At 41.4% G+C, this 115,586-nt stretch overlaps 8 protein-coding genes across 20 annotated transcripts in view; 2 read left to right on the forward strand and 6 right to left on the reverse strand.

The window, feature by feature from the left end:
- crybb1l2 (crystallin, beta B1, like 2) overlaps positions 1 to 1,280 on the reverse strand; it is a 2,730-nt gene extending 1,450 nt beyond the window's left edge. The window contains exons 1-3 of the mRNA XM_038712700.1: positions 1,191 to 1,280; positions 680 to 798; positions 1 to 33 (exon numbers count right to left, since the gene is read on the reverse strand). The exon at positions 1 to 33 is cut by the window's left edge and continues 100 nt beyond it. Of these exons, the coding sequence (XP_038568628.1) occupies positions 1 to 33; positions 680 to 798; positions 1,191 to 1,280 (242 nt within the window). The remainder of the gene's footprint in view (positions 34 to 679; positions 799 to 1,190) is intronic.
- A 4,815-nt stretch (positions 1,281 to 6,095) lies between these two features.
- On the forward strand, positions 6,096 to 10,208 carry LOC119899694 (beta-crystallin A1-like). Its single transcript, XM_038714352.1, has 6 exons — positions 6,096 to 6,183; positions 6,500 to 6,576; positions 6,676 to 6,794; positions 8,865 to 9,006; positions 9,265 to 9,407; positions 9,821 to 10,208. The coding sequence occupies exons 2-6, from the start codon at positions 6,502 to 6,504 to the stop codon at positions 9,966 to 9,968; spliced, it is 627 nt and encodes a 208-aa protein (XP_038570280.1). The 5' UTR covers positions 6,096 to 6,183; positions 6,500 to 6,501; the 3' UTR covers positions 9,969 to 10,208.
- A 3,406-nt stretch (positions 10,209 to 13,614) lies between these two features.
- Positions 13,615 to 24,517, reverse strand: unc93b1 (unc-93 homolog B1, TLR signaling regulator). The gene is made up of 13 exons (XM_038714353.1): positions 24,365 to 24,517; positions 22,720 to 22,836; positions 22,468 to 22,609; positions 22,152 to 22,305; positions 21,901 to 22,062; positions 19,851 to 19,980; positions 19,642 to 19,735; positions 18,412 to 18,536; positions 16,839 to 17,021; positions 16,368 to 16,641; positions 16,156 to 16,277; positions 15,928 to 16,050; positions 13,615 to 14,822 (listed from the first exon to the last, which is right to left on the reverse strand). Exons 1-13 carry the CDS (start codon positions 24,365 to 24,367, stop codon positions 14,568 to 14,570), a joined length of 1,884 nt encoding a protein of 627 aa, XP_038570281.1. The 5' UTR covers positions 24,368 to 24,517; the 3' UTR covers positions 13,615 to 14,567.
- Positions 24,518 to 24,672: 155 nt separating this feature from the next.
- Positions 24,673 to 28,555, reverse strand: timm10 (translocase of inner mitochondrial membrane 10 homolog (yeast)). Its single transcript, XM_038714354.1, has 2 exons — positions 28,343 to 28,555; positions 24,673 to 25,958 (listed from the first exon to the last, which is right to left on the reverse strand). The coding sequence occupies exons 1-2, from the start codon at positions 28,411 to 28,413 to the stop codon at positions 25,763 to 25,765; spliced, it is 267 nt and encodes an 88-aa protein (XP_038570282.1). The 5' UTR covers positions 28,414 to 28,555; the 3' UTR covers positions 24,673 to 25,762.
- A 120-nt stretch (positions 28,556 to 28,675) lies between these two features.
- On the reverse strand, positions 28,676 to 39,881 carry LOC119899698. 2 transcript variants are annotated; one of them, XR_005443892.1, is made up of 8 exons: positions 39,718 to 39,881; positions 38,816 to 38,931; positions 37,704 to 38,725; positions 37,117 to 37,215; positions 34,946 to 35,441; positions 30,944 to 32,773; positions 29,697 to 30,524; positions 29,444 to 29,577 (listed from the first exon to the last, which is right to left on the reverse strand). XR_005443892.1 is itself a non-coding variant. In XM_038714355.1 (7 exons), the coding sequence occupies exons 2-7, from the start codon at positions 38,916 to 38,918 to the stop codon at positions 29,213 to 29,215; spliced, it is 3,915 nt and encodes a 1,304-aa protein (XP_038570283.1). In that variant the 5' UTR covers positions 38,919 to 38,931; positions 39,718 to 39,881; the 3' UTR covers positions 28,676 to 29,212. The 2 variants fall into 2 exon arrangements, 1 of the variants encoding a protein (XP_038570283.1); XM_038714355.1 differs by lacking the exon at positions 29,697 to 30,524 and having other exon boundaries at positions 28,676 to 29,577.
- Positions 39,882 to 39,988: 107 nt separating this feature from the next.
- Positions 39,989 to 69,249, reverse strand: ctnnd1 (catenin (cadherin-associated protein), delta 1). 8 transcript variants are annotated; one of them, XM_038714358.1, is made up of 23 exons: positions 69,151 to 69,216; positions 62,905 to 63,052; positions 60,679 to 60,753; positions 60,052 to 60,177; positions 59,551 to 59,843; positions 59,337 to 59,427; positions 58,944 to 59,134; positions 58,469 to 58,724; positions 57,112 to 57,183; positions 56,126 to 56,276; positions 53,810 to 54,011; positions 50,451 to 50,568; positions 49,673 to 49,829; positions 48,274 to 48,291; positions 47,907 to 47,972; positions 47,525 to 47,652; positions 46,648 to 46,798; positions 44,831 to 45,026; positions 44,482 to 44,675; positions 43,569 to 43,619; positions 43,355 to 43,437; positions 42,496 to 42,588; positions 39,995 to 42,068 (listed from the first exon to the last, which is right to left on the reverse strand). In XM_038714358.1, exons 2-22 carry the CDS (start codon positions 63,043 to 63,045, stop codon positions 42,529 to 42,531), a joined length of 2,820 nt encoding a protein of 939 aa, XP_038570286.1. In that variant the 5' UTR covers positions 63,046 to 63,052; positions 69,151 to 69,216; the 3' UTR covers positions 39,995 to 42,068; positions 42,496 to 42,528. The 8 variants fall into 8 exon arrangements, with proteins under 8 accessions (XP_038570288.1, XP_038570286.1, XP_038570290.1 ...); XM_038714362.1 differs by lacking the exon at positions 62,905 to 63,052 and adding an exon at positions 68,907 to 69,030 and having other exon boundaries at positions 69,151 to 69,165; XM_038714356.1 differs by lacking the exon at positions 69,151 to 69,216 and adding an exon at positions 68,907 to 69,117.
- An 18,555-nt stretch (positions 69,250 to 87,804) lies between these two features.
- Positions 87,805 to 97,389, forward strand: slc43a3a (solute carrier family 43 member 3a). 2 transcript variants are annotated; one of them, XM_038714365.1, is made up of 13 exons: positions 87,805 to 88,106; positions 89,255 to 89,616; positions 89,893 to 90,022; positions 91,070 to 91,116; positions 92,259 to 92,335; positions 92,484 to 92,576; positions 92,877 to 93,016; positions 93,115 to 93,263; positions 94,384 to 94,527; positions 94,718 to 94,825; positions 94,912 to 95,098; positions 96,398 to 96,521; positions 96,690 to 97,389. In XM_038714365.1, exons 2-13 carry the CDS (start codon positions 89,439 to 89,441, stop codon positions 96,837 to 96,839), a joined length of 1,527 nt encoding a protein of 508 aa, XP_038570293.1. In that variant the 5' UTR covers positions 87,805 to 88,106; positions 89,255 to 89,438; the 3' UTR covers positions 96,840 to 97,389. The 2 variants fall into 2 exon arrangements, with proteins under 2 accessions (XP_038570293.1, XP_038570292.1); XM_038714364.1 differs by having other exon boundaries at positions 87,805 to 88,001.
- A 686-nt stretch (positions 97,390 to 98,075) lies between these two features.
- On the reverse strand, positions 98,076 to 110,453 carry LOC119899702. 4 transcript variants are annotated; one of them, XM_038714367.1, is made up of 9 exons: positions 110,147 to 110,453; positions 107,977 to 109,093; positions 107,790 to 107,890; positions 106,965 to 107,296; positions 106,734 to 106,798; positions 106,405 to 106,562; positions 105,700 to 106,215; positions 100,098 to 101,590; positions 98,076 to 99,762 (listed from the first exon to the last, which is right to left on the reverse strand). In XM_038714367.1, the coding sequence occupies exons 1-9, from the start codon at positions 110,385 to 110,387 to the stop codon at positions 99,091 to 99,093; spliced, it is 4,695 nt and encodes a 1,564-aa protein (XP_038570295.1). In that variant the 5' UTR covers positions 110,388 to 110,453; the 3' UTR covers positions 98,076 to 99,090. The 4 variants fall into 4 exon arrangements, with proteins under 4 accessions (XP_038570295.1, XP_038570294.1, XP_038570297.1 ...); XM_038714366.1 differs by having other exon boundaries at positions 98,076 to 99,768; positions 110,147 to 110,452; XM_038714369.1 differs by lacking the exon at positions 110,147 to 110,453 and having other exon boundaries at positions 98,076 to 99,768; positions 107,701 to 107,890; positions 107,977 to 107,993.
- Between the last annotated feature and the right edge of the window lie 5,133 nt (positions 110,454 to 115,586).

Below are 115,586 nucleotides of genomic sequence, written 5' to 3' on the forward strand. Positions count from 1 at the left end.
CCACAGAAGTTCATCTGCTCAAAGCCCACAAAGCTGAGGGGGAGAGGAAGGGGATGAGCTCTAAGAATGATGGCCAACTGTTGTAATGTCTTTTGAGATTGGCTTGGCTTGGGGTGCAGACTTAGAATTAACTTGACAGAAAGCCTGCGGTGTGGGATTTCAGGAGGCAGGGAGGATCTAATGAAAGACGCTACTGAGTTGCATGATGGGAATCATTTGACCATTTGTTTTTTAATGTCCTCTTGTGAGTCCCTCAGCTTTATATATAGAATATATAATAATATTTATTTATAATAATTTAAAAGGCTTAATGCTTTGAGGAATAATTTGTTGCTGTTATCCAGTCTTCTTTCTATTTGCAAGTTCTTGCTCATTCCTTACTTGTTATTTTATTTTTATTGATCCACTTTTTCCACTTCCACTCATTGCACTACTTTCCCTCCCAGTCATTACTGTTTGTTGCTTTGCTATGTTATTAGTTTGGGTATTGAAGTTCATTCTATTTCTGAACTCTCTACAAATCACTCAGGATAAAAATGCCTAAAATGCAAAATGTGAAATGTCACATAATGGTGAGGAACAACTGTGAAATTACCTCAGAGGAGTGTGGGTGCTGGGTACAGTATGTTTAGTTGCATATGTGGGTGGGTGTGTAGCTGTACATGCACAGGCTACTTACGGTCCACAGTCGACGCGCAGGGAGCGCACCCTGTCCATTCCCATGTCACACACATTCATACACTCGCCGTTGATCTCAATGCAGCGGCCCTGGAAGTTCTCCTGGTCATATACACACATCTACATAGTTGGGGTGAAGAGCGTAACAATGGGAGTGAGAAAGGTGTTTTCAAAGTCAAAGGCAACACCAAAGGACAGTCCAAATAGCAGAAAAATTGACAAAACAAGAAAGAGGCAGAGTAAAATGAAGTGTTATGGCAGCTTTCTCCACAGCGACTTAACACACAGGTGGTGTTTTTCTGTCAGTTAGTTGTCGTCCGCCCCCTCACTTAGATATAAGAACCAACAGGTTGTGATATTATACCTCAGCCCAGAAGGTAAACTGTTAGTGTGAGGCCAGCTGCTTCACAAGGTGTGAATAAGACTGTATGGTATCTTTGTAAATGTTTTATCATCTGTTAAAAATATAGAGTGCGCATTCCTGTGTGTGTGTGTGTGTGTGTGTACTTTACCTTGTAGGACATCATTCCCATCTCAGACATCTTGTTCTGAGCCGCCTTCCCATCAGTCTGGGAAGCAGACTTGGATTTCTCTCCAGACATGATGACTGAGAAGAGAAGTTGTTTTTTTGTCATGTCTTTTTACGTCTTAAAAGCCCGTGTTAACCCCACCTTACATGGAGAAACATTTTAACAACCTCCCCACAATATCTCAAAATAATATAACAGGTAAATTGGTATTATTCATTTAAAATCTGAGGAATGAAGGTGTTAAACTCAAATTTAAATGAATGTTAATGGAATAATAATAATTCACATAGCCACCAAATTGCACAATAGAAGTCCTCCATTCAGCAAAAAACAAAAAACCCTCTGCTACCTCCCTCTGCTACCTCCCCACCCCTACAGTCCCCTTTAAAGCTGAATTCAGTTCTAGCTCCACCACCCAAATTACCATCTTTCTGCTTTACACTGATATTCATAATATAAAACATCAAACTTTTTCCATCAACCAATCATCAAAATAAGAAACGGTAAGTCCTCTGTACAAAAGAAAAAGTGAAGGAAATGGAGAACTACATGTGCATATTATATGATAGTTACATATAAACAGATTTTTTTTAAATAAAATGTTCAGAAGCCTGGAACTTTTTCCCTTTTTGAGCCTGAAGTTAAAAATGGAGCAGTCATGCAATTTAAGTTATCTATTTGTGGAACATTTGATTTATATTTTAAGTTCCACTTGCCTGAATTTAACCATTACTTTTAGCTTAATATATACTCAGAATAAACTCTAATGTTTATTCTAAATATAAGAGACATAAACAGACCACAGCACATTTATTTGCAGCAATTGGATTTACGCAAAATAAATTCCCACTTCACCAGCAATGTTCAACTTTCATATCTTGAGTTCCAGCTACAATAGACTTTTCTCATTATTTGGTTTTACATCAGGTTATTCCTGCTGTCTTGTCTACCTCCCTCTTTTCTTTTCTTTTCTCATTCTGTAAGATGTTTGTCCACTGTCTTACCTGTGGCAGTGTGTGCGTAAAGGAGTAGACTCAGGGCTGAGACTGGTGGTCTGTGTGAGAGTGTGCCAGGCCCCTCGCCGCTTTTATATGCTGGCGCCCAGAGAGAGGGGATTATAGACACAGAAACAAACTCGCTGAGCTCACAGCCCCCACAGAATAGAAATACCCCCATCATCAAAGAGAGAGAGAGAGATGCAGAGAGAGAGGGACAGGGATCGTGGTGCAGACAGAGAGGCAGAGACATATAGGCTGAAAGAAGAGAAGAGTATGAGGGAGCAAATGTAAAAAAAAATGAAAATTAATTTAAATGAAAAAAAAAATAATCATGACATGAATCCATGAACTAAAAAGAGAGTGCAGTCCATATAAAGTGATACTTTACTATTTCTGCAGTGAGCTGTTACATACAAAGTCCTTTTTTAAGCCCTAACCCCAATAAAGCTTCATAATAATGATTGGCTGACCAGGTTCCCATTTAAGAGCCTGTCACAGAATTATTCGCTTGTATTCCCTTCAGTGCTGTAATCAGGAGGCGCTGGGACAAATAATAACAGCAAAAGCAATAAGCTGTGAGAAGCAATAACCTCTCTGTTCCACCTTTGGGCGAGCGAAGAGGTTCAGGAGTGTGCATGGACAGTAATCTGAATCTCTCTCCTCATCACAGCGGGAGAAAGTTATTAAATGAAACGGCCTCTTTTCTTGCGTGGGTGGATGAAATATTGTGGTGGGCGTCAGCTGCAAGAGGAAAGTCCATGAGAAGTCTAGTCCAAAGTGCACACAAGGGAACAAGCAAATTGATCAAGTGTAGCTCCAAACATGGCTGCACAGGCAAGGTCAGCGTCAGGGTTGTTGGACATGAGTGCTGCGGCGGTTGACCAGATGCGATCCTGAGGTGAAACTATTTATGTCTTGGATTCAGTGATCTGCATCATTAATCCTGCGATTTGAATTTCCTCAAACCCTCGCGTGTCAGCAAGAGGTCACAGGAGGACGGAGCGAAGGGGTGAATCATACACTTGCCTCTGAGTGACTGTAGGACGTCCTCAGTCACTGCTGAGAGTCACACGAATGGAGAAAAAACAGGGCAAGAGTCCGACTGCAAGGGGAAGTTGAGTGGGCACTCTGGGGCACATCTCTTCTTTAAGCATCCTTGTCTCCCTGTTCTCCGTCCTCTAGTCAAAACTTGAGGACAGAGTGAGGTCCTTCACTTTGGACTGGATTCAGTGACTGGATTCAGTCAAGGTCCACCATCCAAAAGGACATTCAAGCTGATAAAAGCTGAGCAGATGAAGAAAAAGGGAGTGAGGATATACAAGTGCATCCTTTGCGGAAGTCTTTCATCAGAATGTGCGACTTTTCTTCTTTCCTAAATCACATCACAGATTATAGAAGTTACAATACATACCGTCAACACAATATATGGATCCTTTTGTCAGATAATGATTTAATTTTCTGTAACCTTTATTTAGTTTCTTGAGTTACATGATTACTTTTTCTATAGAAATCGTGCCACAGTGGCAGCATTAAGTAGCGTACATTATAATGTTGTGGCCTAAGAACACACAGATGATATAAAACATTCACAAAGACAAAAGAATAGGCACTGAAAGACATGAAAGAAATCCGTGCATATTTAAAACAATTAAATTTCTTAAAACAGTGTCATGATTTAAGAATCTATAAGCAGCTAACGTCCTCTGACACTGGTCACACATGTATAAGATGTTATGAAGTCACATATGTAATATTTTCTATTCACCATATATGAAAGTAATAAACCTGGATCAGTTTATTTTGTTTTTATAATGTCTTTATAATACACAGTGTCTTTATAATACACAGTGTAGGACTATACATCTTCCACACTCACATCTGGCACAGCTGGAAACATGACAGGACCACAGCTTCATAATTTTATATTCTGGTCCTTCTGTTTTTTGTAGGTGTGGGTGAGTGTTTTTGGAAAGGTCAATCCAAGCTACAAAATATCAGGCACCTATATACAAGCAGACCATACAGGGCTAGCAGGAGTAATAAGAAACTGCAGCTGATTTGATGGGGAACCATGAAAGAGAGCCAACAAGAGTCAGTGGCGTTGTGCTGCTCAAGAAGCTCAGTGACATCACACTATTTGAGCAAAGCCAAGGTTGAGGAGTGACACAACAAATCATTACGCCTTTTTTAAGGTGACACTTGAAACTGAACAAAGATGATGACATGTTTTGACCCTTCGTGCATCTCATTCTTTCATCTCTCCCTGACGCAGAGTGGTTGTTTTAGAGCAGTGACTTTTGAAATTCTGCTATTTATTCTGTTATGGGGGTCCTGACTTTGGTGTACTTTGACGTGGCCACTACTTTTGTGTGTTTGTGCAGATCTGTGAGCGCGTCTGCCTGTGTGACTGGGAACATGTTAAGGGGAACTCCTCATGTGCTCTCTATGAAATGTCAAGGACCAAGGACCAGATGAGGTTAGGGGATGTTGCTGCAGCAACTGCGGCCCATTGTCCCGAGTGATGGCACAGGGGGTTTACATTAAAACAACAGCGCAAAAAGGTTTTGTGGATGTGACACAGATGCAGTCACAAAGTTTGTTCTTTTTTCAGTGTTTCTGTTTGTTTTCTTGCATTTTTGTACAAAAGAAATTCTGCTGAACCACTTTTATAGCTATTTTTTTCATTTTAGGAGAAGTATTACCATGTTGTTATAATTCATTCATATTCATCATCACCATTCATTTAATTCCTCTGTCCCAATTTCCTCGACTTTTAGAGGCCACCACTGAAACAGGCTCCCCGGATGGCTCTCCAAATCCTGCTCATTATTTGCCTATAGCCCCAGCCATTGTTGCCCTATACGATGGCACTGCTGACCTATACGAATAGACCAACAACAGGCCCACATTCCCCACCCTCACCTCTGTGCCTGCGCTGTATATGATCTGCTGAGTCGACAGGCCACATAGGGTTACAAAGAGAGAGAGAGAGACCGCGAGAGAGAGCTGTGGGGCAGGCTCGATGGCGCGCGCGCACAAGTCGGTTTTCACGCACAAACACGAGCACAGAGGGGCTCACGGGAGGTCACGCTCACCTGCGTCAAGTTGGTAACAGTCAGAGGAATAGAGGAACTCGTCTTCCCTCTGCCTTCAAAATAAGAGCCATATTAGTTGTGAAGTGAGCTTTGAAGTAGGGCTGAAAGTATTGATTATTTTCATTCTTGATCAACTGCAGGGCAATCCATCAACAAGAATACTTGGCTTCCATGCCCACCCAACTTTTGGCACATTTCACTGTATTAATAACAATCTGCCGATTATTTTCTCGATTATTTAGATAATTATTAGTTTAATCTATGAAATGAATTCCAAGCGACTCAGTTTATGATATTATAAATCAATAACAAGAAACATGCTGGAACCACAGGGTGTTTAATATTCTGCTTAAAAATTACTTAATTAATCGATTACCAAATTGATGCCGTTTCTGTTGTTGTCTAGCCTAATCAATTAGCCAAATTCATTAAGAAAAGCCTTGCAGCAGCATATATAATGAATAGTTTAACAATTATGAATTATGTAAAGGCCTGTGGTAAGATATGATGAAATTTTCAGTGTTATAATTTCAACATTAATAACATAGTAAAATTTAATAACTTAAAATCCTATTTATGGATTTATGATCCATTTTTCATTTCAAACGGTCATTACAACACACTGTGCAAGTGTTATGCTGTTCAAGAGAGCTTCATTTTGAAGACTCTAACCGGAAGTGTCAGGCTGTATTTGGGGGAGCTTCACACTTGACAAATTTGCCTCCTTCACATCATTAGCGTGGAGGGGCGCCACGCGCACACGCGCGAGCACGAGGTTCCCGCGTGGACGCCGGTATAAAACAGAAGCGCCAGGTTCAGACAAAAGTCTACGTAAAGAGGATTTGGTGTATGAGGAACGCAAAGAGAGCGGAGAGCATCCAGGTAAGCAGGAGCGGGAAAATGCAGAACTTTCCCACGAGATGGACTTATTACCGGGTCAAATGGATGTGTGGCTTCTTCTAACCCTGACCCTTTAGTATAGTGGCTGCATGATATGTTTAATGAGAAATTCTTTACTCATATGGAGTTAAATATTGTTACTTACAACAAATGTAAACAGGTTCAATTTAATTAATTAATATTTTTTGTTGTTGTTATCCAATAAATAAAAATATGCTAATACTCATAGGCTACATTTGTATGTTTAAACCGATCTGATCCATGTGCTTTGTTTTTCTTCTTTTCTATTCCAATTCAGAAATGAATAGAATCACTAAAACCCACATGACCTCACCCATGTACTTCCCTAGCATGGGCACAGCTCCTTTCTTTAAGGTGAATTAACACACACACACACACTCACACTCATAAACACAGATATATACACACACATACAGGCCCTCATGCCTTCCCCTTGTCTTCTCCTCTGTGCAGGTGACTGTGTTTGAGCAGGAGCATTTCCAGGGAAAGTGTATGGAGTTCACCTACGAATGCTGCAACATCTACGACTGCGGCCTGGACAACATCCGCTCCATCCGAGTGGAGAGTGGAGCGTGAGTCACACAGCCTGTACGCCTGCAAGTCTCTGTGGACAGCTGACTGACTCTGTGTGTGTGTGTGTGTGTGCGTGTGTGTGTGCGTGTGTTTATGTAAGTCTGTGTCTGCGAGCTGGAGGTAGAGAGATGATGATAGAGGAAGTAGTAGTAGTCCAGGCTCCCACTAAAGCTCGGCTGAGGTCACCCTGTAACTACGTGCAGGGTGCACCCAGCATGAGCAGCAGAGAGGAGGTCGTCTTCTTTTTGCCACAGCTTCCTTTTTTCAGATGACAAGTAATTTACACTGTTTTACTTTGTGGAGGAGATTCAAAGCTGGCATACGTGCCTCAGCAGTGGATCATTTAAAGCCACATGATATTTATCCCTATGATAAAAATGTGTGAAACTCTAACCTCTTCTCTGAACTATTTAGCTTGTTAAAAATATTGAATATTGAAAACTGTACCTAATATTATACTATATACTATCAGTACTGTTACTATCTATTTGTATGGTCAAGTTTTCACACTGGTAACTAAGTTCTAAGGACTTGTTGGACCAGTTTATAAAATATGATGCATATTATAGATTAAACTACCCAACAGTATATGAAGCAGATAAAAGTAGCGACACGTCGACCACCAATAAAATACATATCACTTACATATTTAAAAATTTACCAGGGACCGGGACAATGCACATTCATCAACGTTGTGGTTTTCACGTCACTGTAAATGCAGAAACACAGAAATGTATCATGTGAAATAAGTAAAGCTGTTCTGACATTTTGCAGGTTCTTCTGTGTTCATGTAAGACCCTGTCGGTCCCAGTAAGAACTGATTGACAAAATATGTTTTCAGGGCTTTTAACGTGATTTAAGGTGCAAAGAAATGCTTAAACTTCATGACACAGGAAGCAACAGTCTGTCACCAGTTGTCCAAATGCATATATGTCTCAAAACAAAGTATATGTGCAATATTTTCTTTTTTGTGTGCAAATATGATGGAGACAAGGCTAATGAAGTAGGTAGAAGGTTAGCAGTAGTTTTTTCTCACATACTACGCCTTTCCTTTTGTTCAGTGACTTGAAAATGCTCCAACAAAGTGCATGGCCAGAAGTAAGATTTGATCATTCTACAGATCCTCCTGTACTCGTGCCTACATTTAGTACAGAGCTATTGAAAATGTTTCACAGTCCTCACTAACTGACTTGGGGTAATGGTGGTGTGACTGGAAAGAGCCAGTGATTTAACAATTCATAGGAAATTCTGTTAAGAGTAATTTGCACTTTGAACTGGAAATCAAAACATTAAAAAAGTAGCTAAAAGTCATACCTAAGCTAAAAGTAACTGCAGTCAGTCACTACAACTAACAACAACAGTCATGTCTACCCAAAATTCCCTCCTTCAAGCTCTGAATCAGCCAAAAGCAGGCCCATCGCTGTTGGTGTCCAACGTCACAAAAGCTTCAGTGTATTGAAGCACGCATTAGGGCAATATAATAGGACATTTACCCTGGACAATGTTATGTTGAACCAATATCAGATATGCTGATTGGAATTCTACTTTACTACTATCAAATAAAAGCCTTAAATTAGTTGCAGAAGGTTACATTTTTACCTTCAATGAAGGTTATGCCACACTTAGAGGTGTTCTTCAGCTTTCTCATCAGACATTTCTAAAACCTCCTTTCTTAGTTGGAAAGAGTGCAGTCTTTTTCTGGCATTTATTCTACATTCTGAGTGTAAAGGGGGTGAGAACTGATGATCACTGAGAGCACAATGCTATTATTTGGAGACTAAAGAGGAAAATCCAACCAAACTCTTTTGTAGAAACTGAGTGGAAAGATGGCAAGCCACAAAGGTTACAAGGCTATGCTTATAACCAAAACTATGCCAAATGCACTCCACCTGCACCAAGTATTCACTCTTCTTCTCTGTGCTTGCTCTTGTTTGCCTTAATAGACCACTCGGCCCGTCTAATGTCTCCTGTCACCTGTCTGTTTTATGTTCAGACTGATTTCAAACAACACTGTTCACCATTTTTACTCCCCCATCTGATTATTTCACATTTTCCGCTCATGTGTCCAGTTGGGTTGGTTTCGAGCACCATGACTTCCAGGGCCAGCAGTTCATCCTGGAGAGGGGCGAGTACCCTAACTGGGAAGCCTACTGCGGCGCCCTGTCCTACCACATTGAGCGCTTCATGTCCTTTCGCCCCATCTACTGTGCTGTGAGTACCTGCAGAGGGGGGGGGGGGCTAAAATGAGAAGTGAGAGTGAAAGAGCAAGAAAGGGCAGATGGAAGTGAGAAGATAGTAAGTAACAGATGGAGGGAGTGATCAGCAGAGTAAGCCAGACAGCGAGTGAGTGAAGCAGCTCAAAAATAGAACTGAGACAACTCAGTGCCGAATGTCTTCACGCCCTGTACGTCTTTCTGACACATCTAACGCTCACTTTAACACCAACTCTCTCTCGCACCCCCTCCACAGTCTCACCAGAGCAGCCGTATGATGATCTTTGAGAGGGAGAACTTCATGGGCCGCTGCACCGAGCTGTGCGACGACTACCCATCCCTGCAGGCCATGGGCTGGTTCAGGCCTGAGGTGGGCTCCATGCACGTGCAGTGTGGAGCGTAAGTCGGCCCTTCATCTCAACGCGTTCTAGTTCAAGTTGAATGATAACTCTTTAGCATAAAAAAAAAAGGTTTTCAAGAGGGCTTTCACGAGAAAAAAACACAAGCATGAGAAAAACACATCAAACAACCAAAGAATTAAACAGGATAAAGTAAACTAAGAGACTTCCATAATGTAGTTATATCACCTGACTACTCTTAAGGTGGCTCTACTCAGTGTGTCTTTACTGATTTTCTATCTTTTTGGGCATGATCTGTTTTTTTAATTAACTCCCTTCTACCTCTAGATTTTCCTAAAACGCAGAATTCTTGCTTAAATGTCCCTCTTGAGCCCGAACCATCGGATTTCTGTATGTAAAGCGACTCGTAAAAACTGACTGAGTTTCCCTCCTCCTGCCTCTGTCTTTCTTCAGCTTTGTGTGCTATGAGTACCCGGGCTACAGAGGCCAGCAGTACATCATGGAGTGTGAAAGACACAGCGGAGACTACCAGCACTGGAAGAACTGGGGGTCCCACTGCCAGACTCCAAAGATCCAGTCCATCAGACGCATCAGGCACTGAGAAGGAACAGATCGGGACTAAATGGCTCAGGCTAACACCTGGGCGCTGTGCTTTAGGGGCCTGACTATGAGGCAAAAGCCTGAACTTTAGGTTTGGTTTAAGGCTTCATTTGTCAGGACCGCAACTACAACACAAACCATCAGTGACGTAGCAGCTACCTCTTTATCCCAGCTCATATTCTTATTTCTGTTAACTCATTTTTAGTTTTAAAATGAAATAAAGTTCAGATTGAGAACCTGAGAAGTCTCTCCTGTGAGTGTATAAAGTTATTGTGGGTTTTTATGGGCTAGAATTCTGCCGTAATAATATGCACTCCATCAGCACTTCATATGTGTGCAAATGTGCTGTGTGCAGAGTACATTAACTGCAGTACGAAAGTTCAATTTTGATGTACTGATGTCACAAACTTTTGAGTATTTCCTATCTGGTGAATCTTGACTCTTTTAGTTCAGGGCTCATGTTTATCAAGCATCTCAGAATCTCTGCAGAAAGTTAAACTAGCACAAGGATATAATGTTTTAAATGCAAAACACATAGACTAAAAAATTATGGCGCTTAATTACCCATTAGCATCATCTTAAGCACTTGTAATAACCTAATATATTTCAAGTGAATTCATCAGTAATTTAACACTTTAAAGTGATGGTTGTTACATAAATTGTATTTCTGATAGTTGAGTTCTTTTGTATCTTGAAAACAACTTTTACAACTTCATTAAAGTATTTACTCTTACATAAGTAAAATACATAAGCAGTTTATAATGTTGTATTCTACATAAATAAATGTGTGGGTACATAATTGTTCTCTGTCACAATAGCGGCAATGAAACATTTTAGTCTTGTTATTTTTTGCATTGGTCGTACTTTGACTTTTTTTTTTTAGTTGTCACTACTAGCTTTGATCTCACACCACCCACCAGTCAAGATAAACACGGTCACATACGGCAGCAGTGAACTTCCAACACAACCTTTAGTTAAATGTACAGGTTTAATCAAGAGAGACATACAAAGTGAATTCCTGTCTATACAGCAAAAAAAAAGAGTGGCAGACTAAGTCAGTAACATGACATTACATAAGTTATCAAGGATAAAGAAAATCAAGTAGCTTTGGCATCAGTTCATTTTTTTTTTTTAATCTAAGAGCTAAATATCAGCTAGCGAATGTGGATGTTATTGCTCCTCCCAAAACAGGTTTAAACAGAAATCCCTACTGTGTTTATCTATCTGTAGGTGAACTAACCCAACCCTAATGTATTATGAGTACAGGACCTACAAAATTAAATGAACTTTTGACCATCAATATGATAGCCTGACAGCTGGCAGTCCTGACTGTAAACTGTTCATTGCTTTACTCTTAATTCTGCCTGTATCAAACCAAATAGAAAAAAGCATGGTGAAGCCTGCTTACTTTGAAGTGAACAAGACACAACTCTACAAACTATAAATGGTCAGTAAAACAAACTGCATGCCAGGAAATGAAGTGACAGTAAGAATAACATATTGGTTTTGTATATAGTGATGGCAGCCCAAAAGTCCCTCCCATCATCAAAGAGGTCATATTATGCTTTTAGGCTTTTCCTCTCTCCTTTATATCTTTTTTTTGTGCATGTAATAGGTTTGCAAAGTGAAAAAGCTCAAAGTCCAGCCCAAAAGGAGTTCCCATCTCCCAGAGAAAACACTGCTCTGAAAACAGCTCGTTTGTAGTCCAGCCTTTTCTTCGCTTTATGACCACGTCACCAAAAACACACCTCATAATGCTTGCTCTTGGTGGGAACTGTTGGGCTTCTGTAAATAGCATCATAGAGTACGGTCTAGACCTGCTCTTTTATGAAAAGCGCTGTGAGATAACTGTTGTTGTGATTTGGCGCTATATAAATAAAACTGAATTGAATTGAACTGAATAATGCTTGCCTAGGGCTAGTCACCGGTGGAAAAACACTCTGAGCTGCAGCACAGTGACAGGACGTCCGCCTGCTACCTCTCCTCTCCCTTCCAAACATTAGCTACTCTCCAGGCAGTCAGTGGACATAAAGTTGTTACTGTGATGTAGAGACAGAGCTCGGTTAAAACTTTATGGATGAAAGATACATAATTTACAAATTAATAACTCCCCACTCTTAAACTCTCACTCCAGTCCATGTTGCTAAGCTGGTAAGGGGAAGCCGTGATTACCGGCTTTTCAGGACCCGCCCTTCTCTGCTTCTGATTGGCTAGTAGTCCTTACCTAGCAACTGGGCATGTGCAATTCTCAACAAAGATTTTATACAAGTAAGATGCCTCACTCTGTAGCTAAAACGAAGCGTTCGACACACAGGGTGAAAAGAGGAACTGCACAATGTGCAGTATGACAAAAAAAAAAAAAAATAGACAAAAATTGAAATTGTTTTTTGAAAATGAAACCATGTAGACCTGTTCTGGTATGGTATGATTAATAGGCCTGTTTCACTGCAAACATTTTGACCCATCATCCTATCAGCGATGCCTCTGGTCTATTCAAGTGTCCCAGTCAGCCATGACAGTAGGTATGCACATTATCAGGAAACTGAAGAAGCTAAATGGAATTCAGTCACCATTTATTTTACAGTCATGGCCAAAAATATGGGCACCCCTGCATAGCATATCTGTCACATAATGCACTACTTCTCCCAGAAAACTGTCGCAATTACAAATTCTTTGGTATTCTCGTGTTTATTTATTTTGTTTGCATTGGAACAACACAACAAAAAGAAAAAAAAGCCAAATCTGAGACATTCCACACAGAACTCCAAAAGTGGACTGGACAAAATTATTGGCACCCTCAACTTAATATTTGGAAGCACACCCTTTTGAACAAATAAATGAATGACCTGATTTTTTGTTTGTTGTACAAGGTCTTGTATAAATAGTTACTTCTGTTTTTTAACCATGCTAGCGGCATGACTCTTTGAACTGCAATGTCAGTCAGTCCACCACTTTAGTCCAGACTGAAATATCTCAACATGTATTCAACATGTATTTGATAGATTGCCATGACATTTTGTACAGACATTCACGGTCCCCAGGCTTTGAATCCTAATGACTTTGGTGATTCTCTGACTTTTCTTTTCCCACCAGGAGGTTGACATTTGTAGTTTTGAGCCTGAACAACTATGAGATGGATTGCAACTAAATTTGATTCAGACATTCATGTCCACCTCAGAATACATTTTAATAACTTTGATGATACCCAGACTTTATGGTGTCATCTTGCACCATTAGGTAAACATTTTAATTTGTCAATTACTTTGGTTAATGATATGATATGGAATACTGCAATTCCCATCAGCCTCAGAGGTACTTTCTGTTTAGAGCTATTTAGCATATGATATCATCATACCACACTAAACAAGATGGAGAACATTAACATCATACTTGCTCAACATCAGCATGTTAACATTGTTACTGTGAGCATGTTAGCATACTATCATTAGCATACTAATAATGAATTTGACAGGACAGTGGATAGGGTGATGAAATGAGGGAGAGATAGGGGCCAACACGCAGGGCCACAGGCTTGAGTCGAACCCGGGCCATAGCAGTAAGGACTCAGCATGGGGCACGTGCTCTACCAACTGAGCTCACTGCACGCCCTTAATCTCATGATTAATTCATTTCTTAATCTGGTTAGCTCTTGTATTGTAGATTACTTTATTTAAAACAATTGAGACACTCCACATATTAATTATTATATCCCCAAAGACACTGTTTACCAAAATATCACACCTTATGGGCATGACTTATGACTGGTACCTGTTGCAGAAGCAAAAATATACATTCATATTAATTTCCAAACTCTGCAAAAACTGTGTTTAACTCCTCCTAAGAGATACATCAGACAACAGACACGTGTCTGAGATTCTGACAATAGCTCGAGTTAGCTTGGTTTCTCTAAGAAATGTGCCCAAGTGAAGGGGTTGGAGTTAAACAAAGACAGAAGAACAAATATAGTTAATCTATGCTTAACTATAACTAGATAAACTATGCTTATCCTGTAAGCATAGTCATCCTGTAACTAAACTCTCTAAAAATGACTCCATCAACCCACACTTCACCATGAGGATGAAAATCGATCAGTCTATTCAGATAAGAACTCTTTTTAACATGAAACCTGTTTATATGTCACAGAATATGTTTTATACTTGATGAAGCACAAAAGCAAGTGAAATTGCTCTCTATAATTATCGACACATTTGGTAAATAGGAGCCACAAACTGTGCAGCAAAAGAAATTGTTGTTTTGTATTCAGTTGTAGTTGTGTATTATCCAGTGTGTCCTACCTTTAAAGATTGCCATATTGATTGTTAAACAGCAACATAGTATTTTCAGTTTCGGTACCATTTCTTCTGGATCACTGTTGTGATTTTGGTTAAACAGATTATTGAAGCTTTTTAATTAAAGCCGATTCCAAAATGCTTTTGTTTAGTGCAGAATGTAAGAATTACATCCAAGTATAAATACATGTAAAAACACCAGTGGAGTTATGAACACAACAGCATCTCTCTCTTCCTCTTCTGTATCTGTCATCTGTCCGCCATCTCCCCTTATTTCTACCCATTTTATCATTTTATCCTTTCTCTCATCCTCACTCATGCTCCTCCCTCTCTCCCTCCTTCACATGGGCGTCCTCCCGTCTGAGACGGTGACCCTCTGCTCCTCTCCTCCTGGCTCCGGGTGAGTCAGCTCCCTGGGCCTCTGCGTCTTGGCCTCCTTCCTCTCTCTCCTCTGCTCCCATCTCCTCCACCACATGCTCTTCGTCCTCCTTCTCCCCCTCGTCCTCACTTCTCTCAGAGTCTGATTCATCTGAGTTGTCCTCTTCCAGATAGCGGTAGCCTTTGACCTGCGGAAACAAATGATACGTGTGTGATATTGATGAATGAGGAAAGAAAGACGAAAGAAGTTGCTCTCCATTAGGTGACAAGGGACAGCCTTTGTGGAGCCCGACACCCACTGGAAACATGTTTGACTTCCTGCCAAGAATATGGACACAGCTCTCACTCCGGTTATATAAGGAATGGATGGCTCGTAGCAACGGGCCCCACAAGACTTCATGGGGGACAAGCTTGCAAGCCTGCATGGGCTAACTCTCATAACCCCTTCTAGTAATCCTGCAATGGTAAAGAGCTGGTCTACTGTTCCAAGACCAGGAGGGTATCTGAATTTCTCCTCCAGGGTCTGAGGTTTGACCCAGAGCCTTATTTCCAGCACACTGGCATAAGCCAGCCAGGGAGGATGAGCAGTGTGAAAAATGGAAAGTGAAATTACACCTACTCCTTTCATTGAAATATCCAGAATCTATGAATATGCAAATGCATTTTATTTTAAAAGTTGTCTCCTACTTCACTGAAAAGTCCATTCTCAGTGTATCAGCACTTCAAGTGTCCCCATCACACTCGTGTAAGTTTCATAATGGGCCATGACTGGCATGCAAATACTTTTCCCCCTCAGCATATAAATGTAAAAATCAGCCTTCTAGTGTCAAACACTGCGCACACAACTTTCTGCATGGTGAAGGGCAAACATCTAAATGATGTAACAATGATGTAAAGCAAAATGCATTTCTTGAGTGGAGAGGGGCTTCTTAAGATTTGATGGCATATCAGCTAAATACCCACACCAGAACACCAGTAAAGGTTATATAAAACACCCAGGATTTATACATCTAACAAAGAGGTAATTAAATGGGGCTGCCTGTTCATTCAAGCTGCTCGCTCGGTGTTGTTTTGGCTTCCTAATAGAAAATAGACAACAATGCTCATTTCTGAAAGTGCAATAATGCTGAAACAAATAAAACATAACGGCACATGTGCAGATTGATTCTGGTTGTTTCTTTCCATCACGTGGACAACAATATTTATAGATTTACTTCAATAGAAACAATATTCCTAGTTGCAATGTGTAAACTACACTAGAACAGATTCTTCTCGGGCTGTGTGATTGGTTACCTTGTGCCGTGGCCGAGGGATGCGAGGCAACCTGAAAGGCAATCTCACGGCCAGCCGACGCTCCATCACCCAATAACAGTAGCAGGCCAGCAATAAAGTGGCCAACAGGATGGAGAGTTTGGCCTGACGGAGAGGGACAAAAATGGGTGAAGAAAGGAAAAAGTAGGCGAATACAATGGTGAGTCTTTTCTTAGAGGTGCTATACTTCAGGCAGACACACACACATACCCTCATTGGCATGTTGGACCAGAGGTACACTATGAAGATGGCGATGGCCTGCCACCAGTGATAGATGGTGTAGACAAAGTCCAGACGTTCTTTATCCTCAGCGTACAGCATCCCGAGCAGAACTTACACACACAGAGAGAGAGGAGTTCAGGCTGACACACTCAGTTATTGTAAAGTACATACAAACACCTCGAAGTGCAGATGTTACTCACTGCTGACGCCAGTCTTGTTCAGGGCGGTGCCGAGTCCCCACAGTGCAGAGATCACCAACAGAGGGCCCAGATAATGGAGATTGTTAGCAGGTGGAGACCACGCCAGAAGAACCACCAGCAGCACCACATGCACAGCAGCGCCCCCCACCAAACACAGCCAGCGAGGGAAGCGTAAGAGGCAAAGGGAGAGGGAGGAAAAGACGGAGGCGGAGAGGCCATAGACGACTATAAGGAGCCACAGTTTGTCCAGGCCCACAACGCAGACGCCATAGGACTGTGGGGGGAGGAGAAGACAGAAAAAAAGTTATGTTTTCTATATTCCCTGTGCTTATTATTATAAAGTGCCTGCTCCTTTAGGTGTCCTGTTTTATTGTTTGGCATTTCAAACTACTCAAAAACAGCAACGAAATGAAGCAACGCAAAAAAAAACCCTAACTAATCTAGAGTTCAAGAAACATTCATTGACAGTACCAAGGAGAATCCGGTGACAGCAAACAGCACTTCAAATCCGCTGTAGATGAAGAAGGGGCAGAGCAGCCGCAGGCGGTAGTCTCTCAGGTGTTTGAAAGGTAGCTGGAAGATGTTTCCCCAGCCGATACTGCGGAGGTCGATTTCTTCTGTCGGGCGGTAGGCAGCACCACACAGCACCAGGAACTGTGTGTAGCAGCAAACAGCACTTAATTTATTGTGAATAATTTTTATATTATATTATATATAAGGCAGTTCTTTCCAGCCCAGGACAAAACCGACTGCAAACACAGCACTGAAAAAGATGGGAATTCTTGAAAGCCTTTGTATCCGTCCTAAATGACTGAGAGCAGTTTTAACAGCAACAATCGATTTCTCAAGCCAGCCTTCTAAAGTGCTTTCAATTGTACAAAGTTGTGATTCTGAGTTTGTTTTCTGTGTTTTTTCTACCACTGTGATAGACTGCCCAATGCATGCTGGGATAGGTTCAAGCCCAGGGCGTGAATGAATGGGAGGTAATTTTACACTGGAACTTGCTTTGTGGATAATATGACTCAACTCAATCATTACCAAAAGTCTAACAAAATTAAGAAAGTGTTTTACCCCGTTTAAAGCTGTTCTGATCAATATTTTTATATTAACAGTTGATCAGAACAGTTGAGGTTGAAATGACAAACCCACAAATAATTATCACCCAACTCTGCAGTTTCCCTCAGCTCTAGTGAGCCTTTCAGTGTCTTCTAGCTAAATATTTTGGTTTTACAGCCTGTAACTTCACTGCAGCAGGCAGCTGTTTTCAATGAAAAAGCTTGAAGCAGACAATTAAAGTTAGCAACTAGCTGTTTAACATAGTGGAGCATTTAGCAGCTGGCGAGTCAGATATTTCACTCAGGAGTATGTGGAGACCAAAACAGAGCTAAAAGAAGATTGAATATATTATTTAATATTTGTCAGTTGCTCATTTTGCTTTACTGCTAACCAGCCTTGTTTGTGGTAAATCCCCTGAGACGGATGTCTACTCTACAGAAATAAGAGATCAATTGTACATAACCTATATTATAATTAGTAATGTACAAAACATAACGGTAAAAAGCCTAATTGTACTGTATTTAGAAAGATCTAACAATACACCGTTTCTCCTTCCTAGCGTTAAACTGTTTCTTGTTTGTTCTTTACACTCTAAAATACTATATAATTTATACTTTTTCTATTTTGTTGTATAGCGATATATATATATTGTAAATGTATGAAGGGATTAACAAAGAGCAAATTACAGTTTTACTTTTTTCACATTGTATAATGTGTGTATACAATTTAATGTTCCTCTGCAACAAAATTTTTGATTTTGTTTGCTACAAAATTCTACTACATAGTAAATGAGGATTGCTACCTCGCTTTCATTTCCCATTTCTTTCCCAAGAAACTCTCACAGCAGAGTAGAGCAATTCAGAACAGACACAAGACAAGACAATCAGATTAATACTAAACAAACAACAATCAGCTCAAACACACTCAGGCTAATTATAGGGACTCAGAGGCGTGTGTGCGCTTGTGTGTCGGGGAGTTTCAGTCTTACGATGATCATGGAAAAGAAGGCGAAGCCCATGAGGACACTCTCCACCTGGATGAGCAGCATGGAGCGAGGCAGGCTGGTCAGCACGGTGGTGTTGAAGCCGGGGATCACTCCACTGATATTTGCTCCTGGCAGAGGAAGAGAAAGGTTCAGCCATTAGAAAGGAGAAACAACTAACAGGCTTCAGTCCCGTGTCTTTAACACATGAGACTGCATCTCTGCTTACAGATATAACACAAAGCATTAAAAGTGCCAACAAGTGGCTAAAATGTACGCTAGAAAAAGCTGAATGGATGACTAACAGAGCAGCAGTTTAGAAGAAAACTAGGATGTTTGTGTGATTGAACTTCTGCATTTTGAAGAGGTCATCATGTGGTGGTGCGAACCACTGGAAGACAATCAGCAATGTAAGGCAGTGATCATTGTTTTTAACAGATTGATTAAAGGACTAAAAGAAATTGCAAACTACAAAATATTTATGAAAATTATTTTTTTAAATACAAACAATCAAGCACTGAAAGCTTCATTTGATGATTTTCAGCCATTTGTGAGCAGCAGAACGAGACGAAAAAATAAACTGTTATATTATCACCTTCTGAAGTTGTTCAGGTGTTAGCAAACATTTTTTTCAGATATCCAGCAGACACAAAGCAAATTAAAGTTTGGAGTCATATCTCTCTCCACCTGATCAATGAAAGTTATAATATAATATAATATATATATCTGGCCCCTTATTATTTAGAAGATTATGTGACAGGAACCACATAAATAAACATAAATGTATGCTTGAAATGGGTTGCATTATAGATATAAAATACTGTGTACATAGTTGGAGGATGCATAAGTTACTTTAGCTGCTGAATGTTCCGCTATGTTCACCAGCTAGTCGCTAACTTTGTCTGTTTGCTTTTGGGGGTTTTATCAGAGCAATAGCTTCTGCTTGTCCCGAAAACAACACTGATATGTTTGTGTAAAATTCAGTGACTCAAAAGATGCTAAAAGACTCAATACAGCTAAGGAGAACCCCAAATTAGCTTTCTTGCGAAGACCTGTTGGTAAGAGGATTTTGTTAACTTTGAGCACAATGGACTGAGTCTTTATTTACATTTACATTCACTCATTTGGCAGACGCTTTTTCCAAAGCAACTTACAAGCATCATTGCCAGTATTGTTGGCTTGTGCTTTATGTCTGTAATCATTCATTAGTGGATGTGAAGTGGCATGTGTCTTTACCGCAGGAGTGCACATTGCAGAGAGTGTGGTTGTTGTCATGCAGGTAGCGGTTGAGGATGAAACGCATGGGGAACTCAGCAAAGACAAAACTCAGCTGATGAGGAAGAGAGAAAAGACAGGGACTCAGGTTCATTTGTTTCTGCAGCTGTACAAACTTCTTTTCCAATATTAAACACTGCACACGACGTGCACTGAATTAAAAGGCTCACATGGAATATGATGAAGAAGACTGACTGAAAGATGATGATGTAGCTGTGGCACGCCCCCTTAGGAAGCTTCTTCTGCTCCTGCACATTTTCGTCCTTGTAGTTGACGTACTCGTAGTACTGCTGCGCCATCCTGCATGCGTTTATGTGAGACGCAGCACAAACACACAAAACAGCAAATACATTCCTTAAAAAAAAATTACTTATTAAGTACAATTAGGTGTGTGTTAATTTCAGGCCTGTGTTAGCGTGTATGCGTTCACCTGTGCATTTACTATATCTCAACACAATCACATGACTGACCCCTGCCTCAGTGTATGAGCTGCTTATACTGACTCGGTTGGCCACAAAGCTCTCATGTCCTCCCTCAACTTCACGCCCTCGCCACTAAGTGTTGAAAAGTGCACAGCAGGAGTGTAAGGATTCCTAAATTTCATGGTTTCATTTGATTTAAAACGTGCCTTGCATTTCCATTTTATGAGACACTGGACAGAAAAATACAAACTTTGACCTGAGGGGTTTGTGTTTCTGAGCCGCGTGGTATCACAAAAAACAAACAAACAATGCTTTACAAAATAACAACCAAAAAAAGTGCTGACAAAAAAAGACAACCACAGCACTGCACAGTTCAACAGAATATCCACAAAGTGCCTGGCAAACTGTTCTTTGTGCCTCGCAACGATTCATACAATACGAGGTATTGTTACTGTTACACCTCTTTGTGAACAGACAGGGAAAGCAGATAATGGTGCTTTTCTGGAGTTTCGTCCTCACTGACTGACAGAGAAAGTTAGCACAAACTTTAAAACTAAAATCTCTTGTGTCTTGTGAATATTTAAAGGACTATACTCAAAGTATTTGCTATCCCACTTGCTGCTGTTCAAATTATATATACTGTATATATATCACTCTTGTACACAGTTCTGACTTGTAAAAGAGATCATGATCTCAGAGAGACTGCCTATTTAAATAAGGGATTAAATAAACAATTTGGTAAATCTGTGCCCCATCAGAGGAGGTTTGAACCGTACACAACAGGCTGCAGTATATCATTTATATTGGACAGTTTTTGGCATCCAAAAAAGTCTTTTGCAACCCATTTAAACATTTATCAACATTAGAGCCCAACCAATCTACCAACATGGCCAATATCAACTGATTTTAGCATATCGGGGATTATATATATCGTTATCGGCCCACAAGTAACAATAAACTGAAGTACAAGAAAGTAATTTAGAAAGAGTGTCACAATGCAAGGCTGAGCAGGAAAAAGCTCCCAAAAGCTCCTGAATTCCTTTGTCAACTTGTTTATGCTAAGTAAAATGAATAACTGTTTGATATCCACCATGACTTGACAAAGGCCGTGAGGAGGGTCCTGCTTTATCACCTGATATTGAGGCCCTGTGTTTAAGAGTGTGTGGGAGGACGAGGGGGTTAAATGGGGGCCCAGCAGTTAATCAGAAGTTAATTAAATTAACAGTAAAGTGTCTCACTCAGTACATACCTTAGACACAGAATCACAGTTTTGAAATGATAAAATTTAAGGGATCTTATCGAAAACGTTTGATTTTGTTGTGAGTCTATGTCAAAAACGAAATTCAGCCAACACACAGCTTTCAGATATTTCTACATCAAGCATTTCTCAACAATCCACTATTAGTTGTTCATGTGACCAAAAAGGCTTTTGGCTACTTTCATTGGTGATGTGGGGATAAAAGCACCTAAATGATATGTTTGGAGATAGTTATGTCATTGATTTTCTTTGACTTTTAAAGCTTTGATGGTTATAACAAATGGCCAATATTAATTGTTATGCTGGAATTTCAGGATAAAGGTGGTTATAAAGTTGTCATTAGGAATTGCATTATAGATGGTTAGGTGTAGTGTAAGGAGAGAAGTGAAGTGAAGTAGAGCGACGATCTGAGGCGACGTTTATCCAACGATAAACGCTCGTCTGCCTTCAGTGCGCTCCGTGTGCTGTGACGTAATGTTATAGTGAAGATTCAGCCTCTTACGAAACATCTTCGCCCACCCACCCTTCCATGTTTCTCACCTAGTGATATAATTTCCCAAGGAGGCCCAGAGTGGCACAATGGCAACGCCGATAGCTACAGCTGATGGAACCAAGGTGTAGTAACGCTCCCAGTAATTGGTTGAGACAAAGAGTGCGTAGATTCCCGAAGCTAGGAACATCATCCACTTTGTACCTAGAAACCTGCCAGAGAGATCAATATAGAATATATATAGGCAGAGGAAGGACATTCAGATATAAAGAAAGGTTTTGTCATTTGTTTGTGTGTCTACCTGATAAGAATAGGGGTGTACAGCAGGCCTATGATGGGCGTGACGTTGATGCCCATCAGCATCTTGTGGTCAATGTCCTCCAGGCCAAGATTGCTGTACTTCACCTCACGGTAGGTCATATCATAATGGAGGATTAGCTGCATCTGTAGTAGGCCTGTAGCACACACACACACACACACACACACACACACACACACACCATTTACACATTTACACACACAAAAAACAAATTTAAAAGAACACATCAGAGTCTCTGCAACTCTGCCTGTCTGTGTTTCTTTGTCCATTTCAGTATCTTTCCTCCAGTTACACTCACCCATGTACACACTGTACACAACCATGGCTCCAACACTGGCTGCAAGAACGTTCTTGATGACTCCCAGCCTCTTCCTCCTGTAGTACTTCCTCTCCTCCTCCTCCTCGTTGTACTCAGCCTGTGGGCCCAGAAACTCCTCCATCTGAGAAAAGGGGGGTAAAGTTATGTGGCGGCAAAAGTGGCGGAATTTCATCACACTCAGGAGAAGTGTGTTATCTTTCACAGGGACTGCACTTATGGCAGGAAGCTCACCTGGCCCTGCATGTTGTCTTCCTGCCCCACATCCAGCAGTTCGTTTCTGCCACCAATAGGAGGTGCTACCAGATGATTAGCATCCCTGACCAAGTCTTCCTCATCAGATGCCTCCATCTAGTGACCAAAAGGCGAAGTACAATGGATTAATAGAGGGTTCTCTGCACCAGCAATCATCAACATGTTTTTCTCTTTTACACTCTCTTCGACTCTTGAACTACTAACATGGATTAATATGTTGTTTCTAATGCTGCTTTTTAGACACCTACATGCATACATGATCCCCAAGGGCCACCCATGATCACCAACCTTCTAAATTTGTTTATTTTTAAAGAATAATTTATGTAACTGGTTCAGGGAATTAAGCTGAATGAACTTGATTTATTCAGGGAAATACAAAAAATAAAATAATACAAGAGTTTGCTGTTGCTATATCGTTAACCTGACATCATTTCTTTGTTTTTAATGAATTAAATGAAACCTGGCTCCTTTTTCATTATTTACGTTTATTTTTTGCTATCACCTCTGTCTTCTTCTGGTCTGTAATGCTATGTAATCTGTTTTATCATAAAGTAGTTGTAGTAGTATCTGTGTCCTCTATTAAAACATCTGCGTTTCTGGATTAAGGATAACATCACATTTAAAGTTAAAAGTCGATATTCTACTGTGGGTAAGGTATTAATGGCAAACATAAGAAAATGACTTATTGCAGACACTGAATGAGTGAATTAGGAACATGCAACAGCTGTGTGCTGCAGGGTTTGTTCATCTTAATGTTTCCCCCAACCCATTTCCTCAGCCGATGGCAAAACGCACCTCCACGGCACACCATCTCCATGATCTAACAGTTTATTCCTTTATTTATACTTTTCAAAAATATGAAATAACATAGAAATGAGCCTTAGTTAGAAAAAACTAATACCCTCCCCTGCCCTCTCCCCTCACTTCTGCAAAAATATAAATAAAACAATAGCCCCTCCCGATACCTTCAGTCCCTAATCTGGTCAAAAATGGAGTTGTATTATTTTTAGTAGCCTAAAGCTCTTAAATTTCTCCGCTAATTTGAACTATTTATATATCCATCTTGTATATTTATTTAGTGTACATCGATGTTCTGCTTGTTTCTCTCGACGACCATAACTTACATTGTTATAAAAGAGGATATGAACCTCCGCATGTTCACCGGAATATATGAGAAACAAATGCATATAGTTTCCTTATACCGTACGCCTCTTTACATGCAGGCTCTGACTCTAAAGGGTAAATATGAAGCTTGAATTAATAACCTGTTTTTCTCACTGAGGCATTCAAGATATTCTAGTAGTAGTCGCTTTCCATTTTGTGTGTTCCCTTTTTCCCCCAGATTGGCCTTTCAAAGTCCCTTCAACAGTCCGAGCAAATGCGAATTGCTCTTTTTGATATTACTTTATTCTGTCTTGAGTTGACTTCTGTAACATTAGCATTTATCTAAAATCGTATCTTGAAGGCTACTAGTTGAAGTAACGTCAGCCTGACATTTCTGGTTTGTCTAAAAAATATAAAATAAAAATACTCACACTAAGACACATTGTATGAGGTTTTACTTCAAACACAGCCAAGTTAACACCACTCCCTTCTTTTTACGGACACCTTGACAAGCACTTACCATGTCTCCTCGCGGCACCACACTGAAAGGTTTGTACACCTGAGAGGCAGAAGCACTCAAACCAGCTCTGTCCCGGTAGCAGTATTTGTCAGTAGAGCTTTTACTTCCCCTTTCTAAAGAACAAGACTCAGGTATAAATAAAAAAATGTTTCGCGAAGGAAACGAAAGTTGCTCGTCTTCACTTCCTCACTGTCTTAAAGGAACAAGCACATATTTCAGAAAGGCTGCCGGCTCTCTGCAGGCAGCGTGTGGGACAGACAATAAAAACTTTAATATCCGTATTTTACAGCACTCACGATGCTAAGATAAAAAGGATGGTATTGTTTTATTAGATTCATTTATAACAAAACAAACAAACAAAAAAACCACTGCGCAGCTTCTCCAATATGCAGGGCAAAAGCTGGGTCACTGACACAGTGGTTAGCACAGGGAAGGAAAAAAAAAAAAAGAAGAGAAGTGTTTCACAGTCAATTACATGGTCCATGGACATACAGCACAACACAGTCGACACAAGCATGACAAATGAGCAAAGTTCAGTCCATCTTTAAAGCACGTCCATGTAACCAGAATGGCGGCTGGAAGTCTGTCCCAGTTGGTGTTACAGATAAAGCAAACACAGGACAGGTCCAGAGCAGAGAAAGAGTAAACTATGCATAGTGTCTTGTATAATACTGCCACCCATAATTAAATCAGTGCATGCCCTGATCCAAGTATTTGATTTTCCTACAGAACTGACACTACTTTGTCTGCATAACAGACACTTTCTACCTGAATGAAGGAGGGGGGGAAAAATAATAAATAAAAAAACCAAAACATATCACCCGAGTTCAAAGGGCGATTTGAGAACAAAGACTAAATGCAAATCATCCGTAGTGTTTGTTTTGACCTGCCCCAAGTACCAGACAGTTGGTACCACGAAGCTTCAACAACATTTTTGAGCTTCTGCAGTAGAAGCAGCACCCTTCTTGCACTCCAAGCAGCTAAAAACAATCACAAAGTATGACTTACAAATAATATTACATCCCAGGCCTTTCTCCTTTCCAGTCAATTTTCAGGTGACTTCTTGTAGGCCAGGCCGAGATGAATGTAGAACTAATCCAACCCATCCAGAGAGGCTGGTGGACCACTGTGAGCTGTTGACATCCTCATGCTCCACCAAGTGCTCTGGTGATTCCTCCAGCCCCATTCTGTGTCTCGTCCTCTGACTGCAGCAGAGGTCGTAGTCCCAGTGGACGCTCAACAGCACTCATTTGACTCATTTTTTTCTATTTCCCCAACAAAACCCACCCACTCATTAAAACACAAGTTTCTCATCTTAGAGAAACCAGATATGCCAACCCAACCCCATAACCATGTATTCCCCAACAATGCTCCACTTCGCTCCCTCCATCAGCGTCTCTATCCGCTCCCCACAGCTGCCTTCCTCATCACCTCCTCGTCCTGGACGGAGAGCTCTGTCAACTTGCGTCCCAGCCTCTCGTGGAGGTCCAGGTATTTGGCCACGCAGCGGTCCAGGCACACCGACTCGCCCTTCGTCAGCTCGGCCTCCTTGTAATGTGGAGGCACACACTTCCTGTGACAGGCGTTGGTCATTCTGGGAAACAAGGCCAGGGGAGAGTCGGGTTTAAAAAATATATATATATAAAGATCAATATTATTCCATGTGCAAACATATTTACCGGGCTATTTCAGTACGGCCGAGGGCCTTAACACCAACACTCACATATAGTCACTTGGTAAACTGTACAGCGTCTTCTGCTGGAACCAATAAGAGTAGAGTGTAACTTTGCTTGACTGAGTAAATTAATTAAATCATTCAATCAAGCAAAAATATTAATCAAGAAATTATTTCATATGTTCTTGATTAAACGATTAATCGTTTGGTCAAAACAGGTTAATGCGCTGCTTTGAGCCCGGTATATCAGTGCCCCACTTGGGATTCAAGTCGCACTATGGGGCGTTTGTCTGATGTTAATTTACTTTATTTCATTTGTTTATTTGACAGGGACAATGCTCATGGATAAGAAGAAAAGCACCAGGAATAGTTTCCTATTATTAGAGCTACTGAGTTAAAAACAATGTGCTATTTGGCTTTGTCAATAGACCTTTTTCTCAGCAGACATAGCAGAAAAGGCACAAGTGTAATTATTAACAACAATGGCTCTGTTCTATTCAAGTGTAACTGGACCTTTTTATATACAGTCTATGAACTGGACAAGCTAAAAGACTAATATACACAATACTATTATTATAAAATCATTAGTTTGTCATGGCAAAATGTCCATAGTGAGAAAGGCCTATCAGCTCTGCAAAACAGGAACAAACCATACATGTAGGTAATTCAACTGATACATGTTCATTAGTTATAAGAGTACCCTCAATCAATACGATGTGTGATCAGCTATGATGACAATCAAAGCAAGCCTGAGCTAAAATGAGGAGAAAAAGGTTCAGCGTGAATCTACTACTTCATTAAGACACATGTAATGTGATTAACGGGATCACGCTGCTGATTTACAGAATATTTCAATAGGCCTCTTCATGCTTGTTTACTGACACATAACGCACTCATCTATCAATAACGTTATTTAACACCTGTGGGTTTCTTGCTTTTACAAGTCAAACTATCTGATGTGATAAAAGCCAGTACACATGACTTCACCACAAGTGAACCTATGTATAGTGCAGTGTACAACTGTCCACATTCTTCAATGGGAGTTCCCCTCAACTCACTTCTTAACTTGAAACTCAAGTTTTACCACATCAACCCTTCACCGTTACTCTCTCCACTGAGTACAAACCCTAAACCTAAATTCACTTTGCGGTTACTATACGTGATACATTTTCTAAAAAAAGGGCTCTCTTATTGTATGCTTGTCTGTTTCATTAGTTTTTCTATCTGCAATAATAGCTGAAATGAAACCGTATGTGAGCATCCAGCCATAAAACGCTGTTATTAGAAGACAATTTTGAACAGATTATTAATGTCTAACTTTCTGTGTGGGTTATGTTCCTCCTGCTGAAGAGTAATAGAAGAAAAAAAAAGATGCATTAACCTGTTACCTATATTTTAATATTCTCCATCTTCTCCTTTTGAAAAGTGGTTAAACCCAATGTTGTGTCCCTAATATCAATATAGATCAAAATAACTCACTTTGGACTTGGCTAAATTTAGATATGTAGTAAATCAAGAGAGTTTTAACATTTAATTCATTAACTAACTAATCAAAAATTAGGCTATAGACTGATCACAACTGAAGCCATAAAGACAATTTTCACTGTGCTTATGTAATGTTATTGAAAAGCCTACATTAAGATGTAGTTTAACTAAATCAGACCTATTTAGTGTTCATGTAATTTAATACGTTAAGAATTTACAAACACACTTAACGTGACTTGCAGACAACGCTGTTTGTTCATGGTGGTGGAGCTGCAAGGTTTAATCATAAAATCAACTATTTTGATAACAGATTAATCGGTTTGAGTATTTTTTTAATTTTTTTTTTTAGCTTCTTAAACGTGAATATTTTCCGGTTCCTTTACCCCTGCATGACATTAAAATGAATATGTTTGTGTTGTGGATTGTGTGAATCAAGACATTTGACGACGTGATATTGAGCTTTGGGAAACAATGACCCACATTTTATAGACCGAACATCTATTCGATAAATTAAGCTCCAATGCAAATGATGTTGCCTGAAGCCCTAAGTTGGTGCCTTGAACAGTAGACTGCAGCTTTATGTCCACCGCAGTCTGTCGGCGCGACTGAGCATCAATGAAATCCTGTCACATGGAGCGAAGTAATTTCAGGTAACAGATGTAGCTGAGGATAAAGGAGGGACACTATAGCTACGTCTTGACTAAGCGTAGCTAACCTTTCGATTACCCTTAGTCACCGCTTAATGAGACTAGTTCACGACTGACCGAAAGGTAGCATAAACTACAGACAGCTAGCTGGTTAGCTTGTCTTGGCTTTACCGGTTGTACATGTCAGCCATCATTTCCACCTCCAGCTCCGCGGCCAGCTGCTGCGCCTTCATGGGATCCATGTCTGCGTTTCACTGCTGCTCACACCCGGGTTTAACCACACACACACACACACACACACACGCCGTCCTGGTGATCCTCTCCAGCGGACAAGAAACTACCCGCTGCTTCTTCTTTAACCTTCAAGTCCTCGAGAAAACACGTGTGTAACGTTTCCGCCCGCACTTCCGCTGTCAATAAAGTTGGTTTAAAACAGGGTGTCCTTGTCTTTGCCTTTCTGTACGTTTCCACAGATGTTGTCAGGAAAAAAAATAACACTTGACGTGCACGAAATAATGTTTTTTTTTAATAAACAACAATTATGTAACTTTACATAAAACCCCCGCTTTACAAATACAAGCTTAAATGAAGTATTTTCTACAATGGTTCTTACAGAGAGACAACGCCACTCAAGTGCTTTTACCTAAATTAGTCTTCACAACTCAAATTTCACTGAAAATGAAAAGAATTAATCAAATTGACAAATATAAATGGTAATGTATACAGCGAGAACTATCCCCCTATTAGTTTCAATGCTTTAGCATGTGATTAAATGGAAATGAAACATTCATTTCAACCTTTTATATAGAACCAATTGAAGGTCAAAACTAGCACGCAGCCAATGATTCTTGCAAGGACAAAGCTTATAATCGCCCGACACAGACTGATGCTGAAAACATAGAAAAACCTGTTATACATAGCTTCACAGCAAAATGGACTTAATCTGGCATCTCTATGAACATACATAAAACCAGAACAGAGAGAAGATTAGTGCTGAACTAGTCACACAACATAGTAAAAACTATGCACATGTACAAAAGGTTACTCTGCTTCATCTCCAGTCACATCAATCTCGTGCACATCCTCCTCCTCTTCTTCCTCTGGAGTTACTTCCATGTTGTCCAGGCTAATCTCACACTTGCTGGACTGAGGCACTTTGTCTGGGGAGTAAAGGAGAACGTCCACCTCCACTTCTTCTTCTTCTTCTTGATCGCAACCTGTGCTCTTGCTGAACCCAACAGCGTCGTCTGACAGAGGGGGACCAGTTATTTCAGGAGTCTGGGGGTCCAAGTTGGGGTCTGAAGGCCTTTGGTCTTCTTGAGGGAGCTCGGTGTCACAACACAGCCGACTGCTATCGCCGGTGTATGTCACTGTATCCGACACTCCTGCATCACAGGCCTCTGGTGCTAAACAACAGAAGTAAGATGGTTTATCCAGAGCAACTGGGACATTGTTTTTCAGAGAGACACATTGATTCTGTGTTTTGAAAGGACATTTTGTAAAAAAAAAGAAAAAGGCAATTCACCTGAACTGTACTGGAGTGGCAGATATCTGAAAGCCTCAGCAAATAAACAAAAAGTGTATCAAGGCAATAGTAGAAAATAACAGTACATTTACTCAAGCACTGTTAAGTTCTGAGGTACTGTTAATTTACTATAAATTACTATTTTATGCTACTTTATACTTGTACACTACATTTCAGAAGGAAATATAGGACCACTAAATTTATTTGAGAACTGGAGTTACAAGTTACTTCTCAGATTAACATTGTATATAAAACATGTGGTAAGGTTTTAAAATCGGATGCAATGATTAAACCAGTGACTATCAGCCTTTTTGGCGTGTGACCCCTTACAACAAACCAGTGTGTGGTTCAGGCTGCTTGTCATGCTCCAGATGCCTATGAGACGTTAGCAGTTCCACCAAAGAGACAGTTCCCCTCTAAAGATCTGAATGTTTAATTTAAATGAATGTTTTTAGACCAAATGGTTAAACTTATTCAAAGTTTCACCAAAAAATCTTAAAAAGTACTTTTTCTAGCTAAACAGATATAGTATAAGGTGGTTAAAACTAGCTCCACCTCGAGCAGCAGCAACAGTAAAATGCTGCTTACACATCGGTGAATCAGTATCAAGAATCAATTCATGTAATAAATAAATATATCAGTCACAGGGGACACGTCACTGCAGAACCACTAAATTACTGTCGATAATACTTTTGTACCTGTACTTATGTTTGATTATGTACATGTTTTTTAGCAAACTAACTAACCTACCCAAGGAAGTAGTAGACCAGCAACTCCTTTGTACTATAAGGGAAAATTGCAGTTTTTAATCAATGGAGTCTGGTGGCTCTGACAAGAGGAAAAAGGACAAAAAGGATTTTATTCTTTGACAACATTGTGGAAGGGATCCCTACAGAGAAAATCCTTTTTTTTAGACACTTGCAATACCACTCTGAGCCTGTCAGTGGCCAAAACAAGCACTTTAGTGGACGTACTTTGAAAACGATCTTAAAACCAGCCCTTCATTATTCATAATAACAATTTAAGCCTCTTGGGAGTTATTGCTGTCTGTCAGTGCCCTTGATGTTACCACCAGATGGCGCCAAAGTAGACACTTTGCTAATTTTACACACACTGTAGTGGCTTAAAGAAAATGGGTTGGTTATTTTTCAGCCTAACCAATAAATCAAATGATAAAGATTCAGTGGCGCAATAGTTTTTATATTTCTGTTTTAGTCTTACTGTACACTACGGGAACGAACATTTACCTTCTTCAGGGTTCTTCAATGGATGGTCCCTGTCACCTGCTACCTTGGCCCCCTCTTCTCCCAACACATCAAAGGAAAACACCGGATGGTACTGACCACCACACAAACTGTTCTCCTTACTCGTAGAGCCGTTTGTGTCATCTCGCTGTGATTTGCCGTACTCAGCTGGTGATTTGGTGAAAATCTGATTGTGATTTTTGTCAACCGTCACATTAAATATGGCGTGAGACTCTTCAATCCCGTCCCTGTTCCGAGGCCGAGTAAGGTTTATTTCTGTCTCCTTAGTTAATTCCTCTAAATCTCTTGCAGTTTCTTCTGTTTCCTTGTCCTGGCTTTCTTTTGCCTTCCTTGTTTTTGAGTTCTGGCATTTGATAAGCTTCTGAAACTCCTTCAGTGTGACCAGCCGTGGCCGTTTGAGTTTCCTCTCTGCTGAGATTATCTCACCATTATTGTCTGCCTTGGCCTCGCAAGTGCTTTCAACAATTATGGTCTTCTGTGGAATGACCTCCACTTCACTTCTATTCCTCTTCCGTTTTCTAGACCTCCTCTTTGTTTTTTCAGCCTCCTCCTCTTTTAGCAAATTGTTGTCAATTTGCTGCTCACTTTCCACACTGTTGCTCATCTTTTCAATGATAGCAGGAGAGCTGTCTGAAGGGCTTTTTGCAAGCTGAATTTTCCGCGGCCTTCCACGCCTCCGCCTGCAGTGTGTGACCTCCTGCTTATACACAATCTCAGCTGTACAGACCATGGGCTTTAAAACTGAAGAACCTTGTGGGCCCGTGTTACTCGGTGTCCCTTGACTTTTTTTCAAAAAGCCTCTGGTCCTGATCCGAGGCTGGTCAGAACCGAGATCGCCAGGCCCTCTGGTCTTCCTTCTCCGACGTTCTCTGATGGTTTGCGGTTCACTGGGTTTCCCTACAAGTTTGCTTGGCATGGCTGAAGAACCAGTGGCCATTTCCCTTTCCTTGGCCAGCACATTGTTGCTCGACAAACTGACTGAACAAACGCTCAGGTTGATTTGACCATCACCGACCTTCATATCTTTGCATGCCGAAAGAGAACTGGCAGCATCTTGTGGACGACTTGTACATGTTCTCTTTTTCTTTTTAGGCGCTGCGGCACTACCATGTTCACATTTTGAACTTCCCTTCACCTTCCTGGAGTTAGGTTTCAGTTCTGCCACATTTTGATTACAAGCAGATATGGTTCTTCCCTCATCTGCCTGGGTATTTTGTGGGTTCAACTCCTGACATTTCTGACCTTGCTTCGACCAACAGCTGCAGTTTGTATCCTGTGGTACAGACGTATGTTTATTTTCTCTGTTAGTGATGGCACTGAGAGGAAATTGTAGTGATCCGGGGATTTCTGTGAGCCAAGGTCGCCCATGTAGAGATGGCTGGATTTTACTGTTATGGTTCACTGAGTTGCTGAGGACAGGCTGATGTTTGGCTGCTGAGGCTGATGGCTCTAATGGAGAGAGACATCGAGGAAGCCGCAGATCACCTATGCAAGGTAAAGAAAAAGAATGCGGGGACTGTTCCTCATTTCCATTCGTCAGGGGTAAAAACTCTAGGCTGTTCGGAGGGTCTTGTGAAGACAGTTCCTGGCATGCTGGGTAATATAGTTTCTGCCCACTGGAGTAGCAAGCTGCAGGTATGTCTGATCTTGTAGTGGGAGCCTCAGGGTATGGACAAGTTTGACTTTCAGACAGAGGCATGCCCAGGTGGCTCGTTCCATCTCTTTGCCCCATGGGGGGCACAGTTGTGTGATACTGCGGAGAGCGATGAGGCCGTAGAGAAGAAAGGCTTGAGCAGCTGGGCTGGTTCCGAGCTGTAAAACAACAATGACTGCCATCAGATCACCTTGACTTAACAAAGCAGAAGTGGTTGGTGGGGGTTTTGGATAGTGGAGGACTGACAAGAGGAGAGGTATCAGTGTGGGCATTTGGATTAGAACTGCTGGTGTGATAAAATGAGAAGTACTCATTGAGAGGAGGACTGAGAGGAATTACACAGAAAGAAGGTCTGGGTTCTTTGTTTGCTTTAGTAACTGCTGCTAGGGACGGGCGATGTCTACAATGTAACATCGGGATGAACGATGACAGGGGCAGGCCGGGGGGTAGCGGTCGTTTTGTGTGCAGGTGTTCACTAGGTAAAAAACGTGGTAGTCTATTAAATTACCTAGTCTATTAATTAGTTACAAGTCGCGGTGGTTATTTTACAAGCACAGGCCAGGTAAAGCAACAGTGAACAGAGTGCAGGTATCATTTAATTTATTTGAAAGGCTACATCATTAACGAGCCGATATGCAGCTCACCTGCTGCCGTGATAACAGAATATGGGTGGAAAAATACGGAAAAAAAGAGTTCTGCATATTTTACGCGACTTTATAAAATATACTGCTGATGGAGAAAGTGGAGCAGACGGGGGAATTGAGGCGGGGCAAGCCGGTGTGTTTGCAGTGAGAAACCAGAAGTGTAGGTGTGTGTGAGTGTGCAGGGCGGTATAATGTAAACAATTTAGATTAGAACTAGAAATTTTATTAAATTATTTGTTAAAGATTTATGGCCCTGCGATGGACTGGCGACCTGTCCAGGGTGTAACCCCACCTTTCGCCCGGTACGCAGGATAAGCGGTTGACGATGGATGGATGGGTAAAATATTTATTTTATCTGCACTGCTCAATACCATATATATAAAATTTAAACAATTACTTAATTGAGTAAGCATTTTTCAAGCACAAATACCAAATATTCCCTTCTTCAGCTTCTCAACTGTGACGATTTTGGCAAATTACCTTCTGTTTTTTTTGTAACATATAGCCAAATTATTAGAGGTGTGACGAGATGCGATATTGGGTTCACGAGAACGAGACGAGATTTTAACACTATTTTTAAGAAATCAATGCCGAATTATATGAAACTTTTGAGCATTAAACGCTTAATTTCCTACATTCTGGTGAACCTTTCTGCACCAATTTCTGCGTTTTCTGCATCAGTTTATGGCGGAAATTTTTACCTATGTAAAGGAAAATACATAATTCAGGCAGCAGTTGACAAGTCAAAATATAAAACTATAACAGATGATAATGCAGTAAGGGTTTAGGCATTCGGTATTGCTTTCTGATATGTTTTCTCCTGTAGATCAACTTTTTTATTTAATATCATTCCTGCTGAGTCAACACACATGCAGACTCTTTCATTTCATAATATTTTTTAAAAGTCTACCTGCCCTGTACTCTGCTGTGCATTAGGTTATGGCTCTGCCCTTCAGACCGTCTGACATTCAACAGAGGTGGAAACCAAGGGATTTCTGGGTAATTTTCCCCAGCACTTAGGCCACCAGTAGCTCTGGATTCACATTGCCAATCTAATTAATAAACTGTGCAGCTGCTATTTCACAACAGGCCTATCCTGAATTGAACGTCGGAGGTGGAAACCGAATCTAACAGACAACTCTTGTGATCAGGCAGAAATCTCACCACAAATCCACACGCACGTCAGCTTCAGCAACGTCGATGAAGTGCAGCTCACAGTCCCAAACAGAGCAAGGTTGCGCTTTTTTTTCTGTTTATAGATGTTTATATTGCAAAACTCGACTAGTTACGTTGCCATCGGGTCACAAACTGCCAGGAAATCAGTGCGAGAGGGGAGGTTCACTTGATTACTTTGACTTGTTTTTCACTGTGACAAAATAAGCAATGTCATGATATGGACTTAGCCATGTTTCAAAACGCTGCTTGAATATACACAAGACGACGACTGTTTTTTTTTATAGCCCCATCTAAACAACAGGATAAAACAGCACAGATAAAAGGACAATATAGACAAAGGATACAGCCGTAAAGAATATGAGATTAACTTGCATGATTCAACACCCACCACATATACAAAGTTATATTAGCTTGTAATCTGTCTAAACATGTGATCCTTTCAGTTATTCCAATTAACACATAAAAAATGGCTATACAAAGAATACTTATGAAACAAATGCATCTAGATACCTGTATCTGATAATGAGTGATGAATTTGTGTCCCAAAATCCTGGTAATACACACACCCTGCTGCACTGACGGCAGCATGCATCCGACTCTGCGCCCGGTAATTCTCCGCAACTGGGACCTGGCAAACAGTTGGTGCTCCGGCGTGGCTCGGCTGAAGGTGAGCAGATTTCTTGCAGTCCCGGTCCAAGTTTGGCAGGATGTTGAGGCCCATCATGATATCCTCCAACAGCTTCTCTATCTGCTCGTCAGACTCCTCTACAGGGGCTGGGGGCTGAGGGAGTGGGACTGACTCGAGGCCATCGTTTTGGTTTGGGGTGAAGCAGTCACTGGAGAGAGGCTGGGAGTCAGAGGTGGTGTTGGGGTGAGGGGCTGGTTCTGGGGAGCTGGTGGTAGCAGGTTGAAGAATCTGCTTATGAACTGGGCCTGGCTGGATGGAGGAAGGAGGCGGCTCACCATTTGTAAGGTCTGTCTGTGGCCTTTTGTGGTTGGAGCCATCCTTTAGAAAGATGATGATCACATATTAAATTAAACTTGATAAAAGATTCAACTCAACCTATTAAATAAACACAGACCTTCTGTATAAACATCTATCATTTTATTTATTAGATAATGTCAACTTTTCTAACAATTATCAGCATGGCTGTGGTGTTGCGGATCTCAGGTGCAGTCTGAGAGCAGCGGCTTTCCCTCAGAAATCAATCACCCCCTGACTTCGTTCAAACGGACGGGGGTGAGGCCAGAAAGTGTTTGCTTTCAGACAGAATTCACCAACACATGATGAAAGATACCTGCTGTGCATCAAGCCCCAGGCAGCAGCTCAGGCTGTCTGGGGCCACTGTTTACCTATCGTTTGCATCATGCTCTGCCTTTCACTTCTCCCAGAAGAAGCGCCTGAGCCTGAACAACACACTGAAACTTCAGTCTGTCCACCTGCACCTCTCTCCACAGCGATGCCTCCTCTTCTTCTGCCTACTCTACTCTTCCCAGAATGTGGATCAACTCCACCAGGGCTTCCTCAAAGTAATGTCCGGTAGTCCTGCATCACCGTGTGCGCTGCAGAATAAATTTGCCTCTGGCGTTGTTCTTTCTCTGAAAACTTTACTTCTGCAATCTCGTTCCTCAACACTTGTTATCTTGTTCAGCGAGCACTGCATGAAAAAGCGAAGCCAGCACTGAGACAATAAGAGATAACTAACAGTCCTTGATTACTAAGGAAGAGAAATACAGTACTGCTAATTGGTCCAGCTTTGTGGCTGTGTTTTGAGTTACATAGCTTAAGAAAACGTTGTTAATCTACCCCCTATACACACAATGCATTTATATGAGCTACAGTCCCTTTAAATAATAAGTGATGAAATGACAACATAATACCTCTGCACTGCCCTGCGTCACCAAGACAAATGATTGGGTATTTATTGCACTTGCAGATTAGTTAATACAGGGTTTCCAGAGCGCAACCATTTCGCAGGACAATTTTTGTCAGCCTCATCTCCATCTGTGTGTGTGTTTTCCCCAAAACTCACTTGTGGAAGAAGGTGAGAGCCAATCAAAAGCAGAGGAAGTGCGGCAGATTTATACTCCTGCAGTGACTCTGCGTCGATACCTATGGTGCCGGCAATGCACGTAACCTCGCGCTTATACTTGTGCGTCGATGTCTGTGTTGCTCTGTGGGATTTCTATGTTCCACTGTGTAGACTTCTAACGGTGAGCCGGCTAACTTCCAGTTTAGCCTTCTGCTAACTTGGGGGTAAAATAATAATTGTGCGGCTCTTCTAGACTTCAAATCAACCGGATGGATAAAATTCTGAAAGTCATTTTGAGTGGGCTGTGATGGTTAAGAAAAAGTATCCACAGTTTTAAAGCCACTTATTTGGCCACTCATGAAACACAGAGCATTTCCTACGTACTTGTAGGAAATGCAATGCAACCGAGCAGACCAATCACAGTTATGGCGTTTACCTGTTTACATTCATTTAACTATCAACATGTTTGGGAAATGACAAAAGGTTAGAATATACTGTTATGGCACTAAAGGTGCTGTGAAAAGTTTGGGTGCACCTAAATTTCATGGTGGTGCAATTTATGCATTTTCTCTACACATCAAAACATCCAATTAAATTCGAGCGAGCTGGACAAGATACAAGTGTGTCAACATAAATTCATCATCATACCTGCTTCCGCGAGGTAAGAACTGACAACGTCTCATCTGTGTCTTTCACGCTCACAACCTCCCACACTTCTCCTTTAGTCCTCCTCCTCCTCAGCTTCACCTACACGGACAGAAGCAAACACACACACAGAGGATAAAAACCTGTACAGTCTGAAGACATCATGAACATGTTGCAGCTGAGACGTGTGACAATTCTGTCGGGAAACTAAATCCTCACATTTTGACAAAGTGACAAAGCCATTTTTACAGTCGCAGCTGCACTGAAGAGGAAATAGAGACGTGACTCAAAATTTTAAGGACCAGCGGTTGAGTGATTGTGATACTAAAATTCTGCTTGACAGAAAACTAACATTATGACGTGTTCTATAGAAAAACTACACGTCACACGCCGGTTACACTGAATGAACTTCACAGAATGTTAAAGTGTAATTTTGCCATTTGGCCCGATAGTCTTTACTGTTCAGCACAAGGCGGTAGTACAATCCGTTGGTAATCAAACCCTAAATAGCTTCAGGGTTTAGGGACACACCCAACTATGAAACATTCCAGGTTATTTTCTGCATGAAAAAATGAACTACTATTTCTTACTTTGATAGAAATCTGTGTGGTCTCCATCATGTGCTGCATCTGTTTCATCTTAGCCAGGCTCTTCATCCCTATATTTGCATGCACGCGCCTTTTCTCTGTAGAGTTTCCTCTTTCCTCCTCTAGAACGTCATCTCTGCTGGCACGGCAGCTTGGCTGCTCTCTATTTTCTCTATAGTCAGCCGTTTTTGCATCCTCCAGCCCTGTCCCTTCCTCAGCCAACACCCGCACGTGGTTCCCAAACTCCAATGACTGCTGGTAGGTGCCGTCTTCCTGATGTGTCAGGGGGTCTAAGTCATCATTAACGGGAAGGGGGAAGGTCTTCCCGCTGCTGGACAAAGGTGAAGTTGAGCTGGGATTTGTTATACTGTCAGACGATCGGTCTAATGTTGACTCTCCATCGCTTGGTGCTCCACTGGGCATGCTGGGAATAGGTGGGAAAGAAGTGGAGCACAAATGTTTCTCGGGTGTGATATTTTGGGGTGGCAGTGAGATAAAACAATCCAAACTTTGAGCCACAGAGGACGCAGGCTCTGGGGTTGGAGGTTTAGTTTGGTCACAGTGAGTAAAGCCCACTGTCTTTTCACCTGCTTTAACAGTCTGTGTGCCTGTGGACACACACGTTCTCTTTTCAATCGGAGCATCTGTAGCTCTCCTTCCAGCCATCTCGGCCTGAACTTGCGCGTCCTGCATTTTCCTGCTTTCATTCCTCTCTCTGCTACTCCCAAAACATTTTATCTGGAGGTCTCGCTCCTTCATCCCCCCATCTTTCTGTCCCTCAAGAAGGTCTGTGATCCCAAAGTGGCGAGCTGCAGACAGCACGTCATTCTGCTCTACGCTTCCTTTTACCTCCAGCTCCCCAGAGTAAAGAAGACCGACGAGCTTCAGCAGGGTCTGGGCCTTCACAGCCTGGAGCTGGACGCGGCGCTTCTGGCCCGATGGTGGAGATGGAGAGGCTGACAGCTTCTGAGACAGGTAGGGACTGAGAGCCGCGAGGATGCAACTGTGGGTTGGGACTGAGATACCTGTACCAATATAAGAGAAAAATGTTGGTTAACCTCTTTTAACTTCAATTTCAAGTATGCTACACTACCATTTCATTTTACACAGCTCACCCTCAGTTTGCAGCAGGGTATCACAGAACTGGGCGCTGTTTTGTTGTTTCTGCAGCTCTCTAAGAAGCTGCACCTCATAACCTGGCCACCGGTACCTCTGCATGTCCGCACAGGCACTGGGAGCAGGGAAAACGGATCAAAGAATATGGTGACATTTATTATGAGACACACATACAAGTATACTATAGCTGATACCAGTAGTAGGCACACTTAAAACTGACCTTTTGTTTTTGTTTTTTTTTTAACTATTTGCTACTGATCATCTAATTTTAATGTTTAAATCATATTTTATTTGAAAATGCCTAGATGCTGGTATTTGACCTTACTGGAGTTTTTCAGTAACTTTTAAAACGCAAGACAAAAGAGCGTGTAGTGTGCTCACTCTGCACCATCAACATAAGCTAGCATTAACCTCGCGCAGCTTGGCTGGTGTCTCAGCCGTCACTGTGGACTCGGAGCAGCACGTGGAGGAGCACAACTGCGCTCGCGCAGCGTCAAGGTCGGTGAACTTCATGGTAAACTTTTGCTGGCGTTTTTTACTTTAGAGTAAAAATTCGTATTTTCCAGCTTCAATTTATTCAGCTTTCTGTGAAATATCTTCTTTTTGCGACAGGGTACAATTTCACTTGATATTTCTTCCATGACTTTAAGGGTCGAAGTTGCTAAACGCTAGCTAACGTTACACTAGCAGACAAATGACAAAAACAGTTAAGTAAAAATGCAATGTCTCATACGCAAACACTTTTTTAATAATGTTTAAAGCCCATTGAAGGTGTACTGAACGCCTCTTGGAGTTTAACGTTAGCGCTGATGAATGTCAGGTTAAGTCAATGTTGTTCATGTTAACATCAGCTAATCATACAGTGAAGCAAAGTTAGCGTTAGCTTGGAAATTACACTTACCAGTCTTTTTCAGTTGCATGAGCAGAGGTATTTTGGACAAATATCAAACAATGACTAGCGCTAAAGTCCAAAATTAGTCCCACTGTCACAGAATCATTAAACTTGTGAGTCGCAAACTGACAGCGACACCTGCTGGCGGCTCTGTGAAGCGACGAGGGGGGAAAACACTGCAATGACAAGGCTGATGGACCATCTACCTAATTCTCTTCACTGACTCACTGTAAAATACTGTCAGCAACAAGAGGCAAAAGAAAACAAAGGCTGTGAGAAATAATTCTTTTTTTTTTTATTAAAAACAGTATTGCTAGTTACATAAGTCATCCATAAATGAGAATGTGCAACTTTTAAGAGCCAAGGCAAAGAGATTAAGGTGTAGTCCAGAATCAGATTTTACCATTAGTGTTCCAGTATCTGAGGACAGCGATGGAGGATTTTGTTTAGCTAACTTGGTTTGCATTTAATCAAGACAAAGTGAATGTTTTAATTCAAAACATAAACTGATTGCATATGCGTTCACCCAGAGCACCCAAATACAATTAAACCCAAATCAATATAAAAAAAGAAATACATAAACCATTAAAATTAACAAATATTCTCTTATATAGTTTAAATGTGCTTTTCTCCACTTTATCTAATAGCAATTTCTGGTCTATGCCTCCAGAGATATTCTACCACAAACCCTTGCTCTCCTTTATTGGTCAGTCCTCTCTTGAAGGCAACTTGTTACTTTGAGAAAATGAGGCATCCTCTGTCAGTTTCAATTCGGTATGGAAAACAAAGGAAAGGTAAAAAAAAAAAAAAGAACAGAAACACATTATACCCCCTAGTGCTTCTTTTAATCATCCACTCAGTAAGTATCTACATCTCACTCGGCACTAATATGCATTCTTCTACAGAACAAGCGCTGTTTTAAAGAAATGCGGGCAAAACATACAATACTGTGTCTTCTCCCATGTACTGTTCTGTAGTGTTAAAGTCGGTAGGCTATGAAGCAGTACATTATACAGAACTCAAGAGTTTTATACCTTTTTATAAAAAAACCAATCCCAACAACAGGAATCAACTCTTACATACAAGTTCACATATTCAATTATCTTGCAGAATAGAAAACTGTTGAGTTCCATATACATTATCACCCAACTAGTAACATGCTGAAAAAAAAGACCTTGATTGGTTACCTATGTCACGTGGGACAAACTCATCAGACCTGTCCTGAATGAGAGAGGCACTCCAGTTAGCCCACACAGATGCTATTAGAGACGAGTCTTGTATGTACACATTCATAAGATTACAGACCTGCAGGTAAAAAGGAAATGCACCCACTGAATCTTCGAAGATCTCCCAAGGATTACAAAGTTACATTTAACAGAAACATGACTTTAGAAACAGGACAGATTACACTGTCTGTCAACGAGATGGAGAATAATTTGTCTGCTCCACTTCTGTCTGTGGGAACATCCACACTAGGACCTCCGCCCTTTTCTATCTATCTTCACAATCAGAAACAGAAAATGCATTTTCCCAATGGACTGTCAACGATACAAACTGCGCACAAAACAAAGATGACAGTTTTCAGTGTAGATGCTGTAAAGAGTCTGTGTGGGAGGGTCTTGCGTTCAGTACTGGCAGTAGCAGAATCATTTGGCACAGGTACAATACTGTGGTACAAAGCAAAGCAAGAAGAGGAACAAGCACGCAGAAGCTTTACACATCTGATTAGATCATTAAACTGGTTCTTAGTGGTAGGAAATTTTTTGTAGTAGTTAAATATAAGAGGAAAAAAATTAGACATTCCCTCTATTTTGTCAAAACATAGTGTAATAGCCATTTATGTAAAATTTATTTATGTAAAACGTCTCGTTCTGATCCCGACAGGTCTGATCTTTCTAATTAGCTTAATTAGTCGTAGCTCCGACCTCCAAGAAATAGAAAAGTTCTCAAATGAAGCCATAGTCTGCTTATAATCGAAGACAGAATTAGTGTTGTCCAGGCAAGTCGTAGTGTTTTGTGGAGATGTAGTGATGTGGCCACAGTATCTGATCGAGTGGTTAGCGTTTTGGAGTTCAGGGACTCGCAAAGCACAAAGTGGTCATAGTGTCTCGTCCGGTTTGTCCACAGGGAGCGTAGATCCCTGTCACTTGTTCCCCCATGTGGTTTCATTAGTTTGTCAGCTGCAATGGAGGAATGTAACAGAGAGAGGGAAAGAAGAGAAGCTGCAAAAGAGTGAAGGGGGACAGAAGTTAAAGATGGGCTTTAGTCCCATCGGTAGTGTAGTGGTCCCCCATTGTCAGTTCAGCAAGGGCAGTACGTGGGAGGAGGCTGTCGTCTTGTGATGCACACAATCAGTTTTTCTGCAAGACAAGAAGGGGCACAAGTGTAGGATGTGAACATGTGGAGCAGCTAATGCGAGGCGTTCATTCCTAGGCGGGAAGAATCGCACATTTAAAATTCATATTAACAGCAGAGGCTTTAAAAGAAAGGTACAAAATACATTACACAATAGTGGCTGCTGGCAACAGTCATCACACGTTAGACAAAATATTACACAAACTGTGCAGAGGGGGGAAAAAAAAATAAAATAAAAATCACATCTCAGAGAACAAGTCACTGACACTTTTCACCAGCAGGGGGAGCAAAAGAAAAAACATCCAAATACAGTACAATGGAAGCTCATTAACACTGGTCACTGTCAAACACACAAAGTCATCGTTCTTAATACACAACAAGATATTAGGCCATGCAGTGAGTTGAGAGGAGCAGCCGGTGGGACACACATACCATGCGCCGACATGCAGTGACAGTGGGTGTAGCCTAACCATCGTAAGAATCCATGAGAGGCAAAGAGGCCTGCCTCTCCCCATACATCCCTCCCTGAGAGCGAGAGAGAGAGCAAAGGAGACAGAGACAAGACACACAGCGTGGAGGGGGTAAATAAAGAAATAAGAGGGTTAAGTGTGAAAATCCAAAGAAGGATGAGGAGACACAAAATGTAAAGACAGGAGAAGGAAAAAGAAACAGTGTGAGAGAGAGAGAAGTGGAGAGAAATAAAAGTGTCAGATGATAAAAGAAGGGTTATTAAAAGGTTAGTTTAATGTTAGATCATGTTTCAGGGGGGGAAAAGGAACACCGGTGAGAAATCATGTGCAAGACACAGATCAACCACAGTGCTTTAACGTGACATGCATCGACATGCTGTCTGTGGGTGTGCGTGACAGCATGGCCGTTCACATGGTAACGTTTTTCGCAGGGAGTGAGGACATTGGTCTGTGTATCATCCTGAAATAGGGAAACATCAAAAAGGTGTGTGTGTGTTGCACATGATTAATCAGTTTTATTTCTCCAAGGAGTCTTATGTTTTTAGCTAGGCGGTGATGTGCAATCGATATCCAATCCAAAACACATTATTCAGCTTAGTGACAGCACAGATAACATCTTGAGACTGCTCTGGTGTTTTAAAAACACTCTTATCATCTTGTCTGTACATTTTAGAAATGTCCGGTTATAAGCTCTTGAAGTTATATGGAGGTGAGTAAAGATTTGTATAAAGTATGTAAGGTTTTTTTTTTTAATGACTCTCAGTAAGATGCAGTCATGCAGGGTTAATGCTGTGGTGTGTGTGTGGGGGGCCAGTCTTTACCTGTACGGCATCTTTGTCAGCAGGTTCGAGCGTGTTATCCAGAGTGTTCCTTCTTGCTCTCTGGTCCAGTGTGGAGTAAGCATCTGTAAAGGGGAAAACGTATGTTAAACCAGAGGGGTGTGTGTGTTTGTAATCTTACAAATCTCACAATAAAAAAACTGCTCATTCATTAGTTTCATCTGTGTGTGGTTTTTTTTGCTGTTGTCACACTTGCCTGGTCCCAAGTCATTCATTGGAATCATTTCCCGGTCCCCTTTGCCGCCCCCTGTGTATTAAAGACACAAAAACAGTGAGCATCGATGTGTATTGTGAAATGTTTTTGATCCCACAGCAGCAGTGTCAACAGACCATTTCCTGCCAAAGACAGAATAGTGTGTAGGTGTGTGAGTGTTTTGCAAAGAGTTAAGACATGAGCCAGCTAGTATTTGCAAATATTTAGTTTGCGTTACTTTGGTGTGTAATTGGTGGGGTTTGGAAATTTTCTAGTCAGTGCCAAGGAGCTTAAGAGATTTTTTTATTTTTTTATATATATATTAAAAAAGAATATTTTACACAACTGGGTGATTGAAAACCCTTTAATGTCCCACTGTGGTAAACTCTTAAACGTCTCGCACACCAAGCAGGTTGAGACAAACATACGAGAATGAAATGTTACTACTATTTACATTTTCTGCAAACAGCTTATTGTCATTATATGAACTACTTGAAACACTGCCACTGTGGGGCTTTAGTGAAATACAAACATTTAGAATTGGATCTGTACGCAAAGTAAAATGATAAGCCAGACAAAGATGAATTTGTACTGGAATTCAAGAAACCATGCATTTAAAAATTTGAATTTTATAGATCTGACCCCCTAACAGCTTTTAGCGGTAGTTTGTGTGCTGCATTACACAACACACAAGCCATGTGTAATTTGGTGTTTTCTCCAGTTAAACATCATGACAGTTTTGGTCCACATCAACAAAATAATATACTAACTTTGCTAATAATGCTTCTGTACAAACAATATTTTAGCTGGACAAAATATGAACAGACAGGAGACATAGAAGACTTGCTTTAAACCCAGATATTTGGCTTTGTAGCAGTACACTTTACATGCATGTGTTTCCCTTTTCCTTCCTGACCTCTGTCTATGAGAGGCAGAGTGCTGTCCTCATATCCTCCGTTGGCCCTGGTGGTGTTGCTGGGAGGGTTTAGGTTGACCATGAAGTCGGACTTCTTCCAGCCGTCCTTCTCTAAAGTGCGCCGCAGCTCCTTGCACCCCCACATTGTCTGCAGCACCAGGCCGGCCCCACGCACCTCCCGGTCAGAGCGATTCCTGGTGATCCCGGTGGACAGGAGAGGCAGACGGAGGGAATTAAAAATAACTTATAAAGGGACGCATAATGAAGGCAAGTCATTTAAAAATGCAGTTCAAACAGGCTATAAACCTGCAGACATGGACAGAACATGATCTCAAATTTCAAACCTTACCCGTCCTTGTTAATGAGCACCAGTCTCTCGACCCCCTGTGAGGCCCTGAGGGTCTTGGCTGCTTCCAGGCTGGAGCCCAGCACCTCCTGGAGCGTGCTCAATACAGACACCACCGTCTCTTCAGAAAGTGCTCGCACCGGTTGACTCTGACCGCCGCCAGGCAGGTTGGCCACCAGGTGAGGCACTGCATGTTTACCTGATAACACACAAGCACAAGAAAGCACACTTAAATACTGACACTATCTGTGGCGGTTTGGGGGGTCGGGGGGCACAGACCTCGGACCCCACTATGGCCTCACACACAGATCAAAGTCAGCCAGCTGATCAGCGGACATTACCAACCAGCCCTCCTCTCTACCAGCAGCAGAGGGAGGACGAGAGGAGGGACTGAGTTGTTCATTCTTTCTAAACTTCACTCAGTATGTTGATGTCAGGAATATGATTCATTTTACTGACATGTTAGATTTGTTTCCAGCGAGATATTAGTGACTCTGCTGTTGTAAATCCTGTTGCTGCTCTAGAAACATTTAGTTAATAAATGTTACTTTTTTTTTAAAGTAATAGCCTATAATCAATTATTTAGTAATAAATAGGACTGACAGATGATAAAGAAATGAACCGGCCCATCTCTGTGTCCTGGTTTTAAAATCCGGCCCAACTGAATTTGTAATTGAATAGCCCTGGTCTACAGTAATCATAGTAATATATCTATAGGGGACAGCGTTTACAGTCAGCCTTTCTTTATTTTATCCATTTTATTTTATTTTACTTATTTTATATTTCTTAAACGGGTATTTTAGTCTTTTCTATGTTTTCTTGCTTTTATCTTGTATTGTTTTTGTATTATTGTTTTTTTGGGTATTATTGTCTTTACACTTGTTAAAGCACTTTGTAACTTGTTTTTGAAAAGTGCTCTACAAATAAAGATTATCATCATCATCATCATAATCATCTTCCTTGCGACGAAATGTACATTAAACTGAATGCAGCATTGTACACAATATTTTGTCCTTGTAATCCATGTTTCCATTGCATGGATAGCCTTTGGATATTGCTGGAAATTGTTCTCCTGTCCCCCTCCTTGAAGAGTAAATTATTATAACAATTTAATAATGCATTGCAATAAAACAGAACTTTTCATACACAAAAAGCTATAACAGTAGCCTACTGGTCCTACCAGGACACGCAGTCTGCCAAAATATGTTTTCCACTTGATAATCCGCAGATGACGGCCTACCATCAAGTATTTTGTTTTGTGTATACTTCACATCATGACTGATAACAGGGATGAATATGGTGGTGTTTCTTGTTTCCTAGCAAAAGTTATAGTGGGATACAAAATACAAACTGGGACCCAGAGTATGTCTCGTACACTAGAGCTTAAACTGTTCATTAAACCCTACAAAGAAGTGTTGCATCAAAGAATGCACTGTCTCTCGAGCTAAAGTTAACAGCAATGTTTTTTTTTTTGTATAATGTAATTTAATAAAACTATAACTAAGTTACTGAAAATATCCCGTTATTGAAACAAACTGTGAGTTACTGGAACATACTAAAACAATACGTTCTATACTAAACAAGACATTTTGAAAGCTTGAACATTACCTTTGTCTCTCTCGTCCCGGACTGAATGTGCCCCTCTGACAAAACAACTGGCCCCAGCCCGGCCCCTTCAATAAAATTGGTCTAGAACCACCACTGGACACTATCCTCTTGTACAATTAATCCTTCTGGTGCAACACAGGTACAAAACTGTATTTTTAGATATTGTTGCACAGGATGACTAGCTCCATCACACAGAGCGCTTTAAGTCTCACCTAGAAGATCTCTGTTGCGAGCGTCGATGGCTAGGTTGCGGAGGGCTCCAGACATGGCGCGGACCACGCGGTCGTTGCCGTGGGCCAGCAGCTCCGTTATCATGGGTAGACCCTTCTCGAGGCGCAGCAAGGCACGGATGTATCGCCCATACTAAACAGATACACATTTGTTATTCATTAAATCAGGGACTGATTTAACAGCCCAATTCAACTTGACAATATACGCTAAAAAGGTGTCCCCCTTTCATGTTTTATAAGTTTCCTCATTATGGGTAGAAACAAACCTTTCCAATGTCATTTTCAAGTAGTTTCCCTTTGCTAGAGGAATCAATTATTTGTATTATCTGAATCTACTCAAATATATCCATAAAAAAAAGGGGAACAATGCACCAATTTTGGTTAAATTTGCATGAAGACAGCCAGACAATACATTTACAGCATTTTGTTGTAGTATATCATGTGCAGAGAAGCATACATTTTAATACTTTATTCATTATAGGTAAGTATGGTATTAAGCATCTTTCCCATGGATACTTACTGAACAGGCGCGCCAACTAGTATCAAACTCCCATTTTCCCTGATTATTCCATTCACTAATCTTATGGCAGCAACAGTCTAAACCTCTTAGCCACAGTGTTTTAGAAAGTGTAATTCAAGACTGGACATGCCTCCTTTAACAATAACGCAACAGTCATTTTCAGGACACGGTTAAAGTAGTGGTACGTAATCCAAGAATGCACTGGAAAGGGTACATTCCCAAAACTGCTGAAATCTTACAGCATGCAGGACCAAACAGCTCGAAAGAGCTGTGTGTAGGTATATGTTCCCGTAACTAGCTATAAAATGGAATAGGACAATGATGAAGAGCGGTCCTTACAGTCCAGCGTCCGGCACACAGGTTCTGAACAGCTCCGGCTGAGGCTTCCAGCACGGTGGGGTTCTTGGACTCCTTTAGCAGAGAATTGTAGATACGGACCACCTCCGGCTGGAACAGCAGCTCATAGCCTACAGGAACAAAGCAGAAAGAGGGGAAGAGGGCAGAAGCACGAGGGGAAGTATGGAGAAGCAAGAAAGAGTAGCAGGAATGATAGATGGGTAATGTGCAGACAAGGTAGGAAAGAGCGACAAAAAGGAGGTTGTAGAGAAGACGGGTTGAGAAGGGCAGATATAAAGTTTATGAACAAATGCACTTGTTTTAATCAGCTTTTCTTTTACTGTATGATGCATGCAGTGAAAGTGTCAACTGAGCCTGTAGTTACCTTTAGCAGGTGTGGTCCTCTTTGGAATGTCTATTGTGTCTGCAGCTCCATCATCATCTTTCCTACCTGGAAGAAAACATCAACGTCACAGCCTTAAAAAGATGCTGACCCTACATATGATTTAGAGTATTAGTTCTACTGTTAGTCCATTTGTTCTCGTTTGGTTAGACGTGCTATGACAAAAAACTGATATGCATCTTGGGTATATCACTACTCTTTCACATTGAGAACAAGGCGTGCATGTTAGTACTAAGACACACATACTGACCCATTAGCTCTGCTACTCTATTATTAATACTACGACCACAACATCAGCAGCAGCAGGCAGCTGAAGCAAAGTGCCGTCATACAGTGGTAAAGAGCTTACCTTTGGAAAACCACTCATCTGTAGGCCAGCTCGAAAAGGGGAGATGAGAGAAAGAAGGGTGACAGAACAGGAGCAAGAGAGAGCATTTACAGTAAGTAGGAGGAAAGCAGCCATAACTGAGCCACCCAGTTAACACCTGCTTACATCCCAACAGCACGGCTGCCACCACACAGAAATCAGCAATGTGACATGCCAGGTATGAAGGGCAAATAAAGCACAGCAGCTCATGTACCCATTTAAAACTGCTCTGTACAGCATCCGTATGAGAATGTGTTGCGTTAATATATTTCTGTGCAACACACCAGACAATTATAAATACACAGAAAAGCATTTAGCCAACCAATCCGCTGATACCCACTGTGTGATATCAAGCAAACAGACGTTTCCCCCCCACCCCGATCATGATATCACACCTCTGTCTTGCACAGCTGCTACCTTGATACAGTAGTTGTAAAATCTTGTCTGTTATATCTCATGTAACATTCTCATTATAGCAAACCTGAGCACTTGTTCTGTACAGATTGCTGATCAAAGAACTACAAAAATTTCAGCAGAAATCACTCAGTGGTTATTCAATAATAATATATATATTTCTTGAATTACTTTAGAGCTGAAATTATTTATCCAGTAGTCAGTCATTGAGTTTTGTCCCCTCTGCCGTTACAGCATTAAACACACTGTGTCGCTGATTATGTTGTGTGCTGGGATACATGAATGTATTTATAGGGACTCTGTATAATTGCTGTGTTTGTATCTGTGTTTTGATGTTGGACTGGCTGTGAAAACAAATTTGCTGTTTTATATCACTGTCCAGTGAATCTCTTTGGGTTTTGGTCTGTTGGTCGGACACAAACAAGACAATTATGTAAAAATCTTCATTATTCATTCATCTTATTCAAATCCGTGTATATAGTTAGCATTGATAGTCAAGGCTTTTATGAATTGATTACACGGTTTCTAAATTGCCGCATTATATAGTAAGTAAAACAAAACATTCAAAGCCCAAGACAACTACCAGGGAGGATGTACAGTATTTCAGTTATTCATATGAATGTTGACAGATGTCATTTGTCAATGCAGGTTGGGTTTTTTTTATAATAACATAGGCAAAGTCACTAAACAGTTGGAAGTGAGGGGGGGTGTAGTTGAGGAAAAAAAAAAAAAAAAAGAAATAAAATCAATACTCTCAGTGAAACACAAACAGCAGCAGGAGCGAGGATGAGCTTTCTCAGTTGGGGAAATTGTTAACATTCCTGTTGTGAGCAAGTGGTTTTGTTTGTGCAGGTGTGTGTGTGTGTGTGTTAGTATCAGTGACATCACTGCAATATTTCTCCTACTGACTGAACAAATATTTCTCTCTCTCTCTCTCTCTCTCTCTCTCTCCCTCCCTGACACAGACCTTTGTTCTTGCGGGAGCTAAAGCAGCCGCCCTTCTGGCCGGAGGGGCCGGTGCCCTGGTTGAGGGGCACGGTCTCCTGGTAGCGCTCATAGCCGGGGATTTCACGATGCACCTGATAGGACAAGTTCCTCAGCAGACACATGCTGTTCTCTAACAGCTGCAAAGATGGGAGGGTGCAGAGAGAGATTGAAGGGAAAACAAAACATTATGAAAATGCAAACTCTCAAACTGTAATGTAAATGTAACTGCCAGGTGTCTCACTATAAGTACATAATATCACACATAGCTTCTCCCCTCATCACTCCGCCATGTAAAACTGTTTATTTCTATGACTTATTCTATTTACCCATCTACTGTACATCATTTTTGTATCCATTTGTTTTTGTCAGTAACATGAAGGGAACTACAACTTAATCTTGTTATACAACCCTGTGTCATAAAATGATAAATCTACCTTGTACCTCTTGGTTTAATAATCTGGTTTAAACCAGAGATATTTTTTTTATTACGCTTCCTTCTCAAAACCTGGAACATATATTACCCACAATGCAACTCGATCGCTGACAGATCGGTCAGAGAATCTGGTGTGTTCTGCTAGACGCAGCTAACCTGGCATCAAGCCACTAGTTTCCATTCAGAGATGAGAGAAGTCTAGTAAGCTCACTTCTCTCAAATACACCTTTCAAACTTATAGTCTTTAACCCCAACAGACGCCGTCTTAAGTGACCTCACTTGACACCTGTAAACAGACTTTGATGTGGACATCTGTTCCACCTACCTTATTGTCGACGTCTTTACAATCAATCTGGGATTGGACGATGTACATGAGTGAATCCACCAATCCTGTGCACTCCCTCAGCTTCCTCCTCGCCTCACTTCGCTCTGAACTCACATTTCTTCAAACAAGTGGAGAGTTGAGAAAAGGGAAGAAAAAAAACAAACAAAACAAGAATGTAAAAGAAAACACGGATTAGCAGTGTGACTGGTTGGAGAAATAAATGAGGCAGTTGGAAGTGAAGGTTCACTTTCAGGGAATACAAAAGGATTCCAGCACACAACGCTTGAACACACCTGCAAGAGTTGTTTGTATGAAACTCCTGTTAAATCTGGTGATTTACAAAGAGAGTTCAGTTTGGTGAGATCAAGTTACCAGTTTCTTCAACTGCTCTCTAACTCAGGCCTACTGGATGGATGGAAATGTGGAAACTGAGACCCAGTTACTCTTCTTCATTCATCGACATAGAAGGCATGTAAAGAAAGAAACATGAGGGAGAAAATTCTGTGCAATGATATTCAGCCTTGGTCTTTTATGCTGGTTTGTTTGTCCCAGTGGCAGACACGCCCTCTCACATTACCAGGACACAATCCTTTCCACAGCAAGGGGCACAAATTCACTTAACAGCAGAGTTGGAACTGTACTGTGTCTATATGATCCCTTAACTTTCCATCGAGCACCACCAAGTCAAAGACCTTATTTATCTAATACTCCAAATACCTGCAGATCTAATGACATTCCCATCATCCTCAGCTGTACTTGTTAGCATGCAAACAAGCTAAACTAAGGTAACAATGGCAAACATTACACTTTAGTTGTGACATTGTTAGCATACTGACATTAGCATTTAGCAAACTGAGCAAAAAGAAGCCTTACAGATTCCTACACAATCTTGTTATAAGATTTCTGGATTCATATAATTCTACCTCTGGTTGCCATCTGCTGATTTACTGCAATCATCATTCAAACAAATATCATTCTTATCCATTAACTGAACAACATCTGCCACTTTTCTATTCAGGGTTTATCATGAAGCGCACTGACATCTCAGGTATGTATCTCACTGATACTGTACCTAAGGTGTGACGCTGATTTCCATCTCATTCCTGCACCTTGTGTTAAAATGCCGGGCACATGGATAAAGCAAGTTGTCAGATCCACGTGAGTCACCCTCGTGTCTCACCTCTATCGTTCTAATAGACTTCAGATGGGACTGGGTTTACCTGAAACCCAACATCATGATCATCTTTCAATATAAAAACTTGTCAAACAAGGATTTCCAGGGGTCTTTTTTTTAGTAAGTAAGTTTTCCCAGACCACAGATGTGATCATATCTTCATTTGAGCATGTAAGGTATTACCTATTTCAAACCTCTCTACACTATTAGCAGGAGAGGTCTGTGATTATTACTATAATCTTCTCACCTACACAGGTAAATGTGTAGGTGAAATGTGTGTTTTGGCTAATAACTCATTAACACTGAAGCGTAGCAAAACAATATTTCTGTCTTTTGACACATTTTTCTTCACCAAATTTGGAACATACCATATTTAGATATTTTGGGTATAACGTACTGTTTGTCTCTAATTGGTACCCAAACTTTTGAAGGTGTGGCCTGATGCACTTAATGGGAAATAACTCTTCAATGCTAAATTGGATTCAAACCACGTTTGGGAATATTGTAGCCTACATATAGCCACACTGCACAAGTGAGTAATATTTCATAATACTCTAGTTAGATTAAAAGACAATGTTGGTTAAAGTTCAGTCTAATCATTTTATCCGTATCTGCGTCTAGTGTCTGGTAATGTGGTGTACCGACTTACCCTGAGATTACCCAGTTATTCTATACGTTTCTAGACCAGTGTGGTCAAGGGGAATTCACAGATAACAGACCGGCAGGCTAGAACATACTGTTTACATTGTATAAGTTAATGCCCCACTGTCCTCTGATTGCCCGCTCCCTGTAAACTCTGAGATTCCCTTCTTAACACAGTTACTGTGAGGATGCTTTTCTCTTACAAAAAATAATATTAAAACGCATCGTTTTGTGTCGGGGCTGCTGAGCTCCTCCACACACCCACACCCAGAGCAAAGTCAGCAGACAGCAGATCAGAGAGGCCACGGAGGACATTATTTGACACCAACTACGCTTGTTATTGAGTGTAAGTGCAATAAAATGTTCGCAAGAAAAAAGACAACACTTTACCAATACACCTGTTTAACAAGCACGAACATGTAGAAAAGAATTCTTTAATCTGCTCTGTCCGCAGTTTCTCATCCACTGCCGCTGTGTTTTGCACAAGCACAGCGTGTTACCTTGGCTAATAGCAAATTGTTACAAACAAGCCAAAACAAAAGATGTCTGTATGTTGTCTAAGTGTTTAGATTGCCACATATTATTTGCCACACATCTTAAAATTTGGCAAATTCTTGTAAACAGAGCAGCAGGCTGAGACAAACCAGACCCTCCTCTCTCTACCAGCAGAAAGAGGAGGAGGAGGAAGGACTGATGCTGACCGACTTCTGAGTTCTTCAGTCTTTCTTAAATTCATTAAGTATTTTGATCCCTACTTGTGTGAAGATGGCAGCAGGTAAAGACAAAGTTTATGATAATTTACACTCACAGTTAAGAGTCCATCTCTGGGGACAAGGAATGGGGATTATCACACCATTTTCATTACACAAGAATGTTTGTTGATGATGCGTTTGTTTGTATCTATGGCTACGTTCACACTGCAGGTCCTAATGCTAAATTTAGATTTTATTGACCAGATTCGACTGTGACTGTTCACTTCTTTTGTTTTTTGTTTTGTTTTTGTTTTTTTAAATGTGGCCCATATCGGACTCCAGGGTGAACTGGCCACATGTGCAAATGAATAGTACGACATCAGAAGCAGCACTCAGTCGTACAGAAGTAAACATGAAACAGGTTACAATACGACCCTTTAAGTTTAGCTTGTACAGAAATATAAATATATATTAAATTTACAGATTAAACATGACAATTAACTTTATTCTTGTTGTTATTTGATAACCGCTTATAAATAAAACAATTTGTATGGGGGCAAGTAAAAAGTGACTTCAGGCAAGTAGATTTCTGACCCACTTGCTTCACATGGACACAGCTTCTGTCCTCCCTCTTCATCGAGACATCTCCATGATGTTTTTCCTTCTCTTCTGCTCTGTTAACTCGTCATCCCTTCCTCCCTCATACATCCTCCTGCTCTGTCATCTGTTGAGCTGGCATGTTTCCATCTTCCTCTCCTGTCTACAGCCACCCTCCCTCCTTAAAATCAGTAACAGTCAAACAGCTCTGCTCAGCTCTCCGAAGCTGCCTCCATCCCTCCATCCTTCCATACCTCAGGCAGCCTGCTGTGTTGGTGAGGGCCGTCTCCCACTCAAGATGTCTGGGCTTGCAGTTTTCCTCCCTTCCTCCTGCTCCATTGCTCCCTCGCTCCCAGCCTGAATGGGGCACCATCACTTCATCACAGAGGGCGTGCAGTGCATGGTCCACAATCTCCATTTTCACTGAGTCGTGAGACGACAGGTTCCACAGCGTCCCTGGGAAAAACATAAAAATTGAATTATGAAGCCTACTGGTGCTCTCGCCTAACTAATAATAGGCCTGCAAAGAATTAAAAAAGATATTGTAATAACAGGTGAATAGTCTTATTCCCTGATTTGTGTGGAATGCCAGCTCTGAGTCTTTAAATTAAAAAGTGTAGGGAGAGTCTACGTATGGCCACTCAGAAACTTTAGGTCTGTCCTGGACATTTCTCAGAAAAGGCTTCCAGTTCATTCTGCCCATTTTTACACCTATAGACACCAGAGGGGTATAGCTACAAAGCAAGAAAAATGGGTTAGCGATGTATGTTAAGTCTAAAGCAATAGTTTTTGATGTCACAAAGGTGGCTCTCTTTTAACCTGGTTAGATCACTTATCAACTTATGTTGCACACTTAACCTAACCTTTTCACTAATTCTTTTCCTGACAATTCTCTCTGAGCGATTCTCACCTGAGGGCGTACTTTATGCAAACTTGCTGTTAGTAATACCACCGAACAAAGCTGTGTAATTCCAGTAGTGTAATCTGTCTTCTGAAGCTAGAGTTATACAAAATATTGTTTTTGCAGTTTGCTTCAGGTAATAATAACACTTTAACACAGCATATCATCCATAGACAAAAAATAATGAAGGCACAGCAACTAAAGACCACTTTGGATGATGTTTTAATGCTTGGTCATGATTTGCAGCCAAGTCCATTTTACACTTCTGTTATTGCAGCTATTAGAACACAGTCTATTGATATTTATCATGGATAATGTTTAAATGTGCTCTAATGTGCAGCTGTTACGTTACACATCGAGAGTGGTAAAATAAAAATAAAATACAAATATTTTCTTCCTCCCTTGCCATATTTGCAGCAACAGTGTTACTTTTTTCTGTAATATTCTAGCTATATAGCTCCTTTATAACGACCTGTTCCTCTTGACTGATGTAGGCGGCATGTGATCGGTCCATTTTGTGCAGAAGAAGAGTCAAATGACCCCCCTTTTTGGGAACACGCAGAGAGCCTAATGAAAAAAGCCTGGGTTGACAAAGAAATTTGATAACCACCGTCGTGGAACCCATTATCTCTGATTGGGTGTTTTAGGTTGTCGAGCCAGCTAATGCAAAGAAAGGACGGCTGTGTCGAACCTGCTTTGTACAGAGCCTGTATCACAAAGCAAGTCTGACTACCACAGGCGCTACTTGGGTTGGTTTGTTTTACAGAGCATAACATCTGTGAGTCTGGATAACCAGTATCATGAAGATGGTTGTCAAACTGGCTCAGCTCTGATTGTGTAATAAGATACATGCAGGGAAATTCAGTTATACCCGTGATATTAAGTGTATAACATTTTGAAGTTCAATACAATAATAAGCTGTTTGTTTCATTTGTATGAAAATGTGATGCACTTAAAACAGTTAAAAATAATGTAGGACTGTTTCTACTGACAAAGCAGAGGGGGGGGGGGCATTTCAAATTTATTGGGAGCTAATTATTATTTTTTTTTCTAATAAACAACAATTGTACTTTCTAATTCCAGTTATCATCTCAATGTGTCCTCATTATTCTGAAGTACAGGGATGAAATAAGAGTGTAAAAAGGTATCTACAATGTCAGAAACTAAAATGCAGCTATAATCACCATTCATTTGCACAGTATTTAGTATGGCAGCCTAAGCTGTCTCTGTGTTTGTTCAAAGCTGTGTTGTAAACCCAGAGTGGACACACAGAAAGCCTGGAACAGCAAAGAGACTCTACTGACCTATAAAAATATATATTGCTTGATTGCTTATAACTTTATTGTGAACTCTGTACTTGTGTCTATGTCGCAGCAGACATGGCGTTCTACCCCAGTTAAAAGTGAGCCAGCTTCATGATACTGGAAAACCAAAGTTAAGCCTAGCCCCAAAGTTAAGACAGCTGGATAAGGCACTAATCTCACTTTGTGGTAGTTTGGATAGTTACATTGGGACACACCTTACTAAACTGAGAAAAGATACGACAGCGAATGACATTCAACCAGAAGTTCAACCAGCCAGTTCAGTCCAGAGGCTCAAAATCTTTAACTTGTTCATCAACAGTCAAAATCATGCTTACACAGTTTGTGTGTCTGCATGTGCCTCTAACCTGTGATGGTGTCAGTGAGGTCCTGGTCGTGGGTCTTCCTCAGCAGCCTGACCAGAGCCGGCACTCCGTCACAGTTCTTGATGGCGATCTTGTTGTCTGGATCTTTGCCATACGAGATGTTCTTTAGTGCTCCACAGGCTGCATAGTGAACCTATAACAAAGACGCAGTAACAGTTTATTGACCTATTCGCCATGATGGAGTATCGCTAAAAGACAGCAATGATTTCACGTACATGGATTAAGTGTAGTAGTTTCATGCCCTTGTAACTGTTAATAGTGTGCTACACAAATTATATGGGTCTAATTAATGGGATTTGTTGGCCACATTTCTTTTCACTATTAAGCAATGTTGTGTTCACAAACATCCTTGCATACATGCAGCTGTTTTTATGATACTATTTTCTTTGTCATCTTTTGTATCTCAACTTTTCACACAACATACCAAACACACAGACTCAGACAAAGTGTTTGGAGTCTTTGGAAACAGTTAGTGTTGAAGAGGATGCAGTCGCTGTTTGACCCATTTCTCCAGCCAGCAAGTCATCCGACACACACCAGACTTCAGACTTGTCACTGGCCGTAACAGCATGAAATGTGAAATTAAGATGCTGCTTTGCCTTGAGAGTGGAATGCATGATGTGGTTTGTCTGGTAATGCCCATACAAACATCAGCAAATCTTTGCCACAGCTTGTGCTAAATGAAAGGGAATCATAGAAAAACCACAGAATGTTTTGACCAAAACTATATTTAGCACAAATGTTGACCTACAGGATTTGAAGAGAAGTCAAATACGTAATGCTTATTTCTATTTCCCTTTCATTTGGGATTAGTGGAGAGTCTCAGGTTCACCTTGACTCAGGCCAATGAACGGTCCCAGTATTACATAAGAAATAAACTGCATCCCTTAAGCCTCACTTTTACCCCACCTAGTCCTATCATAACAACTAAAGAATGAACAGGCCATGGAGAAAGTCAGCAAACTGACCTCTTTGTTTGGGTTGTCAAGCATAGAGACCAACGCTGGGATGCCTTTCAGACGACGCACATCAGACTTCACCTGAAAAACAAAACCACACATTTCGTAAGTGGTGATGGAGACCCAGCAAATCACAATTATGTCGACACAAATCAATTTAAAAACTGAAAGATGTACAAACAAATTACATCAGAACATCAAGGACCAAAGCAATCTGTTTTTAAACTGTAGTGAGCCTGTTTTAATATTATGGATAGACTAGTTGTGGCTTTAACTGTAATCCTGACTGAGACTGCTGTGATATAGTTAAAACTGAACTTGGATACAGAACATAGAAAGGCACAAAGTTATGCAGCCTTCCTCTCTTTTTGTCAACATCAAGGAATTTTGCTTGAATAAACTTTATTGCAACAGCCACTGAACAAAAACCCACCAGGGGTTCCATGCTTATGTCGTGACTGGCCAACTGATTTGTACAGTGTGAGCATAAATTTGTAGGATCTAGCTGCGCAGAAAGGCTGATTAAAACATGTAGTGTAGTTTACACAACGTACAAGATCAAAAAATAAAATTAAAAAAAATAAAAGAGGAATGTCTGCCAAGATGTGGACAGACTTCTTCAATGCAAGATTTTTCCCTGTTTTTGTAAAGTTTTGCTATACTGAAGTGCTTTCTATGGCTCATGTTATTGTAAACGTATGTTCATTTCCACATGGTTAAACAACCAGCAATCCTGACCGACTTATCAAACAAACAGATCTATGTTCCAACACATTTTTAGTCTCTTTCGTTAATAAGAACCAAAAATTAGTTTTTTTTTTTTAATAAATAAATTGTATAATACAATTTTCACTGCCTCTGTGCAGCCATGATTTTTCACTGCGTCCACAGAAACGACGATGATAGGTATGCAGATGAGACAGTCCATTTGCCTTTCTGATAACTACATCACTGCAGAACTCAAATGTTCAGACAAGCTTAATTTGTTTGTGATGCTATATGCAATTCAAAGATAAATGTTGCATTTTCTGACTGATTTGGTTGCAGGTATCTGGGGTTGGTAGTTATAAGGCACTTGGGACCGAGCTGTTTTTCAGTCCGTGACAGAGGCAGCTCTGCGCAGGAGTGTGTATTCAACCGTGCGCCTTTTTAAAAAAAATTATTTCCATACTTTAAATCCATACTTGCTTTACTTTTACCCCAAACTTATCCAGTACTGCAAATCAGTAAAATCAAATTCCAAACTTTTCCAAACTGTAGGAACCCTGCAACTACTCCCCATAATTAATCATCTTTAAACTTCTGAGATATTGCTTTGACCTTTGCGCTCCTCAACTAATTGCTATAAAATTGCTGTATCTCTTACTTTATCATTCTTATAGGTGAGATGCTGCAGGTACGCAGCTGCGTTGCTCCTGACGGGGTCTAGCCTGTAGTTCAGCATGGCGATGACCTCTGGCAGCTCAGGTTGACGCCAACCACTGGGGCCCGGACCTTTCCTTAGAGTGCTGTCCAATGAAGCCATGCTACCTCTTTCACCCTGGGCCAGCGGTGCTCCTCTTTCCCAATAGTACATGTCCCCTGGACCGCTCATGTCACCGTCCAAGGTGCCCTCGTAACTCCTGGAGAGGGAAGAGATGAAGATGAAGAGGATATGTGAATGTATTTTTTGGCGACACACTGACATCCACCAATACAAAGAGATGAAAGGTGAGAAATTACAGGAGTAATGTAAAACAATACATTTTTTTGAAATGAAAATTATTATTATGTGCACTTCTTACACACGAACATTACACTGAAAGATGGCTCGCACGCGCACTGCATACAGAACAGCTTACCCAGCCCTGCGTGGTGGCCCATGGGCAAATGCATGGTGGTTGCGGGGCACGGTGCTGTAGTGCATTGGGTGTCCCATGCCATAGTCAGGCTCATCATAACCTATGCTGCGCTGATCATCCTCCAAACCGTACGGCTCTGGGACAAACCTTGGGATGGAGGACAGCTCCAATGCACTTCCCATACGCCCAACCTACATGGAGACATGTTCCAAAATAACAGAAGCTAAAAGCCAAACCTGTGTGTACTCTACTCAAATTAAATCCTATTAAAATCTTAACATTGAAGCAAAACACCTCATATAGCAAGTGCATCTTAAAGTGTCAGCAGACCAGGTTAAAATCCTGCAAAAAGGAACAAGTCAATGCAATTGATACAGTGATTGTTTTACATACCTGTGGCTGAGCAGCATAGGGGTCTAGCTGGTTCCTGCTGTGGGCTCGGTAGCTTGGATCCAGAGTTCTGTAACCATCTGGATGAACCGGTCTGGAGTGGGGAGTGACAGGGAGGTTTAGCATAAGATGGGCCATAAGATTATCCAATTAAATTGGAAGTTAAAGTCTTGTTGGATCAGTTTTGGTTACGTAAACATGAATTTCAACACAGTACCTGTAGCGATCATCCATGCGAGCTCCCCTGCTGAGGCTTGTGTAGGTATCAGATGGGGGCCCAGTGCGGTAGTCATCATAGCCCCCTGGCGGTCCATAGTGGTAGTTGCGGGGCACAGTGTGAGTGGGGTAGTCCATTGGCATGCCACCTCCGGGAACCTGCCTGTAGACCCGGTCCATGGGTGTAGTGTAACCCCCCATACCGGTCACTGAACCCCCACCGTCCAGAGAAAGGGTGTCTGACACGGAGGGGATGACTGTGCGAGTGGTGGTTGTCTTCACTACTTTCTTAACCTTAACAAGCAAAACAAAAGAAGCAGGAGACAAGATTCACCAGGTAACATTTATAAGTTTAAAATCGTAGCACTTTGCGATGCACACTTTCCACTTCACCCAGAGATACAAAGAATCCCATCTCTGTCAAGCTACACCTCTACAACACTAAATGGTTCTTCCTTCCTCATCATTTAGTGCTGTAAACGACAAACTTCGACAAACTCACCGTGGTTTCTGTTCGCCGCGTGGTCCCATCTTCAGTGGTCTCCACAGAGACAACAGGTGGCAACTCCTGGGGGTCTTCCTCCACCGTGTAGGTCTCCTGCACCACTTGGCCAGGCTCCATCCTGAACTGCACACCCACACACACATTTCAGAATTTAACTGAAACCAATGAGTTAGCTAAACTTTGAGCTAGCCTCAACCTGAACGATCTGTGATTTTCTCATGTTAGACAAAACAGAAGTTATTGTACTTTGCCCCAAACACCCCCCCCCGAGACGCATCATCTTAAGATATAGTTAATCTAGATGGCATTGCCATGGCCTCCAGCATCACCGTAAGCAATCTGAGATTTCTTTGATCACAACATGTACTTTAACTCTCACTTAAAACAAACATCAAGGACTGTCTTTTTCACTAACACTGCAAAATCAGGAACTAGTCCATACATTTGTTACTTCTAAGATGGATTATTGCAATTCCTTATTATCAGACTGTCCTGAACCATCCCTTAGTTATGCTGCTTTAAATAAAACTGAACTCCAATGTTGGTCTCACACGGCATGTCCTTGGGGTTAAACTTGTTAAGAATTTAACAACTGAAACAAAGAAGGTTCCAAAAGATGCTTACATGATGTGTCCCGTTGATGTAACCCTCGTTCAGTGTCAGCCTCTCTATGTCTGCATCACAAGGAATGCGACCGTTCTGCAGGGACGAAGAAATGCACATGAGGGGGATCCAACACACACTGCTTAGAATAAAAAGATGACTATGCATTGATGAACAAACAGACACACCACTGCCTGAGCAGTCGAACTTTTCCAGCTGGCCACAGTGACGAGCTTCTCATGTACAGTACCGTGACAATCAAATAAAAGAAAAACCAAAAGTAAAAGCAGCAACCAGTAATCTTGAAAATCACAAACACACAGAGGCTTTCATGTAATGCACTCACCAACCCTTAACAAAAACAATGAGGAAGCTGACTGAAACACACCCAACCATCTTATGAATGAACTGTGATGATGGAATTAACAAATGAAATTAGTGATGAAATGAATAATTCAGACAAATAGAGATCCACTTCTTTCTCTCATGCGTCGACACCACCAGTATTGCCTGCCCAGGCGTGGTAATGGGTGTGGTGCACTCCCCATTCCAGCAACAGGGGGAGCTCCATGCCTCTCTACTGCCATCTCTGCAGTTTTATCTCTAAGACTGTGTGGGTGAAGGGGGTACAGCTAGGGGGGCGTTGCTTAATAGTGATTCAGAGATGGGATACAGTGTCTCATGCAGAAATAACTTGCTGAAAAATGCCAATAGTTTTTGCGGGAGTGAAAACTAAATGAAGTGCCACTTTGCCCTAATCAAAAAAAACAAAGACACCGATTTAGCTAAATGACCACTCTTTAGTTCAGATAAGGAATCAGTCAGAGAGAATAGTAGAAAGTGCCGGGCAGATTTGAGCATGTGGGAACCTGCCAGTAAAGACTGAGGTCACGTTGTGCAGTCTGTGAGAGTGGCAGAGGCATGCCTTTCGGCTATGTAAACACACAAAGCAGCGATAAGAAGCGACACAGGCTATTCCTACTTTCACTATAACACACACACACACACACCCTAGCAATATTTCTGCCACTATCAGCCACAAGAATTACCTGGGACCAGGATGTGTCCTAGCAAGTGCTTGCCCACATGCAAGAGTGACAAACAAAAGAGGTAAAACAAGCGAGTGGGAGAGCCTCGTTGTTTATGAGAGTGTGTTTCAAAAGGTTGCCCTCAGGACCAATAGAGTTTGTTTGTGTGTTTACGCGTCATTTTACTGAAGCACACTAATGGCCGTGCGTGTCAATAAGGAAGCGAAAGAAAGAGCGCGTGGGTGGGTGTGCCTGCGTGAAGTCACTCAGCAGTCTCTAAACCAGGTAACTGACTCGAGGCATGATAAAGAGGGTGTGTAAGCAAACAGTAAAATACTTTAGATATGAAACACACTCATTCGCCTTTTCAGGGGGGTTTTTTAACCAAGAATTCAGAGCTGTTGAAACCGGTCTGACAGGCCCCTTGTCAGAGTTTGCCCCACTAAAAAAGCAGCAGAGGGACGTCTTTATTCTAGAAATAAAACACAACAAATGATAAATAAACCAGCGGGCTGACATACTATAGCTCCAGCAGGTAAACTCTTAATGAATATCACAACAAACAAAATGTCAAGCAAGACAATCGCTCTGCATGCAAACACCCATGGACAAGTCAAGACAAACACGATGGGTTTTACTGGGTTGTTAAGCTTGATTGGCGGAGGGATATGATGACAATGGGAGGACTATTATTTTATATGAGACATGGGCAGTTACTAAGGGACCAATGGAGGATGGAAGGGGGGTAGTGATGGAACAGTGGATAAGACACATGCCTTTGGTGTGAGAGACCCAGGTTCGAATCCACTGTGAGACACCTAGTTGCTCCAGAGGTGTGTGACCTCTTACATATATAGAAATTGTAAGTCGCTTTGGAAAAAAGCGTCAGCTAAATGAATAAATGAGTCATAAAATGCAGTGAGGAGAAACAGAGGGTGTTAACTACCTCCTCAGGACGGCTATATTGGAAGTTGCTACAGTTTACCGACTCAACTTCCAAAGTTCACATGCATTTAAAACCCACAGAGGAGGTACTTTTGCCCCAGGGGTTTGGTTTAGGATCTGCTGCCATCCAGCTGGTCCACACAGATGGGATGGGGTGACGATGGAGATGACACAGGATGAACTCGCTCGAATTAAGGATGAATCCGAGGGACTTTTCCATGGAAAATGTGCATGAGGGTGGGTGGAACAGGGGGCGGGGATTGTTCCGCGTTACCTGCATGTTGGGGAGGGGGCGGGGCAGGGTGCCGGCACACGACCTCCGCTCCTCCTCCAGAGCTCGGCTCAGCATCTCAAACTGCCTCTCCTGCTCCCGCACCGAGGCCAGCAGGGAGGCCGTACTCGCACACTGCTCCATTCACACGCTGAGAGCAGAGCACAGGACAGGACAGGACAGGACAGGGTCAACACCAGAGAGAAGAAGATATTCAACCAACACCGGGAATTCATCAAAGAACAGACAAACAGCTACGGCTGAATCACCCAAGTAACACTGATATAATAGCAGAGGGGCCCTTACACTGTGAATCTGTGAATGCACACAGTGTAGTGCTAATGAAGTAGCAGGAGCTGACGCAAGAAGATAATTGAGGGAAGAGAGAGAAGTTGGGGGATAAAGAAGAGAGAATGTGAGTATAGAAGGAACAGGAGTGCGGAAAAACACCAGGTGTAAAGAAAGAGCTGAGAATTTGAGTGATTTGAAGTGATTATTCAGTTCACGTTGAAGGTGGGACCAGCATCAGCAGAGCAGGGGTGGAAGCAAGCTACTGTCACTTTTTCAGTGCGTTTCTTCACCTTCTGCTATGTCGGGTTAAAAATAGGAAGAAAGTGAGATACATGGCGAGAGACAAAAACAGCACGTTTTCAGCTGCAGCGTGTGGAGCTTGTTAGCGCTTGTTCACGGCCAAGGATGCAGAGACAGTGTGAGAGCATTCAGAGGCGCTATGAAGAGACAGTATCACACCGTCAAGTTACACCCAACTCAAAAAGCCAGGTGTTTCAATTTGAGAGGGTGTTCTGTACACAGCAGGCAAAGAGATGGCTCGCTCTCCCTCGCTTAATGCTATACTTACAAGACTCTGCAAGTTATCATATGGATGGTATTTCATTTGCATGCTATCCTTTACAATTTACTGTAAGCATTTCTTTACTGTTATTATCTCTACAAACTCACAGAAATAAATTTAAAATCGCAGGTTCAGTCAAATACTGGGCTGGTTGTTTACCGTTTTTGTTGTGCTTAAGTGTTTTAATCAATGATCAACAACTGTGATCAAAGTTATTAATCACTGGTTCAGTGTGCACTCCTGCCAATATTTTCCAAATTTTCAGCGATGAGTCTGTTTTACTGTCACTTTGCTAAAAGAAATTTAATATTCAGTGCTTTATTAAGGGCACAACTTTAACTACAAAGCAAACTTTACGTCCATGTGGTTTATAAATCACACTTTGGTGATCTCATCATTTAAATTTAATCTTTTAACATTAAGTTGATATATTCTTTCCCTCCGCAGTACTTACAAATACATTTTCAAAAGTTGGTCAAACCGGTCCGCTCCTTCATTCTGGATTTACTGACATGGCTGGTTTAATGATTAGTCTAATTAAAAGTGCTTGACACAAGACATCTCAAGCTACACAACAAACTACAAAATGCATTTCAAAGTAAGCAGCTGAATTACATACATACCTGTTGATTATGGAAACGGGTATATAGCATGACAATTACCAATGATCTATTGTCCAGGAACTACAATACAAAAAAGAAAAGAAGCAGAAATGGGTTTTTAAAATTGTCAACCTGGATACTGCAGCCTTAAGATACGCCTCAGATGACCTAAGCCTAAATTACAGTGACATGGTAACAAGTGAAAGTCACTTCAGCCCAAACTAAGACAATGACAAAGCCCTTTTTCTCCGACTTCCTCAAAAAGGGACTCTGCTGAGGGAGGAATGAGGAATCTGCGGAAGATTCCTTCAACAGTGTCTGTCTAATAACGGGATGACATGAGGGTGGCTCATCTCCAAGCCTGGGTAAAAACCATTTTCTACTTCAAAAGTTCACTGACTCGTGTGAATCAAATCTGCTCTCAATCTGCACACACAGGACTGACTGAGTGAACAAAAGACTCTTGTATGAAGCTTAAGTGCGCACACACACCAGCATGAGTATGCGCGTGCATCCGTGCGAGGGCGCATGATTGTGTATGTGGTTCAGAGACTATATAAAAAGGTGGCAATGGTGTGAGGCCGACGTTGGTAATATCGTTGAATACTCAGAGCAGTGTAGGAAAGTGAATGTTGCCCCTTTTCTTTGCATTTGTGTGTGTGTGGGGGGGGGGAGACACATTTGTGGATAGAAACATGTCTCACACACACAAAAACACTGCCATTGTCATACATTCCACAGTGAGATTTAGCATGTCATATCCTGCCTCAGCTGTTGGAAGCTTTCCTAATAAGGGAGCCCTTCACTCGTTCATTGTGATGCACTCATCCGTCTCTCACACTAACATTTTTTCTTCCCAGCCAAACACGTCAATCCTGGAAAGAGAGAGGATACCGTCTCTCTCTCTCGCTCTCTGACCACAAACAACAACAAAGTGCTTCTTTAGTGGATAACGCTCACAAATGTAAGGATGGTTTGAAATGATATCAAGTTCGTGTCTACGCAGGCCCTGTGTGAAGCTAATGAAATTTGAATAGTTTCCTCAACAATGACAGATCTTTGCTGAGATCTCAAACACAAAAAAGGAAACGGGTAACTAAAAGGTGGCAGCAAGCTACAAATACATGTTTGTTGTGTCATAAAGGTTGCGTACAGCAGCCGTCAAGTTTTACATTAGGGACCAAGAATTCATCCGTCTGACACGATACATCAAATACGACAACATACCACAGTCTAAACGGCAACACTTTTTTGAGAGCATGGAGGAAGGCGGTCCTCTTATGCCTTCCTACAGCAGACAGACAAACCTACACAACGTCTGAAGCTACGCGAGTCCCACAACTAACATTCTCGTGGCTGGGAGTAGTTGCTTATGAGAGTTTTAAATGGCTCTAGCCACTTAAAGCCTCGGCATTAGTCATTAATCTATTGTAAGGTCATTAGCAGCAGCACTAAATTGTATCTGCTAATGGGATAGCCCTGGAATTACAGCACTAAGCCACTTATCATACTGAGCCAACACACAACACAGATGTACACACACTATCCACTACCCACTGAAAACATTGTGTAGTACACACACACAGCCAGTTTGTTGGTCTATCACCCAGTGAACAGTGAGTATTGTGACTACAGTGTATTCCCTCATTATCATATGTTATCACAACCACCAGGGACAGAGTCACTGGTGGTTGTGGCAGCCTGACATGCTTTCTGTTCCAGTCCACCCCCCCACACATACACACACACACACAGATGAGGTGAAGCTATGGTAAAATGCTGTTGTGGCTTGGCCAAGCGCTCCGCTGACTCAGCCTCATTTGAATGGTCACACAGAGATTTGGCCTCTGTGTGTGTTGTGTGTTAGCCTTGGCCCACATCCAACCACTACCGCCTTTGCCATCCTCACTTTAAACCATGAACCCCCCCCCCCCTTTTCTCCTATGTGGCCCACAGTGTGGTAGCTGCAGAGAGATTACACATGCACACACACGCCCTCATTCACTCGTGCAAACTTTTCATGGAAGTTCTCCTAAGGCCAGCTGTCCGATATACAGATGCCAACTTACTACTCTTAGTGGGGAATGAAACGCGCAGGGAACTGTAAAGCTGATGACACGGGGCAACTCTGAGCAATGTTGCGGGGCAAGTCCAACTATGTCTGAATCGATAGCGGCGGGCCAGGGTGGCGGGTCAGCGGGGGTAGGGATTACGGTAGTCATCCTTACTCATTACCATTGACGGCAACATTGCTCATCATCTTAACTCAGAGAGAGTTACAGCTGCCTACAAAGAGAGATATACGGAAATAATATTGATATGAGGCTGGATGTCATCTGGGATTTTGATTTGACCAATCAACTAATTGTTTTGCTGTGTGAAATAAACAATGAACGCCACTATCTGCTTGGACGATACACCCCATTATTAACAGATTTGACCGGAGTAACAATCTCCTCCGCAAAAGAGTTTCACAAAAAGAGCAGAAGTCTATTTCACACAACAATCTCAGGCACGTCAAACTCTATCCAAGTGACACAGAAACACAGACTGAGTGGGCACACTGATGGTGTTGGTCGGCGTTTGCCTGGGCAGTAAGCAAGCAGCTTCCGTCTTCACTTCAACTTCAGTCAATAATATGTTCATGTTCTTTGAGAAGTGTTACATAAAATATTTCTAAAATACATTTAAAACTTGACTGTTAACAATCCTAGAAAACAAACGTTGAGCAGTCGGCAAAGATTTCCCACTGGAGACTTTACACAGTTTGACCACAGTTAAACAAGGAAGTTGGTTTAATTGCTGCAGCGAGGACCATAAAAGTGTTTACTGACACTCAACCTTTCCAAGAAGTTAACCACCAGCACTGAAGGGCGGTACTGTACAGCAGTCCCGCTTCACTGCTTTCAGAATCTGTGCACTTTGATTTCACTATCAGACACCTCACATGTCCTCCCCTGCATCGAAAGCCAAATGACGTGCTGGCCGTTCAAATAAAAACACAGACTGCAGGTGTAACTGTTGGCTGTAGAGACGAAGAAAGAGACAGAGAGAGAGAAGACAGACACAGGGAGGAGGAGCAAATAAAAGAAAACCCCAGCTTCTGTGTGTCAGAGGGACACACCCATGAAAGCCCGTCATTACAGAGGCTCACAAATGATAGCCCTGGCTAAAGCAATACGACTCCAGCCCCCACAGACAACATGGCTAGGAGCAAATTCTAGGAAGAAAAAGAAATGTCCAACTTGTGATTTTCTTGGCCCCTCCTTTTCACATCTTACAGAAGGGGGCATTTCTGAGAAAACCGCATGTCCAAACTTGCTCACAATCTTTTCCATCTCTGTTTCAGCAGGTCAAAGCAGACATGCCTATAGGGTATTTAGAGGAATATGACAGGCATGTCCGTGCTGCACTGAAACACACAAGTCAGCTGACTGTAGCATCTCAAATTAACAATTTTGTTACTTCGGACAAGCAGTCAACCATGACTCAGGTTGGTCTGTATGTTGTTTACGTGCATTGATTTTTAATGTCACACACAAACCACCACAAACTGAAAGTATCAAGTCTACTCCCAAGAGTCACCCACTGAAGCAGATTTAACCAGATCCCTCTGACTAATCCAGCATAAATTCCCACGAAAAGACCTGTAAATTGAGATGGTGTCTCACTCACTGTGATGCAAGCCTCTATAATATATAATGGAGCCGGCCAACGCCAGCCACCTTACCACACCCCACAGAAACAGACCCACACAACTGGTTCTAACTATTGTGTTTTGCAGCGCCAACACCGCCGGTCCTGCCTCCCTCCCCCTACCTGGCAGACCGCATCAAAAGACAGCTGCGGCTGAAGAATTAAACAGTTTCAACACTTTCAAGGCACTAAAATCAAAAAGGCAGTCGGCAACAAAAGACAGACGCCATGCGAGCATAGTCACCTGAAAGCAGCTTCACTGTCCGCGGAGTGGGCGGCTCAGGTACAATACATAACAGAAAACTGATAAGTAAGCCGAGACTGGACTTTGACTCCTGACTTGCGGTCAGTGACGCGTCGGGCCACTTCCGTGTCCTCTCACCTGTCCTGAATACTCCCCAGCTCGGGGGAAAACTAAAAAAAAAGCCCATTAAAATCTGTGTTTAAAGGCAGCGAACAGAAAAGACTCGACGTGTAACGTTAATGTTATAACGTTAACAGTAACCCCCTCATAACCACCCAGACCATTCATGTAATAAACTGCTGCTAGCTAGTTAACGTCACGTTAGCTGGATATTTTATATTTTTAGCCATCTTGGTATCAACCAGTTTTAACTGCATTCACGAGTTTTGTTAAACTTTTCCCGAGTCTCACTCTGGATAAGTTATTCATCAAGCCAACGAAAGGAATAACACCGATGCTAGCTAAATTAGCTTGCGCTGTGGTAGCTAGGCTGCTAACGCTGCGTTTACAACAAGTTCAGCAAATTAAAGGTCACCTCTCTTCCCACACACACACAACAAACCCCAACCAGCTGTACCGAACACAAAGCACCAACAAGAGAGGCCATTACCGATTCCGGGGACTGTTAGGCTTGTTTTTCAAAGTCCATAAGTGTTTGCGAGATGGATTCAGGCCTAGCCGAGTGCTGCTGCTGCTGCTGCTGCACTGACGGTCCAAACCTCGACCCGCAGGCTCTGATAAGAAGTGAGTTAAGACAACAAAAACACGTCGGCGTGGTCGACCTCACATCTCAACACATAAACTGTCCACCGCAGGGCGACAGCTCTCGCAATGAAGACGGAGAAAACACCCACCTTTGCGATTTCCTCTCCTCCTTCGCTTGTTGTTCACTTGTCTCTGCGCTTCCTCTCCGCTGGGGGGAAGAGGTGGGAGCGAGCAGACTGGAGCAGGACGGGCAGGACGAGGGGCGTTTTTAAAATACAGGTTCACAATATTTACTTTTTCATAAGTGACTAACTCATTTAGTCAGATGTTGATAGGCTACATCGCTTTTACTAAGAAACTATGATATAACATTTATCGAGGATTGTGTGTGGCTTTTGATTAACGTCAAAATGATTAAAATCATTATTTATTTATTTTAAAATTAGATCGTTTAGTTTTATATAATTTATCTTCTTCCAAAAAAAAAACCAAAGATTATTTTTAGAGATACTTTCTCATTTCGCGGTGCGTATAATTAATTAGGACTATTTTCCCGCTTCCAGCATTATGCCCTATTTTCAGTTTCTAGACATTATACTGCAGAACACCTCATGCTATTTTTGTTTCGAACATGGAAATTCCCACTAAAATGAATGAGCTCCGATATTGCCATCATGTGGTCAAGGCAGAGTTATTACAGAGCAGAATAATAGCCAGTTTATTTTGGATGCAGTGCCTACGTGGTGGAAAGAAGGCTACAATTACTCAAAAACATTTAAAGCACCTGCAGTTTATGCTATATGTTTTAGACAAATATATTGTTCCAGCACATGACATTTGACAGCTGTAGAATTGATAGGATATTTCGGTTGGCAGCAAATCCTCACATTTGAGGAGTTGAAACCAGCCAATGCTGTGCATGTTTGCTTAAAAAGTGATTTAAATATTAATCCCTCATCAAAGTAGTTGCTGATTAATTTTTTGTGGATTGTGGATTGACCAATCAACTGATGTTTCGGCTCCAAACATGAGCTCCATAATATTAATAATAATAATAATAATAATAATAGTTATGCACATTTCAAAATATATAAAATAAACAAAGAGAAAATACATGAATAATAGTTGAAAAACATGAAATACAGAATGCATAAAAGCCTAAGGGAGGCCATATAAATAACAATTAGCAGCAGGTGCAGTGTAACATTATTCAAGGCCTAACAAATAATAATAATAATAATCAGTAATAATAAGCCAACAATTTATATATTCTAAAAAGGGGCATTTTGCATAATGAGTAGCCTACTTTTGTTATTTTAATTATATTTTGAGGATAAAACTAATTTACTTTTACAAGAATTTGGCTTATCTGAACTTTCAAATCCAAGCAGACACACTGAAAGTGGTTTTGAGCAGAAAAAGTGTTTTTTATAAACAATATGTATTGTTGGAAAACTCATCTGTATCACTACAATAGACCCATAAGAATCTCTGTGATTATGTGTACAGACTAAAAAATATATATTTTTTTGTTCTTCTTAAAGTTAAAATCTGAATGCAGAACTTTTACTTGTACTGCAGTCTTTTACACTGCAGCGTTACTACTTTCATGTAAGTAAAATAGACTGTCTCAGTACTTCAGCCACTAACTACTGCAGTGCACATTAATTGACACGCCCACAAACAATATCAATGTAACTGTATTGCAGACAAAGCAGACCAAAACAATGGCATTGTCTTGTTTTAGAAGACCGGATTTAATTGTTCTGTAGTCCCACAAACGGCCAGTAAGTAGCGCCACAGCTTGCTGTAGCTAAACAGATGCAGGGTTCAACTGCCTCTGCAGTCAGCACACATACAGTCCCCTCCAAAAGTACTGGAACGGTAAGGCAAATTCCTTTGTTTTTGTTGTTCACTGAAGACATTTGGGTTTAAGATCAAAAGATGAGTATGAGACAGTTCAGAATTTCAGCATTTATTTACTGGTATTCACATCTAGATGTGGGCTGCAAACTTTTCAGTTTAGTTTAGAGTAAGATTCGGTATTGCTGAAGTAGGTAAATTTTATGAGTAGGCCTAATGTGACATTACCCACCACATGAGTCGGGGTCATCACTCTTCAATCCTCAGGAATCTTGTTCAGTCCAGCAGCCAAACTCACAATTTTAAAGCATGTATAGATGAAAAGCCATGTCAATAATTATGATCAGCCATGAATATGGTTGATCTCGCTTGCCAATGTCCAAACATCTTAGCCTAAATCAGGAGACCAAACCTAACCAAGTATCTGGGAATGTTCCCCCCAGGTAATGTGTGTCATCCCAGAGACTGTTTTCTTGCATTCCAGTGAATTTATGGAGTAATTTTGTTGTTTAAATGCAAGAGCATAGGTTTTGCTTCAACACTGGAGGGGTGACATATTAAGTGGGGGCTCTAGGAGTCCTCCCCCTGAAGATTTTGAACATTAAACAGCTAATTTCCTGCATTCTGGTGAAATTTCCTGCACCAATTTTTGCCTTTTTCTGTATCAATTTATGGTGGAAATGTGTTTATTGATATAAAGGGAAACACAAAATTCAGGCAGCAGGTGACAATTCAAATTATAAAAACACAGTTTGGCGCTTCAAGCAGAGACATCTAAATAGCAGTAGTAATGATAATTGTGTGAAAGGAAAGCATAGAGCGGCAGGTCGGATGTGTCTAGTGCTCGCATCCAGTTCCCCTGCTTCAACGCAACTTGTAGGACCATTAGATGGAGTAGGTGACAGGCCTAGTCCCATGTCTAGGGACTGTGCTGTTTATGTATCTAAAGAGAAAAAAGTGTCCTGTTTTTAATAAGGGATTCTGTGCTGAGTTTTATGAGTGGTTGGATGAAATAAACTCAGTTTTGGGTTATCACAATTTTGAGGGTACGAGTTTAAGGGTCTCAGCTAGAAATGAGGGACCCTACAGGAGATATGTGGGCAACCCCATCCCCTGAACAGGTTGCAATATTTTTTAATAGGAGGAAGTCGGAAGGAGAGTTACGTGACCAATGTTCGGAGAATGTTTGTAATTTAAACTCCAAAGTGAGCTAAAAAGAGTCATTTGGCAGACTAAAGAGGCACAGATGTGGGAAGATGGTGACACTGGGGGTGGTCAGAGTCGACTTCTAGCAAGCTTGCGTGGAATGGTAACGGTTGAATCCAATGTGGTCACAGCTGCTGTGCTTCTTGAGTCCGACCCAGTTATGGTGGAAATTCTGTAAACTTTAAAGCAGCAGAAAGCCCTTGTCGAGAGCGTGTTGTAGGAACAGCAGGCCCAAACTGCTGACGTGGCACAAAAGTGTCTGAGTTATCTGGCATGAAGTTCGGGGGAACTTTTGATGCTCAGCCTGTATTGTATGTTTTAAATGTCGGGTAGCTGGCCACATTGCGCTGCAGTGTCGTGAGTGGCGATTACCCGAAGAACAGCTCCTGTATCGCAGGCTAAAGTCTCCCACAATAGGGGGGCACATGTAACTGAGCAGCAGGGAACTTTTAGATGTTTTGTTTGGTGATGTAAATGTTGGATGCCTCCTTATTTTAATAATTTTGAGGCTTGGACTGACAAAACAAGCATTGTGAAGGTGTTGCTTTGGACAAATTACAGTCAATCAGTAAAATCCTGCTTTACATGAGTACATGAGTACAAAAAATCTAATGATATAATAGGCTATGTAATAGTACAGCAGTCACAAGGGACATTTTTCAATCTGCAATGAGTTCTTTGCTTTACATTGAGTACATTTTCGTGATTATATTTACATAATTTTAACTTAAGTAACATTTTCAATGCAGTTCTTTTACATGTAACAATTAATCGAAATATTATCAAAATCGCAAAATGGCCAAATGCAATATCCATTAACCCAACCCAACAATTATAAATTAAGCATTGTGGCCTACACATCATATTCTTCAGATGTAAGGGAAGATACTTGTTTGGTACAGACCTCAGTAAAAATCACATCATCATCACTTCTATACTTTCCTTCAGTGAAAATGAAATGCAAAAATGACCATTCCCTCTGAAATCGTGACTCATATCGCGATCTCAATATCCGTCAAAATTATCTCAATACGATTTTATTTTTGCATAATGTTCAGCCCTAGAATATGCTGGTGTCACATCAGCTGGGTGGAGTTGATTTGTGCCGCGAGTCGATGAGTTTTACGTTTGTTTTTCAGTGAGTTAGAAAATTGTTGTGTGGCGTAAATGCACGTGAAAATGATCAACTGTGTGAGTCTCATGATCTTTGCATGAGAGTTGGCAGCTCTGCCAACCACCTGTCATGTTTTAATGCATTTTTACCTTTATTATAAACAGTCTATGATGTTTCACAGAAGATCATTAACAAACAACAGTTAACAACAAACAGCACAGAGTGTAAAATGATGCTCTGACAATTTTGCCATGAGCTGATCTAGGTCTACATCTATCATGTCAAGGGTTTTTTTACTTCCAATCAAAGCTTTCCGTGTAATATAGAAAGTGCTGGTCATGTATTTAGTCAGATGATGTCACACCTTGTTTGTGTAAACGTTAAGGCAACTCTCCATAAGCTGATCAATTCATATTTTCATTTAGGTTTATCTATCACATTTATCATTTATTTTGGAAATGATATTTTGGAATGTTTTCATAAATACTTCCACTTTACTCCAGTTTTGATGAAACATCCTGTCAGCTGGGTGTGTGCCTCAGCTACAGCGCACAGGGTGAGTAAAGAAGAAAGTGTAACATGTAGCAGAGAAGAGTGATACTGGACAGAGCAACAAAATTCAACTGATTATTAGGGAACAGGCCACCTAACAAGTCCTAGTTGGTCCATGGAGTTTGGTATTAAGTTTGAAGAAGCAAGAGGCCAATGGAAAACAAATCTTGATCTCAGGTCGACAGAAATGGAGATGTCCGGGTACATTTATGACAATGATCCTGGTGAACAAAAGCAGGTGGAAAAAATAGCCTTCAACACAACTGGAGAGAGTGATGAGGTGGAGGAGAGGACAGTGGTTATTTATAAAAGCTCAGACTTCTACGGGGCTCAGAAAACTGTAACGCGGAGCGCAGTGCATCAGAAAGCAGGTGAGAAACGCAATATAACACACATACATTTCTATGTTCCCTTTGCTGTTTGGAAGATTGTTTATAATGTTCCCTCATGACATTTTCCACCCAGGCAGGACTGTAAGGACAGATGGTCAGATCTGGTCATTGTAAACAGCAAAGAAGAGCAGGTTAAAGAAAACAAGTTAAAGATGGTGTTCCCTAACATTGCTGTTTGACTGCAAAACATTCAGTGCAGGGTGTTTAGTTGGCTTTGCGTACCGTTGCAGGTATTCATCAATTCCTTAAGGTGTATATTCTGGATTGGTCTGACTGACAGAGAAGAAGAGGGAACATGGAAATGGGTAGATGAGTTCTGAACACACATTTCCTTTTCTCCGGTGCTAGGCCAGTTACTAGATTTACATGCATTGGGCATCATGTTTTGTAATAACCCCAGCCAGTCATTTGATCGTCAATGTTTGAACAGGTTTTGGAGAAAAGGTGAGCCCAGTGGAAAGTCGAGGAAGAACTGTGTGGACACCTTATGGTACACACAAAGAAACTGGAAGGATAATTGTGCTGAACTACGACCGTGGATCTGCGAAAAAGTGACTGACTTCCAGCATTATTTTTAATCCTAAATAAAAATATACATTGATGAAAACCATAGAGCAAAATTGGGTTTCTTCTTTTTATAGCATTTTCTTGGTAAAAATTGGATCAGTAGAAAGACTGTTAGGAGCAAGGTCAGGACATCAGAAAGTGCCTTTAGATTTATCACCACTGGAACCTACACTTTTTACTTTTGGCTGAAGGCGAATGCACTTTTCTTACCAAAACATCTTGCCAGAGAAATGTAGTGTCACTACTTCAGTATCTGCTTAAAAGTCATCATGTAATGCTTTTAATTTTGCTCACTTTCAATATAAAGTTCCATTTTTCATTTTAATGGTTTTGAAACTGCATCATTTCTGCTATAATTAAAATAGTAAGTACATCCCTGGCATGTTTAACAAAAAAGTTAAAATAACATTTTTATTGTTAATTTAGGAGATAATGTTCTTCCCAAACTATCTAAAACATACATGTATACATGTACATATATACACTGTAATTTTACAGTTTTATTTCTTTTTATTTCATTTTCATTATTATTAATTTTACAGCTTTATTTCTTTTTATCCTGTACTTTTGAAATACAGGAAGATTTAAAAAATTTATAAAATAAACTGTGAATTTACATGTCTAATGTAAAATAACAGGAAAAACCTGTAGCTTTGAATAACATTTCTGTTATTTTAAAGAAAATTGTTGTTTTAAAAACTGTTTCAATACGTTCAGGAATTTATCGTATTTTCACAAATATTATTTGTATTATTTAAGATACAACGCCGTTAAATTTAAGTTCAATACTGTAAAAACATTTCTTAAACTTGGTACAATTAGTAACAGTTAACCATAACAAAAAACGTGTTCTGTAATTTGACATAGATTTGCTTGTTAATTGACACATATCTCCTTTAATTATGGATATTTGGAAAATAAAAACATTGAATAAATGTTATTTTATAATCTCTACAAGCATTGTTAAACTGTCAAAACACAGTTTTGATCATTGAAAACAGCCATAATTACTGTAATTTCAAAGATGTTGACTTTTATCATAATGCTTAGAAGTTAGATTAAAATATTAATAATTGCCCAAAAGTGAGAAAAGTACTTTTTAATTTATTGTTAAATGACAGGTGTCCACACCTTTTAATGGGCTTAAAAAAGAAATATAAACCTCCTGGAAAATTATGGGTTTGTGATTTTGAAATTAATTCTTTAATGCCATTTTACAGAAACGACTTGAAGATTTTTAGCTATAGGTGTATTATCAAAACCTCAAACCAACCTGTTTTTTTCTTAATTAAAAATTACCACATGTTCACATTTTACATTAGAGTAATATATATCCATTTACCTTAGACCGGAAACCCCTTTTGAGTTTGTACTAGGGTTATTTGTGACAGTTTCAGACTTCCTTAAATTAACTTAATTTGTGGAAACTCAGACCTTTTAAATTACCACCACAATACAAATACCCACATCTGATACTATTTATTGACCATTTATTCAGTTCCATGCTCACAACAAATAAGCCACACAAGTCAAGTCATTTCAGTGTAAAGAACTGTTCTCCTGAAACTAAAGTAGTTTAGTTTTTATTAACTTATTGATGACATTTTCAGATCTATTCATTAGAAACACAACTGGTTCAACATAAAGAACATTTTGGACACTGTCAGACACAGCTCCAAGATTAAAGTGGAAGATGAATGTGAAGTAACTGGAAAGTATTTCTTAAAATGCTGCCATTTTGCTTTGATAGGACTGTATGTAGAGATATGAAAGGCAAAGAACAGGGCATCCAAAATGAACTTCCTGCACAATCCAAAGACTTACAACTTTCTAAAGACAGTTTTTGTATCTGGTAAATGTTGTTACGGCTGTATGTGTTTCCCTGTGGTGTGCATACACATTACTTTTCTGTCCTTTAGTTCTACCCTGGAAGTGCTACAGCTGATTGCTGAATTAGGTTCACCTGCACAACTGTGTGCACCTGACTTAGGGTCCATCCATCCATCGTCAGCCGCTTATCCTGTGTACAGGAGCCAATCCAAGCTGACATCGGGCGAAAGGCGGGGTACACTCTGGACAGATCACCAGTCCATCGCAGGGCCACACATAGACAGACAACCACTCACACTCCACAATTTCAAAATTAAGTTGGTATACAAAATAGATGAAAATAGATGTGTAAGTAGAAAGACAAGTGGGAATGTGATACAAACTCAACTCAAGTAGAGAATTTACCTGAAATTCAATGTGAATACAAACTCATCTTCTTAAAATGGTTTGAATAACACCTATACAAACACCAGGTGGCCATTGCTCACTCACTGTAGAATATGTGCAAGTTTTTCTTGGCAGTCCTAATGAATTAGTGATGGGAAAAGTCACTCTTTTGAAAAACTCGAGTCACCAAATCTCGTTCATTAAAATGAACTTCCTGAGTATTCAACCAGACCAGCCATTTATATAATTATAACTATCCCTATATCTCTAAGGTGCTCATTCATACAGTAGTAGTATATATTAACATCAGATTTACAGGGAATATATTGAAGTAATAAGCTTGACACACTAGATGAATAACACACATTCTTATTAAAATTTAACAAATTTAATAATAATCTCAAACACTGCAGGTTGTTCACCAGACAGGAGCTGTGAAACAACAGCACGGCTCTGTCGATAAATAAAAAGTAAAAGTTAAGTTGTGTTCTCTGGGGGACCGGATCAGCTGTTAGCTGTAAACAAACCACAGGTCTAACGCTAACGTTGCTATGTGGCTGTGTTTTAATGGTTTAATGTCCAGATCCGATTGTTTTGGAGAGGAGACGACCTCGGAGGTAATTCGGCTCCCAGGTAGAAAGTTGTTCTGGACCCAGAACAACTTTCATCAGCTGTTGGCTGTACACACTAGCAGGACTAAAGTTACGGTGCGACTGTGTTAAAACTATAATTTAGCACAACGTAACTGCGCTGTAATAACGTTATGCCTTATTAAATGTCACAAAATTATCAAAATAGATATTAGATATATGTCAGTCCAGTGACTGTTACAGACTTGCCTCTCATTCCCCGGTGCAGGATTAGTTCATTCCTGCTCCACAGAAGCCGAGATGTCACGTGACAAATGAACGACTCAAACCCAGAGACCCACAGTTTTGAGTCCTGAACTAATCAATTCTGTTTCCTGTGCTGCCTGCTTACCACAGCCTGTAGCCAGCTGTCACGTGACAAATGAACGACTCAAACCCAGAGACCCACAGTTGAGAGTTGTGAACTAATCAATTCTGTTTCCTGTGCTGACGGAGACCTTGCAGCTGCTGTGTAACGAGTGAACGTAAGAGTCCAAGACTGTTCACGCATGCGTGAAAATGAACGAATTACTCACAGAGACAACCCATTACTCCTGATTCACATACAAGATTAGGTCAAATGAACAAAACGTTCTTTGAACAACACAACACTATAATAAATCCATTTGTTTCCAAGTTTTTGGTATGCAAGCCAAAAGAACATTTTCAGATTCGGCTGACTTTGCACGACAACACCTCAGGATGATAAGAAACCATTTTGCTTCTCAAGGTAGTTCAATTGGAAAAAATAAACAACGGTAAACATAATAAACAGCAGAGGTGTGGACTCGAGTCACATGACTTGGACTCGAGTCAGACGCAAGTCACAAAAATGATGACATTAGACTAGATTTGACAAAATCAAAGAAGACTTGCGACACGACTTTGACTTGAACAGCAATGACTCGTGACTTCACTTGGACTTGAGCCTTTTGACTCGCGCTGACTTGACACTCCCCATGCCCGAATATAAATTATGATATAAAAAACTTCGCAGCGCATCAACATATCGCTGTGCTCAATTAGACTGGAGCATGTGCCTGATCATTTCTTGTAAAATATCCACTGTGTCTGCGTCTTCTAACGTCATAGCGATTTATAGTTTTCTCGCCGCTGGTGTTTGTCACTGCATCTTGCAACAAAACAACACGGTTTTATTTCAGCGTTCTGTAACGTTACTTCGTCATCACGAATAATTCACCTGTCACCTGCTCTGCTCCCCTCCGTGCGCACACACACACACACACACACACACACACGCACACACACACGCACACACACACACACACACACACACACGCACACACACACACACACACACACTCACACAGAGCCCCCTCAGTGACCCTCAGTGACCCTCAGTGACCCTCAGTGACCCTCAGTGACCCTTCTGTCACCCAAAGCTGTCAACTTGGGGGGAAACTGTTCTGCTGTCGTCCTCTTGCCCACTAGATGCTGCTTAAAGTTAATAATGTTGGATTATTGTTTATTTCATGGGCTATTTGGGATTTTTGAGTAATGCATATATAGTAGTCTAGTTTTTAAAAAGAAAGTATTACATTTCAATAGTTAATGTTTCCAAAGGCAATGAGTAATCCTGTTAAATAATTGTGATCTTAATATTGACCAAAATAATTAGCAGCCCTACATGTACATTTAATTTATTTCATGAAATTTGTTGTGTGAAACTACGCCTCTGCCTTCTTTCTGTACAGGCTAATGCTTCATTCAATACATTGTTTTATTTTTAACTTGAAAAAAGTTTTGAAATGTTTTGTAAATTTGGTGAAGACTTGGACTTGTTGGTCCTTCACTTGAGACTTGACTTGGACTTACCACTCATGATTGGTCTGGACTCGACTTGGGACTTGAGTGCTAAGACTTGAGACTTGACTCGGACTTGTAAAACGATGACTTGGTCCCACCTCTGATAAACCGCATAACATTAAAAGCCATAACATTAAAAGCATTAAAAGAAGTTAGTTATTTACTGTTAGTTAACGGTATTTTTCTGGCGCCCCAGCTGCCGGAATATTTTTTCACAATTGTTTTTTAACAGTGTACATGTGAAAGGAGAATGCATGTATGTAAGAGAGCCAGAATGATGGCTTGAAGGGCACCTCATACTCAAACACCTATACTGCAATCTACCCTCATTTGCAGCCTTAGCAATGTTTCATTTGTTTCAAATGCCCTCCAAATGCCCCCAACTGACATGCAAAACTTTTATTTTTCACCAACTTTTAGTGTGTGTGAATGAACTTAACTGCAGACTGGTCGTGGGTCACCTCTCTCTTGGAGTCTGAGTAGTTGCAGTGGCTGCATTGACAAACAGTATGTTGGTGTTCAAGTTTGTTGTTTGCTGAGGTTTAAAATGTTGTCAAATTGTTATAAGTTGTTGTTAATCACTATTAGATATAAGTTATCTCTTGCAACAGATAGCTCTCATTTTAATCTTTGCAGTTGTCTGCAAAAGGGGCTGCGTCTCACACCAGGGACGGCTCAGAGTTTTGGTATCAAATCTGGCGGGAAAAAAAACATAATTTATTGTAAGCTATTTAAATTATAATTAATCATACATGAAATGAACTGGTTCTGATAAATTATGATATTTGTGTATTTGTATATATAATGTATTTATATACGTTATAAATTTATGAGGTAATTATAAAGATCAGGTCTACCTGTGATTAGAAAAAAGCAGCGGAGCAAAATCGCTCATTGAGCACTTTGGAGAAAAGCGCTTCTGGTGTGAACAACTAGGTTACCCGATAACAGGCGCATAAACATGAGGTTGATGCCCAATAAGGCACAGAATACATATTATTCACATTTTGCTCCACTTTGTAATGTAGGTTAAAATATTGTAGTGTCAGCCCACATATCCTATCATGCAGTGCTAGACTGAGTCATTTGTTAAGTTGCTGTTTTATGTTCCAAAAGGCAAAATTGCATTAACATTTATGTTTTTGTAAGTGTCTGTAATGCAAGGGTATATAATTAGATAGTGACCTACCTATTGTCCCAATTAATTTAATATAACCACAATTGTCCATCAGTGTGTATTTGGCAGAGATGCTCACAAGTCTTTGAGCTAGAGTCCAAATCAAATGTAAAGTCTCTCGTGGTTATAATGAATGTTGTATCACCTGCTGTGTTCAATCCAGGCTGCTTATAACACTGCATAGCTATAAGGAATTCTGTAACTGTAACCTGTTTTTCACTTACAGAGCACAACCGTGTAATGTGCAATGCAATTAATGACAGCTTATTAACTACTGTAAGTCAACACCCCCTCCAGACTCTCAAACCCAGTGTAACGTTAACTAAATAATACTGTTACGTTACATGATCGACAATAAACCTGTGACCTGTTTTTCACTTACAGAGCACAACCATGTAGCCTAATGCTGCAACTACTGCTAAACAGCTTATAAACTACTGTAAGTCTACACATCCCACAGACTCTCAAACCAGTGTAACGTTAACTAAATAAAACTGTAACGTTACATGATCGACAATAAACCTGTAGCCTGTTTTTCACAGAGCACAACCACGTAATTTGCAATGCAATTAATGACAGCTTATAAACTACTGTAAGTCAACACATCCCCCAGACTCTCAAACCCAGTGTAACGTTAACTAAATAATACTGTAACGTTACATGATCGACAATAAACCTGTAACCTGTTTGCAGCCAGCGTTAATACTGAACGTGATGGCAGCTCGCGGGACGTAAATCATTATGTTAATCGACTACCATAAGTATGGCAAGTAAATAAAGCTCATTAATCTTTTCATAACAAACGACAGTCATAGCAAACCTCCCGTAGGTTGAAGCTAAAGCAAGAAGTACGCTAACGTTAGATGGCCAATGCTGAGCTAAACATGTTTACTCACCACAGGTTACGTGGCAGGTAGGCAGGTTATAGGTTATGGAGGAAGGGGAATAAAAGCAAGCTCATCAGACATTTCCTAAATATAAACATTGTTCACGATACCCACACCTCAAGTTCAACTCTTTCGAGGACAAGTCACTGTGTGTGCGACTTAAGTCGTACTCGAGTCCGAGTCTCAAACTCGAGTCCCCATCTCTGGTATTTGGTCCACAAACGGTTGACAGTCAGCTGCAAATTAGTGAGAGAATTACATAAACCAAAAGGCAGAATTGTAGTCTGTAAACTACAACGGAGTGTTATAGCAAAACAAATAATAGTAACCTGATATTTCAAGAATAAAGTCACAATAGAATGGGTTGATTAGAGTCACATGTTAGCATTTCCTGGCAGTCTCCAGTTATTTGGACTTGTAAAAAGTTTGGATTGCATTGTGGCGTCTTTCCTCTGACCCACTGCTCTGAGACCTTTGCTCTGTTTCTCAAGGTACAAGGTACAAGGTAGTTTATTAGTCCACATTCACCGCGAGGCTGCATAACGAAACAAATTTTGTAGTTCCTTCATGCTACACACACAATAAAATAAAACAGTATATACAGTTATTTACATATGCTACACGTGAACATCCCAAACATTCCACAGTGCATTTCTGAAATTGCATCTGGGGTGAATGTGAACAGCAGCAACCAGATGATAACATGAAAGTTTGACAGTCTGACATTTGGGAAACAGAGTCTATCTTGACAGCGTTTGAGCACCAAGCATCATCGATGTAAAACACAAAGTCCACCTCCTCTCATCTTGCCGGAGTCTTGCGCTCACAGCTCAGAACATGGAACGACTGCCGAGTGCTTGCTTACTCCAGGAGGCTTCCAGCTGAAGTGTCTGTGGGCTACACTTTATTAGAGGTGGAGAAGTTAAAGCAACATTAGTATTTTTAATCTTAAAATCATTTTGATGGTGTACTTTTAATAGGGTGAATGGAGTCTCCGGGCTCCCTATGCTAGACACTGCGCTACACAACACTGGAACCCCTGGCAGGACATTTATCATGACAACAGAGTTTGCAGCGCCAAGACGACTCTTCAGCAAGCAAGCTATAAAAAAAAGCAAAATGTTTATAATGTACAATATAAGTTCTTTGGAAGAAGCTATAGCTCGGTATTCTCAGTACATCATGGTAGAGGCTTTGAGGAGACCGAAGAAGACGTTGGAGGAAGCGAGGAAAAGAAAAAGAGAGTGACTGAGCAGGAGACCGGTGTTGGCAACTTGTGGCATATTTAGCATGGTTGTAGCTCTAAACATATTTAATGTGTGTTTTACTGACTTTTTGTCTCTCCCACCATGTTATTCTTCTCTCCTACAGCATCCATCCCAATTGCATACACATGGCCAATTATGCAAATTAGGCGATGAGTTAATTTAGCCATTTCTAGCAACTTTTAGGACATCCAATAGACTACTGCTGTCTCGCTTTGTTAGTTAGCTTGCCACCCAAGTCTCAGCAACATTATGCTGCTGCTGGTGGAGAGCGGCACCGCTGTCGAGCTGGAGCCAGGCAAGTGGGCAACAAAGCCGGGCTCAGCAGCCTCTATGGACATAATGTTAGCAGAGGTGAAGAAACTGAAGAGGAACGCTGATGGAGGAAGCTAAGAAGAGAGAAAGTGAGTGACCGAGCAAGAGGCTCCCGGATATTGGCGAGAGCTTTGTGAAATAAAATAATATTAATAATAATAATAATAATCTTTATTTGTAGAGCACTTTTCAAAAACAAATTACAAAATGCTTTAACAAGTGTAAAGACAACAATACCCAAAAGACAATAATACAAAAACAATACAAGATAAAAGCAAGAAAACATTGAAAAGACTAAAATACACGTTTCATATAAAATGAGTAAAATAGAGATAAAGAAAGAGATAAAAATAAAGTCAAATAAAATCGGGAAAGGCTCTCCTATAAAAGTATGTTTTAAGAAGGGACTTAAAAGAGTTCACTGACTCAGCTGACCTGATTTCGTCAGGCAGGCTGTTCCAGAGCCTCGGGGTCCTGACAGCAAACGCTCTGTCCCCTTTAGTTTTCAGTCGAGACTCTGGAACAGACAACAGACCTCTGCCCGAGGATCTCAAGGTACGTGCTGGTGCGTATGGGACTAAAAGGTCAGAAATATAACAAGGCGAGAGGCCATGAAGAGCTTTAAAAGTGATCAATAGAATTTCAAAGTCAATTCTAAAACATACTGGGAGCCAGTGTAATGAAGCTAAAATAGGGGTGATGTGGTCATATTTCTTTGTTCTGGTTAAAAGCCAGCAGATGGCAGTATTTGTTTTGCCATCTGCTGAGACCCAATGACCAGGATTTCTGTTTTGTCTGAGTTCAGCTGGAGGAAATTATTTGACATCCATTTTTTTAACTTCACAAAGGCAGTTGTTAAGTGAACTCAGCATTCCAGGGTCTGTGGATCTGACGGGCAAGTATATTTGTGTGTCATCAGCATAAATATGAAAAGAAATGCCATGTTTATGGATAATATGTCCAAGGTGAAGCAGATACAAGGAAAACAAAATGGGTCCTAAGACCGACCCCTGAGGCACACCATATTTAACTGGACAGAACAAGGAGACATAGTTGTTTACAGACACGCAAAACTTCCTATTTGACAGGTAGGATGAAAACCATTCTAGTGCAGTACCAGAGATCCCCACCCAGTGCCTCAGTCTGTCTAACATGATGTTGTGATCAATGGTGTCAAAAGCAGCGCTAAGGTCCAGGAGTACCAGGACTGAGCACATGCCTTCATCAGCAGACATTAAAAGGTCATTAATGACTTTAAGCAGGGCAGTCTCAGTGCTGTGGTACTTCCTGAAACCAGATTGAAACTTTTCAAATAATTTGTTATTTTCCAGTACAGTGAGCAGCTGTTTGGACACAATTCTTTCTAGAATCTTTGCAGTAAAAGGCAGTTTTGAAATTGGTCTAAAATTATGTGGGAGGGAGGGATCTAAACCAGGTTTCTTTAAAAGTGGGTTCACGCAAGCCGTCTTAAAATAATCAGGGACACAACCAGTAGATAGGGAGCTGTTAAAAACAGAGATCAAATGGGGCCCAACAGAATCTATTACTTTCAGTAAAAACTTTGTAGGTATTACATCAAGTGGGCTGGAGGACACTCTCATTTGTGATACTGTTTTTAAAACAAGTTGATGGGATAAAACTGGTTAAAACTCTCTTGTTGCTGGTGAGGGTGTCACACTCTGCCTGTCAGCCATACCTTGTTTTGCACTTTTGAGTTTAGTTTATTATCCGTCTTTTAGTACGTTGAGTTTTGGGTTCTGTCCTGCCTAGTGCCCGGTGTCCAGTATCTGTTATATAGTCTGTGTTTTGAGTTTCAGTTATTTCTTGTGTCCAGTTACTCTGTGTGCTTGTGCTGGTTGGTATGTTACTGTCTGTGTGTCTGGTTGTGGGGTTATTATCTGTCCGCTGGTGTTTAGTAGTGGTTTGGTATTTTCCTGATTTCAGTTCTGTTCCAGTCTCATGTATTAGTTCTGCACCTTCATGCTTGAGTTCTGTCTGCTTGTCTATTTATGTTCTCTGCCAGTTTCATTAATTAATCTGATTTTGATCATTCTGCTCCAGTCTCTGTGTAGCCTTTATTATTATTCATCCACATCTTACTTAGTATCTGTCTTGTCTCGTATCGTAGTTCTTTGTCCTGTACCCTAGTTCATGTCTTAGTGTTCACTCCTGATCTGTGTACTCCTGTGTTTTGCCCATGTCTATCTGAGTTCTGTTTTACCTTAGCTTCTGTCTGTTTTCCCTGTTGGTGTTAGTTTTGTGGTGATCTGTCTGCTTGTGTCTTTATTAGTTTATATTTCTTCCTCTGGTCTGTTATGTGTTCAGTAACCTGTGTTACCTGGTGTTTCTGTCTTGTCAGGTCATTACCTCCTGTCACGTTGTGTACCCAGTGCTGCAGTGTGTGGTCTTGTTGCCAGCTTACTCGTCATGTCTCCCTGTTTCCCTGCTTATTTTGGATTTGGGATTCTGGATTTCTCTTTTGGATTACTTTGTTTTGGACTCTGTTTGATCAGCCACTCTTCCTGTAAGTGCGCTCGCCTTTTGTTGCCTTTGCCAATAAACCATCAGAACTATACCTACTAGCCTACGTGTCCTGCATTTGGGTCCTCCAACCTGCCTCTCCACACCACAAATCCTGACAGAATGACCCGACCAAAAAGGGACCCAGCGGACACCATGTCCGATGAATTCAGTAATTTGTGCTTGGACTTGTTGGAACTGAGAAATATGTGGTACAAGGCCAGTCACGTTAGCCACAAGGAGGCTATCGTGTCCCTCACCCGGACAAAGTTGGCCGCAAATCCTGGAGTGGCGGACTCCTTTCCAAAGTGGATGTTGGACTTCCTCCACACCTCGGCCGATTCCCCGGCCAAGTTATCACCAGTTCCTCAGCCTGGAGTCAGCTAACGCCCGGCCTGCTAGCACTCCTGCGGCTAGTCACCAGCCAGCCCGCCTGCCTGCTCCATCCCCCTCAAAGTCGGCTCCAGCATCCAGGTTGGTTGGGGACACTTGGACATCTAGCTCTCTGGCTGCCTTTTTGCTGGACATTGCCTTGGAGCCAGAGAGCGAACAGACTGAAAGCCCCCAACCAACCAGCCACCAGCCGGAAGGCAACCGGTCAGCTAGCGGGCTGCTACCTCCACGTTCTGGCTCCGTTGATGGCCCAGCCGACTCCAGCTCCAGAGCCTCTGTCGGTGGCCAAACCGGTATCAGTTCCGCCGGTGGACCTCTGCCCAGCTGCTCCGTCAATGGACCTTAGCCCAATCGTCCAGCCAGTGGACCTCAGCCCAGCAGCTCAGTCCGTGGACCTCTGCTCAGCAGTCCTGCCGGTTCCGGCTCCGAGGACTCTGTCGGTGGTCCAATCGACATCATCCCCGTCGGTGGTCCAGCCGACCCCTGCTCCTCGCACAAAGGCCCTCAGCCCAGCAGTCCTGTCCCTGATTCCCCCTGCTCCTGTCTCGCTGCCGGCCTCTAGCCCGGCTCCCCGGCCTCCGGAGAGGTCTCGCCTTCATCCCAGTCGCCCCTTAGCTCAACCTCGGGGGCGGCCTCCTGGAGTCTCCGGCCCTCCCCGTCGACCCTCTGCTCGGCCCCCTTTGGACCTTAGCTCAGGCTCTCGACCTCCTGACCTCCCTGGTACCCCTGCCTTGCACTTGGGTTACCCCCCTGAGTTCCCTGGTTCCCCTGCTCTGCCCTCGGGCCGCCTGCCTGAAGTCCCTGGTAAAGCATACTTACAGGTTGTGATTGTGAATTTCCAGGCCCAAACAGAGTCGAAGTTGCATCGTCTTTTAAGACTAAACGTTGAACTGTTGCCGGTGTTCTGACGATCTATGCTGTCGTGCCGAAAAATACTACCATAGCGCAAATCGATAGACTAGACTCTACTCGGCCCTGCTCTGTTTTCCATTGCAGATAGTACCCAGAGATAGTACGTAGCTTGTTGTCATAGCGACGACACACACAACTGCCTCCACATAATGTTCAATGCGACACACACACCAGCGATCCACATACAGCTTTCTCTTTATTTAAGTTAAAACGTTTCAACATTGCTCAGAATGTAAAGACAGATAAGCGGTATGAAAACCTTCCAGCTGTGTTTTTCTCTGCCGTTGTTGCTGCAGTGGTCTGTGTGACGGCGGGAGCAGAGGGCTCTGTGAGCGGGCGGCTGACCGGCCTCACACGCTCCTCCCGCGGGTCGGCACAGGCTTCCCCCACAGCCACTTGCGGAGGTCCTCAACTCTGAAAATATTCAAGCACATGTTTGTTCCGCCATCACTTCTTGTAAAACGTCAAATGTCAATATTCGAAATCTACACAGCTGATTTTTCACGTGAAAACTTCCCAGAAGTGGATTTAGTGATGAAATTCCATACGCAAACTGTTGCTGGCTTCTGGTGCACGCAATGAAGATTACAAGACAATGGAAAACCAAACAAAGGCGAGTCGAGCCGAAGGGCCTCCGCTCAGACTAGCTCCCTCTGGACTTTGGGCTTTTTCACTTTGTAAACCTGTTACATGCACAAAAAAGAGATAAAACTCAATAAATGAGAGGGGGAAAGCCAAAAAGCACAATACCACCTCTTTTTAGAAAAGTTTAATACATATTGTGAAAGCACCCACCACCACCCAAAACCAGCTAAAGTTTGAAGCTGGCTGGATTCTACAATAGGCTACAGTTCTTTCATCTTAGGGACATAAAGGCTGGAATTAAAATATTCTCATTATGTAGCTAAATAATGGAAAATCCGTGAGATTAGACTATTATTCACAATTAAACAGTTGGTGAGAATTACTGCAATAGAAACCCATATGGTCTCCCGCCCTGTGTCCACCTGTTGCGATTACAAGCGCTCCGACTGACAGGCTGGGAGAGTGAGGCGCAGCTCTGCACACCAGATAAACAGACCGGCTCAGTTCATGGCTCGTCACTGTCCTGCAGAGCCCCTGCCCAAGAGGACTGCAATGTTTGTATCACCAGGAAATTACAAGGTAAACAGCTTTTCAGATGTTAATGGTACCGCAGGTTTTTGCGGAATGATGCGTACTTTGTCACATGACTGTAGTCTCCATGAAAGAGAAACTGACCATTTATGGGTAGGTATTTTGTTCATATTACGATCTCAACTGTCCACTCATGTTGTGTTTGATTCTTAATTGTAATAAACCATGTGAAGGGGTATTGACCAAGTGCCCATATGTGACGAGTTTGGAGGGAGAACGTCTTGCAACGGGCTAATTTCGTGAGGTTTTGTGTCCACGTTAGTTAGTTCTGACAGTACGCATAGATTAAGCGAACTAATCTGGATTACTGTCAAGCTGCCGATAACTGCCACCCTGTCCTGTGTAGGCTACTGGGAGCTGGACATGAGACACGGAAAAAGACGAGGGACATATGATTGTTCAGTGTATTTGAAGTTTAAAGGGGAAATATAGCCTATACCTATAATTTATATCACTGTCGTTTATGCATGTACCAAAATGTAAAAATACTGCTCAAAATTCTTCTTTAATAAAAGTAGGCTATAGAAATATTTTCATCAAAATGTAGGTAATGTAGAATAAAAAATAAACTGATACTTTATATTCAGAATGGTCCCTTCAGAGCTTTTATATTTTTTCAGTGTGTATATATATTTATTATACACCTATGGTATAGTATATTGCATAAACTAGTATTGTAGTATGAATTACATTATAGGATTATTATTACTAGTTTATAAAATCTAAATCTAAAAAGTAGCTCAAAGTAACCAGTAATTGTAGCTGTCAAGATGTGTTTTCACTGCCATTGAGCTGCAGTCACAAGATAATCACAACCGTAAATGAATTCTGAGATAGAGATATTCTTCAGTTCAAGCACAGTAATCTCCCTCCAAGGTCTTTGCTGTCTTTGCCAGTCTCAATATCAAAATATCATGTTTAAGATCATCTTCAAACTACAAAACTTATAAAACTGCAAAACTTTTATGCAACCACACTGAGAACAATATTTACCACTAGTCATTCTTTAAATATTGTTTTGAAACTAATGTAAAATTGCTGTAGAAATATGTACAAATGTGTGGTGTAAATTGGTTAACATATGAGTTTAATCCATTGAAGCTGCTTCACTAATGCTGCTCAGTCCTGAATTGGTGTGAAACAAAATGCTGTGTCATATTGTACTGTTTGGGCTGTAGCTGAAAGATGAACAACTCTCTCTCTCTCCCTCACACCTGTTTTGATTTTGTTCTGTATGTTAGAAACGTTAATCCAGCAGTGACCGTTGTTGCCCTGCACTTGCTGAAGGGAACTCTAAAAAAACAACTTGAAGAGGAATTAGAGGAACAGAAAACCAAAGCGAAAAAGAGAGACAACAACTTTCTTTGAGGACTAAACTCATACAGGAAGTAAACCTATTGGTGACCTGGAGAAGGGGAGTGAAGCATGCAGAGGTACAAGGTTGGCACCGGGCTTCGCTACAGGCTGACTCTGGCCTCAGGGATGTTGGAGTGTCTGTGCTTTGCTGGAGTTGTGTTTGGATTCGCCTCTCTGGTGTTTGTGCTGAAGGAGGATGGCTACTTCAGTCAACTGTGTGTCACTGTCCCGGGTACCAATAGCACAGGTGAGCAACTGAGAAAATGTACGAATACTATCAATTAAACAAGAACTCCAAAACACAATGACAGTCTTTATGGCTAGTGTTAGCAAATCATTTCCACATACACATCCAGCAGACACAAATCAATGTTATCATCCAATTGGAGTCAAGTTTCTGGCCACCCGAGGAATCTAATTCAAATATTTATTGTGCATTTAGCAGACACATTTTGGTGTCCACCACTAGTTGCTCAATATCCCATCATGTCCCAAGTTTTCTCTCTGTTTTTCTTTCATACAGACTGTAGTAGACAGGATGAGCAGTTCTCTCTGGTCTTCACCGTTGCCTCGTTCCTCAACAACTTCCTGAGCCTAGTCAATGGCTACCTGTTTGATCGATTTGGCACCATGGTGACCAGGCTGCTGGGAATGTGAGTTCATCTTATTTTTCTCTCTCCAACCACAAAACCGAAGGAAAATCTCAAGGCCGCAGTTGAAAACTGTCATGGACATATTGTTTGCCCAGGTTTTAGTTGACAGACAAATGGCTTTTCATTGACATTTCTCTTGTGTGTACTAAGATAGTAGAATGAAACAAAAGCTTAAGTGGTTTATACCACTCGAAATAAGTTGAAATAAGTTATTATTCAATGCACCATGCCCATACGGGAATCATGAGCTCATATTTATATTTCTGTTTGCGGTTCAGTTATTGCTACGGTTAACAGTTAAAAGGGGGAAGGGGGGCCAGTAAGGGTTACAGAGATAAAAGTAGGGAGTGTCTTACAGAGGCAGAGAGATTACAGTCAAGCAGAGCCCACGTCATTTGACCCCAGACCCTAATTGACCCTCATAATTGTGGTGTGGTGCCTTTATAATATTTACAGCTTTGAATCCTTTTCAAGACAAGTTGAAGAAGACCTGGAGAGCCTAGTTCAGGATGGATAGAGCCAGTGTTTGGTAGAAACTGAACCCTTTGAGCTCAGACTGTCACTAAAAACGTGCCTGGAGATGTGTAACACATCTACATTCATGTTGATGTTGGAAAGCATCTAACAGAAGGGATGTCCTGCTGATAACCAATAATTGCATCCCCCCATTTTATTCTTGTATGATACATGTTCTTTCTTATCTGGGACAGTAAAGTATGCTGATTTCTTGAGCTGTTGCGTTACACATTGACAATTTCGATAAGGCTTACTTATTTATTGCTTACAGTGCACGCATATCTTTAGATCACGTGATACAGGTTATCAGGTTAAAGAGCCTACGCATGAAAAACACCTAAAGGAGGTATTTTACAAATATGCAAACCCACCTCCTTATTTATTAACTAATTTAAGTTGAAAAACTTTACCATTGTTGTTTTTTATGTGTGATGTGTAAAAATGTGTGCCTGAGTGTGTGTATGCTTTGGTGGATAAATGACAGACACACGGATCTAGCTGCTCTAAATTCAGGCACACTTCTCTCTCCAGATCTTTGTACACGGTTGGAACCATTCTTGTTGCCTTATCTAGTGCAGGTAGGTGCACATGCACAAGCATTCACAACATACATCAAATAAGTGACCATTTCATGTTATTCACTACACCTTCTCAACATCCAAAACCTTAATATAATATTAGAGTTATTAGACACAATAAATGGTTTGCACCATGGTGATAAAAATGCAGTATTCCTGTCAAATTGTCAGCTTGTTGCATTGTGCTAACTTTAAGAATTTCCCAGAAGCAGGCTAACTTTAAGAATTTCCCAGAAGCAGGCTAACATGCCATTTTCTTGTAGTCCACCTTGTTCCTAAGGTGGCCATTTAAACAACTGATTTCTTTGCGTTTAATTGGTTTACATTGTGTGTGAACACGAACTATTACTTATGCTTTTGGAAACATGAAACATTAACATCTGAAAATGGGCTGAATAGCTATAATGGCTAAATGAAGTTAGCACAGAAGTTAACTTGTTTACTACCTGATTAACTCTATAGCTAGCATGACTTTGTTCTGGCAGCTGAATTATCTGGATTATTTCATTTATTAAGGTGTTTTAGTGCACTGCCTGTGAAAAGAAATGTTTCTGTTTTTATCTTGGTAAAATAAAAAAAAGTTAGACATAGCGGGGATATATGGTTTGTGTGAAGGCTCCTTGTTAGTGTTGGAAATACAACAGCAGTTATTACTTGAAACCCAGGTTATTACGATACCGTACATAATTCATGCCGTAATCATATCAAATCTATATTTAATTCTTAATTATCCCTTGAAAATATATTTTCATATAGCTGTCTATACTACGGTGGCCCTGAAGTGCAAACTACAGCAGCAATTCGCATATGACAGCATTTTGCCACAACACAACTGCAAATTGCCACAACACCACAGCAATTCACAAATGTGGCAAATTACTGTCGTGTTGTGGTGATTTGCTGTTTGCACTTCAGGGCCACCGTACTATGCCATTGACATTACTGCCACAGGACCCAAGTTTCGCTCTCCTGCTAGATCATACTTGGATGAGCTGTTCATTAGTACTTAAACACCCAACTTTTCTGCTGTCACTCTGGACGCTAGCACTAACTAAGTGAAGGGGTTGGGTAAGTTTACAATCATGTCATCAGAACATAATCAAGGCAAGTGTTTCTTAAGTTTGTCTTCCACCGTCATGTAGCATTTTCAGAGCTGCTTTTTCCTGCCCTCTCCTGCATCGCCGTGGGAGGAATTCTGCTCCTCCTAACTAACATGCAGGTGAATATTTCTGTATACACATCTTAGCATAGAAACATACTATATGTTCAAGATAAATCATAATTCATGCACCTTTGAACTCGCCATTAACCCATAGACCTAACTATAAAGTTTGCATCGCTGAATTGTGTCTCTGTGTGTCGGAAAGGTGGGCAACCTGTTTGCTGCTCATCGCTCAACCATCATCACCCTCTACAATGGTGCCTTTGACTCCTCTGCAGCTGTGTTTCTCATCATTAAGGTAAAGGAGTGCAGTAGTGTCAGTGGAGCCGTTATAATCTGGCGGCATCTGAAACCATTTACTAGATGGGAAGTTTTAAAAAAAGGCACTAATCTGGGCATTCACGTTGCTGGATGGTAGGTTGCACTCGGTCATTGGTCTTTCTCACTAGAGTAAGACAGCTTGCTTCAAAGTACTATGATGGACTAAATAGTGAACAGTGAATGAGTTCAAGAATAGATAGAGACTAAATTGATTATACAAAATTGCTATTACCTATTTTCTTTAAGTTTAACCAAGAGTTTTTCCTCTGCCTTCCAGGTACTATTTGAACAGGGAATTTCTCTCCATTCCTCCTTCCTTGTTTTGTCCTTCTGCAGCATCATACACTTGTTGAGGACCTTCCTACTGATGCCCAGAACCCACATCCCCTACACCCTGCCACAAGGCTACACCTACGGGTGAGAACATTAGTTGGTCTTTGAAGCAGCTACTGCAGTAGGTCTGTAGATCAACATTACAGATGTGACATGACAGACATTTACTTCTCCCGATGCAGATTGAATTGCGAAAAGGCCAACACTTACAACGTAGAGCAGTTTGAGGGGACGAGGGAAGGTGCGATGACACTTTCCCAGGAGTCCTGTGGGAGGGACAACGTGCCACCAGCACCTGAGGACGGGACAGGGGCCCAAGACTCAGGAAAAGGTACATCAATAATAATATATAAAATAAATAATAATAATTAGTATAGCATTAAAAACTAATAAGTGGGCCTCTCTATTTCCTATGCAGAAAACAAGATCAATGATCAATAACTCTACTCATTGTGATGAGTAGAGTCCAAAAACTCTTCCGTATATCCATTGTTTCCACCCTTACACACACACACACACACACACACACACTGTAAATAAGCGAACAGCACTTCATCCAATCAAAGCTCTGTAAGCTGTGCGTACGACCAGGAACAGTAAAAAAGCCAATTGAGGAACTATATGACTTTTGGACTACTATGATTTAATGTACATTAGGGCTGTGTCTAATGATCATTTTCATTATCGCTTGTAAATTGTAAAAAGAAACATTTACATTTTCTTCGAATGCACTGTGGTGTTTCCAATTTGCTTGTTTTGTCCGGTCAACAGTCCAAAAGTTAAAGATTTTTAAATGACTGTCAAATATGACAAAGAAAAGCAGAAAATCCCCACATTTGGGAAGAAAAAACCAGGAAATACTAGAAAAATAAGTGAAACAAGTTGTCAGAACTACACAGATCAGATCTACAATTGGTCCAAAACACTGCTGAAAGGCTGTTGACCAGATCCTACATGTTGACTCACATCACACCCCTTCTATTTTCTTTACACTGGCTTCCCATCAGGTTCATGATACATTTTAAGGTTCTTGTTTTCACACATGGAGCCCTGCATGGTCAGGCACTACCTGTGTACCTGCTCCACCTTTCTATCTCCAGTAGGTCACATAGGTCTTCTGACCAGGGCTTACTGGTCGTTCTCCACACTCGACTGAAAACAAAAGTTGATCATACCTTTGAAATGGTGGCTCTGGCGCTGTGAAAGTCTCTTACCATAGACTTATGTTCTGCTGTCTCTGATGATTCCTTACAAAGCAGCTGAAGACTCATTTATTCTTACTGGCCTCTAGTTTTTGCAATTGTGTGTGTTTAACAATTAAACTCTTGTGAAGAACTTTGTAACCTCGCTCCGTGAAATGTGCTATACTAAATAAAGGTCAGTGTGTGGACTTGATTTAGATTTTCAGAATAGTTAATGTCTTGATTTCATGTGAATTTCCACGGGTTTAGTGGCGAGTTTCCGGAGCTGTGTGCTGTCCTGGTTCTTCCTGTGGCACCTGGTGTGGTTGTCCATTATGCAGCTGAGGCACTACCTCTTTATTGGCACGCTCAACCCCATGCTCAACCGCCTGGCCAACAATGACCCCAACCTGGGTAACTTATTATTAAAGACACTGATCCACTTTGTCACATGTATTGACTGACTGTGATTTAAAGCTTTCTCCTTGTTCTCCTTATTCTCTGACCTTTCTATTCCCTCTTCTCATTATCGCTATCCAACCCCATCACCTGTTTTCTTTTGCTTCTCTGTGTGGCTGTTTCCTTCTGTCCATGTTTCCCTCAGTGAGTCAGTACACCAATGCTTTTGCTATGACCCAGCTGTGTGGAGTTCTGTGTGCTCCATGGAATGGACTCATCATGGACAGACACAAAGGAAAACCTCTGGCTCCTGGTAAATCAGTGACTTGTGTTATAACTGCATGTGTTTGCAACACATCAGCTTGACTCAGTCCTTTCTAACCATTTTTCCTCCTGTAGGAGAAACCGAGCAGGAGGCGGACCTGCGCTCCTCCTGTCTGTCTCTGTTCCTAACCTCCCTGCAGTGCCTGCTGTTCTCTGTGTGCGCCTCCGTTTCTTTCCTCCCACTGCAGTACCTCACTTTTATTCTACAAGTCCTCAATCGCTCCTTCCTCTACGGGGGAAATGCAGCGTTCATTAGCATTGCGTGAGTAGCTATCACATACATACACACACACACATACACACACACACACAGGGGATAGACAAAATAAAAGTAACACCTTACAATACGACAGTTCTGCAAAAGAAGTCTCGTTGAAACTGAGACATGACTTGATGGTCACTTCTGAATTGTTAAACAAATATACAGTTTAGGGTATTTCACAGTTGACATATGTAGTGTTTCTCTTTTATAATGCCGTTTTCCTATGGTCGACATACAGTATGCCACCATGATTTTCCAAACATTACATCATTTTTCAACGTCTGGGACTGTTGCAGTTCTGGCAGCAACTCTCTGGTGTCTTTGAACCTCTTTAAGGTGTGTTGTCGCTTTAAAACTCATTTATACTATAAAATTTAGATTTCTACACCAGTTTCACACCAAATAAGCAAGAGTGCAGATTTTGCACCAGTCGTAAAGCGTTACAGCTGTGGCTCAGGAGATAGAGCAAGTTGCCCAAGGCAAGTGGAAGGTCGGTGGTTTGATCCCCAGCTCCTCCAGTCTGCATGGCGAGGTGTCCATGGGCAACATATTGAACCCCAAACTGCTCCTGAAGGCTGTGACACATATTGTAAAGCGCTTTGAGTGGTCAGAAGACTAGAAAGGCGCTACTTAAGTACAGTCAATTTACTATTACCCATCCCACAAATCAGATAAGATGCTACTGGAATGTAATTTTCTAACCTGACACTATCGTCTATGAAGAGCAAAGAGTTGAGGTGTATAACTCTAAAGTTAACGTTAATAAAGTAACTTCTCTATCTTTCATTAAAGTGAAATTGACTTCATAAATGCTGGAATGCTGGTGGACATGCAAAACATAATGAATACTAGTAGTCATTTAAATACATGTATGTGAGTATGACAGGTGCAGCATGCCACAGTAATTGTGACTTAAAGGAGCACTCCACCAGTTTTACACACTAAAATCAGTGTACTTGTCACAAGGAGTACTTCTCAGGCTGTGACAACAGCTGCATGTCTTACAAGCCTCTGGAGTGAGCTCTCTAATATAGGGAAAAAAACATCCCTGATGATGTCATCTGCATTATTTTGCAATGGGCTTAAGACTTCAATATTCTTTTTAAAAACTGAGTCACAAACTTCTGCACAAAGATGCTACTGAGTTTTATTGTGGGAATTGTAGGATCCAGGGTTTCTGGAGCTCTAAACTAAACGTCAGGATTTCTCAGCCTCTTTGTAACCTAACCATATTTTTTGTTGCATAGACACAAAGTCATAGACGTATGTGTGGAAATGACGGATCTCCCCCTCTCTCAGTTTTCCAGCCTGCCACTTTGGGAAGCTGTACGGCCTGGTGATGTCCATGTCTGCTATTGTCTCTCTGCTGCAGTACCCCTGCTTTGCCCTGGTCAAAGGAGCTCTGGGAGGAGACCCCTTTTATGTAAGTGCTCAAGAAAGTTTAAATAATAGTTTTTAGAAAAACACCTCTGCGTGAATATCAAATCCTTGTGGAAAACACATTTAGGTCGCGAGCACATACATACACTTTGAGAAATGCAAAAAATCTTAGTTTGTGCCAACAGTCAATAACTGTTTTAATCTGTTACAGGTGGACATTGCTCTGACTATACTCACTCTGCTGGTGTTCATCCATCCTGTCTACGTCTTCATCCACTGCAGGAAAGTAGCCCGCCACAGAGACGGCAACGCCCACACTGAAGTCACTAATGGCTCCAAAATGGCTGAAGCAAAGTTATAGTGATGGTCATTCAAGTGCTTTAGTTAACTTCTAGACTTAACTGTTCAGGGGTCAAATGTTTTTTTTGTAAAACTTTTCTTTAACCTAAGTGCACTGATGACATTTCAAATGTTTCACTGCTTGTGAGGTCAGATACATGCTTTTAAAAAATGTTTTCTATTATCCAAAATGTGTTAGTTGAATAAACAATATGATTGTTTTGTGGCCTATATTTTATAAGTGCTTCACTGAAATTTCTTTACTGAGCTTTAGGGTTGGGTATCGTTTAAAATGTTATAAGAGTACCATAGCACCACCTTAAAGTGATACCAATACCAATAGAGTACTTCATTTGATACCTTGCAAACAGTGCCACCTGTTGATGCCATAGTAGTTGAATGGTATTAATTTTTATTTGAATGAGAGTGAATAGTTTAGTGACCAGAGTTGTGGAAAACAAATTTAAGTTTTGACACATTTGTTTAAAATAAAGAACGGAGAATTGTTCTGTTAACTTTTGATCAGTAAATCTCGAGGAACTGAAATGAAAGATGGTTTTTCCTTTAGCAGTGAGTTGTAAACCTCCAAAAAGAAATGATAAATGAGAAAGGAGTCGGCTTAAACAAGTCATTAAACTACACTACACTAAACAGTCTAAAGAAGCAAACAGGAAAAGAGGTTGAACGTGCCGCCAACCACATAAACTACATCGGATATCAGCCGCAGCTGCATCATCAGCCGGGGGCTCAGTGAGTAAAATCAGCTGATGAGCTGCTGCGCCACAAAAGCATTGGAATTGATATGATGGAACGCAGTGATCGATCGGTGACAAGGCACGTCAATTGCAAATAAAAACGTACGGAGTAGTGTAAAAGGATATCAAACTTTGAAAGCAACGGAAAGCCAAGCTTGTGGTGATAATCTTGCAACAGTGACAAACATACCTGAGACCGCAGCAGACGTGGAGGGTCTGTTGCTTGCGTCCCTGGCTGCAAGCAAAACCACACAAATATTCTAGCCATAGTTTGCCTCGATTTGGTTCCAGAAAGTATCCTATGCAGTACTCGTTTGAGTAGAGATACTACTCGATACTAGGCTATTTTGGTCGATACCTTAAAAAGGTATCATGTAGCGATACCCATCCCTACTGAGCTTTAATGTGCTGTATACAGAGCACACAATGTACAGTCCAAATAAAACTACTGTCCTGTGTGCTGTTTATACCCAGTATATTTTTCATGAATACATTTTTATATGACCAGCTTAAATTCCATATTTTATTCAAAAAAAAAAAAAAAAGTATGCGACAGGTATGTTTCCATTACAGTAAGACATCAAAGACAGAAGACATTCTGCATGTACATGATTATGCAAAGATGTCAAGAACATCACAATCTACGACAATACAGACATTGTGCTAATAAGCTTCATACATTACGTTAACAGTGTACAATGTAGTGCTGAAAAAGTGAATCAAACTATGTTAATGTTTTAAAAAACATTTTAGGTTTCACTTAAGCTAGTATTTGATCTTTGGGGTTTTATTTCACAACACACAAAACAAGTGGTAATGTAAAAGCAAAGGCACATGGTAGTAGTTTCATACAGTGCTACCATGGAGGACTTTCATATATGTTTTGACAGACAACCTACACACTTTATCAGACACTTGTTTTCACAAAAATAGAAATTAGGAATACCTACCAATCTATTATATGACTGTATCCCAAAGAGGTAAGGCACTAGGCGCTACAGGGTACTTTATACACAGAGCAAAGTTAAATGTAGATCAGAAGTATAATAGTCCAAACTGTAAACAGCACAAAGCAGATTTTCTTTGTCTCGGTCTTTCCTCTCTTTAGTATCCAGGAAATAAAAAATTAAAATAATACACCCCTCTTTCTTTTAGGGGAAAAAAATAATCTCTAAAGTTACATTTTATTTGCTGCTCAAATAGGGCTGAATAAACATTTAGTTCAATGAAGCCAAACCTTCAACCCCCAAAATATAATAATTCCTAATATGCACTTACTTTACACTTTTCTATATGTACCTCTGTGTGCACTCCAACCTCAGCACCCTGTTTGTGTTCTAAGTGGGGATATTGTGCTGTTCCTCATTTTGTTTGATGGGATCACTTTGTGTTAGGGTTTCGGTTTATGGTTTGAACAGTTATTGTTTAAATTTAGATGAGGGTAGGAGTTACACATGTAGCTGAGTGGGTTCAATCGAGAGCTTGGGGGGAAAAAAGCCATGAATGTTCTTTGTGTGTTTATAAGACCTTCTCAATCCCACTGTTCTTGTCATCATTCCTAATTGCCGTTTGCCCACTCTCGGTGGCGGGCATGTGGTTGTGGTGCAGAAACAAGATTGTGTCCAAACTTTCTGGTGGAATGTTGGCTCTCTTCTTGTACATGGCTCCCGCTCCTTCCTGCACAAAGTCCTGTGCAGCGTTACCTGCCACCGCTGGGGCTGCCAGGTAGGCCCGTGCCACTGTGGCCAACAGTGGAAACTGCACTGCCTTCGTCCTCCACCACTGCAGGGGCTCCACTCCCAGCGAAGCCCCCTTGTCTGCTCTGAACACAGACATCTCCATTTCTATAGACTCCTCCACGGAGTTCTGCCTGCTCCTGGGAGCAGAGCAGAACAGGTCTCCCAGGAGGAACTCCATACCAGTGAGCCCACCCTGGGAGCCTGGATCTGCCAGCTCGCTCTCGTCGGCCTCCCCTGCATCGCTCTCTTCATCTTCATCTTCCATCTCTCTGAAGTTGATTGGGCGGGACTCTTTGAGGCGCTTGCTCCTCCGCAGGAAGTCACTCTCTGACTCCGGTGAACCGGGTGAGGAGCTTCTCTTGCACTGGCTTTGCATCTTGCCTTGGCTTCTCCTGCTGTCCTCCTTCACAATCCTGACAGCCTCTTTCTTCAGCCAATCAAAAATGGCTGTCTGCTCCTTGAAAACAACAGAAAGATCCTTTACATAACACACACTGTCCTATGATTGTGGATTAGTCAAGTTACACAGAAGGATTTTTGAACAGTTCAAGCCGCCTCACAAGTTAATGTAACTCAGTCTTCCTGGCCAGTAGCACCAGAAATGGACATAAGCATGAAAACAGAAATCTCTCAGTACATTTGAATCTTTATATGTATAATAAAAACTATAAACTGCATATACACCATGCAAGAACAGAACGCTTGACAGGCATTTTAACGGTAACTAAGGGGGGCGGGTTTAAGCAAATAGTCAACTCCCTGCATTTGAACTACTTTATGACTCACCTTCTCCTCCATGAAGCCCAGCCCGTGGAACTGGGGGTCGAGGGAACATGCCACACACAGAACCCTGTTGACAACAGGGTTGTCGTAACAGCTCGCCAATTTCCGCCTCATCATCCTCTTCACTTCTTTTAGGATAGATGACGAATCCCCCGGCCTCGACATGAGGTGGCGGGAGAGCAGGCCGGTGAGAATGGGTTTGATGAGGGACAAGCGGGGGAACGCCTCCTTGGCGAGAGTCCGACACGCCACGTCCAGAGGTTTGAGGACCAAACACAGCTCCTCCAGAACCTTCCATTCAGATCGCAAAGTCATAGCGCTTGTTGAGGACGTGTTGGAGGTGGAGTTTGCGTGGCAGCTGCCAGATGAACTGGATTCTGACGAAGTGTCTTCTTTAGACAAGCCTTCACCTTTAATCTCTTTTATCATATCACAGAAAAGGCTTTTATGTTTGATGAGCGTGCTCAGTAGAGGGTACAGCTTATTCCACGTTGGCCGGCTGTGAGCCCACGACTTCAGCTCTGCCTGTTCCTCTTTCACCAGTGTCTGCAACAGACTCAGTTGATGGGTCTGATACAAGCCCTTGTTTTGAGCAGGTGGCAGGAACAGGTTTGAGAGAATGCCCTGGAATTGGCAGAGGGTCTTGGAGATGACGGGGTGTGACATTACTTCCTCAATGCAGCCTTGCACAGCGCTGAAGAAACATGGCACAGATGGTAGTCCTTCACTAGAATGGCCATGCTCGGAGCGGTGTGGTTCCTCAGGTGACACAGAGTCGTCCCTCTCAAGAAACGTTGTTGAGTTGGGGTGAGGAAGGCTCCCTGCACAGTCTCCACCTTTCTCGCTCTTAACTGGCCCCAGCTTCATCTTGTTCCTTCCCTCCCCTCCCAGCAAGACTAGATTAGGCTGGGAGATTCCCCACTCCTGGGCCATCACTTTCACTTGAGCCTCCACTGCTGGAAGGCTGTAATCATTGTCATTGTCTGTCAGTCTTTGGGTTGCCAGAGCCATGTTCTGAAAACAGAAATTACAGTCTATGTAATGTGCCCAGAGGGTGAGGTACCTCTCGGTGTTGCCCTGCCAGTTGTGGAACCAAATATCCACACTTAAAGTGACAAAATGGGGAACATCCCTGCGATGGCTCGGAGGTCGCCCACGTCTCCTGGGCTCAAACTCAATGGGAGCAGTGTAGTCCAAAATCTCCTCGTTTTCTCCACTTCCCATTTTCCTCCTCAGTAGCTGAGCCAGGTTCGTCTTACCTTTGGTGTGGTGTTCTTTCAGGAGGTTTTCGAGCTGACAAGGTGAAGGCAGCTCCTTGGTGGAGGGCAGGAGGGTGTGGATCAACTGTTTGAAGCCTTCTCCTTCAACCAAACCTGGGGGCTGAAGATCCATGATGAGAAAGTTGGCAATGGCTTCGGTCACATGGGCAGACAGCACCAGGGGGAGTGTACTGACCAGACCGCTGTTAACCATCACTGGCTGTGAGCGTTGTTGACCTTTGGTGAAAAAGAACAAATCTTTAATTAGCAAAAACGCTTCAAACGCCTGTTTAAGCTGTAGATCAATTTTGTTCAATTTCAGCCACTTTCACTTATCCTGAGAAATCTCAAAATATATTAGTTGAATTGACATCAAATGGTACACACATTCATGGTTCCAGTAGGATATATCCTAATGACTTTGATAATCTAGTGCCTCGTTGAGGTCAACATTTGTGGTTTTTAATGAAATGTCTCAACAGCTTTTGGATAGATTGCCATGAAAATGTGGTACACACATTTATGACCAGATGTTTTTTAAAGGTCATGACACTCCCATCAGCCTTCAGGTGTGCATTTTGTGTAGCGCGATTTAGTAAATGAAATAAGGCCGACACGCTAAAATAGGGACGTTCTGATCAAGTATTTTTGTGCCTGATCTAGATCAGATCATCATTTGATATTGAGTATCCGCAGATACCAAGTCCCGATCCAATACTTGTTTTACCTTAGATAATATAGTTGCACAGTTATTAGTTATTAAAATCAATCCAATATGCTTGACTATGGAATAGCTCTGCAAAACCTTAAGAAAAACATGCCCGCATCCAAGCTGTTCCTCGACTTATTAAATTGTCTGTACAAAATAACAAGGTAAACAAACTGCAATTGTTTTCATATTGCTCTTATTACAATCCCACTTAGTGCAGCATTGGTGTTCTTTTTTCAACAAACCTGAGTTCTCCACTACAGCGATGAGCTTATCATCCATAGCAATGAAATCAAATACACTCTCTGTAAACTTTCTGTCCTTGTCGTTGTCTCGAAGACATGTCTCTCTCCTTTGCTTCGATGCAGCCTTTGCCCGGGATCTCAGTGCGAAGTCTCTGTACTCCAGTGGGTGTCTATGCTGTAGGTGCCGTATCATATTGGTAGTATTGCACGCAGATCTGCTACTACCGCCACGCGAAATTCTCGCATTGCAGACATTACAAGTGGCTATTTTACTGCTTTCGTTGTCCAATTTAAAATATTTCCACACTGCAGACATTTTCGCCGCGTCCTGCAGCCACACTGCGCTCTCAGTTTACGACACGTGTGCGATAGCCCTGCGGTAGCTAACGTAAAACAAGCCTCGGGTTCGTGATAAACTAAAGCGGATACGGATCAGCCTTGGCCGTCCCCGATTCCGATCTTTAAGATCAGATCGGGACACCCCTACGTTAAAATATAATAGTAAAAACGATAACCATTATAGCTGCTGAACATCAGCATTTTAGCATTTTTATTGTGAGCATGTTGCCACAGTACAGCCTCACAGCTAGCTAGCATGGCTGCAGACGGCTTTTTCGGAACCACCTAAGTTACTAACGTCAACATACTAACGTTACCGGCGACCACAGTGTGCCGTATATACAGCGTATGTACCGCAAACTGCGTTTCATAGCAGTATGCAAACAGGACTAGCACGAAACTTGTTAACGTGGATTTATTTTGCAGCATGCTAGGCTAGGCTTAGCCAGTGTCGTGTCTGTTTCCGGTTATGGAAAGCGGAAGTCAACCTTAGGAGGAAGATAATTGTTATTGATGTGGGAATATGACCAACTCCTCTTAAGGCTAAACACATCAAGATGAAATTATCCACCTGTAAAAGCGTTGCTGCTCAGTCAGTGTTGTGGAAACTCAAAAGCTTTTTAAGTTAAAAAAAAAACAAATAATACAAGTTACATCTTTGATTTCATAGTTTTTGGTCCAAAGAAGAAAAACAAGTTGAAACTAATTGGGAACTTTTCAAATTTGAGGCAGGTCCATTTTTAAGAAAACATGAGATAGTATTAAAGCCAAAAGAGCTGAAGAAGAAGAGAAGAAGACCAGCTCTTAGCTACCTCGATGAATTATACAGTCAAAAAGCAAATGTTGGATTTATAAGTTCTGGAGCCAAATGGCTTGAAGGAGGGGAACAGTCTTCACTTTTTCTTTTTAATTTAGACAAAGATCGTTCTAATGATAACAATATAAATAGACTAAATATTAATGGGGTTGTTTCAGAGGACTTCAAAATAATATCCAGTTAATGTTGTAACTTTTACAGAGATTTATAGAGCTCCAAATTGTGCCAAGAATCAGCTGAGACCTTTTTTGAACACTAAATCTATTAATAAAAATTAAATGGAGTTATGTGAGAAACCTATTACGTTTGATGAGATTAAAAAAGCAATTTGTCTTCTAAAAAACAACAAATCACAAAGTAAGACTTCAAAAATAATTTGCTAATAAACTGGCTCCTTTTTTATTCAAAGTATTTGCAGAATCTCTCCCAACCACCATGACTAAAAAGGGTGACTACGCTAATTCCCAATCCCAACAAAGATAAATTATTTATTGACGACTGGCGTCTGATTAGTTTGCTCCATAAAGATTACATGATATTTGCTCTATTATTGGCTAAAAGTCTTAAAATGGTGTTGAACTCTGTTATTGTAGAAACAGGTTTATCCTGGACATTCTGGATAACTCAGAATTGATTGATGATAACGAATTCATGTTATTTTTAGACTTCTGTAAAGCTTTTGATTCAGTGGAGCATCAGTTCATTTTACAATCGTTCAAGAATCTTAAAGAATTTCTGTCAGAATATCGCTGTTACACCTGAGGTCTACGTAAAAGTCTTAGGTGCAAAACCCTCTGGAGTTTCAAATCTCAGCCAAGTGCACTCCCATAGGTAAAATTTGTTTGTCATTCTGGTAACAGCAACATATCTATAAGAGCGCTGTTCTAAAGAGATATTACAATACCATATGTGACCCCATACTGGAATCAATTTGTGTATGATATAGTATGGAAGAGGGCGTGGCTTCTACCTAGTAGATACCAAATCACTCAAAGAAACAAAATTTAAACTCATTCATAAATTCTATCCAGCTAACAACGATGTTAGGAATAGAATTAAGATGGACATTGATGGGAATTGTAGTTTCTATGGTGGATGTCCAGAAACTGCTGTGCATTTTACTTTGGAAGAATGTTTTGTTTGGTATCCCAGAAAATCACACAGAGAGAAACACTTACAGTATGTGTACTTGATTAATCTTGTTACCATAACAGCCAAATTTCATATTCGTAAATGTAAATTTACGGATAAGAAACAGAGTTTTCTTGCCTTTACAAAAGAGTTCAAACAAAACATTTTCTCAATTCAACAGTCTCCAAAGCAAAAAGCAATTGAAATTGTAACAGCTTTCATTGTATTTAAAATTTTTATATAGATCCTTAGTTAGTGAATAATAAAAATAAACTGCATAAGACATTTAATATGTCCAGTAAGACTGCCGGGGTACAGCAAACTAGCATGACGATGACCTGACTGGTGAGGAAGGGGCAGGCGATTATTAGAGATGTATCACATCCCCTATTTGGCGAGTATGAGCTGTTACCATCAGGCAGAAGGTTTAGGGTGCCATCTCTCCGAACCAACCGGGCCTGCAGGTCATTTGAGCCCATTAGTATTGGATTTCTTAACAAAGGATAAGATTTAAAAAACAGAGCTGAATCTTGGGGTGTCAGGGAGCTGCACCTTAGTATAACTTGTATAGCACTCGGGGGTGATGTTCGTGTTGGCGGGGCGGTTGTCTGGTTGTTGGTCTGTTGATGGTGTTTATCTGACGTTTTCTGTATGACACAAAATGAATTTCCACCAGGACTAAATAAACATCTATCTATCTGTCTATATTATTCCCCTCCTGGTGCTAAACTCTAACTTTTGAACTTGTCGTATTGATGTAATTTTTTTGTGTGTTTGTACTTGTTACAAACTCGAATAAAAGTAAAAAAAATAAAAACAACAATAGCAGCTTGTTGAGGCTGCCTGATTAAATAAATAACGGTTGTTGTGACCGTTCTAGCGCTTTGCATTATGGGATATAATACACAAGGTAGACTGGCGCGATGAATACTGCGAGATGTTTTGTCATACTGCATACTACAGACTACATTTAGGCCAAATCAGTACGTACTGCTAGTATAGTAGGATATCATTCCTTTTGGTGACAATATTTAACAAATTTATCTTTGTAACTTTGATACTATTTGAAGTGGAAAGCAAACAGGCAGTAGACAGTAATAGTTACCTATTGTCAGAAGACTCCGCTCCCTGTTACTGTCACGTGGTCTGATGTGGTGCTTGTTGGTCAGATGGTTTTGGAGATCCACTGCTCCCCCCCCACAGCCCACATGTTCCAAACACAGCTTACACACCGCAGTGCTCCGGTCCAGAGGCCGTCCTGTTGGGTCCGGCTCAAATCCAAAGAAGTACCACGGGCTGTTCTGTGAGGCGTTTGGGTTACTCAGCAGTTTCTCAGTTCCAGGCATAAAATCATACTTTTCCAGCATGTGAGAGCTAGGGGATGGGAAGGAGATCACGGAGGAGGAGGGGAAGGCAGAGCCAGAAATCATGGCAGAATCACTAGCTGCGTCCAAGTTAGACATTGTCGTCACGTCACTGATGACAAGCATGGGGCTCTGTGATTGGCTGTGGTCTGACCAAAGGGAAGAGCTGCTAGGCTCTGGGAGAGTGACCAATTGGATGTCCTGCAGGAGCCGCAGAACGGTCTCCTTGTCTCCAAGTTCACATTTAACATTGTCACCTGTATCTCCCCAACAAAGACAAATGCATAGGATGTTGGCCAGTTTTAGCAAGCTAAATTATCAGTTTATGACCTTCAAAATAATTATTATATACAATTAAATTTAAGTCTAAATCGGTTGAAAATGAATGTGAAAGTGAAAAGCTAATATAGATCTGCTCAGATCTATGCATCATTGAGTGAACTCACCCATCCCGAGGCCCAACAAGGTGGCATAATCCTTGCCGATCCAGACCCTGAGCTCTGTTCCCTCGGTGATGGGCTGGGTAACCCTGTAGTAGATGTGACGGTAAAACTGGAAGATGACCAGATTGTGTTCCTTCTCACTGCTGGTATATGTTACATACCTGAAACATAGATCAAACACGTAAAGTGTGCGACTGTGAGCAGGAAAGTAAGCAGACAAATGCTGTGATCAAAAATACACACACTACGACTGCCTGAATGTCAGACTGCCTTAGAAGAAATTAAAGCAGAAGGATAAAGGAAACTACTTTGAATCTGTAAGAACTGCCCACCTCATCCAGTTAGATTTGTTTTCATCAGAAGCATCGATGTAGACAAACGCAGCATCATCCCTGATCTGCAGATGGGAGCAATGTGAATGTCAACTATTTTTATACCCATTTCTGAGTGGAATTCCTGCTGGTTATACGACACATGTCAGAAGTTACATCATTGATTTTAAATGTGATTGTAGCACAAAGTTTAAACTGCCTTTTTAGTTCTACTCAAACATATGTACTTACAGCCCAGGCATATTTGAGATTGGCCGGCATTTGTCCTCTGCACACTTCTCCTGCAAACGGCCCAAACATGACGCCCTGCTGAAGGTGACATTTAGCATACACTTTCATCTCTGGCATCTGCTCTTCACCAGAAGATCCAGGACCAGACTTCCCAGACTCAATGTCCTCGCACAGGCACAGGCAGGAAGGCAGGGATAGCACCGCCCGCGAGGGTCCACCCTGGAGCCAAGGCTCCCCAGGCGGCAGCACAGCGTCTGGGACATAGTTCTGGTTTGATGTGGTCTGGAGAAACGGAGCATCCTCGAAGAATTCTTCGTGGTTTAAATCCAGAGCTGGAGAGGTGAAAAAAATAGAGAAATAATTAGTAATTAATTATGGCATTAAGGTGAGACATGGTAAACCCATAGGTCAAGGCGGGATGTTGGCTGTTTCTTTAACAAATTAGATGTAATTAAGCAACACAGTAAATAGAGACAAGACCTTCTGTGGATGTTCCTGCGTGTTTGTGACTGTTACTATTAAAAATTAGACACATTACATTGTAGTAAATACACAACATTTTACATTAGATATTCATAGCAAAGACAGAAGCTTTGAGTTTGTTTTGATTCATTTTATTTTGTTCCCCCAACAAGGAAAACGTATGTTTCTTTAGCGTGTCGTATCCAGCATCGCATTAGTTCATTCTGACTTTCTGTAGACATTTATCTGAACATTTCATTTAGACTGTAATTACTAAAATAATGAATCCATTGCAGCATTGGGGCAGAATGTGTGCACTTGAGTGAACTTCTGTTAGGGGTGCCCACTTGTCTGGTGGCAGACCTGCTGGGCCAGCTGAGCCACTCTCTGGCAATATCTCGCTCCACTGCTGATAGCTGATAGCGAGGGGTGCCGTCTGGTGACTTCGGAGGGAGATTTCACACCTGTTATAAAAGGATATTTAAGTAATTTAAGCAGGTGTGCTGGGATAAATGTAAATTAAGATGACAAGAGGTGAATTTGATCCTACCTGTGCACGCTGACAGGAATAATTTCTCTCTCCTCCAGTCCTGCGTCACACAGTTGGTGAAAGGGTGTGCTTCTGACGCAGTGATTGGTATAGATGACCGATGTGCCGGCTTCTTTACACATGCGGGCCAGCATTGAGCCTAGATAATTGACTCCCAGTGGGACGTGACTGTACCACATTTCATCTGTTAGCTCCTTCTTAGGCTGCAAGTACAGGGCGGTTGCGTTAGTTGGAAGCTTGCTGAGGTACTTTAAGAGAGAAGTAACGGGACAGAATTCACTGCCTGGCTTCTCAAACATACAGCATCGGTCCTTCTCAATTTGAAATTTTGTCTCATCACCAAAGGATAAAGTGCAGTATCTCAGACCCCTCTCGTCTTTTCTGATCAGAAACGATTCCGGCTTCAGATTCCTGTTAGCCTGCTTCCCTCTGCGGCCAAAATGTACCTGTACATCAAACCAGACTTTGTTCAGAAGTCCCCTTGGAGTGCTAGTGTCCATCGCGCGTGAGTGTCTGAGGATGCGGATATCATCAGGAGACAGTGCCTGATGGTGTGATGTTACGTCTCGACCAGACTTCCTAATTCTCTTCAGCACTCCCAAGAATACCTTGTTGGCGGAGGTGAACTCAGCATCTCTCATTAAGCACACAGGGCGACTGATGGGAGGCTCTTTGAAGTACCGGTTAAGTCCAGCTCTCAGTGCAATGTAACTAGCGATCCCATACAGCTCACCTTTGCTGTTGCGTACTGATCCATAAAAGTGTCTCAGCAGCCCGTTCAACTCAGTCTTCTCCGCTGTAGTCAGGTCCACCTGGAGCCCCTGGGACTCCAACCAGCCAATGAAGCAGTTCACAGCCCATGTCGTCTGCTTCTTTGTAACCTTACTGATTTCAGTCCTGCTGTCTTCAAGCTCATTCAGTTCGAAGTCCGATACCAGTGCATGTCTAGAAATGTCAGTGGCATTTACCTCACATTCTTCCTCTTCTCGTGACTCATCCTCTTCTTTCAGAATGATTTCACCTTTAGTTGTCATCTCAGGCTCAAACAAATCCACATTTTCACGAGAATCCCTCAGGTCTGCATTCATAATGTTGGCTGATAGCTCCCTCAGCTGTGCTTTGTCATGAATGTAAAATGAAGCGAGCAAAGGTGTTAGGTTTTGGCCATGTAAACAAAGCGGAGTGATACCGCCCAAGTAGTCAGGTTCCCGGTGCTATACGGCTATTATAACACAGTCGTCTTCAGCTTATATTGAAGAGTCGGTGGGGTTTAGAAAATGGGAATTTAAAACGCTAAAGATGGCGGCTCTGACTGGCTAATAATTGCACCAACCGCATAACTGTCGTTATTTACGACACATCATACCAGCAGGACAACAGCAAAGTATCCCGTAACAAATGATGTGCTTAATAACAAAATAACCCCTTTACGTCACCGCCAGCTCCTTTCAATGGACTGCGTGAATGACTGTTCAGGTGATACCATGGCAACAAGGGTATAAGAATGCCGTAAAACAGACTTGTGGATCTCGTCGTACCCTCTCTGCGCATGCGTACAAGCCTCTTTAGTTGGTTTGTGTTTGCAGTTGCATGGCGTAAATAAACACTCTGCATTGTGTGGTGTACAGTTCACCAGTGACCCTAAAACACGACGTGGATTATACATTATGTATGACATTGCTTGACGATAAATAAACCCCTGTTTAAAAATGAACACCGTTTACTCAATAACTTGCTGGCAGATGTTACGATAGGTTGAGTGTCGCTGTAGCCTACACTGATACAATCACAACGCATGCTCGGAGTTAAATGTTGCATTCATGTATGTGACACACTAAGCGCACTCAGTGCATGTTTGGTTACAACATTAAATATTCAGCTAAATAAAACAACGTATACAATACCACGTGGTCTTAGCTCTAAAGAAACAGCCCAGTGTGTGCATCGAGGCTACACAGCATCAGAGTCAGGAACTATTTTTTCACCTTTGACTGCTCCCCACTGCAGTGCAACTTTATAGTGCCCCACTGCAGTTGCATTTTGTCAGTACTGGGGGGCAACATGCATGCAGTTGTGGCAAAGGCAGCAAATGCAATATGACTCAAATTTGATGCACACTTTAGATTCCCAAATTGTTGCAGTGAAAGAGCTGAGTTTGGTGGTAAATCACCTTGAGCCTCAAACAAAGCTCCAGATGTCGTGGAAGAAGTGGTCTCGAAAAAATCTGCACGATGTCGACGTCTCAGGTGACTTCTTAAATTCGTGGTATTTCCACCTTTTGCAAGCACTATTTTTCGGCATAAACGACAGACTGCCTCGCCAGAGTTCAAAGGTTGTCCCTTTTCATCTGCTTTCAAGCCGAAATATAGCCACACGATAGACTTGCTTCTTGGTTTACTGATAAGATCCATGTTTCTGCAGGCTTTCCGCTGGCTGTGTAGCACTGCTGCAAGAGTAGAAAGGACACCCCGTCGAAAACTCTTCTTCTTTTGGTTTTATTGGCTGTTCGCATTACCGCCACCCACTGATCTGGAGTGTAGACTAATTATCACAGCCTATTCTCTGTCTGACCTCTACAAAACCCAAATAATAGCCTACAAAAAACAAATAAACTAATTAGAAATAATTAAAGAAATAAAATGAAAAAAAAAAAACTAATTCTATTCATTAGTCTTGTTGATCCTAAAGAGTTTTAAACCCTTGTCACCTGAATATATATTTTTTAAATATTACTAATATTTTGCTCTCCAATCTCTGCGTTTTTAAAGACTTCTTTCTCTGAATCATACCTCTGGAAATACAATTAAACATGGTCCTTGGTTGCTTCCTCTCTCTCCAGTATTCACTTTTTCCATAATTATGATTTCCAATCACTCTGAGAATCAATCAGAGATAACTGTTTAGATCAATATGACCATTCCTTATTCTTGGTTTAACCCTCTTCTGTTTCCTATTTTGTCCTCAAGACCCTGTACTCCCAACTAATGGATTCTTTTTTAAAGAGATATCTTCCTCTCATCCTCATCCCTGTCCCCAAAAAACCAAGGACCACGAGACTAAACGACTACAGACCCGTCGCCCTGACCTCTGTGGTAATGAAGTCTTTTGAGCGCCTTGTGTTGTTCCACCTTAAATCCATCACAGACCCACTCCTGGACCCCCTGCAGTTCGCCTACAGAGCCAACAGGTCTGTAGATGATGCAGTAAACATGGCCCTTCACTACATCCTCCAACACCTGGACTCCACAGGAACCTACGCCAGGATCCTGTTTGTGGACTTCAGCTCTGCTTTCAACACCATCATCCCGGCCCTGCTGCAGGACAAGCTCTCTCAACTGAGCGTGCCTGACTCCACCTGCAGGTGGATCACTGACTTCCTGACAGACAGGAAGCAGCACGTGAAGCTGGGAAAACATGTCTCTGACTCCAGGACCATCAGCACCAGTTCCCCTCAGGGCTGCGTTCTTTCCCCCGTTCTCTTCTCCCTGTACACCAACAGCTGCACCTCCAGACGACACCACCCTCATTGGGCTCATCTCAAGTGGGGACGAGTCCGCGTACAGGTGGGAGATCGACCATCTGGTGACCTGGTGCAGCCAGAACAGTCTGGAGCTCAACGCTCTGAAGACAGTGGAGATGGTCGTGGGCTTCAGAAAGAGCCCAGTCCCACCCTCCCCCTTCATCCTGAGTGACTCCCCAGTCACCACTGTGGACTCCTTCCGCTTCCTGGGCACCATCATCTCCCAGGACCTCAAGTGGGAGCTGAACATCACCTCCCTCACCAAGAAGGCCCAGCAGAGGATGTACTTCCTGCGGCAGCTGAAGAAGTTCAGCCTGCCAAAGACAATGATGGTGCACTTCTATACCGCCATTATTGAGTCCATCCTCACCTCCTCCATCACCATCTGGTACGCTGCTGTCACTGCCGGGGACAAGGGCAGGCTGCAGCGTATCATTCGCTCTGCAGAGAAGGTGATTGGCTGCAATCTTCTTTCTCTTCAGGACCTGTACGCCTCCAGGACTCTGAGGCGAGCAGGAAAGATTGCAGCTGACTCCTGCCACCCTGGACACAAACTGTTTCAGACTCTTCCCTCTGGCAGGAGGCTGCGGTCCATCAGGACCAAAACCTCTCGCCACAAAAACAGCTTCTTCCCGTCTGCAGCTAGCCTCGTCTTTGCACATGTAAATATCTCTTCATGTCATATCATGCACAAACCTGGCACATTGCACATTTTTGTTGTTAATTTGTTGTTAATAGTAAATTGTTGTTGTTCCATTGTTATTTTTATTTTTAAATTTAAAATTATTTTTTTTATATTGTCAGTTGTATTATCTTTCTCTATTCTTCTGTTATTCTTATATAACTTGCATTTGTTTATTACATATTTATATATTTCTACATCTATTTATGTCAGCTGGATGTCTGTCTGCGTGGCACCTTAACACCAAAGCAAATTCCTTTTATGTGTAAAACACTACTTGGTAATAAACTTACTTTACATTCTTTGATTGAATAAATAAATCCTCTCTACTCCTGGAGTTGCAGCATTTTAAGCTCTTTAATGCTGCAATTACCACTCTCTCTGGCAATAGCCAGGGCCATCATCACACACATGCAAAAACAGATATTATCACTCTATCAGTCTACTTTCAATCCACACTGGACAATAAACTCAGGGATACTTCTGCTGCTGTTCTGCTTGTGTTCTGCCTGGTCTTTAGAACCATATACATCTGTAAATAACAGTGGTAGCAGATCTTTCTCAGGCTGTGGCAGGTATAACTGGCAGAACAGTGACCAGTATACCAAACCAATACCATGCACATTATTATAATCCTGGACACGTGCTCGGTAGGCCAATACAGTAATCCGTCCTGCAGAGAGCCCTTCATCATGTTTTTGCACTAAGGGGCACATTTTTTTAACATGGGGAACCCCCACCACCCCACCCCGTACTACAACTAACCCTTGTGAAACTCCTATCATTTACACACAAGTGCCAAGGAGTCCATCAAACCATTCCCCTCAGTTCTATCCCTTCCCCAAAGAGTACTATGGGCAAAAAAATCACCTCTGAAGTGGATTATGTAAATCAACCACAACAAGACTACCATCCCCTAACCAAACTTTAACTTATCCAGACCTTTCCCCTTTTCTTTTTTTCTAAACACCTTGTCAAACAAGAGTAGCACTACCCCTCCTCTATCCCTTCTTATGCACACATATCCTTGAATTCCCAAACCCTTGCTTGAAGTGTGCGTTTCATTACTTCAGCCATGAAATACACAAATATAATACATTTCCATTTCCCATTTGAATTTTTGTCACAAGTTGTTGAATTGATTGTTCTTTTTAGACTCCACCACCAACATTGCTGCTTCTGCATAAGATAAATCTATATTCACTCAATCTGCTTCACTACTGCCCTTTTCCTCCAATGACCATGGGCCACATTATATGCACCTCCACAATTACATTTCATCTCTGCCCTGTTCTCACATTTCACATATTCATGTTCCCCATCACACCTTACACACTTTTGTTTGACTTTACCCCCAGCTGGGACATATGTTCTTACATTGTAACTTATCCCACTGTCACTTTATAAGGCAACACCCTCTTTTGGAAATCCAGCAACAATAATAAACTATCAATCTTTTCTCCTCCCATTCTTCACCACCCTAGCTTCCTCTCTCATACTACTACTATCACCTAGGCCTACTACTATAATTCCTAACTCATTTATTTTTTCGGTACTTTAGTCCAGTAATTTACATCCATACACAATCACTATTCCCTGCTATCCTTAGTCCAGATCAGTTTATGTACAATCCACCGAAATCCACCGTTTGTAAGTTTGTCAAACAAACACAAACGTCTCTATCCAACTACCCTCCACACAAATTACTTCTAATTATTTAAATTTACTATTTTAAACACATGCCAAATTATCATGTTAATGATGATAAGAACTCCCTATAGGTGAAAAATGCAATGGACTCAAACTAATTTGATCATGACTGTGAATTACAAAACACATTTGTATGATGCGACCATGTATGATGCGACCATGTACGCAGGATAAGCAGCTGACGATGGATGGATGGACGACAGGCATTTCGTTACTTTCTACCTGCTCTGTTTCTATGCTTTCTACGTCTTTCTTTGTGGATGAATGTCAACACAATGCGACAAGTCAGGGTTGCCAGGTCCTGTTGTTAACAAAAGTCTAAATATTAAAATGTCAGACAGATATTATGTCCCAAAAGGATTTATTTTTTTTGCAATGGGAATGAACTACTAATTATATGTTTGATTTAAATAAATGTAAATCCAATCTGGATTACCTGCAGGGTAAAGGACAGAAATACATCTGGAGGAGGGTGTGCAATTTTTGTTAAAAAAGGGTGTTCAGTATAAACAAGTAAATGTAACCTAAGGACCTGAATGTGTAGCAATTGAGGTATGGTGCTCAGCAGGTAGGTTTTCATTGATTAATTTCTATAACCCTTGTCTACGGCTAGAAATAGATCATTTAGATGAAATAATAGATCAGGTGAGACCTCCAGTGGTGTGGACAGGAGATTTTAATGCTCACAATCCTCTTTGGGGCAGTAGAATCAGAGGTGGAAATGGGGCTTTAATAGAAGACTTTATAGATAAATATAATTTGGTGTTGTTAAATGACGGAAGACCAACTAGGGTTCAAGTGAATAGTGGGAGCTTGTCATGTATTGATTTGCGTCTGTAGCTTGCGTAGGTGAACTTGCTAGGTGTGGGAGTTGGTATCCTATAGAACTTAACACCTTAGGGAGTGATCACTTCCCTATTTTAAGTAAATTTGGCAGTGTTTTACAGGTGGAGAAGGAGAGAGCGTTGAGGAGGTTTAATTTTCTAAAAGCAGATTGGGATAAATTCAGAGAACAGTTGGTAGCAAGCTTAGGAGATGTATTTAGCCAAGGTAGCGCTGATGAGTGGAGTAATTTTTTTTGTGAAGTTGTGAGGAAAGCAGCAGAAAAAGCCATAACAATTAAGGGTGACAGGGAAGAGAAAAAAGTAGTGCCGTGGTGGAACCAGGCTTGTGATGAGGCTGTGAGGGTTCGAAATAGAGTTTATAGGCAGCTTCAAGAAACGGCGAGCTGAGGCTGGAAAGGTTATAAAGTGTGCGAAGAGAGAGAGTTGGCAGAAGTTCTGTGGTACTTTAGGTTCTGAGACTACTGTTAAACAGTGTTGGAATATGATTCATCGAATGGTTTGAATTAATAGAGGTTTCTCTATTCCTGTTTTGGTAGAAGGGAGTAGTGAAGTGGTAAGTAATAAGGACAAGGCTGATCTGTTGGTTAGGAGTTTCCAGCAAGTGCACAGGGAGAGGAATGTTAGTAGAGAAGGTTTGATTAGGAGGGAGCTAATGCTTGAGCAGGAAGGGCACAAACTCGATAGGAATAACGACAATAGTGATGTAATCAATATGTTCTTTTCCATGCATGAACTAAAGAGGGCAATAAGACGAGGGCGACACACTACTCCTGAGAGTAGGATATCAGATCTTTCAGCATATGGATGACTTTGCAGTGGAGGAGGTGCTGGCATTGATTAACACAGTGTGGGA

This window comes from Micropterus salmoides, unplaced genomic scaffold (assembly GCF_014851395.1).
Source record: "Micropterus salmoides isolate LMB-PRFRI ecotype aquatic unplaced genomic scaffold, ASM1485139v1 Ms_hic_scaffold_12, whole genome shotgun sequence".
Taxonomy (NCBI): Eukaryota; Metazoa; Chordata; class Actinopteri; order Centrarchiformes; family Centrarchidae; genus Micropterus; species Micropterus salmoides.

What these genes read in the sequence shown, in the direction of transcription:
- LOC119899694 (XM_038714352.1), top strand. Translation starts at nt 6,502, where the DNA reads ATGAATAGAATCACTAAAACCCACATGACCTCACCCATGTACTTCCCT. An exon ending in GCACAGCTCCTTTCTTTAAG is followed by an intron (nt 6,577 to 6,675) that starts GTGAATTAACAC and finishes TCCTCTGTGCAG; the next exon opens with GTGACTGTGTTTGAGCAGGA. An exon ending in TTCGCCCCATCTACTGTGCT is followed by an intron (nt 9,007 to 9,264) that starts GTGAGTACCTGC and finishes CCCCCTCCACAG; the next exon opens with TCTCACCAGAGCAGCCGTAT.
- unc93b1 (XM_038714353.1), bottom strand. An exon ending in AAGACAACATGCAGGGCCAG is followed by an intron (nt 22,610 to 22,719) that starts GTGAGCTTCCTG and finishes CCCTTTTCTCAG; the next exon opens with ATGGAGGAGTTTCTGGGCCC. An exon ending in CTGTCACCGGATTCTCCTTG is followed by an intron (nt 16,642 to 16,838) that starts GTACTGTCAATG and finishes CTCCCCCCACAG; the next exon opens with TCCTATGGCGTCTGCGTTGT.
- timm10 (XM_038714354.1), bottom strand. Translation starts at nt 28,413, where the DNA reads ATGGATCCCATGAAGGCGCAGCAGCTGGCCGCGGAGCTGGAGGTGGAA. An exon ending in ATGGCTGACATGTACAACCG is followed by an intron (nt 25,959 to 28,342) that starts GTAAAGCCAAGA and finishes CTTGTTTCCCAG; the next exon opens with AATGACCAACGCCTGTCACA.
- LOC119899698 (XM_038714355.1), bottom strand. Translation starts at nt 38,918, where the DNA reads ATGCAGAGGTACCGGTGGCCAGGTTATGAGGTGCAGCTTCTTAGAGAG. An exon ending in TACCCTGCTGCAAACTGAGG is followed by an intron (nt 38,726 to 38,815) that starts GTGAGCTGTGTA and finishes ATATTGGTACAG; the next exon opens with GTATCTCAGTCCCAACCCAC. An exon ending in TTCTTACCTCGCGGAAGCAG is followed by an intron (nt 35,442 to 37,116) that starts GTATGATGATGA and finishes ATCTTTCTAAAG; the next exon opens with GATGGCTCCAACCACAAAAG.
- ctnnd1 (XM_038714358.1), bottom strand. Translation starts at nt 63,045, where the DNA reads ATGGAGCAGTGTGCGAGTACGGCCTCCCTGCTGGCCTCGGTGCGGGAG. An exon ending in TCACCTATAAGAATGATAAA is followed by an intron (nt 57,184 to 58,468) that starts GTAAGAGATACA and finishes TTTGTTTTTCAG; the next exon opens with GTGAAGTCTGATGTGCGTCG. An exon ending in CCTCACTGACACCATCACAG is followed by an intron (nt 54,012 to 56,125) that starts GTTAGAGGCACA and finishes TGTTTTTCCCAG; the next exon opens with GGACGCTGTGGAACCTGTCG.
- slc43a3a (XM_038714365.1), top strand. Translation starts at nt 89,439, where the DNA reads ATGCAGAGGTACAAGGTTGGCACCGGGCTTCGCTACAGGCTGACTCTG. An exon ending in CAACAATGACCCCAACCTGG is followed by an intron (nt 94,528 to 94,717) that starts GTAACTTATTAT and finishes TGTTTCCCTCAG; the next exon opens with TGAGTCAGTACACCAATGCT. An exon ending in AGGAAAACCTCTGGCTCCTG is followed by an intron (nt 94,826 to 94,911) that starts GTAAATCAGTGA and finishes TTCCTCCTGTAG; the next exon opens with GAGAAACCGAGCAGGAGGCG.
- LOC119899702 (XM_038714366.1), bottom strand. Translation starts at nt 110,387, where the DNA reads ATGGATCTTATCAGTAAACCAAGAAGCAAGTCTATCGTGTGGCTATAT. An exon ending in TGGCTCAGCTGGCCCAGCAG is followed by an intron (nt 107,297 to 107,789) that starts GTCTGCCACCAG and finishes TCACCTCTCCAG; the next exon opens with CTCTGGATTTAAACCACGAA. An exon ending in ATCTCAAATATGCCTGGGCT is followed by an intron (nt 106,799 to 106,964) that starts GTAAGTACATAT and finishes TCCCATCTGCAG; the next exon opens with ATCAGGGATGATGCTGCGTT.